General features: G+C 31.5%; 1 protein-coding gene across 12 annotated transcripts; it reads left to right on the top strand.

The window, feature by feature from the left end:
• Positions 1 to 38,607: 38,607 nt before the first annotated feature.
• LOC127704910 (low-density lipoprotein receptor-related protein 8-like) lies at positions 38,608 to 98,525 on the top strand. Of its 12 annotated transcripts, none has more exons than XM_052209147.1 (9): positions 38,608 to 38,737; positions 49,801 to 49,847; positions 52,286 to 52,575; positions 62,547 to 62,721; positions 83,092 to 83,304; positions 84,740 to 84,852; positions 86,743 to 87,000; positions 91,563 to 91,670; positions 93,529 to 94,892. In XM_052209147.1, exons 4-9 carry the CDS (start codon positions 62,657 to 62,659, stop codon positions 93,621 to 93,623), a joined length of 852 nt encoding a protein of 283 aa, XP_052065107.1. In that variant the 5' UTR covers positions 38,608 to 38,737; positions 49,801 to 49,847; positions 52,286 to 52,575; positions 62,547 to 62,656; the 3' UTR covers positions 93,624 to 94,892. The 12 variants fall into 12 exon arrangements, 5 of the variants coding, with proteins under 5 accessions (XP_052065107.1, XP_052065106.1, XP_052065105.1 ...); XR_007983566.1 differs by lacking the exons at positions 38,608 to 38,737; positions 49,801 to 49,847; positions 52,286 to 52,575 and adding exons at positions 55,791 to 56,060; positions 71,926 to 72,361; positions 74,509 to 74,562 and having other exon boundaries at positions 86,743 to 88,348; XM_052209146.1 differs by lacking the exon at positions 49,801 to 49,847.
• Positions 98,526 to 144,179: the final 45,654 nt, after the last annotated feature.

Raw genomic sequence — 144,179 nt, 5'->3', positions numbered from 1 at the left:
TTTTCTAGGGTACGCATTTTCGTGGATATTTGATTTCGTGGTTTTCAAAAGTCTGAATATAATCATACAGCAAATTTGTTATTTCGTGGTTTTTCTGAAATCCACGAAAATTGGTATCCAACGAATAATAATTAATCCACCGTATTTAATTGATTAAGCACAGATTAACATGCTTAAAAACGTAATTATATTCAATAAAAAAAAACAGTGAAGAGTTGTCTCAGTTAACAATGATACCACATTTGGTATATATTAAATTCTAATAGGGCAAACTAGTTTATTGATTTGATTAACATAAAAAACTTAAATTAAAATTACTTACCTCTTGTTTATGTCGTAGTATTTCATGAAAAGCAGTTTCAGTCGTAAACATTAAAGTTACTTGATTATAATTGTTGTCAACAGTTGTTTAATTAACAATAACTTCATCTTATTTCATAAAATTATCAAAATCAGTGAATAGACAAACGAGATTGAAGAAATAAAACTAAGTTAATTTATTCAACAGCCAAACAAAATCAATATAAATACATTTCATCAGTGAGGACAATACAAAACTTTAAGAATACACAGAGAGAATAAACTTGTACACTAAAACATTGCAGAGGCAATTTGCATGGAACGCATTGAAGCCATGGTTAGGAACAAACTACATAAAATTATGTACAATTGGTTAATAAAAATAACTAGTTAGGTATATACTAAGTAAAAGCTGAATATCAAAAGTTAGGAAGCAGCAAGCAATTCGAAATAAACTACATAAACATATGTAGGACAATGATAAATCCTTAGACGTATAAAAAATATCAAAACAAATTTATATTATGAAATATTTCCAAAATTAACTTAATAATTAATTTAAATACTGGTGATTTCGTTATGACAAATCCGAACTGAGTGCACACGGATTTGTTTTTTTTTTCCAAATAGCTTTCTATGTCTTCCGTGATGTTGGACTGCTTTCATAGACGTTTATTCCATTTATTTAAATTAATAAACCATTCGTGCTGTACTACATATCTTAAGTGAATTAAAATACAGATTAAAACCAAAAAAAAAATAGTGTTATTCTTTAAGAATATAGATCCAAGTAACATATTCGCATTTAAATCTAATCAGAACATGCACTTCAAAATCAACTTTGATTTAATTTTTACAACAAAAGACCATTTGTTAGTTGTTGTGGTCAAATAATCAGTATAGATATGTGTCCGATGTCTGTGCTTGTCAAATTACTTGTATTTACATTGCTAGTATTCATGCTTAAATGTCGAGTAGTTCATGCGATAATTTAACACTGAATACCATTCTAACAGGTATATACACGTGTGTATACTCATTTAATATGATATTGTATTTCAATTTATGACGTAGGTTATCGTTGTACGTAAATATAGATGGTTATTAACATACCTGTTGGATGAAACACAAATATACTGTTAATTGTCCTGGTTTCGTTATACAGAACAGTCGGCGTGGATCCTGGTGTTTTATTTACCATTAACAACTGATTGTTCTCATTAGCATAATATATGTAACTACCAAAGACACCGATAGCATATCAGTTTATACGAACATTTGTTGAAAGAATTGTTTTAACATTAGAGCCATCGTCTGTAGTTGATTTCATGTCACCATCGTAATTTATCCAATACAGTTTTTGTTCGTCAGTGTCTGCAATATACGGAAACAAGTGGTTGTTCAATAATAATCCATCCTTATTACTGTAATATATATAAATATATGGTTGTCACTTGCTTAGACTTGTTTGTATGATATACTTATTTCTAGTGACTGTATAATGAATTGAATCATTATTCCATACGGTATATACAAATTGTATGAGTTACTGCTGACAAATAAAAATGCATTGTGTATACAATAATAATATAACATCTTCATACGCTTAAAACAAAAGCCTTATGTCTATCTATAGATTCGTCTTCCGTGACAAGGTAACACTAAGACTATTGAATGTATATGTTTATATAGCGGACGTGGTCGTGTGATCTAGAGTGCTGGACATGAGGCTAAGGGATTAATGCTGTATTGTATCAAAGGTGTGAGTTCAAATCCCGTTAAGGGACAAAACATTGTCAGCATAAAAATCTAATTCTAACACTGTTGGGTGAATTTATCAGACTTATATATATATATATATATATATAAGTCTAAAGATTTGCACAACTGTACTAATAAGATGGGAATATACGAAGATGATGTTATAAAATCGTGTTGACAAATATTTCGGCTTAACAAATAGCCTTCGTCAGTGTCAATAATGTAAACAATATAGTTATTTAATTTTGAAATCTGATTCCAACTTTATAATTGATTCACTTAGATGAACCACGAAGTAAACAAATCAATGGTATGAATGTTTACACATTCTATCATGTTTTGTTCCTTAAACTCATAGGTAAAAACATATGATAAGCATTTCGAATGTTCTGTACATTTAGCCGTGAACAACAAATGTTTTTGAATATTAAGACCAAATTTCTGCAGAAAGTATGTCACATGACGATGAATTCCTTAATATACGATATTGCATGTGTTATGTCTGATCGTATATCAATATGATTTTGGTTTTTTTTTTTTGTAACTAACAAGAAATATAAATTGGGAAAACACTTGATAATAATTCTACATATTTCATATCTAAAAAGGTACGCATGTTGTTATACAGATTTAACGAAATTGGTTTAACAATGTATTGAGAGAATTTCGCTGATTCCTTCTTAAGGCTACTTTACATATATTTCGAGAAAAAGCAAAGTGGTAGGAATGGCAATTTTGAATCTCAGCTAATAACTAAACACGTTGTTTAGAATTGATATGTGTTGACCGGTTAACAATTTGAAAACACAATTGTTACATAGTACACCAAACTAAATCAATAAATTACTCAACCTAATTCATCAAGTATCTGTACAGCTATTACGTATTTGAAATACAACTTTTTAAGTTCTGATCCATAATAACAGTATATTCAATCTAGAACATAAATCTTTTACTTTTTTTCAGGAACAGACAAACTTCCTAGGTTTACTGAACATTCTTGGTGCAACATTCCGATCCAAAACATAGCTGTTGCAATACACATTTATCGTAAAATGCTTATTGATACTGATACTTAGCTGTCCATATGTGTGTACGAATAATCACCCCTTAGCGGCAAAGGAAATGTTGGAGATTAGTTGATTGCCCACTGATAAAACTTTTTAAACAGCACAACAAGAAAGCAGCTTTTACATTTCTGCTACACTTATTTCGAATTTGTAAAACGTTAAATAAATATGATTCATAAAACATGAAGCACTTTCAGACCATTACATTTAACTAAATAACCTGAATGTACTCCAAAGTCAATATACAATAATTAATAATGTTATTATTCTAGTAATTAATCTTCCCATCTAAATGTATGTCTGCTCAACCAAACTAAGATGTTTGGTTGAATCCTCTTATCCCTTACATTGATACACCGCCCTCTGTTTATCAAAGAGTAAGATGTCGCCCTCTGTTTATCAAAGAGTAAGATGTCGCCCTCTGTTTATCAAAGAGTAAGATGTCGCCCTCTGTTTATCAAAGAGTAAGATGTCGCCCTCTGTTTATCAAAGAGTAAGATGTTGCCCTCTGTTTATCAAAGAGAAATATGCCGCCCTTTGTTTATCAAATAGTAAATGCCGCCTTCTATTTATCAACGAGTAAAATGTCGCCCTCTGTTTATCACAGAGTAAGATACCGGCCTATGTTCATCAAAGCTGCCAGTGAACACGGGTTATGAAAAATAAAATCTTGTTTTTTCTGTTCTCATTAAAAAGTTGCTAGCTACTATTGATGGACCAAATACCACTACCTGAACTAAACAGAGAGGAAATTGCGACCCAAGAGCCGAATGTCATTTTTTTTGTCAGAACCAGCACTAGTAACTCGAAATTAGCTTGAACGGACAAAAACGCATTAACGGCATTTAAAAAAGATTAATAAAAATTGAATAAAGATTGACAAAAATTAAAAATTATTTTTAATGCATTTCAATCCATATCAAATCATTTTAATACCAGTCAAATAGATTCCCTTGCGGTCATTCAAGTTAATTTGAGATGTGGTTAAACTGCGTCAAACTAATTAGCCACGCCCCCGTTAAACGGAATCAAACTGATGTTAAGTCCTTTTGAACTTTAAAGTGTCCGCCTTTTTGTAAAGTAAATCACTCAAGCGGTACAGCATCCGCGTGTATCTATCGTTTAATCGTTCCGAGCGTTATCGATTTTAGTCAGAAAAGTAAAAATGTACCTCTTACAAATATTCACATTAAAATTAGATATTGACAAATACATGTGTAAACTAAGTTTTTTATAGTTAATGATGCCAGATTTTTAAAATGCAGCGAACAGTATAATTAGTTCAGGCTTTTTTTTTATTTGTAAACACGCAGCAGCTCTTGAGATAAAAAAAAAAAAGTGACTGTGATTAAAAAAAAATTATTTGCTTGAAATAAAACGAGAAAGCTGGTAGTTATTTAATAGCCAATAAAGGGACCAAAATGAGCATGTTTGATGAATGCAAATGGATATTGTACGCAAACATTAATCTATATGAAGGTATCGTCTGATCAAAAATGTAATTTCGTCGAGAATATGCAATAATATTTGACACGGTACGTTAAGCAAATTTAATTAAACCAATTCCGTCCCGAACTTTTAAAAATTCACATTAAAACATATCTTTTTTTTTTGTCTAATTCGCCTGGAAATTTAAAAATTCGTTTAGCTTAAACAGTTTTTTGTTGTGTCGTTGTTCTCTTCTTATATTTGATGCGTTTCCCTCAGTTTTAGTTTGTAACCCGGATTTGTTTTTATCTCTATCGATTTATGAGTTTCGAACAGCGGTATACTACTTAAATGCGCCCCGTACTCGTATACCGGATACCAAATATACATGAACACTGTTTGTCATGAGTCTGATAGTGCTCTGCTAGTCATTACTAAATTCATACGTGTAAAACTATACAATTTTACTCATCTGCCTTCAACACACAGTCTTGGCTAACACGGCGAACAGCAAGCTATAAGGTGCCCCAAAATGACCAGTGTAGAACCATTCAAACGGAAAAACTAACGGTCTATATAGTCGACGTTTGAAATACATAATCAAACAACACCCACTAAACAGCAGGTTAGGGCAGATGCAAACAAATACAGCGGAGTTCAAAAGCCCAAATACACGAATAATTCTCGAGACTTAAGTGACATTGTTTTAATAAGATCAGAACCTTATATGTGTTAATTTTAAAGCAAAAGATATAAGTTTGTAAGAAAAATATTGACGTACCAATTCTAATAGCTAAGAAAATTGGCTGGACGTTAAACAACCATTAATCAATCATTCAAATTGTGCCTTAAAAAATGAATTAAGCCGCAAGTGTATCCATCAATGAGTGCTGTTGTTTGTTTGTCCATTTAACATATACTGAATTCGTTTTTGTCCAGAATTGTATTCCTTAGAAGAGTTCAAGTATGTAAATAAATTCATAGGGTATCATGTGCTAGTTGAAATTTTTCAGTGAAATCAGTATAGTGTGCCCAACGTTCTTTCATGCATATCAAATGTTGTATCCACTTTTTGCTATTCGTAGTCTGTTAGTCCGCGATCTCCAAACTTTAGAACACACTTATGTAATGACCAATCTCGAAAGGGGGAACATTTTTTTTTATTAAAAAAAAAACAAACAATTTCTACATTCTATCATTCAATTAACCGATGTACACCTAAGATTTTCAACTATAGATGTTGAATTAAAAAAAACAATAATAAGTTCCAATGTTTTTTTATGGCAAACATATCTAATGGGTTATTTCCTCATGCAAAATAATTATTTTTTCATTTTTTCAAGATAATAGTGTTATCAGATATGTTCTTTGACACGTGTCTTACGGGTCACCGATTTTCGGCAAAATCAAAGACAATCAGCAAGTGTCTAAACATTAGTTTAAAGAATGTTGATGCTGTTTTAATATATGGAACATGTCTTCATACCAAAATAGATTACTCACATTTAATTTTCTTGTAAATGAAATTGGGAATGAATATGGTGATAATGGACGTCATACTCAACTCCGAAATATATAAAAGAAACTAAAATTAAAATTATACAAGACTAACAAAGGCCAGAGGCTCCTGAATTGTGACAGGCGCAAAAATGCGGCGAGGGTAAACATATTCATATTTTTTTTCGAATTGTCTTTTTTTGTGAAATTATTCAGCAACAAATTAATCTATTTATTTTAAATACAATGGAACAAGATTTTTTTAACGAAATAAAGAATTGTTTCGTCCCTTATATTCAAAGGAAATAAACAATTTGTCAAAAAAAACAAAAAAACAAAAAAACTCCGCCCATCCTTCTCTTATCTTCTCTTACGATCTGTATACTTTTTGGTGAAAATAAGATTAAAAATTTTTGAGTTACGGGACTTAGTAACTAAAACAGGTGTGTGTTTTTTTTTCACATGTCGCGCCGTATCTCAAAAACAATTTATGATTATTGCTTAAAACTTTACACACTTCTTAGTTATATTAATCTTAAGATCTGTATACTTTATGGTGATGATTCAAAATTTAATTTTAGAGATATTGAGTATTTTGTTAAAAAAGGGGGAGGGTTTTTTCCACATGTCGCGCCGAATCTCAAAACAGTTTATGATTATTGCTTAAAACTTTACACACTTCTTAGTTATATTAATCTTAAGATCTGTATACTTTTTGGTGATGATTCAAAATTTTGTTTTTGAGTTATTGAGTATTTTGTTAAAAAGGGGGGGGGGTTTCCACATGTCGCGCCGTATCTCAAAAACGATTTATGATTATTGCTTAAAATTTTACACACTTCTTAGTTATATTAATCTAAAGATCTGTATACTTTTTGGTTTTGATTCAAAAGTATATTTTTGAGATATTGATTTTTTTTTAAAGGGGGGTTTTCACATGTCGCGCCGTATCTCAAAAACGATATATGAGTATTGCTTAAAATTTTACACACTTCTTGGTTATATTAATCTAAAGATCTGTATACTTTTTTGTTTTGATTCAAAATTTTATTTTAGAGATATTGAGTTTTTTGTAAAAAAAGGGGTTTTTCGCATGTCAGGCCGTATGTCAGAAACTATTTATGATTATTGAATAACAATTCACACACAAGACGACGGGCGTATCATGCGCTCATGGCGCAGCTTTTTATTTGAAAATATCTTATCGAACTTTAATATCGTAATCTGTAAAGTTCAACGAGACTTTTTGTACCTTTTTGCATGGACTGTCTCGGATATAACGATAACGCAAATCACGTGTATTAAACATGGTATAGGCCCAGGAGGATATCATTTCATTATCACTTCCTAATATCCAATCCACAGACACGAGTCACACGACATCCCCGTATCTTCTAATTTTACTAGTATACGAATTACCAACAAATTTGGCATTTACCAGTTGTTGACACTAGTAAGAAAATGAATAGTTAAGTTCGAATTGTTATTATTTCAAATGTCAAAAACACTTTAAGTATTATAACAGATCATCTAAAAATCAAACTAAATAAGAAGTATCACAGCTCAGATCGGCCAATGTCACTCATTAGGACTTATAACTAATTGAAATACTGACACATTGCTTATAGTTTGCCTAACGCTAATTTGAATCGTAAGATATTACTGATTTAAAAACTTGTAGTATCAAAATTGAATTGCATAAGTTAAAAAGAAATATATTGTGTATCTAAAGTATTTTCATCAGCTTTCCGGATGACCCTAATAATAATTACCTTTCAAATGATTTTTCTACAGAAGGTTATATATCTTCTCTCTGGTCACTAAATTGCCCTAAACCTAAAAGTCACCGTCAGATGTATAGTAGAAGGCAAAAAAACGCTTAGTTACTAATTTCTGTGTTACATTGTACATGTATTTGGTCTCTTGACGAGAGATTATACCACATCTCCTTATTTTTTTTAGATTTGTTTGTGTTCAATGTGCAAACAATGCAAAAACATATTATATAGTATCTTTAAAATGAAACGGTGTGTAGAAATACCGCAAAGGACTTCTTAGTGCACTAAGGACACAAAAACGATGTTTTAAGATCACAAAGAACATGGATATAATAAGTATATAACTCATAAATATAAAGTTTGGTATCAATAGATATTGTAATTTTGAAGTAAAATGACTTTTTAATCAGCGCGTGCCACTCGGCACGTGACCAACGGTTTATTGCAAATTCCCAATCATTAAGTTCAATCAACCATGTCCAAATAACAATCGTCTTTTGATCGTTACTAATTGATTAATTAATGATAGTTGTTGAATAAACCTAACGGTTTAGGATGTTATAATTTCAAGCTGATGAAAGAAAAATTAAAAACTGAATTTTATGTTTACTTTGCCTTTGTTTTATTTTGTTTTGAAGGTAATTGCTTTGGTAAACTTGTTTTTTTTTAAAGAAACCTGTTTTGAGATAGAAATTGAGAAAAAAAAATGCTTCTGAGATTTCATTTCCACATTTACAACTCTATAGTTTACATACGATCATTATACCTTGAAAGACATTTGAGAGTAAAACATATTCTTCAAAACCCGATTATAGAAGTGATATAGAAAGACTTCAAGAGGTTAATATTATTTTCAAAAAGAGAATAATCATATTAAATTGTCTTCTATGAAAGTTACCTTTATTACGGATGTCATTGTTTTTTTATTGTCATTCTCCGCCATATGTGTATTTTGTATAATTATAAAATTCAATTATGTTATTAATATAACACTGATGCATTTAAAATATAATGTAAACCATATATTCTTGCTCCTAAATAAAACTCTTATAATCTTATCCTTAGTAAATCTAGTATGTGTACCCATTAAAAGTATGTCTGTTGAACAAAATTACCGTTCTATAACTAAAATTTGGCCCAGTGATTTCAGAGGAGAAGATTTTTTGTAAAAGCTAACGACGACGGACGCAAGATGAGCTAAACATAAAAGTAGAAAATACGATATTACATAGAAGTAAAAAATATAACAGACAGAAATACAAAAAGCACCATATAACTGCATTTATCATGTTTATAAAATATTTCGGGTCTGCAAAAACATCACTATCAATCAAACATATAAAAAAACAATTTCTTCTACTTAGAATATTACAGCAGGTCTTGTCAACCACACCGAAAACAGTACTTTTAAAAAGATGTATAAACTTATCATCATCAGATAAAATATTAAAATCACCATTACTTCTTTTAACTTCATAAAATAAACTTTCACGTAAATCTGCATATAAAGGACAGTCTAATATAATATGTTTTTCATCTGCAATTTTACATGTTTAATCAGTATACAAAGTGGATTCTAAACGGTCAAGGTTTTTCAAATTTCGGGATGTCGAGATTTAACCTTTTTTTAAATTCGGGACTTCGGGATTTCACGTTTTTAAGCCCGGGATTTCGGGATCAGGACCCCTCCGATTCCCCCCCCCCCCTCCCCCCCCTCACAAATGATATGATCATACAATTTAAAGTAATGTATTTTTACAAAGTCTATTTCTATATGCCATGTCCTTTGTGAAAGTTGTATCATTCAAACAGGTCCTTAGTGCACATTTTTCTTCTTAGTGTACGTTAGAGGTCCTTTGCGGTATTTCTACGAATGTGCTGCCTTGGAGCCTTTATATCAGGAGACTGAATTAACGAGAGCTTCTAAACACCACCTAGGCCGCCTTTGTGCACTAAGCTCTTTTAACTGGGCCAAGCCCATGATGGGATAGTGTTATGAATAAAAATTAAACGTACCGTTAAATGTAGTTTTTCCACAAGATATTATATTATCTGATGTTGTTTGTCAAACAAATCAATCAAGAAAGAAGCATGGATATTGAGCACTTGTATAACACTTGTACATAAGTTTAATAATGACAACTATCCATTTTGTTACAAAAAACATATGCATATTTTTTTAATTTGAGGTTTCATATGACTTTAAGTTCAATACCTCTTTATCTCTTCTAATTACGAAAACACAAGAACTATTTTGTTTTAGTTTGAAGTTATTTCTTAAAGATTTATTAGATCAATTAACAAGGTGATCAGACATTACACAAGAAGAGCGCGTGCCACATTAAAATAGTAACATATTTTTTAAATGTTAAATAAGGAATCGTTTTGAAACTAATTTTTTATTAAGTTTTTGAAAAAAAGTCATATTAATGGAAATTAGTTAAAAAGTCAAAGTTCAAAGTCATAAAGAAGTGTTCCGTGTAGAAATGTTTTCGAAAGTCTAGTTTGTTCATAATTTCTCTATGTAAAACGGTTTTGTATACTTCTTTAAATAAATTCGGATCTTCCCTCATCTGATCACCAGCATGGCTGGAGAAATTGTTCCCAGATGTATTGTGAGGTGACACGTCCAGGTATTCAAGCGATTTCCTGTCGGACTTTAAAACTCTTATTACACAATTACATATAGCAAGTTGGTGCATCACTTGACCTCTGAGCTCGAGGGTATTGATCAGTGTACACGGCCGATAACTTGTAACTTTCCATTTTGAAAATATCAGGTGTAATATACATCTTTGTCTTGCGTGTCCGATAGTGATATACTATAGTCATTACTTATACGCTTGTTTATAAATAACGTTTCTGGTGTTAAGAATGATATTTATGAAACTCTTTATAATTCCCCAAAAAAGATCTGATAAAATAAAAATCTATTTACATATTTTTCAAGGGTATATACTCGTTGTCAATAGATATGGACATTTGAAACATACACATTATAAATGATTTCACAAAATGTACGCACTTGTCGATCATTGGTTTATACGCCTTGAAAGAATGTTATGGAACTATAATAATAATAGATAGTCTCAATTTAGAATATATACATCTTTCTATGTTGTGATGTTACACTATTGTTTCAGAAAAAGGGTGAAGGTTTGGTACCATTAAAACGTTTAAACCCGCTGCATTTGTTTGCACCTGTCCTAAGTCAGGAATCTGATGTTCAGTAGTTGTCGTTTGTTGATGTGGTTCATAAGTGTTTCTCGTTTCTCGTTTTTTATATAGACTAGACCGTTGGTTTTCCCGTTTGAATGGTTTTACACTAGTTATTTTGGGGGCCCTTTATAGCTTACTGTTCGGTGTAAGCCAAGGCTCCGTGTTGAAGACCGTACTGTGACCTATAATGGTTTACTTTTATAAATTTTGACTTGGATGGAGAGTTGTCTCATTGGCACTCATACCACATCTTCTTATATCTATGTATATACATATTGAATATACGAGAGAAACATTCAAAACCAATCTGATTTAAAAACAGGTCGAAGTATTACTCGCTTTAATTTGGTTCGTCGAAGTTATGGACAAAGTAAAATTACAGATTTATCTTTCGGTTAGATTATTTCGAACAGTTTAAGAAATTCGTCATCATCACAATTGTTGGGTATAATCAGAGACATATGTCTAATGTATAATAATGTGAACATGGTTCTAATAGTACCTTATGTCAATTTTCCTGTTCCGACATGCATGTTATATATATGCCACTGGACGTACATTAATGATCCCCAAAAAGAATTTCTGAATAATATGATTTATGATAGTTTGTATGAGTGTAACCATTGTAACCAATGTAAACATTATGTCAATGGGGGTTACAAAACAAGGTAACTCAATTATGGTGCAAATTTTGTGCCTTATATACCTTTTCTGCTCTCTGGTCTGATTGTTGTCGGACACATTTTCTATTTCCATTCTCCATTTTATTTAATTGGTTGCATGCAATTTTGTTTTATCTCTCTCTGATGTTTTCGCAGAATTAATCTAAATATTTTAAAGAAGACATTTGACTCTTTCTTCTAAAACTTTTAGCTGAAAACCTAATTGCATGAAATTGAATTAGTATGTTATTATCAGTTTTATCACTTTTTCGGATGAACTTTATAAAATTGACCCAGGAAATGATTTTTGACAGAATTTTATATATTGTAGAAATTGTTCTTTTTATCGACACATTAATTGATTATTTGCTTCCGTAAAATGTTATTTTTCGCGACGTCAAACTGTGAAATATCGGGAAAAAATGCATCTTCTCGAGATGTAACCATTAGCTTAAAAACGAGAACATGGACCCCCTCTTTTTAAAAACGGCATTTGCCATGATACTGTATGAAGACAGAGACATATAATACAATTCGGCGTTTTACGTTTCCGCGTTTTTGCACTACGTTTCCGCATTTTTATAGTACTCTTTTCCGCATTGTTTTTACATTGATTGTATTGAAGGTTATTTACGTTTTCGCATTTATGTATCCCCCCCCCCTTTTTAATCACCAACTGGGTGGAAGTAGGACTTCGAGCAGGATAAGTCTTTATGACTAAAATGAAATTACTAATGTATCACCTTAAAATGATGAAAATCACACATGGTCATATATCAATTAAAAGTCAATGTTCAGCACTAAAAGTTAACATATATTTTAAGCGTCAGTATACTACTATACAGTACATGTAGCACAGTTTAAAGCGGTAAACTTGAAGCCAACTAACTTTATAAAGTCTAACCTCGTATTCTATTCTCTATCATACTTGACAAACTGTTCGGATACGAATTCAGCACGTTCGCGATCATTTTTACGAACTGATGCTATTGCTGATAAAGACCTAATTTTGATGTAAGTTGTTGTTTGGATCTTCTGCAAAACGTCCATAAAAATAAATATAATTGTGTGACATGGATAGAACTTGGAGAAACGATTCTGGCCCAGTTGTGGTTCTTTTTGGTATCTGTGTCGGGTGAAGATGACCATATTTGATAATACAGTCTTATACCATTTTTTACAGGTGGAATACAGGAAAAAATGCTGAAAAGTGGTATCTATTTATTTCGGAAAAGTAATGCACAAAAATGTGGAAACGTGAACTGGATTTTTGCTAAAAATGCGGAAACGTTATACACCCATACAATTACTATATGTCTCTGATGAAGATTATTCGTTCCAACTTTTATGAAGAAATAACCGACTTTTTAACTAGATAAATAAACAACAAAAATGCCGTTTTTTTTCTTCTAAAATCAATTTTTTTCTTTAACAAAAATGATTTTTGATAAGGATTGTTACACAAATGAAGAGCCCAATTTTGTAACTAAGATATTCCTTATCTCTTTACCGAAATCCGCATATGTTTATCTTTTGAAACAAAATTTAAGGAGACAGAAATGTTCAAGACACCGAAATGTTTAGTAAATGTCGAAAACTTCAAACCCGTGTATCTTTAAAATTCAACACATGAAGATATAGATATAGTTTTTATTACATATTCAAGTTGATTTTGTAAGAATTAGCTTGTATGTGAACTTTTATAAAAACAAAACACTGTGTTGTTGGTCGTTTGCCCATAATTGCCCTAATGCTAAATGTCATCGTCAGATTGTGAGGGTCTGAATCGGGATTCATTATTTCTGTATTCTATCATTTTAGGCAATTTTTTCTATTCGTTATACCTTTTGCTGATCATTCTTTATTCCATGTATTCTAGAACCTCCTCATTTTCTTTTCTATGTATTTGTCTGGTTGTTTTCTGTTTTCTTTATTCTTTTGTCAATAATTTTCATCCACAACGTCATGTATAATGGAAGACGATAAACATTTTAGTATACATACCACCCGTTGTCAATTCTCCCCTGATATACAAACCAAATGTAGTTATTTCTCACTTGGACACAAGACTTATATATATATATACAACTCGTCTAAACATCAACCCAACAATGTAAGATCTGTAAATTTGCTTTCGCACTTTTTTTGTTCTTCCCTCGCCGGGATTCGAACCCATGCTACTGAGATATCGTGATATATATTTTACGTAATAGTAACGAATGGAATTTTATCGCACTGGCTTGTTAAATGTATTATGATCTGACAACAAGAATACATTTGTTTATAATAAGTTTTTACTTTATCTAAAATTAAGAATGGAGATGGGGAATATGTAAAAGAGACAACAACATGAAAACAGAAGGCTACCAATTATATTTAATCATGATTTAGTTTCAAAAAAGGCATCAACCATCGTATTTTCAAAAAATCTCTACAAGGATGATCAAAGTTTTAACGACCTTGAATGGCTATACAGACTGAGCCCTCGCAAGGTCGGTCTCTAAAAATTGCCGAATTTAAGAGACTTTATCAAGAGATAGGCTTTACCTAGTTTTAGGGCCCGGGTTTTAAAAAATATCCATTTAGGAACCAAATTGTGGCTTCTTTATATTTAATTTTGTCGAAGAGAACAATTACACAAAGTGCAAACATGCGAGAAGAGGTTTCATTTTCGCTTACATTTTTTTTTCTTGAAGTGACTAATCTTTTGAGGTTACGTCACGGAAATATATTTCAAATGAAAAGGTGTAATTGGATGCATCCCTAAAAAAAAATAAAAAAAAAAAATATATAGATAAAATTACGGCTATTCATCAATCAGACAGAAATCCTACATAAAAACAAGTAGGTTATCTGACATATAGAATAAAAGGTTAACTTTAAGTATAACCCGCGCTGATATCAACTTTCTAAGTTCTGAGTAAAATTCAACATACATGTAGGACTCTGAAACGTAAAATATACGAAAGTTTTTTTTTTTACGTACGGTACACGGAGAGTGCCATTCCCTAAATACATACGGGTCCACAAACTATTATAATGTAAGGGTAAATGAGGATCTCATTAGAGGAACAAAGTAAAGATGCATGCTGAAGGAAGAATAATTTCCAAACGAAGAATATCAAAAAGGACGATCTCTCAATTAGTATGCAACTGTAACTAGTACATCCATAGACATTAACACTAGTTAATGCTTTATATACTGACATTGAAACAAATACACTGCTCATATAAAATTTGGCATTACTTTCCCGGAAAAAGAATACGTTTCCACAATTAAAGTCTACGCTTCCGGAAATAAATACCTTACTTTTCCGAGAAAATAGTACAATTCCGGTATGTTCAGGAAAAAATTGTAATATCTTTTAAAGTCAAATCCTAAGGAAAGGATGCACACAAGAGCTAACTGTACACATTCTGGTATGTTGTGTGGTTGAGTTGCTGTCTCTTTTACGTCTTTATCACATCTTCTCTTCGAATATGTACGCGACTTTGATATCGTCATGCATGGACACAATACTTCACTACATATTCGTTCCATTTTCGTATTTTGACATGATTAATATACAAATAAGAAGATGTGGTATAATTGACAAATTCGAGTATTGTTACTACATAACATAGGTGATGTCATGATCACAAAACTTCCAATAATTTTGACATTGATCATTAGTTATATTTTACTATTTTGTAAATTTGAGTTATTGACAAACAATCGCAGGTCTTTATTTGTAGCACGTTCCTTCGTTCACGTTTCCGCAAAAAGAAAAAGAGTTTTCTTCTCGCACTTTAACAGCCCTTTCACGCAATTATTTTCAAGATAATTTCATATAACACATTATGAAATCCCGACCAATGAAATTTATTTGAATATTAAACGTTGCCTACGAGAGCACCTAGATTAAACTTGGGAAGTTAGAATAGCCAATTTTTTTTTGTTATCTAGTAATTACCGCTAAAATATGCATTACCGCTAAAATATGCCTTACACAATTATATGACAGAAACATTTTATCCGACGTGCTTTACATTGTTTACGTTACCTTTTGGTCAGGGCCGACCGTGCGAGGGCTTAATAGCCAGTCCAGTTCGTCAAATGTTCATTTCTTGCAGGAATTATTTTACATGCGGAAATAACGATAATCCCTTCGTAAACCCACTTCAGATTTCATTTGTCGTTTGCTGACTTTACTCAAATAACACACATTTTTTAACCAGTGACCGGTATTACAATTTTACACAGGTTTAAAAGTTCATTGAGCTGTTACTTTAATTACAAGTTTTAGCAAGACGAAACTGTTTACTAAATGAATTCAACAAATGTCAAGCTCATCTAGATCAATTTTATTATTTAACAAAAAAATGTTTTTAATTACAAGCTATTTTAAATGTCGGTATAAATGTTAATGTTTTTTTCTTACCGAAAATATAATATGCATCTATTAAAACTTATTGTCTATTGATTAAAAAAACATCTTTCACTTCTAGGTTTGTAATGAGCACAATTACGACCTTCTTATTATCTTTCCGGTTTTTATTTTTTCGCAGATATATTTAAAAGACCATACCTTACTTACATGCCACGAGTTTTCATATTAGTAAGCAATATTGAAAACTAATAATTTGATATAAAGAGCTATTTTATTTTTAACAGATTAACACTTTGTGCTTTTTAAATCGTGCATCAATATTTATAAATTTAGTTATATATCTATTGTTCATTCGTTTATCTTAATTGTGAAGCATGTTTATATATTCAGATTCAATTTTTTTATTAAAGCCTCACCACTTGTATAACATTATACATTCCAATATACATATAAAACATTACGTATAACATAAATATTAGAAAACATATATAAAACTAACCACCAGTAAAATATCTTCAATCGATAACGCTCGGAGCGGATTAATGATAGATACACGAGGATGTTGTTCTGCTTGAGTGATTTACCTTACAAAAAGGCGGACACTTTAAAGTTTAAAAGGACTTAACATCAGTTTGATTCCGTTTAACGGGTGCGTGGCTAATTAGTTTGACGCAGTTTAACCACATCTCAAATTAACTTGAAAGACCGCAAGGGAAACTATTTGACTGGTATTAAAATGATTTGATATGAATTGAAATGCATTAAAAATAATTTTTAATTTTTGTCAATCTTTATTCAATTTTCATTAATCTTTTTTAAATGCCGTTGATGCGTTTTTATCTGTTCAAGCTAAATTCGAGTTACTAGTGCAGAAACAATAGCATCATTGACACATGTATTATTCTAAACGATCACTTATTTTCAAGATACAATGGGCCATTCCTACAAAACTAAATCAGCCAACTGTACAAAAGAGATCATACCCTAATCTGAATATATCTGTGTTTCTTGTATTTTTGATTCAATAAAATACAATCAGGATCAATCATATACAAAACAGTTCGCTTAACTTATTGTTTTTAGTATCCGGTGAAGAACATTTGACAAGAAACCGGATTATATTTCTATAAACAGTAACATCTACCGTAATTGGACTTTTTATCAATATTTAAAAAAAAAAAGTCTATAAATGTACCAAATCATCAATTTCAAAAGAAGTTTATTGCATGCAAACACTTGCTTTTCTGACCATACTAATTATCTTAATGCCTGTATCTCCATTTCAACTTTAAAAAAATACTTTAAAAAGGCTCTTTTGTAGGACTATGTATATAACGTATTTGTTTTATCTAGGATATTAATACTGACGTAATCATATTTTTAAAGTTCATTCTACTAAACTATGCAAAGTTCCTGACTACTCAAAAAGCATCAGCAAAAAACATAGCATGACCGAACGTTCAATATACATGACGTGTATATCATGCTTATGATTTAGTCTTCATAAGAAGACCTCTTAATGTTTTCATTTGTTCTTAGATCAGAACCTAAACTGCCTCATGAAAGCTTCCATACCACAAGCTTTGCAAAAAAGTGAGTGTTCGTTCGTTTAAAAACCAGATTATAATGCAGTTCAAACATTTAGCCTACTTGATTCGTGGATTACTTAAATTTGATGCATACGATCAATAAATATAGTAATTTAAGAATCAAACTCATCCAAATGTCAAATTAATATGTTACCAGCTAAATTGACAAATAGATAAAACGCGAAAAAGCTGACAAGAAATCCTTAGATTCTTTTATTAATTCAGTAATGAACACAGTTAAAATACGTATACATCATTTCAAAGAACATTTTACTCCTAACAACAACCATAATAGCCATATTTCTCGTATCAAACATAAGCTAAAAGAACTCGCCAAGGAATTTGTTGTTGTCCCGGCTGTTAAGGCTGCTAATAGTATCATTATTATTTGACGTAAATTTTACATTGAGGTTTTGCAAAAGGAAATAACAAATTCATCAACATTCCAACTGACTCCATATTCGGAAAATGACATCTTTAACAAACATAAACTTTTAGCTGACTCTTTACAAGCAGAACAACATACATTGAAAGTTCCAACTATGTACTGGCTTCGGAAACTGCACAAAACACCTTACAAATATAAATGTATTTCGTCTTCAAGCCATTGTTCCACTACTAAACTGTCTATTTTACTTACAAGTACACTTAGTACAATAAAAAACCTGGTAATACATTGTTCAAATAAGGCCTTTGAAAATAGTGGAATTAATTACTTTTGGAGTGTCATAAATTCTTTGGAAGTACTTAAAATCTCTGTATTATTGAAAAATTAGTGCACCAGGGTTTTCGATATCGAAAACTAGTCAAAACATTTACTAAATTTAATCATCGGTACAAGGACAATAACATGCATACATTTTATACGTTCAGGTATTTCACATACAGTCTGTTATGATAATATTCTTTACAAAGTACAAAAATGTCGGCATTCACCTCAAAAGCTAACCAAACCTTTAAACAGTCTTATTCAGAAGGGATATAGTTACGATACTGTTGTCAGGTCATTTAAGATGGCATATGTTGGTATTAATATTGATTCACTGATAGGTTCTTTGCATCGGGAATAAACACATTTGTTCTAAAACCAGTTGTTGGCATGATACAGGTTATGTTCTTCTCATATATTTTATGATGGTATGATACTAAACCCCTAACAGGAGGGATTGTGCTTGATTTTCATATGATGAAGACATAATCTTTCAATCAGTTTAATTTAAGTCTAGAGCTGGCATGTCAGTAACTGCTAGTAGTCCTTTGTTCATGTATGTATCATTGTCATTTTGTTAAGTTTCTTTTGTTACCTATTCTGACATCGGACTCGGACTTCTTTTATACTGAGTTTTACTGTGCGTATTGCTGTGTGTTTGTTTATTTTACATTAGCTAGAGGTATAGGGGGAGGGTTGAGATTTCATAAAACATGTTTAACTACGACTTCTGCTGTTTTCTGCACTTTGGTCGGGTTGTTGTCTCTTTGGCATATTCCATATTTCCATTCTCAATTGTATGAACAAAGTTTTGGGCTTGCAGTTGGAACTTAAGAAAGGACCATGAAGTAGCATATTCAAATTACATATATTTATAACCTAAAAATATTCAAGAGTAGATAAATCTGAAATTTTTTCTAAGAAGTCCCTTTTTCACAATGTTGATAGGTTCTTGAATTGTACTGTTTTATTTTTTTTTTTAATGTAAAATTTACCTCAAGCTTTATAGTTTTTTAAGCTTAGATGTTTTTATAAAAAAGATTATGCGTGTGTTAAAAAAAAAGTGTTCAACTTGTGAAGCAATCTTTAAATATGTTAAGATGAAAGCACCATTTATAAGCATTAAGATTGAATTATTCAGACATTATTCTGCTTCTATGGTTATGTTACTAAACTTCTTTTTTGGATATCACCCATAATGGTGATGACAGATAGACTGCAAAGTTTTTCATGAGAACATGTATAAATGTCCTGATCTATCTTTTCCAATAGGTCCTTTTGTTGTACAATTTTATTGAATGGCTTACACGTTCATTGGTGGTACATATAATAGAAAGACACAGGATATGTGGTATACATCCATGACACAATGTTCACATTTACATTAACATAAGTATAGGAACATCTGAATATTAATATCAAATCTTAAAATTAAGAAAAATGACAACTGTCACATTTTAGGCAGCATTTGAACAACTATACCTGATGACCTCCTACGTATATCCATGCAATAAACAGGTGTTGATGTAAAGTTAACGATCGTCCGCTTTTCAGATAAATCGAAAGTCGACTTAAATATTCCTATATCCCGTTCAACTATATACATCCACCTGAAAGACAAATCAAAGTTTGACAACTTAAAGAAATTAAATTTCAAGTTCAGTTTCTATTTGAGTATGCATGTGGTATAATATTAGTTATAAACAATTAACATATAGGCGGTCGATACTACTCGAGGATTAGGATGAAAAAAAAAACATTTGATGACACCTTAAATTGGTTACACTATATATTGTTTGACTATACACCGATAGATACATGTATGTTCTGCATAGTGAATCGACTGGGGAAAAGGATATATATCTAACAAAAAATACTGTAAACGATTACACTGGTGTACCGGAAGGAACTAACATTTAGCAATGAAACAACTTCTGACCTTAAAGGTAGATGTTACAATGCCTCATTGTCAAAAAATACGTCCCCTTAAAGACACATTGTATTTAACATGCAAATCAAACATGATGAGTTTGCTAGTTTACATATCCCGAACAAGAAAACAGAGGTCTAATCTAACCTAATTAAGCCTGAATTTTACTACCAAATACAAGTCATCAGGACTTCATATCTAAGTACACTCTTGATTTGAATAAATATTTATACTATAGATATGATAAGACATTCTGGTCATTTAAGGGCATTAACGCTATTGGTGATGCCTAAATTTAAATAACGTATATATGATTAAAACAAGATGTGGAATGTACATAATTGGTAACATTAGAAATAAAATACGGCCGAAGAACAAAAGTATATGTCTGATGGGAACCAAATAAAGGACTCATGTCTTATGTTGATATATATATCAAGGCATTTTTTGAAAAGAGACAAATTCGTATTTTTTTTTTCTTTCATATTCAAGAAATTCAAAGGCCCAAGTAAAACATGTATAATATGAGCATGTACTACCAATAAAAACGGACAGACTTTTATCGGTTTAATATCTCAAGGTAGGTCACGATATTTTGTGACTTAAGAATTCAAGCAGCTCGAAAAGTCCCCCTTTAGTAGGCGAAACGCGCAGCTGGCGTACAAAATTTCAATCTTCGGGTTCCACAGTGATTTTTGAGGTTGGTTTTGACAAAAAGCGCGACAAGTGTGCTAAATTAAATAACCAGGTTTCTAAACTAATGACTCAATCTTGGGGAAAAAAAGGAGACCAATACTCGGACTTTTATAAAAAAAAGGAATGTCCTTTTTTACAATACCTCAATTTTTTGCCATGGCAGGAACAATTTAAGATATCAACTTCTTATAAATAGTAAATGTTTTGGAGACATCAATGTTGGTGTTGCATTATATTTATAACAAACACTTAAACAAGAAAGTATTTGTTTGAAACAGATCGTACTGCATGCCAGACATCCAATTTATAGAATTGTTTTTCAATTTATAATGTTTTTACTACGAACATATCCATGACATGTCTTGGTTATCCTATTGTATCGATCAGGGCATCAGTCGAGTATGTAACATAGGTACATGTTTACTCTCTGTATTCATATATTGTGTCGACTAAGTACAGATGTTCTTTCGTGCAAACTCAAAGTGATACGGTTCCTCGTCATAATGTAAATCTGTTAAGTTTGACTATATCAGCTGGAAATACAAATTAATATCTATAGGAAACTATATTGACAAAATCGAAAATAAAAAAAAAAAAAAAAAAAACAATTAAAGAAACCTTTCAAAAAAAAGGACAATTTCTTTCATAAAGAGAACAAATTTCAAAAAAATCACACTAAAAGGAAACCAAAATGACAATTGGATACTTGAAACGTTGATAACGACAACGTTAAATTGACAATATACTAGACATGACTACCAGTGACACATATAACAAGTTTCACATTCTAAAAGTAGACCATCAGTGTTGATAAACAATATAACAAAATAATACTATTAGCGAAACCTATTTTACTACTACATATGCGCTTTCGACAAGTAATGTCAGATTTGATAATGAAAGGGGCTATAATGATAAGAAATTCTATGAATTATACATATGTCTAAGAATTATTCATTACCTAACAGTGATAGTTGTCACGGTAAAATATAATGTGCGAAGAAACGCTGATAATGATCCTTTGGATCTATTGGATTTCATCAATCGATTTAACTTCTTTTTGATAACATGTTCATTCGATAAATAAAACTCATGTAAAGCTAAATGTTCATGACATAGAGCCATAAAGATATATTGCACTTTCTTGCATAACAGTGTCATTGTGACATCACAGTAAAAAGGGCCGGCTATCAGGCGATTTATGTTTCTGTTTAGACTTAAAGCCCAGTAGCAATGGTATCATTCATCACAATTGAAGGATACCGAAAATCAGACCTGACCTCAAACTTTATCAGTACTTCGAGAGGGTTGTTGTGTCAACATTGACGTTATCAGTGGTCATGTATATCCTTCTAAAATGCATTGCAAGATTCGATGAAATGAATATATATGCATTCACTGGTAATGTATTTACCATATGAACATGCATTGGTCAGGTAGATATATTCTAACTCTAGTTACCTGCTGAAATGAACAAAATGAACGCAGCATATTTAACACGGTTGAGATATTCTGTGACTATCACCAATACTTTGTCATTGATTTGCAAGTTTGACGCTTAACTAGGAGTATATACCTCAGCCGTGTTTGCAAAATGAATAACTTTGAACTATAAACTTAAAACAGAGTTCTAAAAGGGACATGCATATCTTTGTAACTATGTTATTCAATAATACATAATGCACATGTATAATATAGTACGGATAAACATGTTTACAAGAGAACAACTCAAACCTTATCATAGACATTAGCTAAAAAAGCTAAGCATACGAACAAACTGTAGACATCAGTTGATAAAGAATTGACTAATTATTTTGACAGAAAGCAAAACATAACTAACTTCAGGACTTCAAAATACAAATCTAAGAGTACTAACAGTGACTTAATGTTCAAATCAAATTATAACTTATACAAAAATTGTGTTTTCCAAACTCTAAAAATCGTCCTTACACATCCAATGTAATTAGAATGTAAAGACGGTGTTACTTGTCTGAGAAAACATCCCCTTAATTGTATCACAGTGCTTAATTCATCACAGTTTAGAATGTGTTTGTTCTTATATCAATGTTCAATTTGTTCGACAGACAATGTATCATTTCCAATTATGTTTTAAGAATTCCGTTTGAACAACTTTTTTTCTAAAATATTGAGATGGCTATTTTGGTTAATCAATAAAAATTTCATATTATGATTAACATGATGAAGGTCTTTGATAAAAATTTACTCAGATATAGGAAAAACACTTGATCTATAGACCTTTCGAAATGAGGTCATGATCAGTTGATAACTGTTGCACACACTTATACGTTTCCACAATTCTATGAAACATCAGTCCAACTACAAACGCAAAGAACAATTGAATAAAAAATGAAAGATAACGCGCTCTTATAATATAAATCCATTATTAAAAGGAGAAGTAAATGTGTGTAAATGTAACTAATGCAAGTTTTATTCAAAAAAGAAACGTATTGTAACTGGATGCATTAATTAATATCATTTATCATTGTCTATATTGCATCTTGAGAGTCACCCAATAACATCATATGTAGTCCAGTAGATATGACCATTGGTTGAATCAATAGCTATTCCTGATGGATATGATACTGACTGGATAACTGTTTGTAATGTTCTATATTTTGACGGATATGCAAATCTATATAAATCATAAAATGTTATTTACATTAAACAGATTCATTGATTATACTGGGCTTGTATTTAATACTAAAAACTCTCCACTCTCTGGTTCATATTGCACACACACACTATACTGAATTTGTTACATCATGATAGTGGAATAGTGTGAATGATTAACAATGACGAATCTATGTTTTTTTAAACAAATACCTTGAGATTGTGCCACTAATTTGAACGATTGTTTAAACATATATTTATCAATATTTCAATGTAGGCTGCACATCATAGACGAGAAAATTTCCAGTAAAACTGATAGGTTATACGCTGTGGAGTCTAATTTTCTCATTGTTTTCCTTTTTTCTCAAAATCCACGTATGTAATACTTCATTTCAAACTTATTTCAAACAATTAATTTAAGTTGTCAAATTTCAAGGTAAAGTTTAAAAGATGATGATGTTTTAAGAAAATGTTTTATTTGGATCTGCAAGGACTACATACAAAATAGATTGCAAAGTTCCACATATTTTGAGAAAATACGTGTTCTTTTTATTATTATTATTATCATTATTATTTCTATTAGTAGTAGTTGTAATAATAGTAGTAATAGTAGTAGTTTTTTTTTTATTATTAGGATGTTCTACTTTTCTGCAGAAAGACCTTTTGGTTTTGTTCTGATAATTAGGTTTTTCCACTTTTCTGTTGAAAACCTATTGTATTTGTTCTGATTATTATTAGGTCTTTCCACTTTTCTGTGGAAAGACATATTGATTTTCCTCTGATTATTGTTTTTCTTTTCTTCTTCCGCCACCTTTATTTCTTGCGTGTAAATTTTGTTTCGCAAGATGTCGCTTTGATGTTTGGTATATGATTATGCACAGTTTATGCGCCTTTCAAATTAACCCTTTCTAACCGAATACTTTTCTCTCTAGGAGTTATCTCCCCGAACCATGTTTAGCTTGTTGTTGCATCTCCTCCGTAACCATAAAAGAAAGCGACAAATTTATTTTACCAAATTGCTCGTTATATCCTGAGGATGTTTGTCCCATTTTAACCGAAGCGATACGAAGACTCCATATGAGAGTTAGTTCCCCTTCTGTATTTGATGTAGGTGATACATTAATGTGTAGCATGAATGGGGAGGGATAGACACCTAAAGTATAATTTTCCTTGTTTTATTGTCCCTGAAATGATTAAATTTAATGTTAATTGATTATTACTCCAACTTGGTACATGATAAAGCCATAGGGTCTTTTGCAGAATGTTGGGCGACTTATGACCTTGAAAAATGTAAACCGGAAGTGACCTTGAGTAAACTGGGAGTAGCTTTTTTTTGCACTTATTTCATGGAAAAGTACCTAGAAACTATATATTGTTTAAATACGTATACATCAACCTATCATTTAAGACCGGAAGTGACCTTCCATAACCGGAAGTACCTAATAACTCCCTTATTACAGGCAAAAGTACATACAAACCATACATTTTTGGAATCAGTGTGAATATAGCTATCATTTGAGACCGGATGTGACATTTTTAAAACCAGAAGTTGACAATAATCTCCCTTATTTCAAGCAAAAATATATAGAAACATATATTTATTGAATCAATATGAAGAAACTTATGCTTGGACGCTAATAGTACCTCTGAGTAAACCGGAAGTAGCTTCCCATTAATAATTTAGAAAACTGCTGTGGAAAGACCTTAAATTGTTCTCTGAACAATTGGTTTTTAAATACTATTTTTTTTTCTTCTTCCGCCAAACCCTTTTCTTGCGGTATACAATTGTTTCGCAATATGTTGCTTAGATATATGTGACCATGACTGAGAAAATGGGTCCAGATGAGAAAAATACATATTGTTTTTTTTTGCATTTTTGGAGCCTAATTATCATATATAACATTCTGTCAAAATTTCAAGGGGATAGCACAAGTAGTTTCTAAGAAAAAAAAAAACATTTCATGATTCGTAAGTTACATGTATCTTGGAAATAAATTGACAAATTGAAGATATCATTCGAAAAACTCAAGACTTTTTCTTGTAAATGTGTATTCTTCCAAAATCGTTCATTCTATAATTAGATACCTTAAGCTTATGTTTAATGTTTGTCAAATAATTTGAAAAAGTATGATTTATTCTAACTGATATATATTTTGAACTATTAAGTCGGTTACCATCATGACCATTGCAACCAATTTTTTTTTATTTTTTTTTATTTTTTTTTTTTTTTTTTCAGATTGTATGATGAACTTTAACTCTTAGAGAACTTTAAATTTCAAAGTACATGTATATTAAAGAAAAAACAAATGGTTTCTTTTTATAATAGATAAATATATAGGCTATGAGGGTCTGGATTGTGGGTCCTTCATTTCAATTTTGTTAATACTTTTCGCCCAGTACGTTGTATTTTCTATTCTTTATCTTTTTGGTCCTTTTATTTTCTTTTTGCCCATTTTTCTCTATTCTGTAAACCCCAATCCACACCATCCGATATGGGATATGTTTTGTGCCATTATTTACTAAAATAACAATTTTGCCTTGATAGAGTAAAATAATTTCAAAATTCATTTTTATTTTGAAATAGTTCATTTTTTTCTGGTGATTGTCTCATGGAAGCTTACACAACATCTACTTTGAGTTTGACTTTATAGGTCATTTCTAGTAATCATAGAATTGCTTAATTTGTTTACTTCATTGATTTTGTATGTACAGGTTATTGGTTCATGTCTGCCATATTTTTTTTGGTACATTGTTTTGTTTTAAATTAGTTCTTTACTTTTCTCAATTGAACTGTTTCATAGCTGACTATACAGTATGGGTTTGCTCATTGTTGATGGCCATACATGTGCCTATAATTGCTTACATCCACTTTATTTAAACTTAGGTGGAAACTTGTCTCATTTGTAATCATAACACATCTCTTTATTGTTAAATAGTACAATAAGCATTGTGTTAAAATTCAAATAATTTTCATTGAAATATTTTATCATTTTATTTAGTTCAGCAGAGCCTTTTTTCTTCCTCCATTGGATTTGGCATTGTGTTGGTCTTGTTGTGTTAAGTCTATTTCCTTTTAAGGAACCAGTGTTTTCGGACATGTAATGTTCTTAGCTGAATCTGAGTAGCAGTGCTGTCTTATCTGCTCATATAAATACCACTGCCTGGCAGGTTCAAGTCCTTTGATGTTAGATGGTTGAGGAAGCTTACCTCCTGGTGGAGTTTTAGTTTTGCATTTCAGTAAATTGAATGTATATGATTCTGAAGATGCATTTTCTCTGCATGTTACTCCTCCTGGGTGTTGTGAATCCATGTAAAAATGATGATAGTCAGTTATATGTTTCAAAGTTTTAAAGTACTGTCGCAAATAAGGCTTCCATTCATAAAACATTACAGGATCTTGTATATTTCCTACAACTTGTGGTATGTTGTGTCAATTTCTGCTGGACCTTGTCACAGTTTCAGCTACCTGTAATAAAACAAAGAACAATAAATCAACTGCAAGACTTTTCATCAATGATTTGAGAGTACTAACAAATACATACAGATTTAAAAAAAGAAAATTTGAAAAGGTGACTTTACAGTAAAATACAGCCAGACATCAAAAACAGATGACAATAATATGCAAGTCAGATAAATTTATAACTTTAGAAACTAATTCAGGTAAAAACTGGATATGCTATCTATGCTTGAATCAATTATGAGTACATTTTGTAATTTGTGTACAAAATAAAACATTTTAAGAAACTAATGTTATGTCATTAATCCAAAGAACTAATCCAGGTTTCATATGTGTAAGAGTTATTGCCCTTTGATCATATTGAATAGGTGAAATATTGACTATTTGAAATGACTTTAGAAAAAAAACATTGATAGTTCTATCTTAAATCATGTAATAATGTTTATACATGTACTAGTATATTAAATTGTAGTTTTAATTATTATATAAACTACCATTATCTACCTCTGATAATGTTTCTGCTGCTGAATTTCTCCAGTGTAAATTCCAAACACCAAAATGCCAATCAGACTCAAACTTGGTATGTCCTGCAATCATCATTGAGTATTCTATGCTTTTGTGTAATCCTGGCAAAACAAAAATAACAATTATATTACAAAAAAATACTTATTTTAAAAAAGCAAATACCGAAATGAGAAAGTTAACAAGATACCAGTAAATAAAGTTGTCATACTAGAAATAAATATTGTATGCAAAATATATACATCTGTACTAGTAAAAATAAATAAATCTTTTAAATGTTGATAACATGAAATGTTGATTCTAAATCACAGCATTATCACAATAACATATTCTGCATACATTAATATTTTTGTTAATATAAAAAAAGAAAATGTTGTTTGTCTTAATCTAAAAATACAGATAGAATAAAATCAGTATTGTTTATTTAAAAAAAGAATTTTAAACTTTTATCAATAAATTGTTGTCTTGGTTATAGTTTGAATATAATATAACACTGTGTGAAATAATGTAACATAATCAAATAATAGTTACCTGTCATTACTCTCCATAATGCATACCATAATACTACATTATTCTTGTTCTGACCAGTGCAGTTGTCAAAATTGATTTTAGCATCAGTCTGTCCATGACCAAATTTGTTATAATAGTGATGCACCATACTAACAACACAGTGTGCTCCTTTGCAAATACTTTCAGCTTCATCAATCAAATAGAAACTTTGTTTTCCTACAAAACATTACATAAAAAATTTACCATTAGCCATTTTGAAAACATTTAAAACAAAAGCATACTATCTAATGCAATAGTATATTCACAAAGTACAATTTAACATGTACTAGTACATGATGTGTGCAACAGAGGTAAATCTATATCCATATAAGTTGTATGTAACTACTCAATACATACATGAATAATAAGGGTATAGTTATTTATATCAGAGTTATTGACCTTGAAAACTGCACCTTACAATGATCATGTACATCAATATATTTGTATGTCCAGTGATTATGTCCATCAGTCTGTTTTAAAACTATAAATTATAATAAATCACATGTGCATGTTACTGTTTCTAACTATCAAAAGCATATATTTGATGTAATAAAAAACCAATAAAAAATTACCAGATCCTTCTGAGCAGACTCCAAACTAATTACATTTTCTTGGTGTTTTGAAATAAATGGGTCCCACTTGCTGAGCACGGTGAGGAAAGTGAACTTGTTGGGCATTATCCCAGGAATAGTGTAGAGTGGTCTGTACTGACTGTGGAGAATTTCCTGTAAAACACATGTAAGAGTTAATAACTAAATACATAAGATTGAGGATAGCCTGTTCAATAAAAGCTTTTGCCATTTATTAAAAAAAATATTCCTTCAGTCATGGTAGTACAATTAAATCTAATTTATCTAATCCAAGTAATATTAAGTCCAAAAAAGATACATGAACATTGTATATTGAGACATGTACATATGTACTGTACATGTATGTTGAGAAGTAGAAGTGTCAAAGATTGTGAATTTGTGTATGTTATTAACATGATTAATATTATTAATGGTTGTCTGGAATAAAGTTGACCAATTATATACAACTGAATGTATTGTCACATGTAAACAAAAGTCTGGAGTAAAGTTCACCACTTATATGTATATATACTACTGTTCTACATATGAACAAAATGCATGCACTGACTATTTGGTAAGGGCTTGAAACATATATAAATAATAATAAAAATATTCAAAAGTATGTTTTATGAATATGAACAGATATTTAGGAGAGACATAAAGAGATATGTAATATTAATACAGAAGTCATACTTTGGTGGAATAAATTATTTAACATTTATATATATATATATATATATTACCTGATTGTTTCAGTGCATCTGGCAAGTCCATGTAGTTTTGTTTGCTAAGTTTAACCTGCTCACGGTAGTAGTCTCTTTGTTCTTTTGCGAGTTGTACATGGATATTATATTGATTTAACAATAACTGTTTTTCCTCCTCAGACAGATTTCCACTATTAGATATTTTACCAGCATATTCCTGACACTTTTGGCATAAATCAGTACATGGCTTTGTAACTACAATATTGGGACATAAATCATGCCACTGTCTTTGAAATGTTCTTACACTCACACTTCTATACTTCCATGACTTCATATTTAATGCAAGTTTTTCATATTCTGCATGAATGTCAACTGAATTTTTGTCAGATGGTAACAACAAAACTTGATGGTTCTTGTAATTAGGCAACCTGCCTGGTAGAGGCAAAGCATTATCAGTAGCATATTTGATAAGAAATGTTTTTATCCTTTCTGAATCCTGAAATGTAAGGGCATGTTTTGGAAGTTTTCCTGTGCTAGCATGAGTTCTAGGAGATAGTCCATCTACATCGAGTGATTTTGCAATAGAAAGTAATTTCTTCTTTTCAACCCCATGGATAAAACAAAATGTCTGTCTACATACTCGCTTTCCTTTGAAATAAAACTCCTGGTATAGGCGTTCCCTTTCTTTAATTTTGTGTTTCTTGGCTTCAGTGACACTTCCAGAACGTCTGTGTGCAAACAATTCAGCATTGATTATCAAGTGTCATTTCTAAAACGGGCCTGTGCAATATATTCTCGTGTATCGTCATTTGAAGGTTCGACTAAATGATCGACATTGTCGTCGTCATTGTCAGATTCAAAGTTTTCAACATCAGAATTAATCTCGGACTCGGGGCATTCGTAATCGTAAAAATATAATTCGTCGACCCTATTCAACTCATTTATGAAATCATCATCTTTGTTCTGCAAAATCTCAGGCGGTACGATACTCTGACTTGCCGAAAATCGACTTTCCTGGCTCATTTTATCTGTTTTATACTAAGACAGCCATTTGTACTTTTGTATCCAATGTAAATACAAAGGGGGACAATTAACAGTTTTGTGACTGGTTTACGCTCCATGTTATGCATTTCAAGGTAATCAAAATAAATATTTTTTAATAATTGATGCAGAAATATTATACAATTTTATAAGTATCAAAAGTTCAGTCTATTTTCAACCCTTTTCAAAACCTAATTACAAATTGGTAATAATTTACGAAATACAAGTGCTCGTTTAGATTTGACAACATCAACTTTACGACGTCATAATACGAAATCGTAAATGAGGCATCTGGGCCCTTTTTGTCAGTCGCAGTCACAAATATTTGATATAAATCGAACAGTTATTGAGCTTTTAAAACTCATCTTGTTAAGGCGAAAACTTGCTATTGTAAGAGTTATCTCCCCAAACACTGTTTTTTGTTTGTTTGTGTATCTCCTCCGTAACCCAAAAAGATAACGACAACATTCTTTTTCATATTTGTTTGTTACATCCTAAGGAATTTTTGACTTATTTGAATCGAAGCGATCCGGTGAAATTTTTTAGGAGTTATCTACCTTTATCAAATAAATTTGTTGACAGTTTTTGTAACTCGTAAACCGTAAGCCGTATAAACCTAGAGTCTTTTTATTTGAGGTCTTTGGGTCCTTACTTAGAAAATTTAGTCAAGGTCAAGGTCATGTTCTGAATTTTGTCTTTTGCTTGCTTTTGCATTTTCTCGGATATATTTAACGTTATATATACAAGAACTAGTTCAAAATGTTTGTTTTATTGAGATGAAGATATGATACATTTGGTCTGAAACAATCCAGTGACACTTTATAGGAGTTATTGCCCCTGAAATCTTTTATTTAAAGATAAATTTATTATTTCTTTAGATTGGTACCTGATAAAGCAATAAAATCTTTTGTTAAATGTTGGGTGACATATGACCTTGAAAAATGTCAACCGGAAGTGACCTTTATCTTTATCAAATAAATGTGTCGTAAAGTTTTTGTTATTCGGAAACCGTAAGCCGTAGACACCTATAGTCTTTTTATTTTAGGTCATTGCGTCCTAATCTATAAAATGAGGTCAAGGTCAAAGGCCAAGGTCGGATTCTGAATTTTGTCTTTTGCTTTGTTTTGTATTTTATCTGATACTTTTAACATTATATGTAACAGACATAGTGCAAAATGTTTGCTTTATTGGGTTGAAGATATGATACATTTGGTCAGAAAAAATTCAATGACAACTACTTGGAGTTAGGTCCCATTGCTCATATTAGTCGAACTACTGTATCATTAGCCAGTCAAAACTGAGATTGTGAGCTCGAATCCCGCAATGGGGCAGATGCACTCGACTACAATTTTAATTGACAAGGATTGTCAATTTTCCTACCGAAAGTCGGTGGTTCTCTCCGGGCACTCCGGCTTCCTCCACCATTTAAAAACTGACCACCACAAAATAGTACAAAAGTGTTGAAAGTGGCGTTAAACAGCAATCAATTTATCAATCTATCAATCAATCTAATAGGTGTCATTGCCCCTGGACTGTTTTATTTTAAGGTAAATTGATTATTTCTTCAGATTCATACATGATGAAGCCATAAGTTTTGCAAAATGTTGGGTAACATATGACTTATATATATATTTGTGAAATCGGTGTTAATAAAGCTTTATTTTCTAAACGGAAAGTCCCTAAGCAAATGGCAAAATCAAAAGCTAAAACACATAAATCGAATGGATAACAAATGTCATATTCCTGACTTGGTACAGATATTTTTGTGTGTAGAAAATGGTGGATTTAACCTTGTTTTATAGCTAGCTGAACCTCTCACTTGTATGACAGTCCCATAAAATTCCATTATATTGACAATGATGTGTGAACAAAACAAACAGACATGATAAAAATGTCAAAAATAGGGGTACAGAAGTCAACATTGTGTTATAATCTAAATGACTACAAAAACAAGCTAATATGTTAACAAAGACAAACAAAAAGGCATATTGACAAATCACATTTAATTTAGCAAAAACGAAAGACAACAATACAAAAACCTACCATAGCACAACAACACAATGACGGTATGCAAAAGTACCGAGCCACGTCAAATGGACACTGCCAAACATAGGCTAAACAGTAAAAGAAATAAATTACAAAGACAAAAAGAAGTATACTATAACACGTTATTAAGACAAAAAATAACGTCAGTACCTAGAATCTATACTTCAAGACCATCGTGTATTTTTTGTGAAGTTAATACGGAATATTTATCAACAAGATCTTGGTATTTTCCGATGAACTTTCTTAGAAAAAGGACGAGACGTTCTTTGACATACGTCTGGTTCATCAACTTTCTGCTGAGATACTGGTGACGTTTTATAAAGTCTGCAACTGCAAGCTTTGGAATACGGAATGTGTTGGGAAATTACATTCCATATGCAGGTGAAGTTTGTATATTGCTACTAATGTAGGGGAAATTGATAATTTCAAAATCAAAATCGTCTCGTTTGTCATAGATTCTGGTACTGAGATGACAAATTCGAGGTATAAGTCTAAAAATGAGGCAGAGGAACGCAATCATAAAAGTTTGGATTGTTAATGGAAAGAACATCATCAAAATATATGAATGTGAAATTAAATGATCTGGCTTCTTTGATCTTCTTGTTTGTACAAGTGTCTGAAGGAATTCCGACTCATATGAAAATTAGAAGAGGTCGGCAAGTAGACGCGCACAGCTCGTACCCATAGTAATGCCGACATTTTGTTGAAAAAGTCTACCTCCGAATTCAACAAATATGTTGTCAATAAGAAACTCCAGCATACTGATCACTTGCTCCTCTGTGTAGCATAGCATGTTTTACCTTTTTGTTCCCTATTAACAAAATATGCCGTTTGGTATCCCAAAGTAATAGCGTATGCTATCCTTTTTATGTTGCAAAGCATTGTGGATTATTTCTTTAATACGATTTTTCAATTTCACATGGGAAATGGTGGTATACAGGGTTGAAAAATCTAAAGTTTTGATAAAACTAATTTCAGAGAAAGATCGAGGTTTAAAATTATCCAGAAGTTCTTTAGAGTTTTCGAGAATCCACATATGGTTAATACCACTACGCGAGTAAACAGCTTCACAGTATTTCTAAAGACTCTCTTTTAATGCAGACTGACACTATGTCAATATTATGGACAATTTTTCGTGGAACATGCAGATAAGCCGCGGCAATGTACCGTTGTTTGTACGGAATTTTCTGAAGCTTAGGTATACAATACAAATAAGGTAAGTCCTCCGATTTGCTGTTCAATGTAATGTCAACATTGTTGTTTAAATACATACAATATTGCCGATCACCTCATTTTTAATTGTACAAACAGTGAAAACGTAAGACCAGATATGGGTCGGATTAATTCAAATATAATTGATTAAATTAAAATAAAGATAACACCATTTTTCAGAGTCACTTATAAAATCATGGTTACATCTGATTACAATAAATTTCAAATTAACCCATTTGAATTATATTATTAATAAAGGTAAGGGATTTTTGTTGATATGTTATTAGATGATAACTCTAAGTTCATCAATTTAATAATAGCATGCTAACCACAATGATCAACAACGTACATACATGAACATTTTGCCACTGCTCATTACACTTTATCATCATTACTCTCTAAAATAATCAATCAAAAAGTAATCAGGATGACAAGGTATTTTGGGAAGTAATTGAATGAATTAAATTAATGTAATCAGATTTTTGGCCGATTAATGATAATAATTATTATGCAATAAAATCGATTGCAGTTAATTAATGATGACAATTGTCCCAATGATGCTTAAAACAAGCATTTTGCAAGAAATAAAAAATACCTTTTTGAAAATGGATGATATAGATATCTGGGATTTTCATTCATTACACAAGTCATTGTCAGTGAGTAGAGTCGCCGCACACACTGCATGACATATACATATATTGTGGCTTGTACTTTGATAGATTATTATATTTATTCAAGGTGATACATCTAACCATCTGCATGTGACCACCAGCTGCATACCCTGTTCAAATTTACTTGGCTTATAGTCGCGTTGTTCGTCTATAAATAAAGGTAATAGTATTATACTGCTGTTATGAATTGATTAAGGGAAATCAAATCAGTGTCACAAACCAAAACCGAGGGAAATACATCAACTATGAACAACAGAACAACAGACACACTGAACTGCAACAAAAGCAAACGCCAACATATATAGGAACGCACTATTTTATAACAACTGCCATAGTCCTGACTTGGTACAGGATATTTCAAGACAAAATGTTTGGTTTAACCTGATTGTATGGCTAGCTTAACTTCCCGTGTATATGGCAATGTTAAAAATACCCATCAATTGACAACAGTAAGTGACACGAATACAGTACAAATAAACGCAAGACCACTTAGGACAGAGGATTATAAAAATAAATAATATAGTATTACATTACAACATCTAAACCACGTAATAGCAACAGACATATCCCACAAATTAACAACAGTTCCCCATGATACCACAAACTTATTATAAATTGTGCGTCACGAATGTATCAACGCCACGAAAAGTAACGTATGTTTTGTGAAGTCTGTATTATCACATTTAAATTTCTAAAAATAGAATAGATTAGTTTTATTGTAGACACGTGCAAATATATAAATTTGGAATTGAGTTTCTAATGGTGTAATTTTATGTATTTTCTAACAATGAAAAAAATTATTTATATGGAATTGTGTTAGTAATAATGTAATTATTTTAATTTCTAGCTATGTCGGTGTTTCTTTAAAATCAAAACATTGTAGAAACAAACAAAAAATCATGTGCCTATAGTTGCTTTAAACTAGAAATCTTATAAATGAAATAGATGATTATTTATCTTTACTTTAACATGTTTAACCTTTTTTAACTGGACCAACTCACTACTTAACATAAAGATTCAGCAACCAAAGTTTGTTATCATGTAATTTCATCCCCTTACTTAATATTTCATGCATAAAATATCAAGAAATACTATAGGAAAAGGTATGAAAAAAATTGGCAAGTTATACACTGTTCACACTGGGGACTATATTTGTAGACAACGAAAATCGAAGGACGATAAATGTTTCCTCGGACCTAATAGGATAAAGGACTTGACCAATTTTAATAAAACTTTGCATGACCTACGCTTATGGAACTATAAGATAGTTGTCTAAGTTTCATGGCCATAGGATATATATTATAGAAACTATGGCCATTTTTAATATTGAAATTTGGATGTTTAATTTTGACGTTTAAATCAAATAATTTCAAATGTCAAGATTTGGGCTTAAAAAATTAAAATACTTCAAAAATTTGGTTTTTAAATGCTCCTATATATAATATATTAAGTATTAAAAACAACTAAACTCTCATCTGATTTATCAGATGTATTACAATTATCTAAGTTTCAGATTTATATGAGCCTGTGCCTAAAAATTGAGATTTTCAAATTAAGGGAAGCCTTACATAAACATGCAATTGTTTCACCCAATTTCAAGTTTATGAAGTTTTTCACCATAAATTAGTCTTCCATATATATTAAATGTACTTTAAATGTAAAAAAAAGTTACAAAAAGCATACCACATGAGTATAAAATGGTCTTAGGCCATGTAAGATTGAAATTTATTTAGAGTTGATTTAGGCCGTAGCACATATTTACATATAAAAATGCATACAGAAGCTATGAAAAATGGAAATTTGTTACTTTTTGTTCATTTCTATGCTAAGATGTTATTATACAAGAAGTCTAATTGCAAAAAAACTCTTGCATTCAACTTTTTTTGCAGACAGCATGGTCTGATGCACAGTTTTTCACTTTTCAAGGACAAATGACAAAAAGACAATGAAGGTGGCATATGAAATGAATAAGGTGTACTGATCATTGTAAAGTGCTTTTTTAATAGATTTAGTGAAATATTTATGATGGACTACAGATTTTATGTACAAAGCTCTTCACATTTCACATACATGAAACAGGCCGTTTAACCAGGGCCATGAATACAACATATTTTGCACATTTTTTCTGTAATAATCTTCTTTTCTATAGATTCAGAGTTCACTAATGGGTAATATAATTTGAATTGAGCACAGAAACACAAATATCGAAACATAAAAAGCTGTCAGATAGAAAGTCAGCATGCCTCTTACGCATAAACATGGAAACTGCTTTAAAATGCTTATTTTAGCCGTAAAATGCCAAAATGGGACATTTTGACAGAATTTCTATCAAACAAAGATTCAAATCCTTTACTTTTATTGAGTTTGACAAATTGAAACCAGCAAACTATTCAGGGAACTTGCCGAAGTACAGAATCTACATATACTGATTTCATCTCTTAGGCCCGAGAACACAGTTATGTCGTAGTGCATTTATTTTAGACAATACATTCAAAGTAAAAAAATCGCACCTGTTCAATCTCTAAAAGATTTTTACAGTGTAGTGTACTACTATTGGGATAAATAATGTAAAAATTATAGAAACTTCTACCAGCTCTAACTCAAAATATTGACAATTCTGTGTTAAGGGGGTCTAAAATTCAGTTTGACAGCTTCAGACATACTAATTTTTGACCTTTTTTTAACTGGACCAAATCACTACTTAACATAAAGATTCAGCACCCAAATTTTTTTATCATGTAATTTCATCCCCTTACTTAATATTTCATGCATAAAATATACTGACATAATATAGGAAAGGGTATGAAAAAAATTGGCAAGTTATACACTGTTCACACTAGGGACTATACTTGTGGTAAATATTTATCGTGCATTTCTTATAAAATGCTTATTTTAGCCGTAAAATGCCAAAATGGGACATTTTGACAGAATTTCTATCAAACAAAGATTTAAATCCTTTACTTTTATTGAGTTTGACAAAGTGAAACCAGCAAACCATTCAGGGAAGTTGCCAAAGTACAGAATCTACATTTACTAATTTCATCTCTTAGGCCCGAGAACACAGTTATTTCCTGGTGCATTTCTTTTAGACAATACATTCAAATAAAAAAATCGCACCTGTTCAATCTCAAAAAGATTTTTACAGTGTAGTGTACTACTATTGGGACAAATAATATCAAAATTATAGAAACTTCTACCAGCTCTAACTTAAAATATTGACAATTCTGTGTTAAGGGGGTCTAAAATTCAGTTTGACAGCTTCAGACATACTAATTTTTGACCTTTTTTAACTGGACCAAATCACTAATTAACATAAAGATTCAGCACCCAAATTTTTGTATCATGTAATGTCATGCCCTTTCTTAATAGTTCATGCATAAAATATCAAGAAACAATATAGGAAAGGGTATGAAAAAAACTGGCAAGTTATAGACTGTTCACACTAGGGACTATATTTGTGGACAACGAAAATCGAAGGACGATAACTGTGTCCTCGTTTTTTCATAATTTATAATATCACTATTAATCAGCCAGAAAAAAGGAAAACGTGGAAAGTTGTTAAAAAATTAGTATCTGTTTTCCTTTCATTTGTAATTTTTGCATGTGTTTTCCATTCCATTAAAAAATGTATGCTTGTGCTAATTTAAAAAATCTAAATGTCATGAAAAATGAGTGGTATCTATGGTTAAATAAACAGAATATTTGTTTTGGGGAAATTAAATAAAAAAAGAGAATGTATAGCGTTATCAATATATAATTACAAATGATAAGCTATTGTTTTTTTAAGGTACACACTCTAATCTTCTTTTTTTTAATAACGACGGAAATGTAACGACGATTATTACAATTTTTGTCATTACCGAAGCACGGACTATAACGTTATGAAACCCTTAGCACAATAACAAATTAACATAAAAAGTATTTACCTAGTTGTAGTAATGGATATTAACACTGTTAATTCAGGTGTTCAAAGATTACTCTAATCAGATATTTTAAAGCATTTGATAATTGAAAGAAGTTGATTAACATTTCTTCCTCATTTTCACATATTAAATCTGTTTGTAGCCATGAGTAAATGTCATTTTGGTCCTTCACACACTGTTTACGGATTGAACATTCCAGTGATATGTGATATGCCGGTAAAAATACACCCACGAGATAGATACGCTTAAATAAGCACATTATTTCGATAACGTTAAAGCAAGAAGATTCACGTTTGAATATTCAGTCGAATAAAGGTTGATACAATCCTAGTTCTGATTGAAATGGAAGTAAAACTTATGTTTTGTTTGTGTATTTTTTTACATTATAGACCACTAGCATCGTGTAAGTATTTCTTGTGCCATTTTGCAAACTTAATATAAATTCAAACAAACAGAGTTTTAAGATCAGTCATTACTCAGTCTTGACTCAGTCTTGACCTTTAAATTTGGTATCGACTGGCAGACAGACAAGGAGTTAAAAGTATGCTTGTGTATGTGTGTTTTAATTCATTGTATACGTCTGGCGTCCTGTAAGTATATTTCTAAATCGTATTATATTCGCAACTATATCATGTATAAAGACATTTAAAACAAGTAATAGATGTGTATGCCTCAAATTCGATTTTATGATTTATAAAAGAGGGTAGTGTTAACATAAGAATGTTAAAAAAATGTGTTGCTTTTTCATGTCGAACTTCCTTTACTGTCAATTTTGTTAATCTGGGAATTTTGTTCTCTTATTTTAGAACACAGTGCTAATTTCTCATAATTTTTGTCATAAATGATTAGTAAAATATATCTTAGAGATCTGAATAGAAAGAGTTGATGTGGGATGTACATGTTTCCGATCAAATCATTTCTGACACCCCTCGCCATTTTTCATTTTGACTAAATTGACTGACTTGATTGGTTTTAACATTTAAAAAAGTCATTATTCAAAAAGTTCTTATGGTAAATACACAATTGTTTTTGTTTTTTTCACAGAGATACGTTTGATAATGATACTGTTGTAAAATGCATTGATATTCTCCACTTGTATCACATGTTCTTGAAATAATTCCATAACGAGATTTCAATGAGACTGAACGTCAGAAGAATACATCCTGAAAAGTTAAAATGAAAAAAATATAGAAGTTATGTGATCATATACATGTATGGGTCAGACTGGTCGAGTGCTGTTGAGTTCTTCGGTCTACGATGTTTCAGACTAAAGAAAATAGGTCAAGATCTGGTCAATTATTGATCGAGTAAAAGTCGTGGATTGGTCAAGAAAAGGTTCAGATTATTTTTTCTAGCAAAGATTAGGGTCAAGTACAAATCAGTACAGTCGAGTTTTGTTAAGGCTGGGGTCGATTAATATCGAGTTAACTAGACCAATTCAGACTGGTTGAGTAAAGATCAGTACTGTAGAGTACAGATAAACAGGTCTGTTTGCTTCCATGTTACACAACTACAAAAATTATTGTTTTTACTTGCTAGTATAAGAAGGATTGTGTATGGATCGAACCGATCAAGGAAATATTTCACCCGTGTTTCACTTTCCATATTCACATTCATTTACCGTTAAAAATTTACCACACTCAGTAAATGCGTTACACATCGCTACCTTAACTGCTTATCACTACATATTATTTTTAAAAAATCCGCTTGTATCTATACTTGAAACAAACAAAATCTTGTTTTTATCTTTTTGTCAAAGTCGTATCTACTGCCTCTTTTTGTTTTTCTTATTCAATCAACGTTAATTTGACTCAGGTGTATAGTTATCTTATGTTTATCGTTTGCGAAACTTTGAAATATCAAGAACGTGTACTTTATGATTGAAATATAGTTAAATATATAGACGGCTTCATAAAAACGGTTCAAAACAACCATCTGTATATGTCCTGAAAATGAAAATCATGCTGTTTTTTTGGGAACACCTCTTATCATGCTTATATCGAATCAATAAGCAAAACATGCATCAATAAAGATGGTTGACATATTCAAAATATTGTTTTAATTTTTCAAATATGTATAAAAATTTACGATGACACAACAAGATTAGCTGACTGCATGGTTAAATAATCTATCAGTTATGAATTTCTTAAATTGTTTGATTCATTTTAAATATAACTCGTTCGAGTAAGCATGTGTTCTTTAAATTAAGTTAGCAAATATAAACACACCTTAATACATTGCGATATTTGATTTGATATAAAAATCACTTTGTTATTGAAATAATCAGACGTTAAACCTTTACAAATTATCTGATAGTCGTCAAGAAATCATTATTTGCAAGTATTTTATATTAAATGTTATGAACATTTGTAATTGGATTTTCTTTGTTTGTCCATTTTTTTTTTAAATCGTACTAGACTGATTCCAATCATATTATGTTTATCTTGTTCCGTAACTGTTCAAAGATCATTACGAATACGTCGGTTTCATGTATAAGTAAAACGATCTGTTATAATTTATAAAGTGTAAAAAAACTATGCTCTAATCAAATAAAGAATTAAGTATAAATTAACGTAATGACATGGTCATTTCCTCTCTAACGACTGAGTTTTGGGTGTCCCGTATTTTTTTATCGTTGGTATTTGATTATTCAACAAGAAAAACTTATGTTTTCTTGTGTAAAGATTGTTTTCAAATTAAGTTGTGTTTAGATTGGACTGCATACTACATTAACACGCAGTATATGTTTGACTGATATAATAGATGCTGTTTTGCAACATCCATCACTTAGTTGATAGAAACATATGTTTTAACTTCAGCCAGAACACTTCCCGTTGTATTCTCTACCTGATATATTAAACACGAGATTTTTTTTTATCTTTACATTTTGAAAATATTAATTGTATCAACTTACAGTCGCATTATAAAAGCCAATACAAGGTCAATGACAAATGTGTGTATTCGACACAAGACAGTTGAAAGTAAACCTAGCTTTTCGCCAGTTACTAAGCCGCTAACAAAAATAGGTCGACTACTACATAATTATTCAAGGGCATGCTTCTTTTGGTTTATTATAATGGTTGGAGGGAGTTTTAAAAGAAAGGAGAGATACAAAAACGAATACAAACAGATGTATTCTTTGGCTTTTAAACGTAACTAGTACACACCCGCGACATCGCGGGTATTTAGAGCTTGGTTGAAAGTATTAAACTGTTGTAGGATGAATATTTGTAAAGGATTTAATGTCTGGATAATTTCAGAAAAGGTATCAAACTGAGTCATAGGCACTTGGAGACAGGACAATTATTTTACGCCCTCTCCCTTTTTTCCAAAGTTCTTTATTTTTTTTGCTTTCTGTTAAATCTCATGATTTTCGCGTTTCTGTATACTATGAACATACATATAATATAAATAAAGTGTATTTGCTATTAACTATCAATTCCAAGTTTCTTCTCCACGGCGATCACTGCTACATTATATAGAGAGTATCTATATATTATAGGATTATAACATGCAGAATAACGCGAAAAAAATTGTCCTGTCCCCGAGTAATTATGAAAATTATGTTTAAAGAGGGGAGTAAAGAGGGGTATCTGCACGGAAGAACTCGAAATAAAATTGCCATTTCACGATGAACGAACAATTACAAATTTCTTGCACGTTGATCTTTTTATCGATTTCACGAAACACGGTGAATAACGAACCTTTTTCAAGGCTGCACGTGAAGTAAAAAGTTGCAAAACACGTTGCACGAAAATAACCCTTTACCCCTTCTTTTAAAGTTTAAAATCGGAAGTCTTGGGTATTACTTAAAACTCGGTCTGATGACGGAAACAATATCAGGATGCCTTATTCGTCGTTTTTCTCCCAAAATAACCCAAACTGAATAATCATAACAATGGATGACAAATGCTACTATGCATGGTACCTATAGGACACAGAGGCATGATGATTAATTTATTGGGGAAGGGAGAGAAGCGACACACAAAATGAGGTCTTCTCGTTTAATAGTATAGATATACAAAGTTAACTACAATATGACATCATATGTAATTAGTTTATCATGATGGCCGCAAGGTGACCTATGTCTGTGTCAATTGGTCTATTGTGAATATATGTCTCATCGTCAATCCTACCACAATTGTTTTTAATTTATATGTGTTTGTGTTTAATGCACTGCTATACCAGAATTATAGATAGATTGTTCTAACTTCGGAATTGTGTTTTGAGTATCGTTGTTATCTTCGTGATATGAATCTAGTTTGAAATAATTGTATTCATTGTTTACAATGTATGACCACACACCTAATGTGCATTTCGACGTTTGACATTTTAGAATATTTATTTTCTCTGAGACAAACTCAGTTTAAAAATAATACTATCTCATAGTTTTAATTAAGTTTTTAAAAATGTGTGCACGCGTAATGCGACCTAATAATTGAGTAAAGTTGACTTTTCTTTCAAACATGTTTACCGGTTAATATTAACTTGCGACTGAATAGTATACTAACATATGACAGTTGCAAGTTAACTTTAACCAGTAAGCATGCTTAGAAATTAAGTTCACTTGTTTAATGTAATTTGTATCAGGTTTGCATTAAATGATATCAATAAATCAGCCCTAATAGCGCGTTCAATACTGATGTTGCCTTGCCAACTTAACTTAATTCTGTTTTTGGAGTAGTCCAATACAGGAAAAGCCGTATATGACCATGGAACGTTCACTTCCGGTTTCAATTTTCCTATGCGTTAGATGATTTAAATATGAACGTATCAGTATGCATACAAGTCATATGAATCATTCATTTAAACTTAAAAAAACATAACAAACATTTCAAACGATGTTCCGTATTTTGTAACATCCTGAAACGTTTACATTTCACAACATTTGTCGAGTAAAACCTTCGAATATTATCACTGTTTAAATTATGTTGATTACTCACAATCATTCGATTCAAGTGTAAGAATGGCTAAACTGTCTGAATTAATCACCCTAACTACTTAATGTTAATAGTGTCCTGTGTAGCAACTCTTTATATGAAGAATTTACAGGCGTTTCTTTGTTATACACGTTTAATGATCTTCAACACATACAGTTTTTTATTGATAGTTCCCTCACCCTCTTTCTAAAGAAGTTTTTTTACCAAATTTGCCAAAAGTTCTTCAAATATCTATATATTTTTATTATCTTCTCTTGAATATTTGACACCTAACAATACATAATCTTGAGCCTTATATAGCTGACTACTTAGTTTGGGTTGTGTTTACACTTGCAAGCTGTATGATTGATCAAATCTTCATTATTTGAACTAACTTTGTGGATCACAATCATACCAAATCTCTTTTATTCAAGATATCTTCGAGTCATGGGTCCAATAGAGCAAACCTCGAATATGTATCAGCGCAAAAACAGAAACAGACAGTTAATAACAAATAGCAATCACAATAACGTAAACAAAATTAGTACTTAGTTATCCATAATATAAATGTACAAATGTTTACTAATTACATAAAAGTATGACGTTCAATTCATCTTATTTACACTGTTATTTGTATTTCATTCAACAACGATGATTACGTGACAAGGTACACGAATATGTAAGGCTTTAATAAACATTGTGTATTGTGTATTGTGTATTGTGCAATACTAAACAATACTTTCTTACATAAACATTTATTCAAGGTCAGGCTTCCCTTATTTCATTTTAAAGGTGGGATCAACATAACAAGTATATATAATTTCAATTTAGGATATTTTAGTTTTATTAATTTCATCTACATGTTGATAGAATACCATTGTAATTCACATTACCAAACAAATAAAATATTTTGGTCAAGTGACATGCTTTTTTAATGAGTAATAAAACAGAGTAGGTGCTTTTGAATATCAAATTGCTAAATCAAGCAACTTATTACAGGTTGTACCTGATGATCTTTTTAGAAAATGTCTAGTGCATACGTTTAGAATCATTTAAATATTTATTTGTGTTAACTCTAAGGTAATAAACAACTACAACCATACTGTAATAAATAGAAAAACACAATAAGCCATATTACTTATCTTCCCTGAAATCCTCATTTAAAAAAGCTAAACACACAAATGCAATCTTAAACATGCAACCTTTGACATTGTATGGTCTACCTTTTAACAAATTTTAAAATACAATAATTGTCTCATTTCTTCTCTTTTTTGTTTTTATATTCTCACGAACTCCAAATCAGACAATACGTTTAAAGCCGAGAAAGGGCATGCCGATAAATGACATATGCTGAATAGACATTTGATCATAATTATAGTATTGTACATATGATAAGCAGTTGAAGACAACACAATGTATCAATATTCTGAAGAGAATGAAAAGCTACTTAATTTAACATGATCTTCACCGAGGAGGATGATAGTAAAAATTAAAATAACAAAATAAGTTCTTCGTTTCTGTTTAAAATTATGTCCTACAATTTACATACAATAAATACGAGTTTTAGTAAACCACTATTTATAGATTTTTAAATTGATATAGCATGTGGATTTGCTTTTATCATTATACTACATCTATGTTATCACTTTGACATATAGCATGTATAAGTATTCCAGATCGAAGGGTGATGTCCTAACCTGTGCAACAAAACTTGGAGCAGACTTGTTCACTGGTTTCCAGGTTAGTTTGAGAAATTTTCAGACGTCAATATAGTTCACTTCGTAGTTGGTAGACCAGACTTAGGCCTGTTTTTTTATGCTTGATGCAGACATATTGGCAAGTATGCTCCAGACCAGAGATTACCCTGCTAAAAACTTTTCATATTAGACCCTAGCTTTCATTTTGTGAACAATAATTGCATTGTTATTTCAGTATAGCAAGGATATATACGCTAAAATGACAGAATAACACAGCTGTTGTCCATTCGTTTGATGTGTTTTATCATTTGATTATGTCATTTGATTAGGGACTTCCGTTTTGAACTTTCTTTGGAGTTCAGTATTTTTGTTATTTGACTTTTCAGTGACTGTATACATGATATACACCTTAAAAATTTCTTTTTTTTTCTTTTCATAATCTTTTATACATTTAACAAACGCAAAACAATTACACACTTGTGATCAACAAATACAATGGTAGCTATCAAAAAGAAAGGAAAGTGTTTGGTTTTTTTTTTCAAATAAGAAAGGTTATCCAATGCATCGGGAAAATATTTGCAATTAATGGGATATGAACATCATTGTTAACGTCGTTTCGTCCCACATTTTTTTACGCTCTACTACCAAAACATAATTAAATGCATTTATACATGGATTAGTCATAGTAATTCACCTTGTTTGCATTGAATTTACGATTCTGTGTTGCCGACATTTTCAAAAGAAAGTTGCATAGTGTTCTAAAACATAAGGTGTTGTATTATTATACAACATCTCGTTAATTTCGGCCCCGGGCGTTTAGCTACAAACAGTTGATATATGTGATCCAGGCCAAAATGGTGATGATTCAATTAATTGAATTAAAATAGAACATGCTGGCAATGTTTATTGGTGCAAATAAAGAAACACTAGTAATGTGGTCACATTGAATTATAGCCGACCATAAACATGATAAATATATGTAACTGTACAACAATATTGCTTTCATATATCATGGTTATTTTATACAATCGAAGAATTATGCGTTATTACCATTCCTTATCAATTGTATGTGATAACTAAGTTTAGAAGATTAACGCTAATCCGCATTTATAAAATCTAGAATATAATACATGTCTATACGACTTATAGAATTTGATATTCATTGGAATATATATTTAATACACACAGGGACAGCATATAAAGTCCCTTATGCACGTTAGGACTGTAAATAATATCGCTTTCAATTTACAAAAGGCAGATCACGGAGAAGTTGTATTGCAAGCAATGTTTTGTGCATACTTTATTTACAAATATATGTAATTAATCTTAAGATCAGGTGTGGGCCGATCGGAGTCGTTAAAATAAGAGTTAACTTGTGGTACGTAGTACTGGTTTCGAAGTTAATTAATAATAGTAGCGGACCTGTATCACAGTTAATTGTTTCGGCAAGCATAAAAACAATCTTAGGACCAAGTCCACTTTCAAAGTTAACTTGACTGTTGTCATAGGACTGGTAAGAGCAGTCCTAAATCCTGTCACATGTAAACTTTGACCAGTCAAAATAAATAGTTATCGAATTAACTTTCTGTACAGGTTAGGACTTCACCCATTTATACTGATATTGTAGTGTCAACATGATTCATCTTTTGTTGTCGTTTTCTGACTTGAAGCTGTCAAGTGTGGTAACTTAGTGCAGTTGCATCGCTTTCTCTATGGTGACATATGTCCTATGCATAATTTTCGCAAATATTGTGGTAATGCAATTTAAGCAAATATTTTCAGCCAATTTTCTGCCACACCTTTTGTGTATCTTGTCTCTAGTCACTCAGTATATTTAATTGTGTTGCCACTGTCATGACCGTTTGCTAATATTAATTGTACATGTTTTAGTTGTATTTGAAAAACTCATCACAGATATAGTATTAAAATGTTAACGCCAGATAAACTATATATAAATATGCATGGTATACATTCTTCCCAACAAGTAGAGAGCTTATGGCATTAACTTTTCGATGTATCTGCTCAAGATGCATCTCGACGGACAATTACGTGTGTTTACTTGAATGATAGTATGGAGCCTCAAGTTATATAAAGACTTAAATTAAAGACAAATTTCGGTTGTGGTATGTGCAAAAGCATGTTATGTTTTGTGTCATTAAGCGTAAATTCCGCCGGAAAACAATCCACATAGAGAATAACAAATTATGTGTTAACATCTATTTGCATCTCAGCCTAAGGTGACACTTTTTTTTTTAACAAAACTTTCATTGAAAAGAGAAAGACGTGTTTGACTTGGCTATTTTATCTGAAAATATTTGATATATCATCTCGCTTTACATTCTCTTATTATTATGTTTAGGAACAACTATTTTATTGGAAAGAGAAAGACGTGATTGATTTGACTATGTTACCTAAACATATTTGATTATATCATCTCGCTTCAGATTCTATTATTCTTAGATATAACGTTCACAGGGTGATATAATAACATTAAAGATTCACCCTTTAAAAAAAGCAAAATATGCGGGTCTACTGAAAAATCCTACAAATGACCAACAGAGAAGGTGTGAATGAATGGCAAATGTTTACTAAAAGTACTTGACGACATACTTTACTTGTGGATCTTAAAAATGAATACCTTCAAAATAATTACATGTTTTGTGCGTGGTATCACAGTCGTTCACCTCTGAACATCTTAAGCCTGCCCCTCTACGGTATATTACATTATATGTTTATATGTTTATGAATTTGGCGCTGAATAACGGGTAGAAATGTAGATACATTTGACTTTTAAGATACAACTGTCACAACAAGATTGCTATGATGTTCTGTACATAAATGTATCAGTATTGCTGAATTGACAGCTTGTCGTCCCTTGGACGTCGCCCGGGTTACCAAGGTCCTCTGTTGCTACACGGAACATTGTAGCAATTATTTGTGTAATTTTCCTCGGAGTTCAGTATTTTTGTTATTTTACTTTTTTCCAACAAAGATTTTGATTTGTACGATATAAAAAGGTAGGTGATTGAGAAAAAAAATGTTGACAAAGTAGAATCCTAACTGAATAAATGTATTTGTATTTGTTTGATTAATGATTGAAAAATAAAACTTTAAAAACATATATAAAAGGATGAATTATGAGAATGATAGAGTAGTCAAATAATTCAGTTAATCACTCCACAATTTTGAAATGATCCCAAAGAAAGTCAAGTTCAGTTTTAATTTTTGCTTTCTTTTTATCATTTCTAATTATCTTATTAATTATTTCACCATAGTCTTTATATTGAAGTACACTAATGTTAAATTTCCAGTATCCTCTTCTTTTTTTGCCACTATTTAAATTTATGTTCATAGAAACATAGTTGTGGTCTGTGTTTTGTAGTACTATTGGTCTAATATTACATGAAACATATCTTTTAAATACTTAAGGTGCTATTAAAAAAAATAATTCTTGTTGACTCAGATTTATCTTTTCTACTCCATGTAAATTGAATTTTGTTTTGGTTTCTGTTTCTTCACACATCATTGGGTTTACGATACTTTATTAGTTTTTTTTTAAACTAATCATACTTTTTCATCAGGACTGGCTTCATAAGATTGTACGTAAAGTGCATTTTAGGTCATAATCTGAAGAAAAATGTAACACAGAAGAAAATAAATCGTGTTACGTAATATGTTCATCAGTATCGGTCGTGTATTCAACTATTGTATATCACTGAGTGCAAAATAAAACACATTCTGTAAAAATGGTGTTCAGAGATTATCTCATTTCAGCTTTTTAATAACGTTAAAGCAATGAGATAATGCAAACTAAACAAACAACCTATTGCAATGTATACAACAGATAATTTAACTATTGATAGTATTAAACGCGCGTCTGGCGTATTAAATTATACGCATGGTACTTTTGATAACTATTTACATCACTGGGTCGATGCGACTGATGGTGGACGTTTCGTCACCGAGGTTATCACCAGCCCAGTAGTCAGCACTTCGGTGTTGACATGAATATCAATTATATGATCTTTTTTATATACATTTCCTGTTTACAAAAGTATGAATTTTTCGAAATACTAAGGATTTTCTTATCCCATGCATAGATTACCTTCGCCGTATTTGGCACAACCTTTTGGAATTTTGAGGCCTCAATTCTCTTCATCTTTGTACTTGTTTGGCTTTATAACTATTTTGATCTGAGCGTCACTGATGAGTCTTGTGTAGACGAAATGCGCGTCTGGCGTATTAACTTATAAGCATGGTAACTTTAATAACTAGCTAAAACGTGTTCTATCAAAACTGTTACAAGTTATAACTTTTACACAGAAGACAATTGCAGTGTTTGCGTCCATCTATATACAACAATTATTGCTTAAGTCCTAAATAGAGGTCTAATGAAATACTGACGACATTGTGCAAGTCTCACTATACCATTCAACTGTATTTTATATATAATATAGAAACAAATCATTTATTTTAATAAAAAGGATCGTAATTTCGAGTGAATAGATATTCTCACCTATCAACGAACACCATGTGTTATTGGTGGGACTCGTGTTTTCAGTGTTTAGTTTTCTATGTTGTGTTTTGTATGTTTTGTGTACTTGTGTTAGTCTGTTCTATTTTTAGCATTAACATTGTCTGTTTATTTTGTCTTATAAGTTTTAAAATTCCCCATGTATATTTCCCTCTCTTTCAAAAAGGTTAAGAATGATGCATATTGATCACACACGATTATATACAAATAACAAAAAAAAATATACGAAATTCTTTTTCAATCCGTTTATTAACTCAAATATTCCAAAGATTATTCAAAATGCTCAGAGAAAATCTAACTAACCATACAATTTCAGCAAATATCCATCTGAAGACTTCATAGCATGTTTCGTTTACTCTATATGTAAGTAACAGTTTTATATCTTTTGAAAATGTTTGATATATGATTTATTAGAATAACAAATCAGCTGCCCTTTAAAATATATAGCGTCTTACGTTTTCTATTATTAATATAATTCAGTATGAACATGGGAAATGTCTATAGAGAACATTAACCGACCATAGAGCAGAAAACAGCCAATGTCCATAAATGGGTCTTCAACACAACGAAGAAATCCCACACTCTGAGGCGGGCTTCAGCTGGGTTCTGTACTAGTGCAATGAAAGCAGACGTCTTACTAAACTCTAACACATATCAATTGAATTAAAAAAAAAAACAACCAGCAATACGCACAGTGAGAATCAGTTAAAAAGAAGTAAGATTCCGATGTTAGTCAAAAGTAAAATCAGAAGAACATAACCCGTTTCATGCAAACAGTTCTGAACGTAGTTTTATTGGAAACGTGTTTATTTCCGATGAAACGACCTAATATGCCGTATGAGTCAATCAATATTAAAAGTAATACCAAAATATGCAATCTTCAACAACCTTACAACTGTATTGTAACGATAATCCTTTTGAATGAGTCTGTTTAAAAGTTCGGTTACCATTTGTCGTTGAAGCCAACATGTTCGTGCTTTCTTAAGAATATATTAGTTTTGAGTCTTACGTTTTTTCAAACCAGTAAGGTCGGACCATTTTCGAAAGAAAAAGATGAACGTCCTTCCTGCTCACTTTACCAATAGAGGAATTGATGCAATCTACATCTCAAACGTTCTACATCACAAGGTAGTCCTTTTTATTTTCAAAATCAGTCCGTTCCCATTGTAACCTAAATTACCTCCAAAACAATTGTACCCAAAGTATTTAACTTAAACGAGCAGTGCAGGACATTTATTTAGAACTATACCTAAAACAAATCTCTAACATGTGACTGTTCCCACTAGCCTTATAATTACAGCCCCTCTGGACATGTTATTACTGGGGATCTTAACATAGTTCAACATGAAAATCTCCGAAAGGTGATTTCTCATGGTCTTAAGTTTAGAGAACCCCAACACATCAATTAGAACCATAACTTCAAAATAATTATAGATTCTAATGATGACTACACCAGAACATGGGCTTAACCAGAAGAAGTTGAACTAGACACCTTGTCAGAATGGGTAAAATCAAGCCGGTCTCTGATAAAAAGTCGCGTTCATAAGTTGAAAAACTGTGTGAATGATCGACCAAAGACAAAGAGGCTACACAATGTATATTAAAACTTCATGATAAGGATGTTGTTGTTCCTGTGGACAAAGCTTCAAATAAAATTGTCTTTGAATGTAAATCGTACTACTACGAATAGCTTGTAAAAGAATGAGGAACACATGAACACTCAGGTAATCCTACATACAAAGACATATCATTTCACATAGATGAGATTTTGGCTAATCATAAGTCCTTCATAGCATCAATGAACATTACAAATCGGAGGACGTACCTTGTTTGAATTGGATACCTAAGCTTTACAAAATTAATTACAAACAACGGTACATTATCGGCTCATATGCATGTTCCACTCAAGAATTGTCCATTAACATAACTAAAAATTCTGTCCGCAGTGAAAGAAAAGAGAGGGACGAAAGATACCAGAGGGACAGTCAGACTCATAGATCGAAAACAAACTAACAACGTCATGGCCAAAAATAAAAAGACAAACAGACAAATAATAGTACAGATGACACAACATAGAAAACTAAAGACTAAGCAACACGAACCCCACCAAAAACTGGGGGTGATCTCAGGTGCTCCGGAAGGGTAAGCTTCAATGTCCCCCACCTTAGTATCAATATACCAACTTCACCTGCAGAAGGAATATACATTTTCCAACTGCAGCTCCTTCTCAAACTTTGAAAAACGTCACCATGGTCTGATCAGAAAGTTGATGAACCAGGTGTATGTCAAGAACGTCTTGTCCTTTTCTGAAAAAAAGAAGGAAGGTACCAAGACCTGGTTGATAAATATTCACAGCTTCACAAATAATACACGATGGTCTTGAAGTATAGATTATTCGTACTTACGTTGTTAATAATCTAAATACGTGTTATAGTGTTCTTTTATTTGTCTTATTTAATATTGTTTTTACTGTTTAGTCTGTTTTGGGTGATATCCATTTGACGTGGCTCTGTCATTGTGTTGTTTGCATTATCTTTCATATGTGCTTTGTCCGTGCAACTAAATGCCGTCATTACAATAAATCCATTGGATGTTTGATGTGAGCTGTTGAAAGTCTTTGCATGTGTATTGATATTGGCTTTTAACAAGTTGTCAGTAACTGCAAGTACTCTCAATTTTTTTTTAAATACGTACATTTTGTTGTGGAAGTTCTTTCTTATAATGCCGAATCTTTTGTTATATTTCTAAAACAAAACTAGACTTGCTGCTATATTGATGCCTTTTTTCTTACTTCTATTCAGGATAAATATCTAGCAAAGAAAAACACATATACTTGTTATGTACATACAATTGAGAATCGAAATGGGGATGAGTCAAAGAGGCAACGGTCCGATCAGAGCAGAAAACAGCCGGAGGCTACCAATGGGTATTCAATACAGCGAGAAAATGCTACACCCGGAGGCGTTCTTCAGATGGCCTCTAAATACATATGTTTGCCGTGTAAGATGAAACAACAAGAATCAACCACCCAAATTTAAACAAAGAAATAAATACAAACTGGTGAATTGATTTCGATAACACGTTTGTACAGGTGGGATTGTATTTAATATTCACTTTTTATAATTGAATAGCATATGAATATTTAATAAATTACTTGTCACTTTTGTTTTGAATTTTGAGATTATATAGCGACATAATATGTAGCATGGAACGTAGAACTGACGTTTAAACATTGTGTTCGAAGCAACAATGATCATGTATCGATACATTACATTTCATAAGGAATTTAGGCAGACTGGGAGCCAGCAATTATGAAAAGGGGGTGTTTCAAACCACGGAACACAATGACACGTTCGCATCATTGAAAACAAATGTTTGTTTACGAAAAGTTTCAACCCTTGTTACATTCACAATCCTTCACTGGATCCTCCAATGTTAGGCAACATATTTAAAACGAAAATTATGGAAAATGTGACTCTGATTCAAATGCTCAACAATGAGGAATAAACGTTACTTTTGTGTAAAAGCAATGTAATATTTTAACATAATATTAACATAATTTATTAATAAAGTATAACATGACTTTTAAATCAGATAGTCCAGTTCTTTGGTGCATACCCACTTTTTCATTTAAAATATCAAGCGATTTCAATATGACACTATATAATATAAATAATGTAATTCTCATTTAAATGAAATATTATCGTCTGACAATCAAAAGTGAACAAAAAACGGTTTTGTTGTACAAAGTCCGGTTGTTGTTATGATATTTTTAATATTGACAATGCATTACATTAGTTAACAAAAATTACTATCACTTTACGCATTATAAATTTATGATTATTTTTTTTGAAATCTTTAAATCAGTCAACAAAAAAGAAAATTATACAACAGGATATTGAAATGTGTTCACCTCGTGTCAGGTTATCCTAAATTACATTTATATATGATATACCCATAATGTGCTTACAGAGTGTGAAATTACTTTATAGATCATTCGGTTTTCCTGTTTACATACAAACTTGTCATCTCATCTTTAGAATTAAACGGCTTGAACATGACACTTTTAAATATGAATATTGTGATTTTAAATTAAATGAAGTTATATCGTGTAATAAGTTGGTATACTATCTATATCATTGGAATTGAAATTAACTTTTAATTGCCTAAGGGATTATACATTTATAATGTCGAGGATCCTGCAGGTCAAATCACAAATTGTATGAACATTTTGGATGTAAATAAATCAGTCTGACGTTGGGTATTTGTCAGCATAGATTTGTTAAAAATTTGACATGCCATTGTCCGCTTATATTTTATGAAACAAAATGTTGTATATATAAAGTCCAGATGTGTAAATTTCTTTTTTTTTAGTTTGTAAGGATGCATGTAAAAATATCGGTTGATTAACGACGCTACTTAAAGTGTTGTAACCTGAAGATATCATTAAAAAAGTATACTAATAAATAAAGTTATAGGTTTGGTTCAATGTTTAATTGATGAAAATTAATGCCATTTCTGTATACACGATCTTTTGTATGGCATATCACCAAAAACTAGATTTATCCTATCAGAATGAAACTTCACTATAATTTGGCCATACAGTTTTGAATTGTATTTTAAAGGTACTACCCTTATATGAAAATATAAAGGTACTACCCTTATATGAAAAAAACTTGCATTGTGTTATAACACTCTTGTTGTAATAAGTATAAATACAGCTGATAACATGTGCGTCTTTAATATACGTCTTTCACCTCCCCCTCCTTTTCGTTTCACACCTGACACGCATTCTCATATATGTTGAGCGGTATTCCATTAAAGTTTTTTTATCAAAAGTAAATATTTAGACAGATTTCATAAAACTGAATGAGAAGTGTGAAATTATCAATTGTATAACCTTCGGGTTTTTTTTTAATTCAATATATTTCATTGAATACATATAGATTCTACCACTGCATCGAGTGTGATATGATATTTATCCACTCGAGACAGTTAAATTTAACTGTCAAGAGTTGATAAATATCCTATTACACGAGATTGGGTGGTGGAATCTGTTTCTCTAATGATTTTCAAACAATACACAGGCAAACTTATTCCTTCTTTTCGAATGACCTGCAAAAAGATGTGTTCTTTTTATGTGACGTCATCAGGCATGGTCGCCTTTTTCCATGCCTAGACAATAGGAAATTTAGAGGAAAGCAAGAAAATTAGACGTCATGATCGGATTTTAACCAATGAGGTACTGAGATCAAACGAACCACACGTTCATTAATTTTTTTGTTATACAATGGGTGCAAAAGGGATAAATTGAGGAATAATTAGAGAAAGATATATAATGATGTCCTGTAATTGAAAGCAAGATGAAATCCCTCAAATGGGAGTACACACTTTGTTCTTTATGTGTTTATGACATCAAATTACGCTTTTTTTACCTCAGGAATATATTATCTGAGCTGTATTTGGCAACACTTTTAGTCATTTGTTGTCCTCAATGCTCTTAAACTTCGTACTGTATTTGGCCTTTTTATACTTTTTTGTTTGTAATGAGCGTCATTGTTGATTATTTTGAAGAAGAAAAGCGCGTCTGACGCAAATACAATATGCAATCCTAATGTCTATGATGAGTTTATTTTAAGCCTTACTGGCGAAGGTAAACCATAAAGAGCGCTACGGATGCATTAAATTTATAGCGTGTGTTTTCATATGTTCCTCACTGCATACCATAGCCACCATGCAGTATAATGTTATTATAGTGTATTGGTTTATTTGAATATTTCATATGCCATATTCTAAGGCATGTTGGTTGTTAAACATCAACACTTTGTCTCTTTTGTATTTCCTATTCTTCTTAAAATTATTTTATTTGCAATCTTAATGGAGATTGATACAAACAAAACATACTTGTGAGAGAGCTGTCTATTTGGGGTTGTTTTTCAACAAAACCAGGCCATTTTGTTAGTTGTTTGATTGTCAATCATTAAATATTCCAATCAAGATGTGTTTAAAAGAAAAAGTTGGTGGTCCTTCAATATCGAACCAATAAATGAAACATGCAAGTGTTATGGGACGAAAACAACTATATTTGAGATGAAAAAGAAAATGTCAAATATGGATCTTAATTTACGGAAAATGATATATAAATTATACAATGTTTACATTTACTAAACGTTTTTTTATTATTTTCTAACTAGATTGGACGAACAAAACAACGAAATTGTAATAGTAAACCCGTTCATAAAATGGGAATCAACTTGTAGTATCCTTATCTAATGTTATTAGTAATATAGATTGTATATGGTTTTACGACTGAATGAGCATTGAGGTAATTATCGATTGTATAGCCGATTCCCGGGTTTTAAATGGTCTTGGTTACAATATTTGTCATTGGATAAAGACCAACTATGTTGTCATGTAATAAAAAACCATAAAGGGTAGATATAAAAGCCAAACGAGTGAGGTTTACGGGTCTTATCATTTGAATTAATGATGTTGAAATACTTGCATTGACGAAAATGGGAATACGAATATTGTTATTCATGTGTTTATTTACACTCTGCATACCACTGGCGTCATGTATGTATATTGCTATATTATATTGTATTATTATAATATCTATCATGTCTATCTTGTATATTCTGACGCGTTTTTGTTGTAAAACATCAAATATGTGTTTACTCTTTCGATCTATATGTTCTTGGAGTAAAGATAGTTTCCCATCTCAAAAGTACCTCTACTGGTGCATTTTTGACATTAAACGTACATTCTTAAGTATGTTTTAAATGGTATCGAGGACATCATTATTTTTAATGTATGCAAATTATTGTATTCCTCCGGCACCTTACCTACAAATCATAATAGAAAAATTAAAATAAAGGAAACAAAAACCAAAATTTAAAGAAACACTAACAAAAACAGATATTTTTATATTTTGTTTAACTGAATACATATGTTAAATTAAGATTTTGGCTTTAAACCTCTACTTTATGAAACGCATATATGGCGTATCAAAAGTATAACAGTGTGTTTTTTAACGAGGACATGAAACTTTGGAATATAACAATGCAAGACAAAATTTGATTGCTATGCGGTACTGACGTGCAACATCTATATCAAAAGGACATATTTGTACATATTTGTTTTTTTGCAGAATGTGTTTAAAAATGTTTTTATGTTTTATGACAGTTATACCGAGAGTGCATTTACATTGCTGTACGTATCTTTTTATTTATTTTTTCATGGTTTCGGTGGAACATTGTGTTATGTCGTATCGTTTGTTGTCCACAAAATTAAAAAAATGCCTTTAAATACACTCCTTGTCATATTCCCGAATATGACTGTTAAACTGAATAAGAATTGTCATTGTTATGCGACGTGTCTCGCTTTTATGTACAATCAGCATTCATGGATTTATATTTTGATGTTCATGTTATGCTTTCCGTTGGACAATATGTTATGTCTTATCGTTTGTAGCTCAAAAAGTTATTAAATTGCATTTCCATACTATGATTGTCATCAACATTATTTGAATGAATATTGTAAGGTAATTGTATAAAATACGAGATTGCATGACAGTTTCGTAAGAGCGTTACTATTTTTGTAATCATTTGGTATGAATCACTGGTGGAAAATTTTCGTTTTTCTTTTGCGGTGTGTATGTTGTGTCGACTTTGATATGAAATGTAAATTTATAAATGTTGTCTACAGATTATAGTGTAACATTTGCGGATTGCAAGGTATACGCCGGTGAAAGGAAAAGGAAGGCTTACCAAACATATGTGCGGCAATAGATCAGAAATCAACCACAATGCAAGAGATATGTTTACAAGCATTTTAATCAGCCTAATCATTCCATCGTTTCTATGACAGTTCGCATTATTTTAAAAGATATACAATACGTCTAACAATACTAATCTTGCAACGCCTCTTCGTTGACAAATAGAGGACTACTGAGTTCGACAAAGGTGGCTGCAATGACAAAATTGATGGAATAGGTATTATATCCAGTCCTTTCTGTAGCTCGGTGAATGTGATGAATAATTTCAACTCTACTTCTCGATGTAGATGTAGCCATGTTTATCATCATTATACATCACCTATTCTTCGTGATGTCTCTTGCTGCTATTTACAAACAAAAAGATTAAAAATCGAAGAGATATTGTCTTAAATTTTTCATTTGCCAACAAAGATATCGATGGCGTCAACTTCGGCAATATCCTTAATCATAAATTAGTTCAATTGTTAATACCTCATCATTTTAAAGATATCTCTGTACCAATTATTTCTTAGACCTATAAATAACCAATTGCAACTAACATTTCCAATTACAAACACGTTTTGCAGGATCTCAATACTGACGATTTCAAGTCTAAACCTCCTGATTGCCCCTGTTCTAGTTCCCAATTCACATATAATCCGGCTGACCACGTTATTACCAGTGAGCTCAACATTGTCAATAACTCTTCCCTGCAACATTGGTTATCCAAAGGTCCAAAATATCGTGAGCCAAAACCAATCAATTTGAAATATAACTTCAAAATACTGATGGATTTAGTCGAAGATTATGTCAGCCAATGGGCCAAGCAGGAGAAAGAAGAATACTCTTTCCAAAAGGATTAAGGCTGTGAGGTCGTTGATACAAATCAGAACTAAGAAACTGAATGGGTCTATCAATGCCCGTGCTACGTCAATCTTTAAAGACCCAAATGTTGCAATCGAAAGGTCCGAAATATCATGAGCCTAAAACCGACAATTAGAAATACAACTTAGAAATGTTGATGGATTCAGTCGGGGATTATGCCAGGCAATGGGCTAAGCGCGAGAAGGAAGACGTAGACACTCTTTCCGAATGGATTGAGGCGGTGAGGTCGTTGATACAAATCAGAATTAAGAAACTGAAAGGGTCTATCAATGCCCATGCTACGTCAATCTTTAGAGACCCAAATGTTGCAAAACACTTATCCTACCTCCATGACAAATATGTTGTTGTCCACGCAGATAAAGCCCAAAGCAACATCGTCTGTGTGTGTAAAACTCACATTAACTGCTTGATAAACGAATTAGGTATTGACACTTCACTTGGAAACTCAACATATACCCTCACAACACTTACCAAAGTGGAAATCCTGTATAATCATAGGTCTGTTCTATGTTCCTTTGGAATTTCAACCAAAGATGAAGAACTGGATCTTCCATCACTGTATTAGATACCTAAACCACATAAGTGTCCTTACAAACAACGGTATATTGCTGGGTTTTCCGAGTGCTCCAGGAAACCTCTTTCTAGATTATTAACATCTATTTTATCAGCAATCAAAGACAGGCTTCAAATGTATTGTAAAACTACCTATTCTAGAGGTGGCGTGAATCAGATGTGGATACTTAAAAAGTCCAAAGATCTTTTAGAGTACATTCAATCTAACTCTCTTTCATCTTGCAATAGTATTAAAACTTTTGACTTTTCTACACTTTACACAAGTATTCCACATTCCAAACTAAAAGACAAATTGAAAGAGTTGGTATTGCTTTGTTTCATAAAAAAGAATGGCCAACGTAGATACAAGTATCTTGTCTTAGGGAGGGATAAATCCTACTATGTAAAGGATCACTCTGATTCAAACAAAAATTCTCTGAAACTGACATTACCAAGATGCTTGATTTTTTGATTGACAACATATTTGTTACGTTCGGAGGACGTGTTTTTCAACAGACTGTCGGCATTCCAATGGGAACCAATTGTGCCCCTCTTCTTGCCGACTTGTTTCTTTATTATTATGAGGCTGACTTCATACAGAAACTTCTTAGGAAGAAAGATAAGAAGTTAGCAATATCCTTTAACTCTACTTTCCGCTATATATATGACGTTCTTTCACTAAATAATTCAAAATTTAGTGACTATGTTGAACGCATCTATCCCATCGAACTAGAGATAAAGGATACAACAGATACAGTTAAGTCGGCCTCATATCTTGACATACATCTAGAAATTTACAATGAGGGTCGGTTGAAAACAAAACTTTACGACAAAAGAGATGATTTCAGCTTTCCAATTGTGAACTTTCCATTTCTAAGTAACAACATTCCAGCAGCACCTGCATACGAGGTATATAACTCCCAATTGATACGATATTTCCGTGCTTACATTCTATCATGATTTTCTTGATAGAGGGTTGCTGCTCACAAGGAAGCTATTAAACCAAGAGTTCCAAATGGTGAAGTTGAAATCATCCCTTCGTAAATTTTACGGACGCCATCACGAGTTGGTTGACAATTATGGAATAACCGTTTCAAAAATGATATCGGTTTATGAGTTTGACTGTCCCTCTGGTATCTTTCTTCCTTCTCTTGCAAAACACTTGTCGTACCTCCATGGCAAATATGTTGTTGTTCCCGCAGATAAAGCCCCAAACAACATCGTTTTTGTATGAAAAACTCATTACATAAACTACAATCCCCTTCCCTTTCATGAATGTGACCTACCGAATTAGGCTATTTACCGGATTTGATATAACATAACCAACACGACGGGTGCTACATGTGGAGCAGGATCTGCTTACCCTTCCGGAGCAGCTGAGATCACCCCTAGGTTTTGGTGGGGTTCGTGTTGCTTATTCTTTAGTTTTCTATGTTGTGTCATGTTTTCTATTGTTTGTCTGTTTGTCTTCTTTCATTTTTAGCCAGGCGTTGTCAGTTTATTTTCGATTTATGAGTTTGACTGTCCCTCTGGTATCTTTCTTCCTTCTCTTGCAAAACACTTGTCGTACCTCCATGGCAAATATGTTGTTGTTCCCGCAGATAAAGCCCCAAACAACATCGTTTTTGTATGAAAAACTCATTACATAAACTGCTTGATAACTATTTTAGGTATAGACAATTCATTTGGAAACTCAACATATACCCTCACGCCACTTACAAGTGGAAATCCTGGATAATCATAGGTGTGTTCTATGATCCTTTGGAATTTCAACCACAGATGAAGAACTGGATCTTCTATCAATGTATTTGATACCTTAACTACATAGGTGTCCTTACAAACAACGGTATATGTCTTGATCTTCCAAGTGCTCGCTCCACGAAAACTCTTTCTAAATTATCATCATCCATTTTATTAGCTATCAAAGCCGCGCTTCAAAGTTTTTGATAAACTGCGAAAGGTGGCGAAAATCAGATGTGGATACTAACAAAATTCAAAAGATCTTTTGGAGAACTTACAATCTAAGACTCGTTCATCCTACAATAGTATTAAAACATTTGAATTTTCTACACTCTTCTCTAGTATTCCCCGTTCCAAACTAAAAGACAAATCAAAAGAGTTTGGTATTGCTTTGTTCATTGAATAGAAATGCACAAAGTAGATACACGTATCTTGTCTTAGGGAGGAATAAATCCTACTTTGTAAAGGATCACTCTGATTCAAACACAAAAAATCTATGAAACTAACATTATCAAGATGCTTGATTTCTTGATTGAAAACATAATTGTTACGTTTTGCGGACGTGTTTTTCAACAGACTGTCGACATTCCAATGGGACACAATTGTGCACCTCTTCTTGCCGACTTGTTCCTTAATTATCATGAGGCTGACTTCAAACAGAAACTTCTGATGAAGAAAGATACGAAGTTATCAATATCCTCTAACTTTACTTTCCGCTAAATAAATGATTTTCTCTGACTGAGTAATTCAAAATTTGGTGACTATAAAGACTGCATCTATCCCATCGAACTGGAGATAAAGGATACAACAGACACTGCAAAGTTCGCCACATATCTTGACTTACATCTATAAATTGACAATGAGGTTCGATTGAAAACAAAACTTTACGAGAAAAATGATGATTTCAGCTTCCCAATTGTGAAATTTCCATTTCTTTGTAGCAACATTCCAGCAGCGCCTGCACACGGAGCATATATTTCTCAATTTTTACGATATTCGCGGGCTTGTATAACCTATCATCATTTCCTTACAAGAGGGTTGCTGCTCACAGAGTAGCTATCAAACCAAGAGTTCCAAATAGTAAAATCAGAATCATCCCTTCGTAAATTTTACGGACGCCATCACAAGTTGGTTGACCGTTATGAAATAACTGTTTCACAGATGATACCGGATATATTCGTTATGTCGTAACTATAATCCCCATCACTTTTCACGAATGTTACCTACCTAATTAGACTTTTTACCGGGTTTGTAATAATATGATCAACACGATGGGTGCCACATGTTGAGCAGAATCTTATTACCCTTCAAGAACACCTGATATCACCCAACGTTTTGTAAGTGTTCGTGTTGCTTAGTCTCTAGTAACGTTTGTGCGCTTTTCTGTCATGAATGTTCATGTGTGCTTTTGTTTTGTGCTGTATTTCTGTGACGTAGTGTTTTAGCAATATTTGTTAACATTGTCATCAAGCAGGAGGTTTGCATGCCATTAAACCAGGTTCAACTAACCATTTTTGTGGACGTCGCATGGTGACGTTTCCGTGCATGTTACCTTTTCCAGTGACACTTTATCTATTGGTGTAAACTGTAAACAATGTGTGCATGTATAGATATATTTACTTATGTTGAAAGACGTGCATAATGGCAAATAATAAAAATACCAACCGTTTAGTAAAAAGAAAGCATGTAAGATATACGCTGTTACTACTGCTAAAAAGGTTCAATTAGGTTACTTGGTGCTATATATGTACCGTGACATTACAAACCTAACAAATGCAAAAAGTTCCTAACTTAGGACATAAGTAAACAAGTGCGGAAATACTTAAGTTTTATGAAATCTCAACTACCAAACTATTTGTAAATTAAAGATGACAAGTACAGATTATATTAAACTTCAACAGCGTTCTTAAAAGTTGTATGGTAAATTAATTGTTAGATAATCTACCTGTATGCATTTTTCGATTGTGTTTCATGGATATCTTTTTTTCATTTTAACCATGTAAATCCATAAAATGAACGGAATATACGTATGACATTTACAAACTATTGGCATGAATGTATACCATAAAGTATCGGGTAATTTTATTATAAGAATGCAATTAGGATACTAATATAAACGTTTTTTTCAGCTTCCTGTGGAAAAGTTTTGTTCTCGACTTGGTTTACAGTAAAGGAATTTGATGTTGACACACGCAATGTGACTGTTCTGATTGACTCTGGATTAAGTGGTGTGTATGCTATGGACTACGATTACGAAAACAGATATGTGTATTTCCCAAAATACAGTTCCGAAGAGATTGTGCGGTATGTAAACAATTGTTAACTGATATTAAAATAATAAAAACAGTTAATGATACTAGTTTTCAACAGTTCAAGAATACAACCATGTATATGATGTATATACCATTTAAAATTGTAAGAAAAAAATAAATAAACATTAATACGTTTTAAGTTTTCATTCACGAACTCACATATTTGTTGTCAACACAGATTTATTTTCAAACAATAAATATTCATTACTCATTTAACTTTTAATTCTACATATGTCAGCTATGTGCAAATCTCATTATACATGTAGAAAAAATAGTATACAAAAACTGAGAAGGATCATTCATATTTCAAAATTCAAAATTCATAATTCATAATTCTTAATTCTAAATTTTGAATTCTAAAATATAAATTCAAAATTCAGAAATCCTACATTTTGACATATATTTATGTTTCCACGCGTCAACGAGATAGAAGAGTGTGCTTTGATACTATGTCGAAAACTATGTTATAACGTTTATTAAGAGCAAGAATCCCTTTAAAACAAAGCGAGGTTGCGTAAAACGTTCTTATATATGGCTTCAAATTCACTATTATAAACACATGATATGACAGCAAGTGTTCAAGAAGCAAGCCTCTATCAGGACAGGAGAAGCAAGCAATAACTTTTGTCATTTTTTCTTTTGAAATTGAACAACAACATTCATAAAGTTAAGTTACATTAAAGGATAAGAACAGCTAATCAAAAACTAAGTTTAGAAAAAATATTGTACGCCAAGAATCGATAAATATTAAAGAAAAGTATAAACAAAGCACATAATTCATATCAACAAGTTTGATAATACTTTAACTTTTAAAAGCGTTGCATGTACAAACTGCTATAAAATATTTGCAAACAGTTTTCACTGTTAACGATCTTGGTACGCCAGGTTATCGGTTATAGACATCAATTTACTTAAGAAAGGAGATATGTCGCAAATAAGATGACTAGTGAGGTGCATCGATATTATATATTTAACGTATAATCATAACTATACGATATTAGGGTGGGTCAGATCGTCCTGTGAGATAACGTTTTGTGCTGGTGATTTGGTCCTGACTGATGCTGGTGATAATCGAAAATTTATAAACAAATACGAAAATTATAATTTTTTGTCGTTTTCTTGGAAAACAACAGAAGGAAATAGTTGTGAAATTTTAGTTTTGATTCTTATGGGTTCATAAGCAAACAATTAAAAATACGACCCTCGAAAATGTTACAATAAGCGTAACACACAAGAGCTATTTTAAGAACATCTAGACCTGAAAGAACAGTATAAACAAAGCACATAATTCATATTATGCTAGTTTGCATAGTTTGCTCGCCTGAATCAAGCCTTGTCTTTCAAATTGGAACATACCCGTACATAGAAATGTCTGTGTTGATTAACAGTCGTTTATTTTATCCAACTATCTAATTTCAGGAGGCACAACAAACATAAATATTGATAACTGTTGTTTTACATTACGGAATTTTAATTTTTTTCCAAAATTCGTTGCAAAGTGTACATCAACAGTGGATGTTCAAATAAGTTTTTTTTTCAATTTCACATGAAAAGCCAAGTATGTGTGACACAGCTGGTGGTCACGATTGAATATTAAGGTATATTAACTTGAATTATTATAATACTTTCCAAAAATATCAGATTTACACTTTCGTTCCCTAAACACATGTGAAATACACAAACAATGTTTGAATGAAATAATAATCGACTTCATAATTGAAATCTAGTTCTAGCGCGTATAACTTAAATAACAGTTAGAAATAAGCCACACAGAACACAAGTACAGGAAAGAAAATAAAAATGCAAAATGTGGATTTAAATAGAACGATATAAAATAAGTCGCTTATTGATTAATCAACGCAAAGTGTTTGTATACTTAACACGAGTCTTGTGAACGCATTCGTAAGCATGATATATTTGATAACTTGAAATGGGGTTGTTTGTATATATCCTTTACAAAATATGCTGAACACTATACACCAAAAGAAAAATACGTATATATCATGCTTCTTAATTACCTTAACATTTAAAAAAGTATTCTAAATTTCTAGTAAAAATCCTTGTGTAAATCATTAATCAAGATTAATCGATTATAATTTTTACAGGTAATCATAATTACCATTCATCAACCAAAAATCTAATATATTTAGGTAGCTGTCTGCCTAAGAATCATGCAAACAGTGGCATACTAATGATCTCAGATTTTGATAAAAATTTGCATAACACTTCATATTGATGGTCTAAATTAGCATTCAAAATGAAACTTTCATCAGTCGTTGGTTGCTAGGCAAAATGAAGCTATTTAGTTTCCATAGCAACTTGGTTTGATTTTTTAGGCAAAATCTGAAAAATCACCAATTTATAAGTGAGATTAGAAAAAAAAATTCATGCTTTAAGTAAAAATGTAATTTATTAGATGAAAGATAAATATAAGCATAATACATTAGGCATATATCATAGACAGATAATCTCAAACAATAATTTGACTACTAGCCAAGCATTACATAGTTTTCATTCTTAGAATTTATTGACAATTTCGAAATTTTACAACATATTCATTGGTCCTTTTCTCAAGTTATCTGAAATATTATTTTATATCATGCATATGTCAACAACTATAGGTACTTTGACTTCATAAAACAAAATTCAAATAAGTCGGAAACATACAGCGTTTTCGTTGCTAGGCAACCATAGGATGATCCATTTTTCAGGTTGGTGGAAACAGAACCATACAAAACATACATTTATTACATACTCAAATTGAAAATATGTCTTAATATGTTATCAATTCACCTTTGCATATTCACTATGTAATTTTAATGAGTAAATAAATTATTTAAAATTTCCATAAAGTCACCATGGTAACCAAACTATCCATAGCAACATAACAAAAAAAAAAAGTTTTCTTTTGGACATTTTTCCGGCCAAAAAAACCAACCGTTTTAATATTTTTTGGCACATGATTTTACTTATTAAGCCTATTGACAATCTGTGTTTCATGTGCATTGTATTAACTTATTGTTTGCAATATCAGATGACACCTCTTTATTTGGAACAATTGCCATAATTTATCAACATTTTAATTTTTTGTATTTAATTTTTCCTTTCTAAAACCCCTATTCTTCCGTTCACATTTGTTTTTAATGGAATATAACAAGTGTCCACACTGAAAACTTAATAAATAAATGAAAAGGGCATTGACCTCTCATTTATAAGGCAATATTACCAAGAATTTTCTTTAAACAAAGGGAGTTATTTTGCCAATAATTTTGATTTGTTTTTGATTTTGATATTTTTTCATAACATACTTGTAGTCTCTTAAAATAAGAATCAAATCATGGGCAGAAGTAAATTTCAACAAAGCCTAGAAAAATGCATACTATTTATATGTATAATTAAATCTATTTGAAGTCATTTTTTTTTTTATTTACTTGGAGCCAAAACAAATATAAAATTTGTTTGTACAAGGCTTAGAAACAGGAAGAAATCGAGGCTGTGCTGAGCGTTTCTATCCTGTTTCGAGCCGAGTATAAATAAAATTTATATCGTGAGACAATGTATGATTATTCTCTGTATACTGCAACTTTAAAATGTCTTACAAATGAAATATTTTGGGTAAAAACCAATATTTTGAATTTGAAGTGGACGACGTCAAAATTCCGCGAACCTGTATTATTTATTGACGTCATCAATAAAACTCTATGGAAACACATTGTCAACGTCACAAACAAGGTGATATACGGTCAGTGACTGTATATCACATAAAAATATACTGTCAATGCATTTTGACTGCTCAAATAAAACGATTGCAGTATAAATAAAAATATGGTTTACAACGTCAAAATTTGTTGTCAACTTATTCTATTAAAAAAAGTGAATTTAGCTTTATAATTTTGTAATTATGCTTTTATATATAACTGTGTTAAAAACAATGTGTAACTTAAAAAGAACTGTAGTAGATCTGCGTTCAGTATAAATGATACAACTGAGAACAACTGAGAACACAAATTACACAGTATTATTAAGAAAATCAATGTTAAATTAAAGCTGTTATTTCTTCAATGGCTTCAAATCTCTCGATAAGAGCTACTGCACTGTCAATATCCTTTGATGGCATTTTTTTTTCTGCAGCTAACCTAGAAAAGTAGGATGTAATTTGACAAGCATTCAAGTATTCACTGTTACAAAACATGTTGGTACCATTCTCCAGTGCAACTCTCATATTTCTTGCTACAGTGCCAGCATTCATCTTGTTCCCACTCTTTTCACCATCTTCAAATATTGACTTCAAATACAACTTAACTTTGTCTGAAAATCTCACATGCTTCTTTTCTTTTTTTTTAAGGCCCATCCTTTTTGTTCTTTGCATATATCTTTTGAGATATTAGGTTGAGTACCATCAAATCTACTAAAATTCAATATTTCAGACAAGTTTATACAAGCATCATACCATCTGAGCTTAATTTTGTCATAACTTGACATTTGCTGAAGATTGTAGTTGTGGTCACCAATCAAACAATGCATATGCATATCCATAAATGATGTAAACGTCTCAACACAACCTTCTTGACAACAGAAACAATCACCTGAAGAACTCTGCTTTATGGATCCTTCCACCTTCATTGGAGGTTTAAAATCAGCAATTACTTTCAATGACCTGAAAAAAGTTTATAAAATTCGAAATCATCTTTTTATAACTTTTTTCATGATTATACATGTATGTATTTTAATAAAACATGATTGTGTGAACAGAAACATTACCAATATGGTCTCAAGTCATTAATTGCTATTTATCATATTGGTTTTTGTTTTAACAGTTGTTATTATATGAAACTTCACATACATAATGTCAAACTATCTAAACAGAAGGAATTTGTGTCAATAGTTTAAGGTTGTACTGTGACCTATAGCTGCTTACATCTACATCATTATCATTCATTTGGTAGATTGTGTAAAGTGGTCCATGAATTGATTTTGTGTCATGAATATTAATACCCAAATCCATTCTTTTGAATTATTAATTCACTTAAAAGGGGAACCCGTTGTTTTCATGCTATAGAACATCATAGACAGATAACCTATTATCCAAATCAATGTAAGGATATGCACATTTGCTAGGCAGCTGAAAGACACTAATAACATATACCATGCAAAATATTATTATGTTTAGTAAATAATACCAACCTTTCATCTTGACTGTTCATTTGTCCCTGAACAGATATATTTCTCCCTTGGCCAATACCATATGCTTTCCACATAGTTATTTGCATATTTTCTTGAAATTCTATGTTGGATATTTTGGAGATTCCTTTAATCAGACCAGTTGCTCTATGATCATCCAAAATATTTGTGATTTCCACATGAGCTGCTTGGCATACAGAAACCCCCCCCCCCCCCCCCCCATAGTCATCTATTGCAGACTTCATATCCGAAAAACAAACTACATTTTTTCCATTTGAAACACACTGTCTGATTTTCCCTCTCATGTGTGCAATTTTGGCATCCCAGTATGATTTTCCGCTTTGGGCTTCGCTGAAGTCATATCTTGTTATATAAACTCCTACAAAAAAAAACTATTAAGAAAACTATTTCTTCAATTGTTTCTTTACAATCAGCTATGGACGGTTACCTTATGAACATGCATATAAAAATTAAGCTCTGTGTGTCAGACTAGTACGAAGTTAGGGTCGATATTCCAATCTGATTAGCATGCTCTAGTCCTTAATATTCAGTTTTTATTATCATCTTCTACTCCTATCCATTCACAAATTGTTTGTGTGCATTAAAGTATTTTCAGATAGGAACATCAAATAAGAAAATCAGGTAGCATTTTATGAATACTTATGAAAGGTAAATTCTTAACCTACATACAACATACCTGTCCTTTCACTAATAACAGGAATGGAGAGCCAAAGGTTACCACAATGGTAACAGCCAGCATTGTCACTGCGTAAGAAGACAGTTTTTTTTTATATTTGGCTACTGACTCTTGATGGTCTGCAAAGTATGCTCCAAAAGTGCAGACATAGTGTACCAGTCCTGTTTGGTTGCCTCTACACAATGAGCAAATGTTCTGTGCTGAAATAGAAAAGACATTTTTTAAATATGTTTGCTAGTCATGTTTTGGAATTTTTGTCAGACTTTAGGAATCCTCGGGTTTTATCCATTTGACTGTCATAAATTATTTTGACTGCTAACCCCCAAGTTATCATAAATCTTTTCCTTGTTCAATAATAAGCCATTTTTATAATCTTACAAAATCTTTTCAATAGTTATTTAGAAATGAAACTTGTCAATGACAAGGTTACAAATAATCTAGAAATAACATTTTCCCTGCCAAATATCATTGGATAATATCTCATTGACCTATGATTTGTTTATCTTTTGCTTCCAGATATCTTAATATTTTGACAGAAGCATTGATAACAGTGTTTGGCATATTTTATAGATACATATCTCGAACCACATTGTGTACAATTTGCGTTATTATATCCCTTCTTTGTAAAGCTGAGGTATATAGTGATGGGGAAGTCAGTCCTTCCGTCCGTTCGTCTGTCTGTCCCATACAATATGTTTCATTTTGTATCCGCAACTCCTCCTTAAGGCCAAATTGAATAATATGTGTGTTTCCTATTACATTTTTAAAAAAATTGGGTAGGTAGGTAGGGATTTTTTTTTTATTTTACCATTTTTTGTACATTTATTCTATGGGAGAGACATTCTGACTTTAACCGTGCTTATTGAAAAATGACAAAACAAACTTTAGGGTAGGCTATTTTAAAGCTTAACAAATAGGGAGGGTAGGGTAACAGGAAATACACATTTTTTTTTTTTATTTGGCCTAACCAATTTTCATAATGAAATAAAACTTTCTCAGATTCTTTATGATATAATGCTATTGTGCACCTCCGATTGTATTTTGTTCAAAATCATTTTGTTTATATTTCAAATACATGGACTTTGCCATTGCCTCATAATTGGGGTACACATTTTGTATCTGCAACTCCCCCTAAACCACTTATCACAATTTAATGTAACTTTCTGAAATTCTCAATCATATAATGCCATTGTGCACCTCCTATTTTGTTTTTGGTCAAATTGATTTATGGGGTTCCCAATACCAAAACATGAAATTTGCAAGGAGCGGGGGTATAATTTTGTGAGCTCTGATCACAGTACCTCTAGTTTTTATTTATTTTTATTTCATTTATTTATTATTTTTTTTTATTTTTTCTATTTTTTTTGGGGGGAGTAGGGGTGGTGGTACTGTTTCGTCATAATTGAGGTATACCCAAAAACCTTTTTTTTTTAAATAATACAAACCTTCAACTCTTCATTCTCTGACTTATACATACAAACAAAGACATGCCAGTTGATACCTTTCTGCCCAAACCAGTCACTTTGTTTTTCCCTGAAAGACATGAGTAAGAATTTCATGGCCCAGTCCATCACTATGACTGCTTGTTCTGATGAAAGGCTTTTCAAAAGATCACTGCGGCCTTTGTCTTGGTTTATGGTTCTTAAAATGTGTCTTTTCCAATCTGTTATTCTTCCACAGGCTGATTCAATGTCACCATATATGTCAGATAGTAAATCTGGTGGAAGTTCAACTGCAATAGTCAGAAAATATTTCAGTTTAGTTTACTTTCTTATTACAATAATTTCAAAATCTATCTCACTGACACTGTTGTTGATGCACTGCGTTACAGATTAATTACTGATGACAAACCACTACTTTAAAACCATGACATATATAATCTATGTGATATATAGAGAGATATTTCAGAGTAAATCATCAATTATTTTTTTAGCATATATCAAGGAGACATTTAGAGCTTTCAGGAGATGTGTTGGAGTAAAGTTATTGCAAAAACTTTATATCAATTTTTTTTGTTTTGATTTGAGGACTCACAGTTATGAAATGATTACAAGTTGTACATTTACAATATAGACATTCTGATATTTTTAAGGAATAAAACTGATGATCCTTTTTTAAAACTTCAAATAACAAGAATGTGTCCATTGTACACGGATGCCCCACTCGCACTATCATTTTCTATGTTCAGTGGACCGTGAAATTGGTGTCAGAACTATAATTTGGCATTAAAATTAGAAAGATCATATCATAGGGAACATGTGTACTAAGTTTCAAGTTCATTGGACTTTAACTTCATCAAAAACTACCTTGACCAAAAACTTTAACCTGACACGGGACAGACGGACGAACGAACGAACGGATTGACGAACGGACCCACAGACCAGAAAACATAATGCCCCTCTACTATCGTAGTTGGGGCATAAAAATAATATTTTTGAAATTGTTATTCTGTATTTGTTTTACTGACAGTGTATCATACCTCCTAAATTTTTGATCTGGTTTTTGACTTCCAGAACAGTGTTGGTGAATAAATCACACCTGTCACAACTTGTGTCATGAATGTGATCACTGCACAGCTGCTGATGTTTCTGATCCATAGGATCAGAAAGGGCAAAACTAATGCAGTGATCAGCACATTTATCCTTTTGCTTAATGTGAGCCTTGAAATCTGTTTTCAAGTAAAGCTTTGCTGCAAACAGGTTCTGTCTGCATTCCTTAAGTTGTATTAGCTTGTCATTATCTGACACATATCTTTCAATGCTTGCCAGAGTTGATAATAGAGTCTCAAAACCTAAAGCACCATCTGCTGCAACATTATCCAGTCCTTATAAATTAGTTCTTTTTGATGCAGGACATGCAGCAAAAATTTTGAAAAGAGTGGCTCTGGACAAAGGTGAGAAATCTGTTTCTTGGCAGAATGATTGATAAATTGTCACTAGTGTTGATTGACATGCTGTCCTTACAACCTGTTGGATGGTGATGACTTCTCCATTTCGTAAATGCATCTGCTTAGTGCCAACTGAAGTTACCTGAAACAAAAATACATTACAGACTATATAATTTTTTTTTTATAATTTAAAGTACAAATACTTAGACACATAACAGTTTTACTATAAAGCATGTTTCATAATCTATCACATTCTTAAATGCTGATTATGCAAGATTTTGTCAGGTATTCATCTTAATGTCATCCTATTAATATTATCATTTTAAAATGTTTAAGTTTAGCAGGCCTTCAAATCATGAATACATTCAGAAAATAACAAATGGTTTCAAAGATAGTACCTACAAATAAATTAGATTTTACAAATTAATTAGATTGGAGTTTTCAATGGAAGAAGTATGTCGCCAAGAAACAGCAAGAAGTTTCAGCACGACTTCGATGAGCAACCGCAAAAAAATCACTACACACAGTATAGCACATAAGATAAAGCTTCGAGCCAAATATATCAATACTGTTCTGACACCTTGTTGGGAAAATTTTGTGAAGACGACACATACTACGAAGCAGACGCAAGACGACAGATAGTGATCTTTCTACATGCTCAGGCAACATAATGAAAATATATTTATCTGATGGAAAGAAGGATTTAGGAAGAAATCTAGTGCATGATCAAGCTTATCTTTATTCATTTTTTGGCGAACACATTTTCTTTATTTGGAGGTGGAAGACCTGAAATATATCAAATCAATGTTATGCTCACAATTGATACAACAAATATAGGTTTCAGTAAAAAGGAAGATCAAGAGCCATGTATGTATAATGAATTACTCAGTAAAACTTGCTTTTAAGAACAAAATTAACCAAATCTCAGGATGATAATGAAAAGCTATGAATGTAAAAATAAATCTGAATTCATGCAAACAGGAAACTTTAAAATACACGCTTTGATTTTATCTGGTCAAGAGAAAAGTACCACTTACATTTATTTGATGCAGAGACAGACAGTGTCCTTTCAAAATCACTGCAAATGACATACTTTTAAAATCTTATAAATAAATGGTTTAGTATTTAAAAAAAATTCCTCAATTTGTCATTTTTGTAACTTTGGTAGATCAAAGAGTGGGTGTATTATCCTAAGAGAGACATACAGAAATTTTTATGAAGAGTGTAATACCTTTTCCACAAGTCTTTGCATGCATTCTGGCTTGGTCAATCTCATATATGCTAATGCCAGGAAATATGTCTCTCAGCTGCTGTTTTGTGTAACTTAATGAGATCATTGAAAGGAACTGCTTTTTGGTACACTTGTCAGTTGATTCTTTGGAAAGTTGAACAACCAGCTCATCTACTTTAGGTGATGGTGTTGAACACTGAAATAACATTTAAAAATAAACATTCAAGTTATGTTTTAAAATCATAATCTCAAATAAGGGTATCCACCTCAGTGGTGTAATGGCTAGCGTAATCGCCTTGAGTGCGGTAGGTTGTGAGTTCCATCCTCGGTCTGGTAAAACCAAAGACTTGAAATTGGTATTTGCTGCTTCTCCGCCAAGTATGCAGCATTTTGAAATACCCAGAAAAAAATGTGAAAGTTCCATAACTCCTAAAACAATTGTCAAATCAAAATGCTAATATAATACGGCCAACCACATGTGATAGCAAATAATTACCAGAAGTTTCAAATGATTTCAGAGCAGTTGCTTCATAATGACCTTTCGGAAGACATTTAAATGTAAATTGTTTGTTTAGACTAATTAAATTCATCATTGACAAATAATGTAAGGGGGTTAGATTCCATGTTCTATCAGTTGTAACTGTTTGCTCAAATTGCAAATTTAAAATCTACATTTTACATAGGCCAAGTTTAAAATATATTACATTAATCTCATAAAGCTTGTATGTTTCAAGGGCAATATATTCACCAAGTCCATATCTATGAGTTGCCAAACTTTTTTTGCTTGAAATGGTGCAAGACAGTCAAGTGCTTCATGAAGAGTAGCAGATGCTTTTCTATTCAGGCTGCGCATTGTTCTTGGTTTGAGTTCGTTAACATCCTTCCTTATTTGGTATGTAATTGGACTGATTTTCCCCCCACCAATAATGTTCAGTGCACTGTTTATTTCCTCTAAGGTGTTTCTTTCTATGTCATTTTCTGTACTCCATGATGATATCTGAGATGAAGGCAGAGAAACCTTTAACAATTTTTTTAAATACCAGTATATCTCAGATTGCTTTTTTTTAATCATCTGTCTTGAATCAATGACTATGGCATGGAACGCCGAAGATTTCTTTTTTCTGTTGCGGTGGGTAAAATTTTAATGTGAAATTATAGGTTGTTTGGGTCGTCACAACTCATTTTTCTGTTTGAGGGATGTAAATTAGATGAAACAAGAGTGGATAATATCTGGCATTCCGAGAGTTGCATAGAACTGTGAGTCAACTCACTAAAGGATACCCCTACTTCCTATAAACTTCAATAAACTAAATTAGTTCAATTATCTCCCTTGAAATATTTTGGACCAGGATTTTTTTCTTTCATACACATTCTCAGATTATGTACTGCAAGTGTGTCAAGTTTCATCAATATCCATCAAGCCGTTAAGAAGAAGTTGCGCTTACGAGACCTGTTACCACATATTGCAATATCAAAATAAGTAAGTTCAATCTCTCCCTTGAAATATTTTGAACCAGGATTTTGTTTTTCCTCAGGTTGTGTACTGCAACTGTGTAAAGTTTCATCAGTATCTGTCAATTCGTTTAGGAGGAGTTGCGCTTACAAGATATATGGACAGACAGACAGACAGATAGCCTGACAGGGTGATTCCTATATACCCCCAAAACTTTGTTTGTGGGGGTATAATGACTGTGTGTTTACTACAGAATTTTTTTTTCTAGGTCTTAGAAGAAAAAAACATTTTCTTGGTAGGGCATATATATTTTCATTTTTTTTTCTATAGATGGGTGGTCTAAACAACTTACTGAAATTGAGTTTGTAAAGCTGAACTATCAAGGTAAAAATATTTCATACGTCAAGGATATGTTTATGAGGATTAATAAAAAGATGTTATATGTGGCTGTTTTAATTTGGGTTTTTTCTGTGTATGCACTGATTTTGTATAATGAATCTATACATATCCTTTTATCTATTGTGTAATTCTTAAAAAAAAAATCGTATAATTTTCTGAATCAGACTGTGAAATCCATATAGATGCTTCATCTTCACTTATCTAAAAAGAGGAATTTATATCAGGTACTAATTACATATATACATGTGTACAATACATGCAAGAAGAATACAAGATATGTCTGAATTATATCTTGCTCATCATCATTCCAAAAAGAAAATTGTTAGTACTCTCTCAACAAATCGTAAACTTTATAGCTGTACAGTTTATTTTGAATAACATCTGCCTCAAATTTGATATATGTACACACATATATATATAACACAAGTGTTAACAAGTGAATCTCATTGAGCTACTACTCACTAATGATACCCCTGCTAAAAGTAAAAGAATAGGGTAAACAGGAAGTTGTTTAGTGATGAATCTGAAAACATATCACCTGGTAAAGCTCTCATTTATAAACCTTGATACCAAATTTGAGAAAACCAGGATGTGTAGTTCCTGAAAAAAAATGTGACAAAAATTTCATGGGACGGACTGACGGTCTCATTTTCACCAAAAAGTATACAGACCGTTTGACTATCATAAAAAACAACTATGCTAAGAAATTTGGGTAAGTTGTTCTCAAGGTACAGAGCGACATGTTTACGATGGACAGACGGAAGGACGGACAGACGGCTGACATTTGTATACCATAATACAACCTGTCAAAATTGACGGACGTATAAAAACACAAGTTCATTCATTGACAAAATAAGTTTTATTACATACAAGAATTTAACCAGTATAAATTAATGAAGTGGTATTATAAAAACAATATTACCCGTAGTTAAATTCTATGACATAGAAATTTGATAGTTGATCTATTTTGAAAAAGCAGTTAATTTTTTCATATATATACATATATGTTCATACCATGTCATTTTCTTCCTTAGCTGTCGTATCTTCTGACTGCATACACTTATTAGTTGGCTGGTTCTGTTCAACTACTGAAAACTAATAAAAAAAAAACAAAGTTTGAACAGTAAAATTCAGAGTAATTTAAAACAGAAATAATGCGATGAAGAATAGAAAAGATTAAATGAATTGGATCACCATTTCATCATCTTATTTACCTTTTTGCAGATACATTTGTGTATTTTTTTCATCCAGTACATCCTAAATAAAAACCATGTCTATACCAATTTTTTAAATTTAAATCATAAATATTATGAATTTTGTATGTACAAAACTATGTAAATCTCTTAACTGAATGAAGACAATCATCCTGTGAAGATCTTTAAACGCTTGCTATGGGGTGTGTGCTTTTTTTCCATGTTGAAGACTGTGTAGTTATCTAAAAGAGGGACGAAAGATACCAGAGGGACAGTCAAACTCATAGATCGAAAACAAACTGACAACGTCATGGCTAAAAATAAAAAGACAATCAGACAAATAATAGTACAGATGACACAACATAGAAAACTAAAGACTAAGCAACACGAACCCCACCAAAAACTGGGGGTATTCTCAGGTGCTCCGGAAGGGTAAGCAGATCCTGCTCCACATGTGGCACCCGTCGAGTTGCTTATGTTATGACAAATCCGGTAAATAGTCTAATTCGGTAAGTCACATTCGTGAAAAGGGAAGGGTATTGTAGTTACGACATAAAGAACATATCCGATATCATCTGTGAAACGGTTATTCCATAACGGTCAACCAACTCGTGATGCCGTCCGTAAAATTTACGAAGGGATGACTTCAACTTCACCATTTGGAACTCTTGGTTTAATAGCTTCCCTGTGAGCAGCAATCCTCTATCAAGGAAATCATGATAGGAAACACAAGCCCGGGAATATCGTATCAATTGGGAGATATATACTCCGTATGCAGGCGCTGCTGGAATGTTGCTACATAGAAATGGAAAGTTCACAATTGGGAAGCTGAAATCATCTCTTTTGTCGTAAAGTTTTGTTTTCAACCGACCCTCATTGTCAATTTCTAGATGTAAGTCAACATATGAGGCAGACTTAACTGTATCTGTAGTATCCTTTATCTCTAGTTCGATGGGATAGATTCGTTCAACATAGTCACCAAATTTTGTATTATTTAGTGAGAGAACATCATCTATATAGCGGAACGTAGAGTTAAAGGATATTGCTAACTTCTTATCTCTCTTCCTAAGAAGCTCCTGTATGAAGTCAGCCTCATAATAATAAAGAAACAAGTCGGCCAGGAAAGGGGCACAATTGGTTCCCATTGGAATTCCGACAGTCTGTTGAAAAACACGTCCTCCAAACGTAACAAATATGTTGTCAATCAAGAAATCAAGCATCTTGATAATGTCAGTTTCAGAGAATTTTGTTTGAATCAGAGTGATGCTTTACAAAGTAGGATTTATCCCTCCCCAAGACAAGATACTTGTATCTACGTTCGCCATTCTTTTTAATGAAACAAAGTAATACCAACTCTTTCAATTTGTCTTTTAGTTTGGAAGGGGAATACTTGTGTAAAGTGTAGAAAAGTCAAATTTTTTAATACTATTGCAAGATGAGAGAGTCTTAGATTGTATGTACTCTAAAAGATCTTTGGAATTTTTTAGTATCCACATCTGATTCACGCCACCTCTAGAATAGGCAGTTTCACAATAACTTTGGAGCCCGGCTTTGATTGCTGATAAAATAGATGTTAATAATTTAGAAAGAGGTTTCGTGGAGCACTTGGAAGACCCAGCAATATACCGTTGTTTGTAAGGACACTTATGTAGTTTAGGTATCTAAATTTATGTCTGAGCTTGAGAGCTGTCTCAATGACAATCATAACACATTTTAATTATAATTATTGAATGGAAGTGATTATGATATTTTTTAAGAGGTTTTTCTGTTAAATCATCAATAATACTAATGGCACATTACAAATATATGGCAAAAACATCACACATAAATCCATACCTTATGCTCTAAATAACAGCCATCAAAATCTATGTCACAAGGATAAATGTCCATCTAAAAGATAAATGAATAAAATATATATGTATCGTAAAATCGTAACTAAAGTTTAGTTTATTCTATACAGAATACAAGTAGTTTTAAAAGTGATTGCTTGACCAGCAAAATGTGGATTTTTACCTCTAAAAGTATAAATGGGGGGTATGATTTTCAATAAGTAAATGATTGAGTTTCCAGTTAAATTTGGTTCAAACCAGTATTCAGTTGTCTATTTTGTATTTCATTGTGTCTATACATTTCCAAAATATGTGCTGTCTTGGTGGTCAATTTCTTTTGCATAGATCATGTTAAAATATTGCTGTTTACTTAGAAAGGTGATGCTTTTATAAATGCTATTTTATTAAATAATGAATATTCTTCTTTCTTTAACTACATTGTGTCTTGGATGGAGCCATGTCTTATTGGCACCCATACCACATTTAAGAGATAACTGTATTGCATTTGAAATTTTGCGGACGTCCATCGGTAGTTTTACTGTCGCAAATTGAGTTTACCTGTCATCCAATCAAAATCATTAATACACAATAATTGCAATAGAAATACTTATTTATATACTAAATAGAATATCCATACCTGATCATTTATTTTTATTTCTCCTGAATCCTCATCACCAGGAATAACGTCCATCTAAAATACAGATAAATATATATGTTGTACTCAAAATCATTTATAAAAATGATAAATACCATACTAGTAGTGTGTTTACCTTTAAAATATACCTGTGGTGTGAATTAAGGCTCCACATTGAAGGCTGAACTATAACCTATAATTGCTTATATTTACTAATTTAGGTCTTGTATGAAGAGTTGTCTCATTGGCAATTATACCACATCTGTTTTTTTTTAATATAAAGCAAGTAAAAATTATAATTATGTATATTTCACAATTGAAAAAAAATATTACAACAACAAAAAATAGATAGTTCTAAATTATCAATTGAGGAAACACATGTAGCATGAAATATTTCTCTGTCAGGTTTGGATTGGTATGCTGAACATGTGCTCAATGCATAATTATATTATAAATATTGACTAATTTTTCATGTTCCTCCTAGGTCATAAGTATCCACATTCCATAAGTTAGTAAATAGACAGGAGATACTGTTTGACTGTATATAAATAATGTAAAAACTATCCTGTATTCCATTTATTTTAAAGGAAGCCTTTAATCATACATGTTATTTTGTATATAATTGAGTGACATGTGATAAAAAATAACTTGAAGTAAGTTTATACCTACCATATTAGGAAATGATTCTAGGATGTTAAATGTTTTTGTTTTGCAGACTTTACAGATAGCTGAAATAAAATGAAACAATATAAAAAAAATATAACACATTTATTTGCAATTGAATCCTTAACTTTTAGGAATTATGAAACATCCACAAGCATATCAATGAATAGTTTGTCCAACCTTTTTAATCAAAATGAGTAAGAACTTTAGGAAAAAGAGACAACTAAATGAATGGCCATTAATAAATGAAAATCAAACATGACTAACAGCAACCAAAGACTGCATCTGAATTACAGGGTCCTGATTTTGGACATGCCAATATGTGAGCTACAGAATGACAAAATCAGCATGTGTTTTTTTTTTTTTTTTGGGATTGTTTTACACAAATCTTGCATTGACCCTTTAAAGCTTGCTATGTGGAGTAAGCAAATATTCTTTGTTGAATGCCATATAAGTTAATGACCTATACTTGCATACATTTAAGAATGTTTTTTTATGAAGAGTTGTCTCATCCTTTGCTCATTGGCAATCATTCCACATCTTCTTATTTAAATGTATATGTATACTAAACATGCTAAAAAGCTAATAATATTCATGACATTCAGCATATTTTTTTTTTTAAAAAGATCAAACTAGATAAGATATAACCTCATGAACATTGTAGCTAGATCTTATCATTTTGAGTAAGATACCTATTCATAGATCCTGACTATACCAACAAGTAAGCAAGTAACCAGTAGGATGTAAATGTTCTGAATGTACATGTAAATGCACTAGTACTATGTATGGATTCTATATTGTTTTATATCTTTTCTTCCATAAACTTTGAATATGGCAATTGAATATCAAACAATCAGAACATAATTGTAGAAATTATAAGATCTTGGGATACACTGTCAATAAAATTTGCTTGCAAAATGATTTTTTTTGCACGAATTTTCTTTATTTTCTCCAAGTGTGATATTTTTATCCTGGTTTTTGTGACCCAGTTGTTTATCCTGCTTTTTGTTACTCAAAATTCCTGTCCTGCTTATTTTTAACTTCATCCTACCCCCCCCCCCCCCCTCCCCCCCCCCCCTAAAAATCAAATTGCAACTCCCTTAATTGGACATCAATGACAAAAAAGTTACAACCATTTATGATAATATAATTATTCCTAAACCTCTGAAATAACCTACCCGATCCTATTGGCAAGAATGTTCATCTCTGGGAAATGTTGGTTTTTTTTTTCTAATTCAAATCACTTTAATGAAATCTCAGCTTTAGCGTATGATTTGTTTCTCGTTGTTGTTGCAATACCATATAATGTAACGCCAAAACTGTTATGTTATGTCCATTTCATTTGAATGTTGTGTATCTATCTTTATATGATGTCACGACCACATTATACAATAACACATCCACATCATATCAAGATGTTTGCACTTAATATAAGGGGAAAATGCACTTCATATAAGGACATATGCACGCCATATACGTATATTTGTATATCATATAAGTATAGTTTCACATCATATACGAATATTTGCACATGGTACCTGTTATATAAGTACATTTGCACATCATATAAAGGTATTTGCAAATTATATAAATATAGTTGAACATCATACAATGTTGTATGCGAAAAATATAAGTATATGTACATATCATATATTATGTAAACTTGCACATCATGTAAATCCATTTGAACATCATATCAGTATATGTTCACATCATATAACGGAGTTTGTACATCATATAATGACAGGTGCACATCATTTAAAAAAAAACATGCACATTATAACCATAACAAAGTACTGTATTTGGAAACACTCAGACACATATTTACATGTGTAACAAGATGCAAGATACATAGTAATAGATAAGGGTACCACAAAACAATGTTAACATATAATCATATTAATTACAATATTCTAACTAATTTCCTAATAACTTTGATATTGCAAATTAAAAGCAGTCCTTTCATTTTCACGGTATGCCCGTGTGTTTAGTGATATAATAGATTTTAACGAACGTAATCAATGCATACCGGTAAATTATTAAGTCAGGGATTTCGTAACCATAAATTACTTAAAACTTTTACTAAAGTCATTCATATATACAAAGATTTGATAAGTAAATTTGGCTGTACCTGTAGAAAACTTATTAAAAATGGTATTTTACATCCTAAATTTTACGGTAATATTGTATTTAAAGCGCGGAAATCACTATGTGATCCGGGTAAACTCATCGAACCTTTAAACAAACTTATTAGTAAGGGTTATTGTACCAATGTTGTAATTAGATGTAAACATACTAAATCCCTGGGATGTGTTTTAGTTGATTTTAGTTTCTGATGCATGATTTTTAATATGAATTGTTTTGGCATTTAACTAGCTGTCAGTAACTAGTAGTACTCTCAAACCGTACTATTTTGTTAATTTGAACAATATGACGCAGGTTTTTTCAAAAGTGATGATTTTCTAAAAAGTGTATAACATTTCACAGTGGTATCATACTTTAACTTTGTTTAAACCTGTTTTTTTACTTTTGACCTTAATTATTTGTCCCTTATAATTTATATTAACTATGTATTTGTATTCAGGTATCACAGATCAAATTTATTCGTTCATTGTGTGTTGATTTGCGTTTTTTGATTATGTGAAGCCTTCCAATTGATATTTTATTGTGTTTTGTTATGTTGTGTGACGTTATACTATTATTTCAGAAAAAGGAGAAGGTTTGGTACCTTTAAAACGTTTAATCCCGCTGCAAATGTTTGCACCTGTACTAAGTCAGGAATCTGATGTTCATTAGTTGTCGTCTGTATATAGTTCATACGTTTTTCTCGTTTCTCGTTTTGTTTATAGATTAGACCGTTGATTTTCCCGTTTGAATGGTTTTACACTAGTAATATTTGGAGCCATTTAAAGCTTAATGTTCGGTGTGAGCCAAGGCTCCGTGTTGAAGGCCGTTTCATTGACCTATAATGGTTTGCTTTTATTAATTGTTACTTTGATGGAGAGTTGTCTCATTGGCACTCATACCACATCTTCCTATATCTATTAATTGTACATCATGTCATGAAAATGGACACACTAAGAAAATGTTTTGATTTGAACAATAATTATTAGGATTCTCTGTTGAATTATATAACTCTTCAGCACGTTCAGATAACAACAGAAATTCATATGCACACACTAAACAAATGGAAAACATCTTAAGGAAGTTCGCTGCTCAGTTTCAAAATAAATAGCTTTCCATAACACTAGTATATATTGATAGGGGATTAGTTGAGGAATAAAAAAAGCCAAAAAAATATAGGGGTCAATGTGCTTGTTTTCGATATATTAGCCATTGGAATTTTGGCGGGAAAATGATCTCTCTTGATTTTTCATAGCTTTATCATTGACCAGTTAAAGTTCTCAAAAACTATTAAAAAATAAATAAGATTTTATAAGACTTTTACAAATGGCTTATAATTATACATGTAAAAGATTTATAAAAATAAAAATGGGGGTCCATGCTCAAAATGTTTTTAAGGCATTCAAATGGATAAAACCAGAGGATTTCGAAAATATGACAAAAATTCCAAAACATGACAAGCAAGCATCCTTAAAACGCGTTTTTGTAATAATTCTTATATTTAAATAATTATTATTTTTTTTCTAATAATTATTATCTTCTTAATAATTATTATTTTTTTAAATATTTATGATAATATTTACTATATCAATTAAGATAATAAGATCCAAACACAACATCATCAACTTTTGAATTTGTTTTCTGACATATGACAACTTATATTAATACTTTTTGATACGTTTGAAATGGAAAATTACATTTAATTTAGTGAATTGTGTGTAAAGGGAAACAATAGGATATTTAGTCTAGATGCATTAATGATCATGATGATGTATGTTTTAATAGTACTGGAAATTTTCTCCTCTATGGCAATAGGCGTTAATTGATATGTTGAAATATATATGTCTAAACAATCGTTCATACAATGGCACTTTCTCAAGGTGTTTGTAAAAAATAAAACAGCTATACTTTATTGATTATTTTTTACAGTAGTCCGCAACATGGTGTAACACTCTCAATATAGTTGCTTGTGTAACATGAAACATACAATAGAGAGTTATTGGTATAAGAGACAAGATCGGTATAGTGAACGAATCTTTTTAATGTCAATACGTTTTTACGATTTATATAGATTTGCATATCCCGCAAAGAACATAATATTACAGACAGTTGTCAAGACGGGTTTATACCCTTCAGGAATAGCTGTTGATTCAGCCAATGATTATATCTACTGGATTGAGTATGATTTAGCCGGACTCTCAAGATGCAATCTAGACGGAAGCAATGTGACTGTTTTATCAACTTTAAGTAGTCCTTGGGCGATACGACTCGATCTTATAAACAGGTATATTAAGTTTTATAATTAAAGGAATCGGGCAAGTATTAAAAAATTTAGTTTACAAAAGAATACAACAGTTTTATCGGCCAGGTCTTACTCCGAAAAACAATACCATACTGTCTTTCTAACTATATATGTAAATAAATAGTCACCATTTATTGTCGAACATTGCATGTGGTCTATATTTTTCAGAGTATGTCACAGGTTGTCAAGACGTCGCGTTTTATTGTCATTCACAAGCTCACATATCACTGTCGAACCCAAATGAAAACAGTTGTAAGGGGAAATAAATAATAAATTTGAAGATAATTTAAGAACGACATGCGACATGTGCTAAATATTGCTGATACAATGAAGGCATTGGAGTAGACATATTTTATTTGATTACTTAAGCTGAAATATGTCATAAGGGGGACTGATCGAATTACTTTAGTCATAAAATATCCTGACTTGAACTACCAGATGTTAAAATTATAATAGTCTGACCGATACGTAAAACATCTCAATACGTAATACATGTTTTAAAAAGCTTTGAACAGAAAAAAAACTATAGAGAAACAAATAAAAAACACAAAATTGTCATTATGAAATTGTTTCTTTTTCAAAAATGCTTGAAATGCATTTATATATGTCAGGCGGATTCGTACCTTGCTTCGATCACAAATATTCTTTTATATATATATATATCATATTAAAGTATTTGGTACATCGCACATACTTGTTTACATTCATTTGATGTGTTTAAGCTTTATATGTTGCCATCTAATAAGGGACATTCCGATTTACATTGTCCTTGTACTTCGATATTTTTATTACTTTATACTATTTTATTCACATATGCGTACTAAGTTATTTGACTTTTGACCAATATATGAATACATATAGGTCACTGTGGCATTTCCGATGACGGTTATCATGGTTATGTACTAACACTAACAGAGTTGATGTTCATATTGATAATGCAAATATACATTGACATAAACGGTGGACTAATATATAGAACCATAGCCGTATCGACTTCTATTTAGCAATGCAACTATCACGAAGTAAGGCTAGATAAGGCCTCTGCTTTGTTGTTCGGGATGAATAGATTCAATCTCATGAGTCCAAGTTAGATGTGCAATAAATGAGGTCAGTAGGTGATCTTTTACAAGGTCAAATTCAACCTCCTTCCAGTATAATCATTTAATTTATAGTTTGTAAATATGCATTTTTATCTAAGTCGACCCCTGGTAAATAGGCACAACCTACTATCGGCTGAAAGTAAAGACATTATTTGATATTACCAATTTAATTGGTCATCATTGGGTTTTTTATAATATTTATTGATCAGTATCGTCTGTTTTTCTCGTAGTCGTTAATTAGCTATTAAAAAACACATGCATACACAAATATATATTGAACCTGAAACTTAGTTTTCACACTTTCATTTCTCTTCCAGGTGGATGTATATAGTTGAACGTTATTCAGGAATTTTGAAGTCCAGATTCAATTCAACTGAACAGCAGGCTATCGTTAATTTTACATCACAACGTGTTGACTGCATTGATATAGGTTCGTTTTCACCACACATATTTCTTGAAATATTGCTTAAATGTCATAGTTTCTAATTTCATTCATTATAAGATACTTTATGCGTATCCATCTATTAGTTTATCTGTATACCTATTTGTTTATTTTGTTCATGAAAATATTTACATACAGCATGTACAATGAAGATAGAAATTGTGTATGTAAGTAAAAATCTACAAAACATATTTAAATATACAAAAAGGATATAATAGCTGTCAAGCTTGCCATATTAAAAAATAGTATAATGAGATCTTTATATCAGTAGTTCTTTACATTGCAATTGCATAAGATCATTATATCTTAGGATTTATAATAAATAGTTTGCACGTTATCTACTTTATGTATAATGTGTGGTTGTCATCGTAACAACAAAACGTATTGCTTCATTATTAAATTAAATATATTTTATAGCCCATGATCTATAAGATTGATGATATAAAGTTAACTAATATGTTTGCAAGAATAGACAATTATATCTTGAAAAGATATGGTCGTTGCCGTCAAGATACATTTGGCTATGAATCCATGATTTACTGTTTCTGACACACATGATATATCATGCTCTTAGTCCGTTAGTTAACATATTTTATGATAAATAGAAAATCAAAATTTTGTGATTCAACAGTTGATCAGTAACTGTTCACATTGTATAAAACAGCTAAGACGCTTGATGACCATACTTATATTTCATTAGTAAATTAGGGATTAGCAGATCGATGTCTACCAATATAATACATGCTTTTTTTCCAAAGAGATTAATATCAATTATAATTCCAGTCCCAGTGTCTGTCGGCATCTGCCCCTGAAATGGGCAGATGGGTCGTGTTGGTACGTGCAAATGTATTTCAATAGAGAACACAAATCCTGCTAAGATGATAACCAACTTAGTCAATGGTCTAAGGATATTGGATACAGAAAATAATGGCTATATAATTAAATGTAATCGTAGAAAACATGGTTCATATTTTATGAATGCAGTAATTTTATTTAAGTTTAGATAAATTATTACATATGAAGCAGAATGGTGAAAACTGCTTTTTTTCGGCCTGTTTTTAATTTAAGAAAAATTGAAATACCTTGCCGCGTATCTTTATTGTAAAAGATGCATATCACATAAATGATTAGCTTCCATCCATAGCTCTAACAGATGAAAGTGAAATCTTTAAAAAATGTCTTTATTACATGGTGTTTAACGGACAGTTTTTCATATAAGATATTATCCGCTAACACTATTGCATAATGACAAACTGTCCTGGATAAGCTTTCATTTTGAAATAGTGTTCTTTTGCATAAAATGTTCTCACCTCATTCTGGACAATATTTCTCTTTGCAAAAGTATCTTTCATAATATGTCACTTTCAAATTTTGTTCACGACAATATTTAAGTTTAAAATACTGTCCATTCAAATATTTCATAATCTAATTATGTCTTCTCTGCCAAATTCCCGGCCATGGATTTTTTTGCGTTTCTGGCAATTAAATTATACTTGTATGTGTGTGTTACCCTAAATTGCTGCATACATATGTTATAACGGTATGGTTGATATTATCAATAAAAAATCACTGTGTTGATTTAATTTTCTAAACTATTAAAGGTATAAAACTTTCCTTCCATGAACACAACATTTCATGACAATTAATCTATGAAATATTGTATCAATATATACATAATATATATATCCTTTAAAAACCGCCCTTTAACAAGATAAAATGTATACTATTCATATATCGTGTCTATGAAATATTGTATGCATATGGACAAAATTGCATATCCAATATGTCCTTCTACATGAATGTTTTGTTTTGGGGACAATAGTTCATCGAACTAGTTTGTTTTACAAGAGTTCATCTTTTTTGTTTCGAAAATTGCAGACACTGAGGAGCAAAGATTGTTTTGGATTAATTATGATGGTGACATGAAATCAGCCAAGGATGATGGCTCTGATATAACAATAATCCATTCAACACATTCTGAAAAAGCTTACCACGCTATTGGTGTTATAAGAACCTACATGTATTATGCTAATTACAATCAGTTGCTGATGGTAGACAAAGCACCAGGATCCACGTCGAATGTTCTGTATACGGATACCGGTCATATTGACAGTATTTTTGTCTTTATCAAATCAGGTGTGTAAACCGCAATTTATTAAAATAATCATATTAAGAAACCGAATGCACGTTTACACTTTCATACTATTATGGGTCAACTCTTTTCGAAGATGGAACTTTGGGACCTTTCTTTCTCTTCTTTCTTTCTTATGTGTAAGCTTCCTATCTTAGGAAACATCCCTTAATGGGTAATAAGGAATATCTGCATAAATGGGTAAGAACGTAAATTTTTTGAATTTTTAAAATTTCAAATTTTGTCCTTAATGACGACATATGACCAATTGTTTCAAATACACTGTGCATATGATTCATCAATATCGATTACTGAGTTTGCGTTTCTTGTGATTAATTGTGTTTCTCTGCAGACGCATACTGCTTTGTAACTATTAGTAATGTATAAATTGTAGCACATTAATTAACAATAAACACTGTCTTTAGTGAGTTATGTAACTTGGCAACAGTATCAATTTTGAATCACATTTTTGAATTATATTGAAGAACGCATACATTTGATGCCATAATATACTTATTAACATGCGTATTGAATATATGAAGTTATGTACGATTTTTGTATTTATTTAAATTGAATATTTGTAAAATAAAACACAAAACACTCCCGTTTCATGACTTATCTTGAGTATATCTAAATATTTATATTGTTTTCATATTTGTACATGTTGTATTTATGATGTTTGCTTGTTTTACATAAATGCGCATGCTGTTTATAGTGATTCACGTGTTGCTTGATATATCTATTTTTGTTTTGCTTCTGCTTTTTCGTTTTAACATTTGTATGTATATTGGTGTTTTCTTTTCATATTTCAATGTTTTTACAGAGATATTTCACATTACCTCCTACAATTAAATACATAAGTTTATGTGTACCTTTTTAGCGTTTAATTTAATATTAAGTCATGTTTTTTACATCACACTTCCTTATAGATGATACAGATACATATAATAAATTTGAATACATCGTTTAACAATTATCAATATTTTTAGATAATTTCAATGGCAACATTTATTAGGACTAAGGAAAAAAATGATGAGGTCTGTAATTATTTTATCAATAGCATGTTTGCACCATTACTGATGTGTTTAAATATAAAATTGATATATTTTAAAGTCAAATAAAGGCTATTTACCTGTAATAACAATAAACAAATCTGATTTTAGAAATATGATTTTCATTTAAAGTGATAAAACAAACTGAAAATTTTAAAGCATTTGAATTCATTGTTAACATATTACCTTTTTATTGGTATGTCTCACTGGAGCAAAGTGGTAAACAAGGAACTACTCACTACGAAAATAATAAGAACCTGGAAAAACACCGCAAGACAAAGGAAAATTATGACGACTAATGGTATGAATATAAGGTCTTGTATAATTTTACTTAACATAATGAATGTGATCAGGCCTTGTCAATTTTTTGTATTAACGAATAAACAACTTAAACATACTTTGCGATAACCAACGCAGCTGTAACTGACACATGTTGCATTTGTAAGATCTTTATTTAATATGAGTTACTTCAGCGACAGGAACTCATATGATTATATAGCACGTGTGAATAAAACTTAAGGAATATGTTTCTTTTACGTTGACATTGCATTTTGGTGATCTTGAGAAGTTAAAAGGTCATTTTGTAATGCTGCATGTCTCGTAGTTTCTTTCGAAAAAAAAACAACAACCCACACAGTCTGCAATATCGTATAAAGACTCCTTTTGTTTCTCTTTTTTTTTTTAACTCACAAGCACAACATGTCATTAGTTTTATCGCTGTTTTACGAAATTTTCCTTTGAACTTGCTGACTGATAATTTCCTTTCTCAGCGGAGTCGAGTGATATGAAAATTATCGCTAGAAACTAAAGGGGCACGTGGCGTTGCTAATGAAATTGACATTAGATTGACAAAGTCGTCATAAGTAAAATAGCGATAAACAGATTATCATTGGTCATGTCAACTCGATTACTTTGCTCACTTTCGCCGTACTGGCTCAAGCAAGAAAATCACTCTCGTTGAGATGATCAACGATAATCTATAATTATATCATTTAAATCAATTAGTAAATACTTAATTTATAAATACTTTTATTTAGAAATGTTAATTGTTCTACAGTATTAAGTTCACCATGCCTGTCAATTAATGAAATATGTGTACTGGTTAGTCCTGTGTGGACGAAACGCGCGTCTGGTGTATTAAATTATAAACCTGATACCTTTTGATAGATATTATTCGTGTGTTTCTCTGTCATATATGTTTTCCCATTTATTTGTATTGTAGTCCTGTCATGTAATGTTGTCATTTTAATGTTTTATTTAACAATAAAAGCAGGAGGTTTGGCTAGCCACAAAACCAGGTTCAACCCAACATTTTTTTTCTTAAAATGTCCTGTACCAAGTCAGGAAAATGCCCATTGTTATATTATAGTTCGTTTCTGTGTGTGTTACATTTTAGAGTAGTGTCGTAGTTCTCTTATATTTGATGTGTTTCCCGCAGTTTAAGTTTGTAACCCGGATTTGTTTTTTTCTCAATCGATTTCTGAATTTCATACTACTGTTGCCTTTATCTATATCCATGTATTATGAAAAAAAGCCAATGGGATGATGTAACAAATAAACATCATCTGTAGTCATCTAATATTTCTAACTGTCATAAATCCATGATAGCGTCGTAAAACGTTCGTAGGTTACCTCGGACTTCATCCGTAGTAACAATTGGGTCCATTGCTTCCTTCTATACGGTAATGTGTTATCAAGGAAAATCTTGTTAGGAACCGATAGCTTTTGGATAACTAATCGAATTGAAGCTGTTTACTGCTTATTTAAACGCTATTTGTATGTTGCAACATTAACCTAATACAGTTAAGGTCTTTACATATATTGGGTCTCATTAATTAGCAACAAGAAGCGTCTAGAAGCGACGAAAAGCGACAAGAAGACTATTTAGCGACAAGAAAACTTAAAACAATTCTTATTAAACTAACTGATTCCGAATAAATGATATTGAAGATAACACTGAGTACCCACAATGTGGAACATCAAATGAAATGACGTTACTTAGTTTAAAAAAATGTGTCTAATCCATTTGTCCTTTTTTGAAAAAAAACATATATTTAGAAATTAATCAAATGAGAAAAGCGATACTGTTTGCGTGTCCTTTGTTTTATTTGCTACAATAACATCCAATTATCACCTTTAATTTTGTACACGTGTCAGACTATACTATTACACGCGCCAGAATATACAAATTTTGTAAATAGTAAACACTTGTTAAAACCTCAACATTGTCTTTAATTACCTTTAATCTTCAGTTATGCATAAACATGGTAAATATCGTTTAAGGTAGCTAGGGTGTCTTCCTCCATGTTGGATTTTGAAATACCAGAAAACAATCGGTCTACATCTTTAATGAAATGTTCAAATTTCGAGAGTAGTAGGTAATTCATGTGTAAGAATTTTTATGTTAATATAGAAAATGACATGTTTAATCATATTTATGACTGTATTTTACAAAAAGCAGAATACTTTTGTTTGATTCATTTTTTTCCAACTTTGCCACATAAGGGGAGACAACTCAAATGTAAGGGGAGATAATTCAGATAAAGTTACTTTTACTATAGAATGTGTTAGGAATTTACCTATTTTATTATGTAACAAGAAAACGAGTCCAGTGACCCCGTTTTTTTCTTTTTCTTATCTGAAGGCATATTATTAGAGCTATCTTCTCATATTCTATCTCAAAATTATATGGTGTAGTTTGTGTTGTATGGCACAAAATTTGGTTTTCCATGTGCAATCTATACAAAATCTGACAATTTTGCACAACCTGTAGCGTGAAAATCAGCCTAGTGACCCATACTTTTTATTATATTTTTGAAAATAGCATGATATAAATTACATTTTGACAAATTATTAAAAAATTCTATGGATTTTAATTTAGACCCCCCATCTACCTTAATGAGGCAATACACAGAATAAAATGATGTACAATACTGACGTTTTCCTCTTGTTTGATTTCAATAATTTCAGTTCATTCAAGGATTTTTTATAATAAATCTTATTATATAAATCCTTGGTTCATTGTTTCTCATAAATTATGTCTGGTTTTTGTTTCTAGACAATGATGCACAAATTATGCATTTTTCATGCGGTAAGTGTATTATATATTAGACAAAGAGAGTGTTAAAAAACATCATCAGATAATATATATAATTGTTCTAAAACACAAGTAAAAATTAATAGCATAATATGACAGGGAAAACCTAATATTTGCTGTACTATTTATCACAAATAAATGTAGCAATTAGATCTATGTTTCAAACATGTGTGATGCTTTACTACTATATATATTGACTTCTTTTATTTATTCATATTTATTGATAGAATATTAAATTTCTTGTCGCTAAATAGTGTTCTTTTCGCTAAATTATTCTTCATGTCGCTTCTTGACGCTTCTTGTCGCAAAAATTCTTCTTGTCGCTAATTAGTGAGACCGCATATATTGTTTTGTATATATAAAACTATAAATATACCTTTACCGTTCATCACATTGCTGTATTTAATCATTTCTGTAGTACAACCAACATCACCACAGATCAGCCAACAACTTCAAAGTATTTCTAACAATATCTTAGTACAGTCAATACCACCAGAGTGCAGGACAGCAGCAATCCGTATTACAGGTTAGTAGTACTTGATGCAATATTATATTGGTTGTATTTTAATTTGTGTATATATTATATCAATGACAGTTTTCTTTACTGATTTTCATTGGTTCTTTTTTAAACAGTTATTGGTAAACCTGACGAAATGAAATTTGATAAATAAACCTTATATTGTACAGATAACTGTTCGTTACATTACGTAAACCACAAATGTCATTTTATTCATATTCAAATGGATAGACCTTTATGAAAGAAATAGCAAGTGTTAACTCTAAAATGTTCAAGTTGATATACATGTAGTTATTCCTGGAGCAAAAAGTTCCAGCGTCATACATGACTAATGATTTATGGTGTAGCGAAATGCAGGAAAAATAAAGAAAATAAATGTTGTCTGCTCTATGGTCAGGTTGTTGCCTTTTTGACACATTCCCCATTTCCATTCTCAATTTTATTTAAGAATTGAATGCTTCTTTTTGTAACTTCATTGGGGTGTAAAAGCGTTGACCGAAGTACATTTTGTATGAAGTTGTAAAAATGTGCGCACGGTCAACGCTTTTACAACCCTATGAAGTTACAAAAAGAAGCATTTAATACTTATAATTACATTTTGTTTTGCTAGGATCATGAAAACACGATTTTTCTCAAGTTTTTGTTTAATTTACCTGTGCAATTTATTGTGGGACCTCGTGTCATCATGAATGATAAATTTTATTGTGTAATGAAGATGATTAAGGAATAACGCGAGATTGCAGTGTAGCCAATCAGAATAACGTATTACAATGAAACATACATCTAATGTTATTAATATGATATGAACCATCGAACATTCATGATACTCTAAATCATTAAATAAGATGATACGAAATATTGAGGTATTAGTAATCAATTGTGTTATTACAATTACTTAATTATTAATTGTAAAAAATCAATAGTAGGTATCTTTAAATATATAAGAAGATGTGGTATGATTGCCAATAAGACAACTCTCCATCCAAGTCACAATTTGTAAAAGTAAACCATTATAGGTCAAAGTACGGTCTTCAACGCGGAGCCTTGGCACACACAGAACAGTAACATATAACGTTTTGTTTCATTTATACGTTTTCAAAATTTTCTTTTCTCTGTAAAAAAAACCCGTGCATTATTGTTTTTATTTCTACCAAAATAAAGCATGTTATTTCATTAGCATGGACAGACGTGTTGGCAATAATGTTAATGGACTACATGTAAGTGAAAAAATAATATTCATTCCACTGCATGTTGATTTTGATAGCGAAATCAACATTTGATAGGTAGAAACTACCCCACGTGACGACAAACAACACTTCAGAACCCCTTTTGAGTATCATATTCCCCTCTGATCATCGGGATTGCCTTGTGCGACGTTACCCGCGGTTAATGTTTTAAAACGTTTTGATCGTTGATCGGGTTTTTTTTGAAAGATAGTATATTAATTCCGTATTCAAACACTCTTTCAGTTCTAACAACAAACGGAAATGAATACATAATTAACTTTTAATCGAAATTGATTATCATTGTGTTTTTTTGTTTTTAGTTATGAAAAAACTAACGGAAAATTATGTAAATTAATATCTTATGTTCAGACGCATTTTAACCTACTTTGTATTGATTCAAATTTACTGCACAGTGGTAGTATATATGATGCACATATTAGTTTCCAGATACTTACATTCACATTGACGAATTCCCCGTTAACAACTATCCAAAATACCGACCCATGCCTTCTCTTAATTCATCTTAATTCATCTTAATATTTCGTAATATAGTTTGATAAATTTGTTTCAATATGTTTGTACGATAGTGGACTCAAATGTGTCAATGGATATTGCAAGTATATATATTTTTTTCATTTCAGGTCTGTTTAACCATTTCGATATTAAACAGATTGCATTTGTCAAGTGCAAAAACAATATGCAAGATATGAAGATTGACTTTATTCATATTAGATGAAATTGTAAGACAATTGACGTCCGTTTATAACACGTACATGGTAAGAACGAGCGAAGACTTCACAGAGTGTAAAGACAATATACACTGGTAGACGACAGTGTTCAACATAACTTTTTGGGGTATATTAAAGAAAATAAACTAAGTGTGAATCATACAACTAAACGTTTATGATTGATGGAACTTCTTCCTTTCAGTGAACAGGAATTTCAATTTTGCAAAAAGAGACATGGTTACCATTGTTGTGCATTTCATTCAAAACTTTATTATCGATATTTATTTGGAGATGTAAACTAATGTTTCAAGTGTTCAACACTATTTATCCACCGCATATGTACCATGACCTTGATTTTCTCGACTACTTTCCTTTTAAAAAACAAAAATCATATAAAAATAAAGAGATGTTGTATGATTGTCATTGAGACAACTATCTACCAAGTCATTTGTATCAACATATTCATTTATGAAATAACATTGTAGCTGTAAAACATTTTGACTTTGTATTCTGTCATTTTCTGACACATTTAAACTCAGGAATTTTGTTGTTCCTTTGCTATATTTCGCTTCTTTTTACAGTTTTAATATTATCTTGTCTATGTCGATAACTATACCTATATTGGGGACTTTTTAAAAATACTTTCAATTGGAAAATGATAAGATTATATTGTACATTTGTACTAACATATGACAGGCCGATAACGTTTTTTCAGAAACTTATATACAAATAGTCGAACAATTTTCTGACCTTGGGTTCATTTGACCAATACTGATGACTCTTTTACTTCCTAAGGATGACTTTCACATTAAAAAATATCCACATTTATTTATATAATATGTGAACAAGCTTAACTATAAAACATGTTCACCTACATATCATGACAATACCTACAAAAACTGCATTTTGTATAAGCATGGTGCACTCCTTCAATTATTTACTACGAATAATCGATAAGAACTGTTGCAACACATATCATTAAACATCAAGTACCCAGCAAATATTATCAGGTCATAGAAATAAATGTTGGTCAATAGAAATAAATTGAAACAGTAATCTAGGAAATAAAGTGTCATTGTTGATTATCTTGCACTTTTGGCTAATTCTCCGTGTATAAAGAGGTAAGACCACTTTCCCCTGGTTTTTTGTTTTCTCCATTTGATCAGTTTGGTAAATAATGTTTCTAAATAGCCCGATAGATGCTAAATATAGTACATGAAAATACGTCACATCATTTACCTTAAACAGGTATACCTAAAATAAATATCAAAACCAATTTTGATTTGTCTTTGTTAACGCCCCTGAGGAGCATTACAATATTAATTATCAACTATTAGATATTCAAAATTAGTTTTGTTTTAGATAAAACATGTTGCATAAGTTAGCGTGTTAATGTTGGGATGCAATTTGTAGCTTAAATGTACTGTATAGCTTTGTTTAACTTCAAACTAATGAAACAATACAACAAACAGGGGTTACAAATTAATACAAAACGCATTTAATAATCTTATTATCTGATATAAATCAGCTAATATGATTGAAGATCGGTGTATAATGTCGAATGCATCTAACTGGTATGTTGTTTTACTCTTTCTTGATCTATATATCTCTTTCCTGGTTTTAAGGTTATGCTGTCTATATGAACTGAACAACATCAAACACCAGTTGGTACTAGAGCACCTTGTGTTACACACACAAGTAATTTGTGATACAGATACAACTTTCCTGGTGTTTTATCTACAATCGCGGTTGATAGTGCAATTGATTTTTTTCTGTGGTGTTATTTTGTTTTCTGATGTCAGACTTAGGACCGGTGCAGGGCCTGTTGTAACAATGTTAGAACTAGTATCTACCTGAGACTGCTATAACACATTAGTAGTCTTAGTATCTACACAGTTGGTGGATGGTGATACAATTGCTGTCTGCATTTGTTATATATAATATCATTTTGAAAAATATTATTGTTCAAGGTTTCGAAAAAAAAATTGTTGTTTTGAAATTGCTCTGCTGTGGCTTTTTTTCGTGATGAGTATATTACACATACAATAGTTGGACTTCATTGCTATATAATCATTTCTTGTGTTACTGGTATGTTCAAGCACGTTCTTCGGTTTGACGACAACTGTTCCTTGCGTTTATATAATAAATGTAGCTGTACTACGAAGTTAGTCAAGAGTATTAATAATAAATTTTAAACGTGTGCGCACGGTCAACGCTTTTACAACCCTATGAAGTTACAAAAAGAAGCATTCAATACTTATAATTACATTTTGTTTTGCTAGGATCATGAAAACACGATTTTTCTCAAGTTTTTGTTTAATTTACCTGTGCACTTTATTGTGGGACCTCGTGTCATCATGAATGATAAATTTTATTGTGTAATGAAGATGATTAAGGAATAACGCGAGATTGCAGTGTAGCCAATCAGAATAACGTATTACAATGAAACATACATCTAATGTTATTAATATGATATGAACCATCGATCATTCATGATACTCTAAATCATTAAATAAGATGATACGAAATATTGATGTATTAGTAATCAATTGTTTTATTACAATTACTTAATTATTAATTGTAAAAAATCAATAGTAGGTATCTTTAAATATATAAGAAGATGTGGTATGATTGCCAATAAGACAACTCTCCATCCAAGTCACAATTTGTAAAAGCAAACCATTATAGGTCAAAGTACGGTCTTCAACGCGGAGCCTTGGCACACACAGAACAGTAACCTATAACGTTTTGTTTCATTTATACGTTTTCAAAATTTTCTTTTCTCTGAAAAAAAACCCGTGCATTATTGTTTTTATTTCTACCAAAATAAAGCATGTTATTTCATTAGCATGGACAGACGTGTTGGCAATAATGTTAATGGACTACATGTAAGTGAAAAAATAATATTCATTCCACTGCATGTTGATTTTGATAGCGAAATCAACATTTGATAGGTAGAAACTACCCCACGTGACGACAAACAACACTTCAGAACCCCTTTTGAGTATCAAATTCCCCTCTGATCATCGGGATTGCCTTGTGCGACGTTACCCGCGGTTAATGTTTTAAAACGTTTTGATCGTTGATCGGGTTTTTTTGAAAGATAGTATATTAATTCCGTATTCAAACACTCTTTCAGTTCTAACAACAAACGGAAATGAATACATAATTAACTTTTAATCGAAATTGATTATCATTGTGTTTTTTTGTTTTTAGTTATGAAAAAACTAACGGAAAATTATGTAAATTAATATCTTATGTTCAGACGCATTTTAACCTACTTTGTATTGATTCAAATTTACTGCACAGTGGTAGTATATATGATGCACATATTAGTTTCCAGATACTTACATTCACATTGACGAATTCCCCGTTAACAACTATCCAAAATACCGACCCATACCTTCTCTTAATTCATCTTAATTCATCTGAATATTTCGTAATGTAGTTTGATAAATTTGTTTCAATATGTTTGTACGATAGTGGACTCAAATGTGTCAAGGGATATTGCAAGTATATATATTTTTTTCATTTCAGGTCTGTTTAACCATTTCGATATTAAACAGATTGCATTTGTCAAGTGCAAAAACAATATGCAAGATATGAAGATTGACTTTATTCATATTAGATGAAATTGTAAGACAATTGACGTCCGTTTATAACACGTACATAGTAAGAACGAGCGAAGACTTCACAGAGTGTAAAGACAATATACACTGGTAGACGACAGTGTTCAACATAACTTTTTGGGGTATATTAAAGAAAATAAACTAAGTGTAATTCATACAACTAAACGTTTATGATTGATGGAACTTCTTCCTTTCAGTGAACAGGAATTTCAATTTTGCAAAAAGAGACATGGTTACCATTGTTGTGCATTTCATTCAAAACTTTATCATCGATATTTATTTGGAGATGTAAACTAATGTTTCAAGTGTTCAACACTATTTATCCACCGCATATGTACCATGACCTTGATTTTCTCGACTACTTTCCTTTTAAAAAACAAAAATCATATAAAAATAAAGAGATGTTGTATGATTGTCATTGAGACAACTATCTACCAAGTCATTTGTATCAACATATTCATTTATGAAATAACATTGTAGCTGTAAAACATTTTGACTTTGTATTCTGTCATTTTCTGACACTCTCTTTTCAACTCAGGAATTTTGTTGTTCCTTTGCTATATTTCGCTTCTTTTTACAGTTTTAATATTATCTTGTCTATGTCGATAACTATACCTATATTGGGGACTTTTTAAAAATACTTTCAATTGGAAAATGATAAGATTCTATTGTACATTGTACTAACATATGACAGGCCGATAACGTTATTTCAGAAACTTATATACAAATAGTCGAACAATTTTCTGACCTTGGGTTCATTTGACCAATACTGATGACTCTTTTACTTCCTAAGGATGACTTTCACATTTAAAAATATCCACACTTATTTATATAATATGTGAACAAGCTTAACTATAAAACATGTTCACCTACATATCATGACAATATCTACAAAAACTGCATTTTGTATAAGCATGGTGCACTCCTTCAATTATTTACTACGAATAATCGATAAGAACTGTTGCAACACATATCATTAAACATCAAGTACCCAGCATATATTATCAGGTCATAGAAATAAATGTTGGTCAATAGAAATAAATTGAAATAAAAACAGTAATTTAGGAAATAAAGTGTCATTGTTGATTATCTTGCACTTTTGGCTAATTCTTCGCGTATAAAGAGGTAAGACCACTTTCCCCTGGTTTTTTGTTTTCTCCATTTGATCAGTTTGGTAAATAATGTTTCTAAATAGCCCGATAGATGCTAAATATAGTACATGAAAATACGTCACATCATTTACCTTAAACAGGTATACCTAAAATAAATATCAAAACCAATTTTGATTTGTCTTTGTTAACGCCCCTGAGGAGCATTACAATATTAATTATCAACTATTAGATATTCAAAATTAGTTTTGTTTTAGATAAAACATGTTGCATAAGTTAGCGTGTTAATGTTGGGATGCAATTTGTAGCTTAAATGTACTGTATAGCTTTGTTTAACTTCAAACTAATGAAACAATACAACAAACAGGGGTTACAAATGAATACAAAACTCATTTAATAATCTTATTATCTGATATAAATCAGCTAATCTGATTGAAGATCGGTGTATAATATCGAATGCATCTAACTGGTATGTTGTTTTACTCTTTCTTGATCTATATATCTCTTTCCCGGTTTTAAGGTTATGCTGTCTATATGAACTGAACAACATCAAACACCAGTTGGTACTAGAGAACCTTGTGTTACACACACAAGTAATTTGTGATACAGATACAACTTTCCTGGTGTTTTATCTACAATCGCGGTTGATAGTGCAATTGATTTTTTTCTGTGGTGTTATTTTGTTTTCTGATGTCAGACTTAGGACCGGTGCAGGGCCTGTGGTAACAATGTTAGAACTAATATCTACCTGAGACTGGTATAACACATTAGTAGTCTTAGTATCTACACAGTTGGTGGATGGTGATATAATTGCTGTCTGCATTTGTTATATATAATATCATTTTGAAAAATATTATTGTTCAAGGTTTCGAAAAAAAAAATGTTGTTTTGAAATCGATCTGCTGTGGCTTTTTTTCGTGATGAGTATATTACACATACAATAGTTGGACTTCATTGCTATATAATCATTTCTTGTGTTACTGGTATGTTCAAGCACGTTCTTCGGTTTGACGACAACTGTTCCTTGCGTTTATATAATAAATGTAGCTGTACTACGAAGTTAGTCAAGAGTATTAATAATAAATTATAAACGCACACAAAAAACTACACATTGTTTTTGTTTTTCTCTAATAAAATGATATATAGTCAAAACGATCCATTATGACTATGAATTAAACAAATAATTAAATAAAAATATAATTAAAACATTACAATTTGATATTTCAACACAAACAATGCAAAAATCTGCGTGAGATTTGAACCCTTTTTTTAAAAGCAATTATCATTCACAGTTATATACTCTACCGATAGAGCCACGGCGACTCATATATACATACTTGTTATTAAGCAGCTATATAGGTACAATTAAGATATGCTGACCTTTTTTTTCTTAAAAAAAGTAATTTTCTAGGTATTAAGGACACACTAAATCAATTTCAATTTTGAGTAAATAAGTTGTATAAAGTACAACTACAACACAAAACTTAACTATGTTTTGGTTTGAAATGTCCACTTGTGGTATTCTCTGGGGTTTTTTCACCTAAAATACGTTAATTTGACAGGGATTAGATTAACTATTTTTCACAAATATCATAATATATAAAAATCGAGATATTACTAAAAAAAAAAAAATCTTTCTTTATCGTAAATTATAATCTTTCACTATTTTTTGAAATTGACCCTTCTGTTAACAAATCAGAGGGAATTGGTCCAACCTCTATTTAAACTTTTTGGGTTTCAACTTTCTAAGGAACACTAAATATGGGTTTGGCTATCACTGTTTTAAAATTTATTTGATCATATAGCTGTGTCGGTTCGTTTAAACCTGTAACTGTCAAATATAAGGCTTTGAATGTTCCAGATGATCGATAATTAAAATAAAAATGTTTCGGACACACACAATATATTACGCGTTGTTTTAAATTTTTCACATGTCTGATTATTTTTCTTCGAATAATCTAAAGACAATTTTGCCGTCTTTGAACCTGATAATAATATTTATAAGGAAAAAAAAAAGAATTTACAATCTCCTTTATCGCATCGGACAGTAAGGATAGGTAAGGGTGCAAAACTATAAGGATTACAGGTTAACCCTAGGATAATATACGGACAACATGAATAAACATCAAGTCATCACATTGATAATGAAATCATTCTGATATTTTGGTAAATAACATAATCAAAAATGTTGTTTCTCTCATTTCTCCTTAATATTTGTTATATACCCTTGGAAAATCAACGTATTTGATATCTAAGTTTTATAGTATATCCCAAGTTAATACTCTTGTGCGTGTCTATCATACAAATCTATTTTATTTTGAGAAAATTTATCTGTGATAATATAAACTTTAAGAAATACGTCACTTTTTATATCCGTCTGTGGTGACCTGGTGTGCTGCCGTAAATTCGTCAGATATATCTGTTGTTATTCTACAGTTTAAGTGTTGTAATATAGTTTCATATTATTTATTTATATTTATTTCTCTGTGCTGAATGTTCTTGTGTTTGTTCGTACTGTATTCCTGTTACGTAGTGTTGTCATTATTGTGGTATTTCTAAAATTGCCAAATAAATGGGAGGTTTGACTAGCAATTACACCAGGTTCAATCCACCATTGTTTTTTTTAAAAGGTCAAGTACAAAATCAGGAATATAATGTTGTTATCTACAGTCCTTTGCTATGTATGTTGGTGTTTGTTTATTGCTTCTGTTTTTCCGTTGTTTCCCTCTTATAGTTGGTGTGCTTCCTTCTGTTTAGTTTTTACACGGATTTGAGTCTGCTTTGTCGAATTATGATTATTTAACAGCAGTATACTATTGTTTACTTCATACAATATTACCCGAACGGTCTATTAATACCTTGTAACTGTAGTTGCAAATATATTTCTCTTTCATACCGTAATTCTTTATAGTTACCTTGTTAGCATTGCTGAATAAATGTTAAATATTTTCTCGTTGGTAGTGTTAATGTTGATTTCCATATTTAATTCTTACACATGAGTGGGTGGAAACGTTTAAGATGATATAGTACAACATTCTTTTGAAATACGTATTCAAAACAAAGGACAAAACTTTATATTTGAAAACTGTATAACTCTACTGTTATTATATTGAAAGTGTATCAACTGAACATACTGACAGCATACCATTTTAAACTAATGGCGTATCAAATAAAAGTAATGGTTGCTTAGTGTGATATATCTACCCTTTAATAATATAACTCCCATCAGGTGAAATTGTATCTTAAAATTGTCTCTTTAGGTCTGTCCTTTTTTCTGTTGAAAGACCTATTGGTTTTGTTCTGATTATTATTTGTTTTCTTTTTTCGCCACTTTTATTTTTTGCGTGTAAATTTTGATTCGCAAGCTGTTTTTTCGATGTTTGGTAAATGATATCGCACAATTTATGCGTTTTTGAAATTCACCGTTTTAAACCGAATTCTTTTCTTTGTAGGAGATATCATCCCGAACACTGTTTTCCTTGTTTTTGCATCTCATACCGTTACCGTAAAGGAAAGCCACACTTTTATTTTACCAAATTGGTCGCTATATCCTCTGGATTTTGTTTGTCCAATTTAGACGGAAGCAAAACGAAGACTCCATATGAGAGTTATTTTCTCTTTTGTATTATACATAAGTGATACATTAATGTATAGCATGAATGGCAAGTGATTTGAGGTCTTTGATTCACTAAAATGAAATTAAGATTAAGGTCAAAGCTCAAGGTCATATTCTAAATTTGGATCTCCTCTGTCACTTTTAAAGATATATATAAAAGAACTTCTGCAAAATGTTTGCATCATTGGCATAAAGATATAATACATGTGGTTTGAAACAATCCAATGACATCTTATAGGAGTTATTGTCACTAAAACGATTTAATTAAAGATTAATTGAGTATTACTCTATATTTGTACAAAATAAAGCCCTACGTTCTTTTTCAAACTCTTGGTTGACATATGACTTTGAAAAATATCAACCGGAAAGGACTTTGAGTAAACCTGCAGTTTCTTGTATTGCACTTATTGTTTGACAAAGTACCTATAAACTGTATATCTTTTTTAAAATACGCATACATATAACAATCATTTGAGACCGGAAGTGACCCTCAATAAACTGGAAGTACTTAATACCATATACCTTATTACAGGCAAAAGTATACAGAAACCATATATTTTTGGAATCAGTGTGAACAAAGCAATCATGTGAGAACGGAAGTGACATTTTTAAATTGTTTATATAGAAAAATTGTTTATTGAATGAACAATCGGTTTTTTATTTCATCTTCCGCCATATTTTTTTCCTGCAGGGTATTGTCGTTTGTGCAAGATGTCGCTAAGATTTGTGGATATGAAATCGAACAGCTTTTGAGACTAACACTGTTTAGTCGAAGACTTTTTACTGTCAGAGTGATCTCCCCAAACAATGTTTTTTTTTTGTTATGGAATTTCCTACGTAACCGTAAAAGAAATCAACAAATTTGCTCGCTATATATTTTGAATGTTTTGTTCATTTTTACCGAAGCGTCCCGAAGACTCCATATGAGAGTTTTTTTCCGAAATGCATTTGATATAAGAGATGTACATTTGTGGCTACCATGAATGATAGAGACCTAGGGTTTGTTGATTTGAAGGTCCTTAAATTATCATTAATACAAAGATGTATACAATAATTATTGACGGCAAATATTTCTTGTTTCTCAGATTAATTACCTGGTTTGTTGTATCAAACGTTCCAGTGACCCATTACATCTGATGTGTAAATAACGGTATATTAATTCCGCCCCTATACATGTTTGCAAGTGAAAAAATAAACGTGGATAGAAATGGGAGCCAAGAATACATGGTGTGTGTCGAATTAAATTTCTAGTACACAAACTGGCCTAAAGTTAAGAGAATGATGTGGAACATTTAAAAGAACATGTCCACAAAATTAATTAAACTTTACGTGAAACATACAGATCAGCAAACAGTCTTGATATGAAAATGTAACCAGGGACTTTAACCTATTATTTCTGTTTGTTTTGTTCACATATCGTTGTCAATATAATGGAATTGTATGCGACTGTTATACAAGTAAGCTAGTTTTAGAACCAGGTTTAATTCACCATTTTGTACCCAAACAAATCATGTACCAAGGCAGAAATATGACAGTTATTATCCATTCGTTTGATGTGTTTGAACTTTAGATTTTTTCATTTGATAAAGGACTTTCCGTTTTGAATTTTCCATGGAGTTCAGTATTTTTGTGATTGTATTTTTTTTGATAGATCGAAGTTACATTCAAAATCGGGTTAGTTTCAGTGTTGTACCGTTTTCATAATTTATAACACTAAAGATACTAACATGATTATCACACGCATAATTCGAAAACACACCGACAATGCCATCGATCAATTTAATAACAATAAAAAGACAAACAACCAAATACGAAATACAACATTTACGAAAGACTGAGCAGCAAAAATTCCTCCCAGGAAAATAAGCTGATTATGTCATGTTGCTCAAGTTGATAATCAAATTCAGTAGGAACATGTTTGGGACAGAGGACGGGGTTGCATGTGTAGGACTCACTTTCATGATCTATTGCAGATAACTAATCGATGGTAAATATGACGTCATGCCTTCCCAAACTATAGTAGAATTTTATTTTATATCCAAATGTATGGTCAATATCCTTTCACAATAAATGTTCAAGCTGAAAAGATAGAAAAGGTGGGCCTTCAGCACAGCGAAATTCCGCACCCGATATACTGTATAGTGGACGTCACACTAAGCTCCAAAAAATATAAACATGATTTATTATGGAAAATTCGAAACCTTAATAGGTATAACTAATTAAAAAACTTACAATCAAATCACATATAAAAAACAAATAATTGATTGTGAACAACTAGCTCTTGGAAGACTCGTCTTGATACTTGTCTCATTGGTAGTTACAACTTATCCTTTCACATATAATGATCAAGATGAATGTATATGAAACATAATTTATGGTGTTGAAACAAAACTTAAAACGTAGAAGTTATGAAACAGTTACAAATTAACGGAATAAAAAAAAAATGAGATAAAAAGAGTAAAATCGTTTCACATGTTACAGTTTAGAAAATGTTTAGGCAACAAAGTTATTTCCAACCTGGAAACACTACTAGTAATTGAATTGGTGTAATTTAAGACAAATACACATAGACCTAAATATTCTGTATTTAATCGTGTATACGCCTTGTAAGCATCTTATGCTGATTGTATTCAGATGCAGTAACAACTCTATTGATACTGTGTATTCGTAATTTGCCGTAAAAGAGTAGTGTATTAAGAACAGGTATATCGGTATACTACTATTGCCTTTATATATCCTTTGCAACCAAACAAAAACCCATGTTTACGTGTTGATCAGTAGTTTATTAAAGGTCACTAATGTTTGAAAGTTGATAGTCTCTGCATTCATCTTCACGATATGTTCACCTAGAATTGATTTCCAGTAAAACATTCTGTAACCATTTAGAAATGTCTGTGTTGTTCACGCATTGTTGTAAAAATAACGGAATTTGATGCCACTGTCATAAAAGTGGGAGGTTTCGCGCTATAAAACCAGGTTCAATCCACCATTTCTACATTTGAAAAAGCCTGTATCAAGTCAGGAATATGACAGTTGTTGTCCATTCGTTTGATGTGTTTTATCCTTTCATTTTGCCATTTGATTAGGGACTTTCCGTTTTGAATTTTCCTCAGAGTTCAGTATTTTTGTGATTTTACTTTTTTTTTTTCGACGAAAGAAAATACACTTGAAGAAATGCAATTTGATATCATTAAATGGAAATAAAATTTGTTTTTATAATGAGTTAAAATTTTTTTTAAAGTGCCGAGTGTAAATGTTTACCTGTATGAAATCATATTGCAACGTTATTAACACAAGTGTTCGTTAATAAACAGTTATCAAAAAATGACCAGGATAATATAAACAGTTGTAATGTTTTGTTCTAAGTGATAACAATGCGTTATTTGAAATAACTTAGAGATTTTATTGACTTTCTGACTGATATGACAACCCTTTAATTTGATTAGTACGTTGTACAGTTCATGATCGAATATACTTAAAGTTGTCCACAAAGAGGACTTCAAAAAATTTATGAAGTTGTGTTCATTAAATATTTGTAAACGATCCTTGACCATCTATTTCTTCAGGAGTTGGTCTAATTGTCCATTCGTTTGATGTGTTTTATCCTTTCATTTTGCCATTTGATTAGGGACTTTCCGTTTTGAATTTTCCTCAGAGTTCAGTATTTTTGTGATTTTACTTTTTTTTTTTCGACGAAAGAAAATACACTTGAAGAAATGCAATTTGATATCATTAAATGGAAATAAAATTTGTTTTTATAATGAGTTAAATTTTTTTTTAAAGTGCCGAGTGTAAATGTTTACCTGTATGAAATCATATTGCAACGTTATTAACACAAGTGTTCGTTAATAAACAGTTATCAAAAAATGACCAGGATAATATAAACAGTTGTAATGTTTTGTTCTAAGTGATAACAATGCGTTATTTGAAATAACTTAGAGATTTTATTGACTTTCTGACTGATATGACAACCCTTTAATTTGATTAGTACGTTGTACAGTTCATGATCGAATATACTTAAAGTTGTCCACAAAGAGGACTTCAAAAAATTTATGAAGTTGTGTTCATTAAATATTTGTAAACGATCCTTGACCATCTATTTCTTCAGGAGTTGGTCTAATTGTCCATTCGTTTGATGTGTTTTATCCTTTCATTTTGCCATTTGATTAGGGACTTTCCGTTTTGAATTTTCCTCAGAGTTCAGTATTTTTGTGATTTTACTTTTTTTTTTTCGACGAAAGAAAATACACTTGAAGAAATGCAATTTGATATCATTAAATGGAAATAAAATTTGTTTTTATAATGAGTTAAATTTTTTTTTAAAGTGCCGAGTGTAAATGTTTACCTGTATGAAATCATATTGCAACGTTATTAACACAAGTGTTCGTTAATAAACAGTTATCAAAAAATTACCAGGATAATATAAACAGTTGTAATGTTTTGTTCTAAGTGATAACAATGCGTTATTTGAAATAACTTAGAGATTTTATTGACTTTCTGACTGATATGACAACCCTTTAATTTGCTATTGAAAACATAAGTATTTATAGATTCAATTACTAAAACATTGCCTGGATTTTTTTGATTAGTACGTTGTACAGTTCATGATCGAATATACTTAAAGTTGTCCACAAAGAGGAATTCAAAAAATTTATGAAGTTGTGTTCATTAAATATTTGTAAACGATCCTTGACCATCTATTTCTTCAGGAGTTGGTCTAAGAAGCATCCAACTGACACCATAATATATTTTACGCCGTGTGAATCAGTTTATATGTGCTTCTTCTGGTATATGGTTTACGAATAAGCTAGCGGGCTGGTAATTCTCTGGAAAAGTAGAAATTATAACTATTGTATTTTGAATTAAAGCGACAGTAGATTATCGCTGATAAAATCTCGAAAATAAACCCGGAAATGTAACAGAGTATCACATATATTGTCACTGCAATCATTGTACAAACTTTAAGTCTCTAAGACCTGAAATAAGGTTAACAAAAATTATCACGATTACCGATAATATCAAAAGTCTAAAGGCCAATTATACATAATATGTTTGGAATTTGGATTTAATTATGCTTATGATTTTTTTTATAGAATTAAATGTACGTAGATATATCTATAGGCATTTCAGTAAGACTAAATAAAATATGTAGTATACATGTTCCCATCATGTACTATTTAGCAAAGAGAGATATACATACAAATGCATGTACAAAATACAATATTGAAAATGTGCTGCATTCATACGATAATGTTTTTTTTTCTATTTCAATTTAGAATTGCATTACACACATTTAATTAATAATTGGTTATATAACGGGAAGTTTGTATGATTTCAAGTATGTTTGGTGATAGTAAAACTTCAGGCAAACGAGCTTGTTCACACTGATAATACCCCCCCCCCCCCCCCCCCCCCCCCCCCCCCTTTTCCAAAAAACATTGAACTCAATCACGTCTACGGATAAGTTTTTTTTTTTTCTCAAATAATAATGACTGATTAAGGGATACAGTCTACTTGATACCAGAGTTAATAATGGTATGTTGTCAAATAGTACAAAATAAATGAATTTTAGCTGTTGACCTTGTTTACACTTAATATACGTGTAATGATATCAACTTATGTTGCCAAATTCTAACAATGTACGTTACGATGGATTGGTATCGGTATCCACACACTAATTTGTTTAGATGGTACATCGTCCTAAAATATGGTAACACGCATTTAAAACAAAGTATATGAAAATTAAATGTATAGCGTTATTCAAAACATTTCTAACATAATTTGTTTAACATAAATACAGTTTAAATATTTTAATTTCAAATAAAATGTAGAAATTTGCGTTTTCCAAATTGATCATTTTAATATATTATAATAATATACTATCGGAATAATTACCCTACTTTACAAATGTAAATTTATGAACATACAATATCACAGGTTAATAAGTACTTGTGCAAATGTTAAAAATTATTTCAGAAAATAACTACCGTATATACACAGAACAATTATATATTTTACTATAATCTGCGCAACACATGGTGCTAACCTTCTGATCTACAATTTCAGTACTTATTGACAATTGAATCATAATGCACCGACCTAGTTCAATCTGTAAATGAATGAAGTAAATATATATTATAATAAGCCCACGTGAATGTCTTATATATGTCATGTAAATTGCTAACTGCAAACTGCCATGTGTAAAGTGTGATTTAGAACAAAATCATTTTGCATTTATATATGTAAATAACAAATAAACAATGTTTACCAATTTCATAAAACTATATACGTTTATCATTAATGAGATGATTTTGTTTGCAGTTTTTTTTTCGTTTTTGTCAATATATCACAACCGTCCTTTGTATTCCGATGTTTGAAGGCTACTTAATACTATGCTTACTTTGGGAGAAAACCACGTTCTATACATTTGGGTATGAACATCACTTTTGCGTCAAAACAAGAACACAGCACTCGGTTTTTTGGGATGTTTTTGTATAATTATGATCATATGTCTATGTGAAGATCAATTCAAACTTTAACATACATATTTATCCGTTTAAATTCCTTCAAAATAACTTACAACTAGTTGAAAACCAACAAAATGATAGTTTGAATTAAACAGATGAGGTTATTCTTTGAGACCTTTCATCCGCTTTTTATATATATTTAAATAATTATGGTATGATTGCAGAGAAATCTTAATAAGTGACAAAAATGACACAGAAATTAACAACTATAGGCCACCGTACGACCTTCAAAAATGCGCAAAGCCTATACCGTATAGTCAGCATTAAAAGGCCCCGAAATTACAAATCTAAAACAATTCAAACGAGAAAACTAACAGCCAAATGTATGTACATAAAATGAACGTAAAACAAATATGTAACACATCAACATACGACAACCACTGAATTACAGGCTCTTGACATGGGACAAGCATATGCATACAGAATGTGGTGGGATTTAACACGTTAGCGGGATCTCAACCCTCCCCCTAACCTCGAACAGTGGTGTAATAGTATAACATACGAATGAACTATACAAATCAGTTGAAAAAGATTGACTCATCAGATGGATACACATATAAAGACATATAACAAAATCATAGAGTGGACGTGACCGGGTACTTGTGTATCCCAACAACAAAAAGACACTAAGTACTCTGAGAGTACTCGCAGTTACTGACAGCTAGTACAAAGCCACAAATAATTAATAAAAACATACATGCATCTAAGAATAAATATTGATCATTAGTACACCACTGTTCCAGATGAGGCGAGGGCATATGGTGAATCCCGTCCATTCTGTATTTTTGGTTTAAAGTCAGAAGTATGTCATTCATTGATAATTGTTTGAAACTGTGTATCACATTATTTTTTCGTTTAATATTGTGTATATAAATCAGGCCGTAAGTTTTTATTGCTTAAATTATTTTACATTTGTCAATCCGAGGATTTCATTGCTCACTTTGTTTATGGGTTTTGCTCATTATAGATGGTCGTATGGTGACAGAAAAATTTTCTAAAAATGTTATGTCAATTGGTACTCGGTGGAGAGTTGTGTCACTGGTAATCATACCAAATGTTCGTATATTTAAATGGCGAATAACTGACAAAACTGACGAAATTTCTATTCTTTTACAATCTGATGTAAGTGGCATGAATTAAAATCGCATTTCATACTGCAACGAATGTTCGTGTTCGAAATTCTGAATACTCGAATTGTTTTAAAAATCTAACACAAACATTGAAAATTAAAGGTATAACAATTTCTGAAAACGTCAGTTTTAAAATCCAAAATAATTTAAAACATCAACATGAGAAAGGTCGCAATAACATTTCCAAATCAAACATCTTGTTTTAACGATAAACGGACATTGACACAGATTTGGGCTTGCATTTTGAACGCAAGAATGGACCATGAAATGTCAAATTGATCAACTTATATTTATAAACTAAACAATGCAAATGTAGATAAATCTGATGGTTAACAGTTTTCTTACAAGTGTCGAATGCATAATACTATACCTTTTTTCCAATACTCACCTGAACGTGAAATCTACCTAAAGTTTTATAGTTTTGAGGCTTGGATGTTTTGGCATAAAAACAAAGATTTTGCATGCGTTCCCGAAACAATCTGCTTTTATTTGTTCAAACGATTGCACCATTTATAAGTAAAAAGATTGTTCAGACATTATTCTGCTTCTATTGTTATGTTACTGAACTTCCTATTTGGATATCACAATAATAAAGGTAATGACAGATGCACGTCAACGTTTTTCATGACAACATTTATGATGTCTTGATATTTCCCTTCCAATAGTTCCTTTTGGTGTACAACGTGGATGGCTTACACGTTGAGTGTTGGTACATTTAATAGCAAAAACAAAGGATATTGGGTATCCATCCATGACACAATGTCAACATTTAAATCAACATAATAATATCTAAATTTTAAGGTAAATTTCTAATCATATAATGAAAAAAAATGACAATTGTCACATTTTCTGCAACATTTTAACAAATATATTTGATGACCACTTACCTATATCCATGCAAGTTATTGTTGTTGAGTTAAAGATCTTCTGTTGCTCAGATAAATTGAATCTAGACCTAAATATTCCATTAGATACACCAACTATATATATCCACCTGAAAAACAAATCAAAATCTGACTTGCAGAACTGAAAGTTGCTAGATCAGTGCATGCTTTGGTATACATGTGTTGTTACTTTATTAATAAACACATACGACAGATGCGGACAATAATATGCGAGGATTAAGGACAATAACAATCAAAACCAAGGAGTAAACAAAGACTCACAAAACCAAAGGACATTTACATCAACAGTTATAAATAATAAATAAGAAACAACACGAACTCCACAACAAACCGGGAGTGAAATCAGGTGCTCCGGAAGGGTAAGCATTTCCTGCACCGTATACGGCACCCGTCGTGTGATTTCTTTATTCAGTTCGGTAATGATGGAAGGTTATTATGACTGGGGAAGAATATCAGATATGATTTCTGACACACTTTTGTCATAATGGCCAATCAGCTCATGATGGCGACCGTAAAATTTCTTGAGTGATGACCTTAATTTGATTGATTCATAGCCCTGTCTTAGCAACTTTTGAGAAAGCATTATTCCTCGTTCAACAAAATCAACGTACTTTGAGCTAGCTCTAGAGTAACGTATCAATTGAGACACAAATACTCCATAGGTTGGTGCCGCTGGGATGTTGCTATTAAACAAAATGGTGACACCTTAAATTGGTAATATTATATGATGTTTATAATAATCCGATATGTACATGCATGTTCTGCAAAGTGAATCGACTTGGATAAAGGCTGTATATCTAACAAAAAATGCATTTAACGATTACACCGGTATACTGGTGTCCTGGAAGGAAGTAATATCTAGCAATTGTACAACTACTGACCTCAAAGGTAAATGTTGCAATGACTCATTGACAAAAAATGTCCCCTTTAATGTGCATTATATTTATCATGCAAATCGAAAATGACGAGTTTGCTAGTTAACATATCCCAAGAAAAACAAAGACCTTATTTAGCCTTAGAAAGCATGAGTGTTATTGCCAATAATAAGTCATCATGATTATGTTTTCATATCGTAGTCCACCATTGAATAACATGAATATGTATACTATCAATATGAGTATACATTCTGGTCTTTTAAGTGCATTAACGCTATTGGTGATGCCTAAATTTAAATTGATTGATTTTGATTTTTGGTGTTTTAACGCCACTTTTAAGCACCGCTTTTGGGCTATTTCGTGGCGTCCAGTTTTTATTGGTGGAGGAAGCCGGAGTGCCCGGAGAAAACCACCGACCTTCGATAGGAAAACTTACAATCCTAGTCAATTAAGATTGGAGTCGAGTGCACCCGCACGAGCGGGGTTCGAACTCACAACCTCAGTGTTGACTGGCCAATTATTACAGTAGTAACTACTTAGACCACTCGGCCACCGAGGCCCCTCTAAATTTAAATCAAGTGTACAGTAAATGTGAATAAAAGAAGATGTGGAATGTACATAATTGGTAAAATTAGAAAAAAATCACAGCCGTAGAACAAAAGAATATAATTGATGGGAACCAAATGAATGATTCTGTATGACTTATATTTACATCAAGGGATTTTTAACAAAGAGACAAATATAATTTTTTTTTTCTTTCATATTCAATAAATGGAACGGAATGTATCCCCACTAAGATGTGTATGCACTACCATTTGTAACGGTTATCAGGTTTTCTGCATAATGCTTTTGTTAAATGACAGCAGGGAATCACAATATAAAGCTTTCTGTCGAGTGAGCGCAGCAAAACAGATCAACAATCCATCATTTTGTATCGAACAGCTGTTTCTTTGCAATATAATTAGGCAGATAACATGAATAACTTAATGATCTATGTATCGGGCTGGGTTATTTTAAAGTTTTTATTTGTTTCACCAACAAAAGAAACGATGACTCCATAATTTCGGGTCAAACTATTTTTTTGTATACATTTGTAGTTCCTTTAGTACTTTTGATAATTTTGATAAATTGCTTTTTTATGAAACCTTGCCGCCTTTGCATGCGCCTTATCCTTTTAAGTGATACCTTAACGGTCAAACTTTTAACAATTAACAGATACTAGCTTCGAAACCATGGGGCTTATGATGGTGGTAATCTTTCGATCATTAAAACTAGAAGTAAATACAAACTTTTTTAAATGATTACAGTCTAGACTGGCATTTCAAACGAACTAGGGAAATCTAACCAGTTACGGTTGAACGATTTATGTTCAGTAGCAGCCATTATAAATACAATATTTCCCTTTAATTCAATGACAGTTTTCGAAAAGAATTAACACCTTTTGCGGAGACATTTTTTTTTCTCAAATGGTTCATAGCATAAATGTAAATGTGTTGAACTTTCACACGTACAGTTAATAATATTTTGTGCTACTAGAATTGCTTTCTGGAGTAAGACCTGACTGGCCATTCAGCTGTATAGTTTGGTTCACAAAATTTAGTCATGTTTGCTATATATATATTTTTATTTCTCAATAAACCAATTCCTAAAAACATAGAAATTGAAATACCTGTTTATAATATCAAGTTGTATCCCCCAAAGACTAGAACGAGTTAATAAAACGGTCTTATTGCTTCCATCTAGATATCATCTTGAGAGTCTGTTTGGATTAAAGTCAATCCAGTAGACATGATCATTGGCTGAATCAACAGCTATTCCTGTTGAGTATGACGATGACTGGATAACTGTCTGTAATGTTATGTTCTTGGAGGGATATGGAAATCTATGAACATTATACAAAGTAATTGACATTAAATAAATGAATTAAATCCGGTCTCGTTTTCGCACCAGTCCTGAATCAGGAGCATCTTAACCTTTATTATTCTTGTATGCTTTATCTAAATTTAGTTCATTTATTATTTTCGGCGTTTAGTATGACGTCCATTTTTGTTTTAAACTTGTATGTATTCTTGTTTTACTCAAGCCCGCCTCCGAGTGTAAGATTTTCTTGCTGTTTTGAAGACCCATTGGTGACCTTCGGCTGTTCTCTGCTCTTTGATTGTGTTGTTGTGTCTTTGACACATTCCCTATTGCCATTCTTAATGTTATTCTTAACTTAACTGGTCTTGTATTTCTCACTCAACATCTTTTCTGTCTAATTCATTGAACACACACAATACATTGAATATGTCATAATATGATAGAAACATTGTGAGAATAAGTTATGCTGACGAATCAATTCTTAGTTCAAACAATAAATACAAAAAGTGCCATTATTTATATATATCAAAACTTAAAAATTAACGCTGCACATTACATGCATTATAGCCGACAAAATGTCTAAGACACAGTCATCTTACGCTTGTCGAGACTAATTATCGCATCTAATAAACTTAATGATTTAAAGAACCTGAGATCAAGACAAATATTTAGTGGGGTTCGTGCTGCATAGTCTTTTGTGTTTTATATTGTGTCATGTGTACTATTATTTATGTGTTTGTCTTTTTTTTTCTTTTTAGCTTTGGCATTGCCAGTTTATTTTCGGTCTATGAGTTTGACTGTCACTCTTGTATCGTCCGCTACCCTTTTTAATTTAGTAGTACATTGTATTTATTAGATTTATCTATATGATTGTGATAATCATATAAAAAAGGGGATATGTTAAAAAATATAAAATTGGAATTGAGTTTGTAATTTTGCTATTCTATTTTGTAAAATATAAATATAGAGTTGTGTTAATAATGGTGTAATTATTTGTATTGTGTAGCCATGTTGGTTTTTCTTCAAAATCAAAACCTTTTAGAAAGAAAACAAAATCGTGTGCATAAAGTTGATTTTAAATAAAAAAAAATATAAGTAAATTAGATGATCATATATGTTTACTTTAGCATACATTTAGAAGATAGAAATAATAAAAAAAAATAATCATTTAGCAATTATTTATAAGATTAACGAATCAACAATTGTAATTATTCACAAACCAACATTTGAATTCGTTTATATCAACATTCCCACATTTGTATTTATTAGTAATATAAATTCCATATTTGTATGAAAATATTTATACCCAATTAACTATAAAAGTATTTACATGCCCAACTTTTGTTTCGTTGTAACACGTGTAACATGAAACAGCAGTATACAATATACAGAGAAAGATAAAATATAAAGTTATATCGGGTATTTTGGTCATGATTTGTTAAATTCAAAATTGTCAAGTAAATTAAAGACACAATTCAAAATGTTCAGAATATGTCCAGCCATACTATGAAAAAAAAATGTCAAAAATCAGAGAAATTTGCTAGAGAGTATTGAAATGTTAAGAATTTGTTAATAAATAAACTCATCATAGATACCAGGACTAAATTTTGTATATACGCCAGACGCGCGTTTCATCTACAAAATACTCATCAGTGACGCTGATGAATCCAAAAAAGTGTAAGACCATACATTTGTGTACTCATGTGTCGGGAATTAGTCAAATAAACTTCACCATGTTCACCCAAATTTAATATAAATCAGAAAGTGTCAAGAAAAACTAAGACACAGGTGATACTTTTGAAAAAAAATCGAGTAATTTTCATGCAAATTAAGACAAAACATATGTCATTTCAGACTATTGGACTTTTGTAGAGTGTAATATAACACAAAGTCAAACAAGACCAAATATTTAAAGCACTTGAAAGAAAAATAAAGCATTAATCAAACACACTGTAAACGAACCAGGAGTACTTGACAATACTGAAAAATACAGCCTTTGCATTATTCACGTATTTGCAGGCGTATGCATATCGACGTATGGCAAAACACGTATATGAGGAAAGGCTAAATTAAGTCAAGTTTGTCCCGATGAAGGAATTTAAATTTTATTTAATTTTAATTTAGTGTTTAATTGAAAACGGTGCTAATTTATTTTTTTTATAAAAAAAAATAAAAAGGTTACACTGAATAAACCTGTTTCTAGTTTGTCCGACACCGTAAAAAACTCGTCGTTTATGCGTCCCTAAGGGACGTCATTTACCAGATAGAGGGGATCGCTTGTATCCCTGCATTATACACGTTCATCAATCGTCTTAGTGATCGTCATTGTGCAGAATAAACTAGAAATAAAGTTTGTTATGTAGGTACTTAATCACAATTTCCTAATGACAGCAGTGCTGATTGTCAATTATGAGAATTAAATTTGCCGAATAATTTGTGCAATATAGCATCATAGTTTTCCAACCACTCGATCAACATTGAAACGGAAGTGACGATGCCCCTAAACGCACGAATGATGTTTACTAAAACCAAAGGTTTTGACGTAAATGCGTCCAACTCGAAGTGTGTCTATTTTGAGAGAAAAAAATCACATTTTTACATGTATCACAACAAATATCAATATATATCTTTTTTTACTGTATTTTTATATATAAGGTTTTTACCAACAACAATATTTAAAATACAGGTATTTTACATTCCGAATGACGAGGCGTTATTTAATCGAGCAAACTATGCGATCAAGCAGAACTTCATATGATATTACAAGCTTACAATTAGCTAATGGCGAAATATTGTGAAATCATCACCTATATCGTGCAGTTCTGATAATTTTAAACCTATCTTTAAAAATATAAAGAACTATACAGATTGCTTTGTTTTATTGGGGGTAACTGTGGTTGGTAACTTCAAATTTTCTGATAAAACTCGACTCAGATTTGCAATTATATGAGTAAAATTTGACTCTCAAAATCGTAAGCCTTATAAATAAATATGGTGTGTGTATGAACATACAAAAAAGACACAGATGTTTTTAAATATGGTTCTTTGGTTTTAAATCATAATTATCTTAATTTGGCGGCAAGTACTTCCAACTATATGTTGTGTAGTTTTGAAGACACATTTATCATTACATTCAGTCACACATTTTGTTAACAAGAGCAGCATAATATAGCTTACAACATAACAAATTGGTCAATAAATATGACAAAGAAAGCAACACCCAACCCTTTTATCAGCACGGGTGAAAGAGTATTTCATTTTTGTGAAATATGGTCAGGATAGTACTAGCGTAAATTAAAAAAAAATTATTAAGATAGATATCCTAATTAATAGAAGGTTTGTGCACAATTGGGCATAATATATGGAGAGTCTTGCATGAAATTGTGCTATAAAACATCGTGATACCGTAGCTTAACTTCAAGAACGTTCAATGTTGCATCGTGTAGTTATAAAACAACAAATTATATGGTAAAATTAACGTGACATCTTGTTATATACGCTCGTGTAATCTTAACATCGTGTAGTTTCGTTGGTACAATGTGCAGTTTTGAGTCAGAATGTTTTATGATAAGACTTTCGTTTCATTATAGCCTTGAAGCATCGTTTTCGGTCTACCTTCACTTAACATCGTGTAGTTTCATTCATACATCATGTTTTGTAAACCAACATATTGCATGATAAGCCTTTCACATATGTATAACTGTACATTGTATAACGTCCATCAAAGGTTTATACAAGCATTGTTTAAAATAACTTACTAGCATTTTGCAGAGATATGTTTGTGGAAATAACAGTTATTTAGAAACGGATTGTTCGCACTCTCATATCTACATTTCATGTTTTATATTTGATCACTCATTATGTAAACACGTTATGTTTCTCTGAAGTGTAATAGCGGAATAACAAATCAAGACAAAGGTGCTTAATTTACGACTTTAATGGACCGGCATAACTGCAGGCAAAACAAAATGATTTTCAAAGCCAATACCTTAAGCTATTTCTTTTCGGCCCGGTCGTAGAAATTTTCTGCGATGCAGTTTGTAAATGTTAAAGTAGTTTTACCCTTTGAAATAGATAGGAAAATATGTGTAAGGAAAATAAGCGATCCGAGGTCTACATGTCTTGATCGATATCTATTACACAAGCATATAATGTGAGAAGTGCACAATGACTAAGCCGTTCATCAGGTAAGCTTAAGGCCAGCTAAAATTAATCAGTAGCAGGTGGGAGGATTTTATTTTTGAATTTTATTTCATATGAAACCCTCTTGTGACGTGTTCTTCATATATCCATGCAAGTGTCATAATAAGCTTATATCATGTTAATACATGTATAAGGTATCGTATATCATTTTTTTTAAATTCTACAATGAATATCTCTGATTGGCAACCTTTGTTCTACATGTAATTGCCGCTTTAGAAACCAATTGTGTAGTAAACAGCAAAAACGTGGAGAAATGCTCTCTTCAGTTGGACTACCTGCACCAAATTTATTTTGTTTCTAAGCAATGGTTTGCAGTTCCAGTAAAATGAAGCAAATTCATTGGTATGCGATAAAAGTATGATAAGTACAGAATAAAATGAAAACTTGTTTGTCCTTATGGGATTTAACTTATGCAGGATTCAAATATAATTACAATGTAAAACATGTACTTAACACAAAAAAAAGGTTGTTAAATGACTCTATTGAAGATATTGGGACAGAGGATGTTTGCTGTTTGTCATGGGTATATCTTAGTCTGAGGGCTTGCTATAAATTATTAAAAGGCGTATGTTTGTCGACTTTTTAAACACAATATACGGTCATAAATCTAACAAAGTCATGCCTGTGTCAATTTCTTTATTCCAGTCATGATTTTTGTACCAATGTGCTCCACGATTCTTACGCTTTGGTTATTATTCACAGTCCAAATTTCCTGACACACAATTATTGTACAAATAAAACAAATCCAAGGTGTCCAAACATTTGTGACATACCGCGATGTGCGTTATTGGACACAGCGTGCATGTATTACTCGTAACCCGAATATTTCATGTCCTTCTCGTAATCAATCTCTATTCTCGGTAGATGATGTAGTCGTCATAGAGCAGCAGAATATGTCAACTTAATCATTTAGTAAGATTACTCTAAGAAACACGAAAACTGAAATTTGAAACAGGAACTTTTGAATGAAACGAAATTATCGACGATCACCGGTAACGGAAATGAAGAAAATCCGGAAATCGCTATTAAAAATAAGAAAAAACGGGGCTAGAAGATTTCAGAGGGGCGGGCAGGGATGAAAATCTATCAATTAACTTTAATTGGCCTAATAAACATTAAACACTACTTGAATTGTCAAATAAGATAAAGCTATGGTATTGGTTTCCACTATTTACATTGTTTTATTGTATTCATAAGTGAACACAACTGCCTTTATTCAAAAACAGAATCGATCGTTTGATTTTCAGTTTTTATTCCTTTAACTTAAAAATGTAAAACAAAACAAAAGCAACATTGACATTTTATAATAATTCATAATACTTATGTAATTGGAAATAACTTTAGGACTATCTCACCCTAATCAGTATTCACGCCGCCATACGCGCTTTAAATTATCAATTAAGTACTCAGGTATATCGACGGAAAGTGTGCACACGCTTTATTATTTCATCTCGGAAATTGTTACTTTTTGAAATTATATACTGTGTATTTTTATAGTTTATAAATATTGAGATATATCCTTTTCATTGTCAACATGGCATAAGCTTTTATTACGGCCATGAATTCGGCAAATGTATAGGCAGATTTTCCTACAGCTACTCCGTCTCGCTCTGATAAAAACGAGAAATCGTCAGCCAACCGACCGGAAGTCGTAAAAAGACGACTAGTAAATCTCGTATATCTTCTACTGCTAGCAGCACGTGTGATTAAGAAGTATCAGAGGAACCTGAGATCATTTCGACAACAGGTTTGTAATTAAATGTAGAGAATGAATTGAGAGCAGAAATGTATAGTGTCAAAGAGAGCGTGAATTTGGTGAATTCTCGTGCGGTCATTTTTTAACTCTTTTCGAAAAGTTCGTTTCTCAAACTGTCACCTCAGGTGGACATAAAAAAACGGACACACAAATTGCTTCTTTAGGTAGGCAAAATATTTCTCAAGATTCTAATGACATTGCCACGTCAGGTGGGTTGAGTTCTCTAAGACATGCTTTTGTGCAAATCATGACAATGACATCGATGATGCAATTTCCCTTCAGCCGGATAGAAACGAAAGAAGGGGTCTTGATTAAGATATAGATTCTGACAATGAATCCCCACAATCTTTTGTAAAAAACAGTACATACAACCGTTTTCAGTGATTTTCGGTAGTTGATAAGGAATCTCTTGATACTGAAAATGTCAGTAGAGATATCCTTGGTGATTTTTTTGGTGAAAACGCTAAAACTACACCAGACAAATCTAAAGCTTGTACTGTTCTAGATTAAACTCAGATTAATATTTTGAATCGATAATGGCACTGAGATAATCCTTTATTATTGTCAACATGTAAAGAGGAATATAGGGCTAGTTTTCCTGTGACTGATAAATCGGCTGATATAACAAAACTAGATGACATTATTCAAACGTTTTTTTGTAAACTGCCTAGGCCTAACGCCGGTAAAGCTCATGATGATTATTTTTTAAATCTGAGAAATTTTTTGAAAATATGGCTTTAAAAGGTCTGTCAGCACCTGTAATTTTAAGTTTAATTATAACCACATACATGTACATTCAACAAGCTTTGAATTCATAATGGAAACACTGAATGTTCAAAATGGTCAACAAAACTGCCATGTCAGTGAAATATATGGATCAAACATCAGAACAGGTGCGTTTCATCATTTGATCCGTATGAAAGCTACCTTGTTAGATACAGGTCTAGAGGACATAACTGAGTTAATCACAAATTTGTATCGCTTAACTTGTCAAGTGATGGTGTTCTTGGGAAAGATTTTGAAGAGAAATTAAAAAATCGTTCGGAGACAATTAAACAAATTAAATGTTTACTACCAGAATTTACTCGTTAATCAACTGCTTCAACTTCTAGTTTTAAAAGAAAACGTGCTGTCATTCATACTTGTCAAAACACTAATGGTCCTAAAATAGCTAAAATTGCCTTTTCAAATTTACGCATTCCAAATATAGCAGCTACGCCTAGTACAAATAAAGGTGGATTCAAGCCGAATTTCAGACTTTTTGGTTCTTGTAGGAAAAAAAGCTGATGGTGAAAAGAAAGGTTCTATTCGTGGTAATTGTAGAATAAAAGGACTACAAAAAGCAGGTTAATATTATTATAAGAACCCGGAGACACCTGTAAGAGCTCGTTTAAAAAAAAATGGGCAAAATTGGGCAAAAATAAGAAAAGACAGTTGGTTTTTGAAAATAATAAAAGAAGATTATAAATTGGAATTTTCGGGAAAATTCTCAGTACAGGAATAAAGAAACAAATGTCCCTGCGACAGATATAAATTTAAAACCTCTGAACAAGTGTCTTCAGACAAACCACTTCAAAATAGATTGTTTTAATAGTGTCTTAAACTTAGTACAACACGGGTTGGGCAATTACTCTCGAATTAAAATATGCATATTTTCACATACAGTACAACCTGTGACTTCCTCTTAGTTATGTCCACCCTCTTGTATGGTCACCATTGAATGGTGGCCATTTACTGGGGTATTCAATCTTGAGATGTTGGCCATTTGTTGGGGTCATAAAACATAGGTTGATGTTTTATCTAATTATGTTACCTGTTGAAATCAATCAGCATTGAAGTTTTCAGCTTGTATGTTTCATTAAAATTTACCTGTACAGGTAGCTGAGGTTTCTTCTCAAATTGACATTTCACCTTTTCTTGAAAATGTAGAATAGAATGTTGCTTTAGTCTTTGTTAATTAAACTTAATTCATATCATTTGTTGATTTTTCTGTTTAAATTTACATTTTTTCTTTTTTTTCTAATGTTTTTATTTTTTTATTTTTTCATGTTATTTTTTATTTTTTATTTGTTTTTTTTGCTTCTTATTCTTTTAATTTCTTCTTGCAAAGAATCTTGAGTTAAAATTACAAAAATTCAAAGATAAGTTATTGACTAGCATTTGAAAACAAAACAGAGAATCTAAATAATTATTTGTTTCAGTAAAAAAAAGTTATTGTACATGATGTGCATGGAATTCTATTGTTTGTTTGCATTATAATATGAATTATTATTAATTATAACTTATAATCATGAAAATGATATGTTTAAAGGAACCATGAAGCAAGTAATTCAACAAGCCTGTTTCTTAACAAATTAAAATTATCAATATCATGAATATCAATCCTTTTACAATAAATGTTTGTTAACAAAGTTGTATAATCTAATATCATGATTATTATTCAGGAAAACTACAAATATCATTATGTGGTATAAGAATAAACTATTTTTGTTTATCTTTTATATTTTCAAATCTCAAAACTGGAGTTGTGCACGAAGAACCACTTTAGGTGTAATACCACCAAATCATAGTACGTCACATCCGGTTGCATACGAAAATAGGTCGAAAAAAAATATTCCTTTGAATTTGACAGTTGTAGGTAATTGATATTACATTTCATTGCAGTAAAACATTTCTGAGTCATAAACATATATCTTGGGTATTTCAAAGCACCATTATTTCTTTATTTGGGGTTTCTATAGAATATTTTGGAAACTTGAGGTTACATGGTTACTAAAGCTTGTACACAGGTTAAAAAAGGGGGAAAATTTGATTGGTTAACTTCCAGTGATGGTTATTTTCTTATATGCAATGAAATGTTATGTGAAATTTTTTCTATAGTACTGGACAGGATAAATCTTTACTCATGCCAAGTATTTCTTTATTTGAAACAAAGATAAATTCTGCACAATTTTTTGAAAAGTGCAAATTTAACAAAGACTAATAGGGGGAAATTAATGGTGGTATTACACCTAAAGAGACTAAAATTTTCCAAATGGCTACCTAGTTATTATAAAATTTTGAAAAATGCTAATCATAATGAAAAATGTTCTTATCTCTGAATAAAGTAAATCTTTGAAAAGAAATTGTATTTAAAGAAAGAATTGTCTTGCTTTTTGAAACCAGAGACATATATACACATATATATGTCTCTGTTGAAACAATTGTAAACTTATCAAGTATGTTATCTTCAGTTTGGCTAATTTTGTCAATTAACAGGCAAAATTTGTCTCCAGAAAAAAAAATAAAGTACACTTCCATATAGATTGTGACATTTTTATGGTCCATTAATTAAATTACGTTTTGTTCTGTGTATTATATTGTCGGAAAGTGCAGGACTGGCATATGCATGATACTTATTCTTGGTATACATTTGCAAAAAATATTTCACTGAACTCAGGCCTTTTAGATAAAGTTAATAATTGCAGGGACTTGAATGAATTAGATTCTTTAAAGCCCTTGATTAAAAATGAAATTTAAGAAAAAAAATAAAAATATTTTTGAAGAGAAAATAAAAACTTATGATGAAAACAGTAAACTCAAATGCTTCACTAAGTAAAGAATTAGTGGTTATAATTTAGAAATAGAAGATGGTGGATAAAAATTCCTATAAAGGATAGAATTGTTTGTAAAATAAACACAACAACTTAGAGATAATCAATTTGAAAATTGTTTACCTTCTCATTATAATGTCTCTGACCAGTTTATGAATAAAATCTTGAATCTTATGAATAAAATTTTAACCAAGAACAAAAAGTAAAAGAAATGCTTAACCTCTATAACATGGAACATGTTTAAAATATTGGCTCCTTTATAAAACAAAAGTCATTAGAACTGAGGGCAGAAACCTAATATTTTTTTTCCATGTGTTTTGATTTCTTATAGAATTGTTATTTCTTTGCATTATAATGTTTGTTTTTGTTTTTTTTTGTCAGAAACTTGATTAAATTATAAAATGTTTATATGACAATAAAAATATTATCAAATTTTTCTGTAATGAATATTTTGAATATATACATGTATTTATTCAATAGAGAAATAATGAATTGCCTAAATTTTATTTAGAATTAGTCCTAAAGATAATCTTAAACATTTTTTAAACAATGTTGAATGCAGTAAGTATAAACAATTTTGATTTTAGAAAATTAATTTGAGAAACACCTTTTCAATAGAAAAAGGCAGGTGATGTGAAAGTTTGCATTATATTAGAAGATGATATTCATTTATTTTTCACTTGCCAAAAAATACATGTAACAAATAACTTAAATTGAGAGAATTATTTAAAAGGTATACATGGTATAATTTCAAAACAAACAGTCATGAGAAAAATTTTACAATAAAAAGTTAGGAAGCTATATGTTCAACTAGTTTTATTATTTAATTTTTATTTTAGAATTTTCTTGTCATAATCACAGTTATTAAATTTGACAAACACATATATTTTACCTGAGACACTTTACCTGTAAGTTATATAATTTTAACACTTCAATGCAGTCATGATTTCCCTTTATCCTTGACTAGTTTTTGATTAATACCTTGTGTATTAATTAAGCAACAGGAGGTACAATGATGGACATTTAGGGCCATTATGGTGACCATATTTTTTATGGCCACCATCAGTAAGATAATGTCACAGGTAGTACTGTACCAATTCACGAAATTAAAAAAAAAGTATCTAAGATGTTGTGTAAAAAATCAGTTTCACTAATTGCAGCACTTCAATAATGTGTTATGTAGTGGTAGCTCAATTATGAGCTCAAAATATTCGTCTATCAGCTTATCTCGACGAGTCATTTAAAGTAAATCAGCCCAAACAAATGCTGTTTTCAGATTGAGAGAAAACACTCAACCTCCTAACAAGTTAAGGGTTTGTAGTAAATCTATAAAAGTCAAGCATAATTCCAACACAATCAATAACATGCACAGGGGCAATTTCTTCTCGAAAAGAAGGAATAGTTCGTCCTACATCAAAAAGAGTGTCAAAACTATGTTCTGCAGTAGAACTTATCTTAAATAAGCAAAATCATCATTAGTTAGAGGTTTTCTTTAATTATAAGGTATTATGACTTCATGCATAGAATTATTTCAAAATGCACGACTCTTTATAAAACCAATTCAGATACATCCCCTTCATCATTGGTACCCACCAGTATGTCAAAATCTTGGAATAAAATTCCCTTTTTCAAAATATATAAAAGTTCACCTCAGATGGTGGTTAGAATAGAACATTTGGTCATGGGCAGTTCAATAGCACATTGGGAAATGTCAATAACAGTAACAACAGACGCATCAAATTCAGGATACGGATGTCACATAAACAACAGTTTCATAGTTCAGGGTTCATGGTCTGTAGACGAAAATCTTCACCACATAAATTCTTTTAAAATGGAGGCAGTTTTTCTGTAAAACATTTTCTCCCAAAATTGATTGGCAAAAATGTTCTTATCCGTTCTTTCAATGCAACGGATATTTCGTTACATTAACAAACAAGGGAGCACTCGTTATCCCCAATTTTTTTTTCTAAAAGCTGCACACATTGCAGGAAAAAAAAAACAGACTGGCAAACCATGTAAGCAACTGTGTGGTCATTAAAAAAGGGGTTACACATGCTATGTTTCAGATTTGGAAGTTACGTCACATAGATCTGTTCGCCTCTGCAAACAGTCGACATACACAGATCTATTGCTCCTGGAACCCAGACCCTCAGGCTAAAGATTTTCTTAACCTAGGAATAGATTACCTTAGCCGATATGGCACAACTTCTAGGAATTTGAGGTCCTCAATGCTCTTCAACTTTGTACTTGTTTGGCTTTATAACTATTTTGATTTGAGCGTCACTGATGAGTCTTATGTAGACGAAACGCGCGTCTGGCGTACTAAATTATAATCGTGGTACCTTTGATAATTAATTTTGCAAAAGATGCTTTAACAATTCCTTGTAACAATATGTATGCATATGCATACCCTCAATTGTCTAATTCATAACACGCTAAAACTATGTTGTAAGCTAGCATGAATATTTAACACTCGCTATCTATATATTGTTTAAAAGAAATTATGATAAACTGTAATGTGTAATTTAATTAATTACTTTAGTTACGTAATTGTAATTCAATTAATTACATTTCAAAACCTGTGTAATGGTAATAAATGTAATTGATATTTTTTGCAATGTAATGTGTAATTTAATTAATTACATTCCAATGAAATTGACCCGACGGCTGAAACAAACACATTTTGAACCTATGAAACATGCGCAATTGAAAAAAAAAAAATAAAACTGCATTTTTAATTGCAATTAGTTCTTTCAAGAGATGCAGTGACATACAATCTGTGTGTATTGGAGAAGAGTCGTTTGTTGTGCAGAAGAAAGGAGTGACTTTTTTCGTAATGGACCATCAACACAGGATAGACCAAAACATTTTGGCAGGAATATTTTTATTCTGTCTTATCAATCAGATACATTCTTAAATCTTAAGTGGTCTGTTTGTGATTATTTCAAACAAACAAAAAAACTGCACCTTTCAAGAACTCTTACAGTGAGTTTTAGGACAAAATATTTTTATCTTTTATTGAACTGCATAAACCGGTCACATCACAGACTATTTCGTCTTGCTTACATTGAAAAAGACAAAAAAAATATCGTGCTCATTCTACAAGAGCCTTGGACCCATCTTTGGCACTTTTTAACGACACATCTGTGAAGTCTGTTATGGACACAGCTGACAGGGCCAAGAAATGAACATTTACTTGGTTTTTTTTACGTCACATAGACGTTGAAGTTTTAATTTCTGTGTAAATAAGTATTTTGTACATATAGAAGAAAATTCTGAAAAAAAAAAAGAAAAAGAGAAATTTATAGAAAATGGAAGACAGAATTTTAACTGTAGAGTGTTGTGCTATTTATATCTGAATTGACGTGAAAAAATACAGTATACAAACAACAGAAAGATTCTTCAGGTGTGGATAGCTTAGAAATCTCCTAATTACGTTAGTATTATAAATTAGTATAAAATTTTAATCTTATGATAGAATAATACTAACGTAATTGGTTCCCACCCACCTCCCCTTTCAAATCTTTATTGACGAACACTTTTCGTCGATAGAGTATGAGGAATCACGCATGCGTGATGGGAAGCGTAAAAATTTACGCGTTTGAGTGATATTTTAAAACGCGAACGGCGGTGTTAATACTAATTAGTGGGGATTATCCAAATGTAATTTACAATAAATTAAATATCATTCTATCATAAAATTAAAATTGAGAACAAATATCCCAATTTTCCTTGTTTCCAATAACCGAGAAAAAAGTTAACATATCAATATAGTAGCTATTGTTAATATTTCTAAAAACAAATGTCATGATGTTGTGCATTAAATGTAGGTCTGTTGCATACCAGTACTTTATCATGTTTATTTCATCATTAGTGGTTCCAGCCAAAATATTCATGCAAATGAAATTATATAAGTGTTCCAGAAAAAATATAAAAGCAAAAGATTAACCTTGAAAGCTACTACATAATTTCGAGGTGAAAATATATGCTATAGATATCGAATTCCTTCAGGAAAAGTATTCGATTTCCGTCGACAGCACGATGGAACTTGCAACAATGTAAATTCGGAAAATATTAAAGGTTGAAAGTTTAAACATTTATTCGTCCAACCGTAAATAGTGTATGCCTATGTCGCGTTGATATGTGTATGTCTATGAGTGCATTTTGTTTTTCTTTGAGTCTAAACATTGTTTTCTACCAAGGAATGTTGTATCTGAAGTAAATTTACTATTTAACCTAATGAAGAGTTAAGAATATGACAAGCAGAAAAAAATGCGAAAGATGAACGAACGATAGTCTACTATATAAACTCCTTTCATGATTTTAAGATTTAAACACTGAACGAAGCTACTAGACGCCAAACAATTTGTCAATGAAATGTTCACATGTCAGAAACATATGATATTAATAATTATGTTAACATTGATTATTGATACTTTGAAAACAAATCTTCAATGACACAAGATAGATTGTTCGTTTAACTCAGGGGTAATTGAAAACATAAATGCCTATGTATATCATTAGAAAGCGTCTTGTTACAACTTGTAGAAATGATGTTTTTCCTTAAAATTGATGTTACAATTTTCAATCGATGTTCATTTACTATTGACGTAATGAGAATAAACGTCAACTCACCGAACGCTGTAAAACAAATTGTATCTTGGAAAATAAATAAATCTGTCTTTGTAATCATAGTCTATGGAGTACACATTACTACCTCCGTGCTCAACAAGTACAGTAACATTGCGTGTATCAACATCAAATTCTATAATTGAAGTGTAGGTTCCATACACATTTTTCCCGAGAAAGCTGAAACAAAAATAATAAGATTAGTTTCCTAGTTAATTATATAAAAATCTTAACTACAATATTTTAAAAAGGATAAAATCATGGCAGTAGCTTATATTTTTTACGTAACTCGCGATATCTTTATAAAAAACTGAATAAAGATGTTAAGACGATAATCAAATGTGCATTATCGCTGTCTTGAAGACCTGATGGTGGTACATTAAGGAATATGGCAGTTGTTATCAAATATTTCATTCAATGCATGTTGGCTATTGTTTTTTATTGCACTTCAGTGTCCGGTCGTTTCTTTGTTTCCCTCTTAGAGTTGATGTGTTTCCATAGTTTGTAACCGGTGTTGTTTTCTCTCAATCGGTTTATGAATTTGGAACACAGGTATTACTGTTTGCAAAAGTATAAATTATTCTAAATAATAAGGATGTTCTTATCCCAGGCAAAAAAACCCTAGCCGTATTGGGCACAATTTTTTGGAACGTCAGGTCCTCAGTGCTCTTCAACTTTGTACTTGTTTCGGCTTTTGAACTTTTTTCATCTGAGCGTCACTGGTTAGTCTTGTGTGGACGAAACGCTCGTCTGGCGTACTAAATTATAATCCTGGTACCTTTGATAACTATTAACACCACTGGGTCGATGCCACTGCTGGTGGACGTTTCGTCCCCGAGGGTATCACCAGCTCAGTAGTCAGCACTTCGGTGTTGACATGAATATCAATTATGTGGTCATTTTTATAAATTTCCTGTTTACAAAACTTTTAATTTTTCGAAAAACTAAGGATTTTCTAATACCAGGCATAGATTACCTTAGCCGCATTTGGCACAACTTTTTGGAATTTTGGATCCCCATTGCTCTTCAACTTTGTACTTGTTTGGCTTTATAACTTTTTTGATATGAGCATCACTGATGAGTCTTATGTAGACGAAACGCGCGTCTGGCGTACTAAATTATAATCCTGGTAGCTTTGATAACTATTTACACCACTGGGTCGATGCCACTGCTTGTTACAGATAACATGCTATTCGAGAATGTTTTGGACGACATATACAACATATTACTAATATCATCAATAAAACAAACTTTGTACATGCATTTCGAATAAGAAGACAATATGTTGTCAAACTCTAGATTTAATCAGACAACATTTTGTGTTTATTTTGTGCCAATATTTATGTAATTTACATTCTATACAACCCATCTTAAATTTACCAAATTTATGATTTATGATACTGGCATGTATTAAGCATAATAAAGTACAAATACGCCCATCGTTGATTGGTGTTTTTAATCAGTCCTGGTATACAAACCATCGTGCGATACAAATATGAAGACTACTACATGTATTTTTAGTGACAGTTCATTTATACAGAAGGAACGTTGGTACTCTGATTTAAAACCAACCCTCAAATTGTAGTATATAGATATAGTAAGATGTGGTATGAGTGCCAATGGACAACTCTCCATCCAAGTAACAATTTATAAAAGTAAACCATTATAGGTTAAGGTACGGCCTTCAATACGGAGCCTTGGCTCACACAGAACAGCAAGATCTAAAAGACATAATAAATTACTAGTGTAAAACCATTCAAACGGGAAAACCAACGGGCTAATCTATATAGAAATATATGTATACTAATATTGCTGTAATTTATCATTTTAATTACTTTTATTACTTATTACATACAATATAACATGAGTTATCAAATATAAAATGACAATATATATATATATATATATATTTGTTCCTTTGTTATACTGTTACACAACTGTCCCTGGTTAGGGGGAGGATTGGGATCCCACTAACATGGTAAGCCCTCCACATTCTGTATGTATGTGCTGTCCGAAGTCAGGAGCCTGTAATTCAGTGGTTGTCGTTCGTTTAAGTGTTACATATTTGTTGTTCGTTCATTTTTTGTACATAAATAAGGCCGTTACTATTCTCGCTTCATTGTTGAAGGCATAACGGTGACATATAATTGGTTAATTTCTGTGTCATTTGATCTCTTGTGGAGAGTTGTCTCATTGGCAATCACACCACATCATTTTTTTATATATATGAAAAAAAATTAAAAAAAGCCCAATTAAGTATACAGTTTTGTAGCATTGAGCACACGAAATTTCGAAAGTTTTTACTCGAACAAATTAAATCTCGCCACATGCCATGCGGTATCTGCTGTCCCACATTAGGATCCTGTCGTTCAGTAGTTTCCTAAAAAAATATGGCTGATAATGTTGGTGGAGGTGTCATTTGTTGATGCAATATTTTTCGCATATACATTGACATTTGTAAAAAACGCAAATACATTATGTGTAAAGGTTATAAATTGAAATTGTTTCCATATAAACAAACTATGTAAAAGATATCAGTAAATATATGTTGATAGGACTTTGTAACGTTTGAACTATCTACTTGTTTTATTTTAAACAATAGACTGAATTAGTATATTTTCAACTTCATTTTAACAGGAAGGTTTTTTTAAGAAAAAAGAACATACATAGCTTAACAAACATACTGTTTTCGTCTCTGCTTGGCCTTAGTTACGTTTATGAACCCTTTTTATACACTGTATTCAACGGCAGTTTATACATATTGCATAGGAAAACAATCTGTGATTTTTCATATAGTTTAGATCTCATAAATACGTTTTATAACATTAGTTTAGTCAATATAAACATTTTTCTTTCAAGTTGATAGCAAAACTTACAGCTTTAATTTTTAATCAACACGTTATGTTTGATGAATAAAAAACACTTATTATATATAGAAAACTCCCCGAATCGGTCACCGTATGTTAATTTTCGATTGTTTTGGAAAATCCTGTTTGTGAGAAACTTCTTAATTTTTCAAGTACGTTTCATAAAAAAACGTCTAATAGTATATAATTACCATATGAACTCGTAGTAGTAATTTTCATTGTACACAGACATTCGACACCACTTCTTGCGTTAACATAAAAGCACTAAAATATGTCTTATGACCACATTTCAAGAATGTAATACAAAATTACTGCATGACGTGTCTTTTATACAACATTTACAAGAACATCGGTTTAAAAAAGATTCGGGTTTTGCAAGTATCTCAGTATCTGTATTTACATAGCAATCTGGTTAAAAATATATTCATCTTGATAATTAGACAGTTAGACAATTTATAACAGGATGCATTAACATAAAACGATATAATAAGGTCAGAGACACCTATTTTTTACATCTAACGGTTAAAAATTATGTAATATATAAATGCATGTTAAAAGATATAATCAGTATGATCGGTGTAAGGGTCTTCAGTGTTGTAGATATAGCGTAATGTTTTTTATCTAAAAAATCATGGATCTGTTTATTAAACGGAATGGATTAATTAACGATTCAGAATAACATCAGTTGACACACATGCCGTAAACGTTCAAATATGAAATTACAAGTTGCATACGTTTACAGCACCAATCGTTTCTAATCATTCAATTTCGTTCATGAACGAATTTGTGAATTACCAAAACACGCAATAAAAATTAATTAAAAACGCAAATCATAGCAAGACCAACCATTACAAAATAATCTCGCAATTTGTATCTAGATTTCAAATGTCAAGCTTATTTAATTATATATGTACCATGTTTATTTTAATTGTTTGACTAGTTATCTAGTAAGCTATGTGCTAACTTATGTAGTTTTGAAATAAAACTGTCTAAATACCGCCAGTATCGTTGTTGTAATCATTGTATCACGAATAATAACGTCCTTAATAACAGGTATCAAATAAATTGTGAAAAAATCACATAAATTGAAATCTGGTTTTACGCACGAATCTCAAGTATGATGTATGATGTACTTGTCTTCGCTATAATATGAAGATCAAATCAGAAGCATTTATATATGGTTTAATTGTCTTTAACTTAATATAACATGAAAATATTATGGGGAATGGGAAAATAACTTTATTCCAAGGAAGATGGAAGGCAAGAAAGAAATATTTGTTCAACAAAAGTGATTTACACAACTCCTCCACTCAATGTACCTGTCCGACGTCAAGAGCCTGTAGTTCAGTGGGTGCCTATTGTTCATGTCTACATCACACAAATAAGTTCTGACGAGATTTTTCTGTGCTCCGAGATCCCGGTACTGTCAGACACTACCTCATGCATGCAAACGTTTACTGACAACTAGTTCAAAGCCAATAACTGTTAATAAAACAATCATTCATCTGAGACTAAATTATAATAACTTTTACGTATATGTTTAAATATAACTTTTGCTCGCTAGAACTTTGTCATATAACAAATTAAACTAAACTTCAACAATAATAGTATCAGTGGTCCAAAATACGACAGAAACAAAGCCAACAGCAACATACCATCCTCTACGTATTGAAAGAACAAAATATCATTGATGTGATCATCTTTATTGAAGACTCAGACGAAAACATAAATAAACTTGTTCAAAAACTGACCATTTTTTGGGTAATCGAAATGTATTTTTCTAGATGGCCTTAATTGCCTTTTTAATTTATTTTTGGTTTGAGGTTTTGGCATTCGTGTACTATGGAGAGAAAAGAAGTGCTTACATTAAATGATTCATTGATTCACTTTATTTTGGTAGGCCATGTTTTTTTTGGGGGGAAGCGGGGGAAGGGGGGTTGGCTTTTTCAAATACCATGATATTTATTAAAAGAAAATGTGGTATAACTGCAAATAAGACAAGTCTCAACAAGAGACCAAAGGACACAGAATTTGACAATTATAGGTCACCATATGGCCTTCAACAATGAGCAAAGCCAATACCACAAAGTCAGCTATAAAATGCCCCGAAATAACAAAATGTAAAACAATTCATACGAGAAAACTAAAGGCCTAATTTATGTGCCAACATGAACGAAAACAAATATGTAACACATCAACAAACAACAGTCACTGATTTACAGGCACATACATACAGAATGTGGCGAGGTTAAACATGTAAGCAGGATCCCAACCCTCTCCCTAACCTGGGACAGCGGTGTAACATTACAACATAAGAACGAACTAAACAAAAAAATCAGTTGAAAAAGGTCATTATTACAGATGGATACAAATATAAATACTACACAGAGTGGATATGGCCGGGTACGTATATCCCAACAACTAAAAGACACTACGTACATATCTAAGAGTACTCGCAGTTACTGACAGCTAGTTCAAATCCACTAACAACTAATACAAAAATCATGCATATTGGACTAAACTATCAATCAGTACAAATCCAACATCCAATGGATTTAGTGGAAGGATGTCATAAACAGTAAGTGAAAAACATTAACTTGTGCAATGCCAAGATACAGGTATACACATAGTGTAGTTCCATGAATGTGTATATGTATATAACAATAACATTTAGTTTCTTTTAATTTACTGATAACAAAATCAATATCAATACCAATAAAAACAATATTCAATGATTTAATTAAAGTGTTGAATCTGTAGCGTTTTAGAATAAGTGTATTTAAAGGATCGATAAGTTTACAAGGATCGCTTCTATATTTCCGGGCACGGTAAACAGCATTTCCGTAAGAATGAGGATATGCTTGTCCGTTTGAAATACGTTATCTTCAGGTAAATCGAGTTGGTAGAACGTAATGAAATATCTATATCACATTGTTTACACGTAGAAATGAACAAAAAAGGAGTTTGTTTTATCGGCAGCTCGATTAATGTTGTCTGATTGGTGTGCTCATCTTGAAGTGCTTGCATTTCAACATGTGTAACAAATATGTTATATTTCGTTGTGAATTCTTGCTCAAATAAGATATTGATGTATATATATTTAAAGTATCATTCACCATGTATACTGAGCATGTACACTAGGTACAAAAGGAGGAGCGTGAAAAGACAACATAATCAATTTACCATCCCGAAAATGGATTAGCAAACTCTAAGTAGCAGTTATTGTTAACAAGAACTCTATTCCATATTTGTTTTTTTAAGATACAAAATAATATGCACATAAAAGAGGGACGAAAGATACCATAGTGACAGTCAATCTCATAAATCGAAAATAAACTGACAATGCCATGGACAAAAAATGAAAAAGACAAACAGACAAACAATAGAACACACGACATAACATAGAAAACTAAAGAATAAGCAACACGAACCCCACCAAAAAACTAGGGGTTATCTCAGGTGCTCCGGAAGGGTAAGCAGATCCTGCTCTAAACTGGCACCCGTCGTGGTCCTCATGTTATGTCAAATCCGATAAATAGTCTTATTCGGTAGGTCACATTAACGGAAGGGAAGGGGATTGTAAAAACGACGTAAGGAACATATCCGATATCATCTGTGAAACGGTTATTCCATAACGGTCAACCAACTCGTGATGGCGTCCGTAAAATTTACAAATGGATGATTTCAACTTCACCATTTGGAACTCTCGGTTTTAAAGCTTCCTTGTGATCAGCAACCCTCTATCAAGAACATCATGATAGGAAATACAAGCACGGGAATATCGTATCAATTGGGAGATATATATACCCCGTATGCAGGTGCTGCTGGAATGTTGCTACTTAGAAATGGAAAGTTCACAATTGGAAAGCTGAAATCATTCTTTTGTCGTTTTGTTTTCAACCGAACCTCATTGTCAATATCTAGATGTAAGACAAGATATGAGGATGTTTTAACTGTATCTGTTGTATCCTTTATCTCTAGGTCGATGGGATAGATACGTTCAACACAGTCACCAAATTTGTAATTATTTAGTGAGAGAACATCATCTATATAGCAGAAAGTAAAGTTAAAGGATATTGCTAACTTCTTATCTTTCTTCCTAAGAAGACAGCCTCATATTAATAAGGAAATAAGTCGGCAAGAAGAAGGGCACAATTGGTTCCCATTGAAATGCCGACAGTCTGTTGAAAAACACGTCCTCCGAACGTTACAAATATGTTGTCAATCAAGAAATCAAGCATCTTGATAATGTCAGTTTCAGAGGATTTTTCGTTTGAATCAGAGTGATCCTTTACACCGTAGGATTTGTCCCTTCCTAAGACAAGATACTTGTATCTACGTTGGCCATTCTTATTTATGAAACAAAGCAATACCAACTCTTTCAATTTGTCTTTTAGTTTGGAATGTGGAATACTTGTGTAAAGTGTAGAAAAGTCAAATGTTTTAATACTATTGCAAGATGAAAGAGAGTTAGATTGTATGTACCTTAAAAGATCTTTGGAATTTTTTAGTATCCACATCTGATTCACGCTACCTTTAGAATAGGCAGTTTCACAATAACTTTGAAGCACGGCTTAGATTGCTGATAAAATAGATGTTAATAATTTAGAAAGAGGTTTCGTGGAGCACTTTGAAGACCCAGCAATATACCGTTGTTTGTAAGGACACTCATGCAGTTTAGGTATCCAATACAGTGATGGAAGATAATATGAGTAAGAGGTATATTTTTAAAAAAATTGATCAGGACCGCTCGAAAGGGCCAAGATGAATTCAGGTACTTGATTTGTAAGATTATCAAACACAAACCTTTAAAATAAAACGCGAAAAGACGCATTACACATGTGTATGTAACCGGTTATTTGAAATAAAGACAATACAACAAAGTAAACACAATATCTGATAAGTACTGGCTTGTCATATCTCCAGGTTTCACTGACATACAACGTCGTATTTGCACATCGATTTTAGAAAACAGTTGAAATACGTATGACGCAGTGTTGTTGTAACTGAAGATCTGTCAAACACTAAAATGAAAAATAAGCCATTATTTATTATCTTTGATATTCATTAGTGGGATGCTGTTAAATTGACAATTTTCCATTTTCGTTCGAATTAGAAAAGAATAATTTGCTCGTAATTTCAAGACATTTATGTAAATCGTCCTTGTTTCATTACAAATGTTTGTTTTACTAAATGTAATAAGATCCATATCTAATAAACACATCCTTGATTTTCTTTACAATCGGCGTAAATGCAAACAAACTTACAGTACAATATGCGATAATTTTATACTAATTTTTTCTTTACTACAAAATGTTTCCCCATTTCGGATTTACTTTCTCGTGGTTATTGTCCAACAATGTTTATGACCAACGCCTCTATATTAATTTTATTTGATAATGACAAATCGTCTGAAATCATTGTATATGTGTATTGTATGTTTTGTTTGCATTCAAACATTCTGAATAAAAAGCAAGGATGTTTTTGACAAATATGGGGTTTTATTAGTTCAACGAACAGTGCCAAGTGAAAATGATATTTTACATTAGTGCTTTAAAAGATGAAATTAGAATAACCTAACATTTTTGTGAGGTAAAATAGAACATAAGTCATGTTAGTAATTGCAGAATGTTTGGTTCGCTGTAGTTTGCCATGTTAAATATATTTTGTTTGCACGAGTCGGTTGTTGGTTGCTTTTGTTGTCGCCTTTATTGCCTGTTTCTTTTACTGATAACGTGTTTCTGTATAATGTATTAACTGTATATAGTAGATTTCTTACTTTCAGGATTGCATGCTTGAGAGTTTTCTGAAGGCTTTGAACCAACGTGTCAATTGTTAATATGATTTATTAATTAACTACTCTGTTATTGGACTTAATATGATGAAAACTGCCTATGCAATATAAAAGTGTCAACTCGGCCAATACAGAATAACTCGGCCGATATTGATTTTTTTCTGTATTGGCCGAGTTCTGATCCGGCCAATACAGGATTTCGGAACGTCTCTAGTTTTTAGATCATAAGTCATGATAAACACAAACTGAAAGTAAACAGTCGTTAGCAAGACGCAGTTTTCATTTACTCACCATAAACATGCCGAAACGTTCAGGGTGGCATATATTTCAGGCTAAAGACGGTCACATTCATTTAAAAAGCATTTTGTAAGCATTATTTCAGGTTTGGGCAACGAGTAGTTTATCACAAAGTTCATTTCTTGTCGACCTCAGGTACAACCGATTTACTGTTTACTTTCGCTTCTCATGTTTGGTAAACTGTCATTTATTTTTCAACCCGAACCAGGCATATGCATTGTAGAAGGGTGATCTGTAATTGTTCAAATCTTCAGTCAGTTGCCTTATGGATAGTTGTATCATTTTTAATCATATTCAACTCCTACATTTTTTTTAAATAATTTGTTTCTGCATTACACATGCAATGGCAGTACCTTTCCAATTACTATTTATGTGTTGCGTCTAAATATGAACTGTAACACTTTATAGTGAATGGTAAGGGTAGAAAAAAATCATCAGATGAGAAAATGTAGAAGACGCCTGGAAACAGCACCAGATCATTTGATATTGCAGCTTATAAACATGATAAATGGGAACTCAGATTTGGATAGTTCCAATTCAAGGTAAAAATTTGTTATCTCTTGTAGTATATAAAACAATGATAACACTGTAGTTAATCAATAAAGGTATAATTACGTGTATTTCTGTATTGGCCTTGTTATTGGTCCTTGGCCAGCTGTATTGGCCTTCGGCTTCGCCTCAGACCAATACAGCAAGCCTCGGACCAATAACAAGGCCAATACAGAAATACTCACGTAATAATACCATAGTATTCTACTGCAGGTTGGTATTGGTTAAACACTCTAGAAAATAACAAACAATGAATAACGTTTATAGTCCCAGTATGGCAATTGTCGTATACAAATGAAGCAATATATTCTAAGATAACTGTTTCGACAAATGTTCACATCATTTTATTAACAAACCACTCATTTAGTGACGAGAAAAACAAATTATATAGGCAATAACTGTTTAGTGTCTTTAAATATCGGCTGTATTTGTACGAGGCTAAGAAACAGGTGTAAAGTGAGCTTTAGCGAGCTATTACTCCTGTTTCGAGCCGAGTACAAATACAGCTGATATGTAAAGACACTAAACAGTTATTGTCTTTATCCTGCAATTAATTCTGTAGTGCTTTGAGAGACACAAAAACTGACATGTTTGGCATTTTTTTTTTCGATTTAAAATCCCTTGAGGCCCGCGTAGTAATATTTAAATCACACATTTAGCTGAAGACGGGTTCGCAAAAAAAGAATTTCAAATAGTCAACAATAATACATCGCTCAAGGTGAATAATTATCTATTTTAACATAACAACTAATTTCAACAGTAAAACAAACAAAAAAAACATTGTCCAATTTGAAACAGAAGTGTACGAGTTGTCCTACGCTTCAGAATTTTGAGCTGAACTTGACATTCAGTTAACATGCATGCTGAAATTGACATGGTTGATTTTGTTACACATGTAAAGATTCAAGTTTTGAAAACGATGATTGTCGTCGTAGAAAAGACTACTGTTCATGTGTGTATGTTATCAGACAATTGGTGTAATTCTTATTGCTCTAAAGAAATGTTTGAAAACAAACATAATGTATAAAAGTAATCGTGAATTCGCATCACATGCATAGGTCAAACACTCGTCATTGAAATGTGACTGCAATAAACCTTCTGAGGTCACGCAGGTTCATACAACACTTGTCAACAACAATACACAAACGTAGTCCGGTTGTGGGCGGAGCTTTAGAGCGATATCTCTATAGTATATAGATACAGCAAAGCGATATCTGTAGGTCTGTATCTGTATAGTAAGACACCCAATTGCAGGATAAAAAACTGTAGCACGCTGCAAACAGTGTTTACATTTAGCATTTAATGTTTTTAACTTTTCTATACCAAGTAGTTCAATATTGTAATCACAGGAATGCTGTTATACACTCTATAGATATTTAAAAGAGACTGGAAATGGGGGATGTGTCAAACAACAAGAACCCGACCAAAGTGAGCCCAAGGCAACAAATGGGTCTTCGACGCAGCAGGAAAACACCACACACAAGGGAGGGCTTCAGTTGGCCCCTAGGCAGTAACGCATACTAATTCAGCATAATGGAAACCCAGATTTACGTCGGTACGTACACACGATCAAAATGAAAAAAGAAAAACACACACACAGGACAGCCAAAGGCTGGAGTTTTCTGACTTTGAAAGGCGCGAAATCAGGTAAATTTTAACACGTGTTGTTTAACCTTCCAAAACTTTCCACCTCTAGCAAACGTGAAATAAAAAATTCATATGTCTAAATGATTATTTTTGTGCGATTTAAATGCACATATATTGATACGCCAAAAACACATTCTATAGTTTAAAGTTGTTTTTATAAGAATGTCTTGCATTAAATAGAGCTACCACTTAACTAATTCTACCTACGATAACTTTTAGATGTTTATTATACGGTAATAATATTAATATTCAAATGAGTGTATGCATGTATTAGTTTTAGTTACATGATATTTAGTAAAAAAAAAAAAAAGGCGTACATAACTTGATCTGATAATATTCCTTATAGGAAGTGTACGAGTTGTCCTACGCTTCAGAATTTTGAGCTGAACTTGACATTCAGTTAACATGCATGCTGAAATTGACATGGTTGATTTTGTTACACATGTAAAGATTCAAGTTTTGAAAACGATGATTGTCGTCGTAGAAAAGACTACTGTTCATGTGTGTATGTTATCAGACAATTGGTGTAATTCTTATTGCTCTAAAGAAATGTTTGAAAACAAACATAATGTATAAAAGTAATCGTGAATTCGCATCACATGCATAGGTCAAACACTCGTCATTGAAATGCGACTGCAATAAACCTTCTGAGGTCACGCAGGTTCATACAACACTTGTCAACAACAATACACAAACGTAGTCCGGTTGTGGGCGGAGCTTTAGAGCGATATCTCTATAGTATATAGATACAGCAAAGCGATATCTGTAGGTCTGTATCTGTATAGTAAGACACCCAATTGCAGGATAAAAAACTGTAGCACGCTGCAAACAGTGTTTACATTTAGCATTTAATGTTTTTAACTTTTCTATACCAAGTAGTTCAATATTGTAATCACAGGAATGCTGTTATACACTCTATAGATATTTAAAAGAGACTGGAAATGGGGGATGTGTCAAACAACAAGAACTTTTTTTAATTTACGATGTTAACATATTCATATAAAAACTTAGTATAATAAAAAATCATACGATGTAATAGAATTCTAAAATGTTCTGGACAATTAAATGCCTTCACATTTTTAATAAACATTTTGTAGGTCAATTCAGTAAAATACTCTCTACGTTTGAAAGGTTGACTTCCTGTTGTTAAATACTGCCAAATTTAACGTTTTATCAAGGATATTATATGGGGAAAAATGAAATTCTTGACACAATTTTCCCTTATTTTGACAAAGAGATAATTTTAGATAAATGAGTATGTCAATAAGTAAATACGATTCATTTAATTATTTCAAAAAAAAAATCAACGGAAAGTTGGCCCTAATCGGACGAGACAGATTTATTCTTGGACTGTTGTTCAATGAATCACAAGTTCCCAAAAAAACATATGTTTGGGTCATCTTCATTGTTTTGTAAAATGCAGATGTATTAATGTTTCATCAATGAGGTATTTATTCAGTGATTTGTTTTACTATGCAAGGTTTTGACAAAAAAGGGATGCTTTTCAGCAATTTTTTATTAGATAATTTTGGATAAATAGGTACGTTAATAGGTCAATACGATTAACGATTTATTTGTCAAATGTGTACGCTTGCCGAAATGAATGTTACACGGTTCATTTAATTATTAAGTCGATTCGGACTTGATATGAAAACACATCCTAATTTTCGTATCTTGTTTTTAAATTACAATAATAACTTCACACGTTATATAAATCTGATGTGGTTATCACTGTAATGGTGACCGTAAAACATGTGAGTCTCGATTTCAGGTTTTATTTCAGGCGCATATGGCTGCTAATGAAACCTTATACATGTAGCCTTTATATGATCGATATAAAAACACTTGAATTTTCAAAAAGTTGTGCTAAATTCGGCTAAGGTAATCTATGCCTGGGATAAGAAAATCCTTAGGAAAATTCAAAGTTTTGTAAACAGGAAATTTATAAAAATGACCACATTATTGATATTGATGTCAACACCGAAGTGTTGATTACTGGGCTGGTGATACCCTCGGGGACGAAACGTCCACCAGCAGTGGCATCGACCCAGTGGTGTAAATAGTTATCAAAGGTACCAGGATTTAGTACGCCAGACGCACGGTCGTCTACATAAGACTAATCAGTGAAGCTCATATCAAAATATTTATAAAGCCGAACAAGTACAAAGTTGAAGAGCATTGAGGATCCAAAATTCCAAAAAGTTGTGCCAAATACGGCTAAGGTAATCTATGCCAGGGATAAGAAAATCCTTAGTTTTTCGAAAAATTCAAAGTTTTGTAAACAGGAAATTTATAAAAGTATTAGTTTTTCGAATGACATAGGATTAAAATCGTGCACATTAACGTATCCCTATAACATGGCAATACCAATATATCAATGCTATTCATGTCATGTCTGACGACTTAGAAGATGTCAAATATTGGAGATCTTTGGAGAAAACTTCCGGTTTCTTTCCCGATCACTATTCTAAAACACTTCAGAAAGACGCCGAAAATACTATGTGACAGAGCAAATTGTCTTTAATAGTATATTTTTTTGGAACTTTGGGTCCTCAATGCTCTTCAACTTTGTACTTGTTTGGATTTCTATCTATATTGATCTTAGCGTCACTGGTATGTCTTATGTAGACGAAATGCGCGTCATAAGCCTGGTACCTTTTATAACTATTTGCATATGACACTTGAAATTCGATATCTGATTTCCGCACAGGAAACAAATTATCTTCACAACCCCCTTTTACCAAGATATATTTATAACTTTGATTGAATGAATGTAATGTCGGCCATGCAATGACTATAAACAAACAACCATTCAACGAACATCATGAAGACGTTTTGAGGTAATCTTACAAATAACAGTTATGGCTGATATAGAAATATGAGACTGCATGATAAAAGTTTCAACCACACCAAAAATGATACGCCATGCAAAATTATAACAATAATATATCTTCGCATGATCATATATAATCTCCTCGAGTATAGCAAAAAAAAAGATCCTTGGGCAAAAACAAGTAATGATATCAACAGGGTAATCAACAAACATTTACCGACAAAAAATACTTAAAATTCCATTGCAAATGATAAGAAAACTAAAACGACCATCCTCCAAAAAGAAAGGCAGAGATTGAAAAATAAGTTACGAAAACTATATCAAACGTTTCAGAAAGATACATTACAAGATAGAGTTTCGTCTTTATTGCTTTTTTTAAAATACCTAACATTTTATCACGCCAATAGTTTGTTACATAATTCAAAAACAGGCGAATCAATCATGCAGGTGTTTTGCAGCTCATATCGTCTGTTTATATGTATGTCAATATGAATAGATTGGATCAATTAATTGAAAATCACGTTTCAATTGTATTTGTTTGTGTCATAATTGTTTCGTTTTATGTTTTCCTGTTTTGTATTAATTAAGTGTCAACGTATAGTTATGTCAGTTAATTTAAATCCTGCTTTACTTCTCGATTTCAAACATAGAGAGAATTTGTCAAAATGCACATTCGACGCATTAAGATTGAGGAAATAAGAACAGTTTTCTTAAATCTCCTTTTATATTTTGTTAAAGTCAAACATATTAATATTATTTTGATAAGATAAGCCACTTTCCTTTGCAAGTTATGATGTAATCAAATGCATTTCAACTTTAGAATATATCAAATCAAAACAAATGACTTACAATAAAATGAGACCAAACCCTGTCTGGTTGTATTGGTCCTCAATGCTCTTCAACTTTTTACTTGTTTGGCTTTATGATTATTTTGATATGAGCGTCACTGATGAGTCTAATGTAGATGAAACGCGCGTCTGGCGTACTAAATTATAATCCTGGTGCCTTTGATAACTATTTACACCACTGGGTCGATGCCACTGCTGGTGGACGTTTCGTCCCTGAGGGTATCACCAGCCCAGTAGTCAACACTTCGGTGTTGACATCAATATCAATAATGTGGTCATTTTTATAAATTTCCTGTTTACAAAACTTTGAATTTTTCGAAAAACTAAGGATTTTCTTATCCCAGGCATAGATAACCTTAGCTGTATTTAGCACAACTTTTTTGGAATTTTGGATCCCCAATGCTTCGACTTTTGATATGAGCGTCACTGATGAGTCTGATGTAGACGAAACGCGCGTCTGGCGTACTAAATTATAATCATGGTACCTTTGATAATCATGCCATGTAATTTTAAAGTTGCGTTCCAATCTCACGAATCTAGCCTTTTCAAACTGATTTGCGTTATTCTTAAGTACATCTCTGACCAAGGTTAGGGGTTCGAAGCTTGGACACAAGTTTTAACTCTCCATATTCTATATAATGATATATAATTCTTTCAATAATTTTGAGCCTTTAATTCAGTGATTGTGGTGCGTTATATAATGTCATATTATCACATATTTTGTACTGATATGTACGTTTCTGCATGGCCAATAATAGCCAGAAGTCAAGTTGGTTATCAGCCCTCGGGGCCAATAACGATATCAGCCCTCGAAATCCATATCGAGCCCCCGAGTTTAACTTCCGGTTACCTCTCAATCAAAATATATTTGTAAATAAGTTATCATCCGAAGCAGCTACACGATCAGGAAAATTTGTTCATAGATCAATTAGAGATGCATGTAAATTCATATGAAAAATGAGAACACAATGAAAAGAAATTTAAAAAGTTACGAATCTGCTGTAGTAGAAAAAAATGTAAAAATCAACAGTGGAAATCACAAATATTCCCGTAAACTTTTGACGTCATAAAGAATTTAGAAAATATATCACGCCACAATGGAAAAGTGATTGTTGTATATGACATCGAAAGTTCAAGCGGAACATATTTCGAAATCATAGCAGCGATATGGTGTATTCTTCCTCAGCATTAATTGGAAACGTAACCCATTTAGTCGTTTATTATTTACAATTCTGAGAATAAAATTTAGTATATTAATTATTAATTATTTGCTAAATTTTTCACAAAGCTTTGTTTACTCACTGTGATACGAACTTTGTTAACTGACTGATACATTTTTTTTTTCGTTAAATGTTTTTTTAAATTTTTGTTGAAAATTTCAAACATAATTTGTTATATGCTATCTTTTTTCTCTTGCTTGAAAATATGTGATAAATAGATTATTACATGTCCTTTTCCATATGGTCCGTGGTATTAGCCCACAAAACATATCAAGCCCTCGAGCTAAAGCCCTCTGGCTTGATATGGGAGTTTAGGGCTGATACCAGGGCCAATATGGAAAATGCCATGTAATAATCTATAATTATTGAATGGATGATTGATTTGTAAATTGCAGGCCGCTGGGATTATCGTTGGAATTGTTACGAACGGTTGTATGTCCGAGAAGTATAACTAATCATATAGTATGGGTTCTGTTCATTGTTGTTGGATACCATACGGTTCCAGATACTACATTGTTTGGACTCAACTAGATTGCTGTGTCATCAAAATCATATCATATGTTTTATAGTATAATGATATCATAAACGGTACCAATTTCACTGCAGAATATACGTGTTTCATCAATTGTTTCTTCTCAGTGATGCCAGGGGAGAACATATTTAAAAATCCAAATATT

Source organism: Mytilus californianus, unplaced genomic scaffold (genome assembly GCF_021869535.1).
Source record: "Mytilus californianus isolate M0D057914Y unplaced genomic scaffold, xbMytCali1.0.p SCAF_6, whole genome shotgun sequence".
Classification (NCBI taxonomy): domain Eukaryota; kingdom Metazoa; phylum Mollusca; class Bivalvia; order Mytilida; family Mytilidae; genus Mytilus; species Mytilus californianus.
This window is presented reverse-complemented; position numbering and strand designations above follow the sequence as displayed.

Excerpts from the sequence above, each read along its gene's own strand:
- LOC127704910 (XM_052209144.1), top strand. The coding sequence starts at position 56,000 with ATGGGAATACGAATATTGTTATTCATGTGTTTATTTACACTCTGCATA. Across the intron at positions 83,305-84,739 it reads CGACTCGATCTTATAAACAG|GTGGATGTATATAGTTGAAC; the intron begins GTATATTAAGTT and ends TTTCTCTTCCAG. Across the intron at positions 91,671-97,152 it reads AGCAGCAATCCGTATTACAG|GTCTGTTTAACCATTTCGAT; the intron begins GTTAGTAGTACT and ends TTTTCATTTCAG.